General features: G+C 39.5%; 8 protein-coding genes and 1 non-coding gene across 19 annotated transcripts; 3 read left to right on the forward strand and 6 right to left on the reverse strand.

Annotated features, from left to right (window-relative positions):
• Positions 1 to 18,407: 18,407 nt before the first annotated feature.
• LOC104436147 (TMV resistance protein N) lies at positions 18,408 to 27,746 on the reverse strand. Of its 2 annotated transcripts, none has more exons than XM_039310484.1 (6): positions 27,527 to 27,746; positions 27,159 to 27,291; positions 23,103 to 23,640; positions 21,812 to 22,922; positions 20,844 to 21,146; positions 18,408 to 20,750 (listed from the first exon to the last, which is right to left on the reverse strand). In XM_039310484.1, the coding sequence occupies exons 2-6, from the start codon at positions 27,268 to 27,270 to the stop codon at positions 18,777 to 18,779; spliced, it is 4,038 nt and encodes a 1,345-aa protein (XP_039166418.1). In that variant the 5' UTR covers positions 27,271 to 27,291; positions 27,527 to 27,746; the 3' UTR covers positions 18,408 to 18,776. The 2 variants fall into 2 exon arrangements, with proteins under 2 accessions (XP_039166418.1, XP_018725179.2); XM_018869634.2 differs by having other exon boundaries at positions 23,103 to 23,655.
• A 35,025-nt stretch (positions 27,747 to 62,771) lies between these two features.
• Positions 62,772 to 67,253, forward strand: LOC104436149 (homeobox protein knotted-1-like 3). 3 transcript variants are annotated; one of them, XM_010048883.3, is made up of 6 exons: positions 62,772 to 63,491; positions 65,268 to 65,388; positions 65,962 to 66,155; positions 66,235 to 66,366; positions 66,469 to 66,605; positions 66,674 to 67,253. In XM_010048883.3, the coding sequence occupies exons 1-6, from the start codon at positions 63,006 to 63,008 to the stop codon at positions 66,711 to 66,713; spliced, it is 1,110 nt and encodes a 369-aa protein (XP_010047185.1). In that variant the 5' UTR covers positions 62,772 to 63,005; the 3' UTR covers positions 66,714 to 67,253. The 3 variants fall into 3 exon arrangements, with proteins under 3 accessions (XP_010047185.1, XP_010047187.1, XP_010047186.1); XM_010048885.3 differs by having other exon boundaries at positions 62,774 to 63,491; positions 66,685 to 67,253; XM_010048884.3 differs by having other exon boundaries at positions 62,775 to 63,491; positions 66,677 to 67,253.
• An 849-nt stretch (positions 67,254 to 68,102) lies between these two features.
• On the reverse strand, positions 68,103 to 92,044 carry LOC104436150. Its single transcript, XM_039308605.1, has 2 exons — positions 92,030 to 92,044; positions 68,103 to 68,742 (listed from the first exon to the last, which is right to left on the reverse strand). The coding sequence occupies exon 2, from the start codon at positions 68,714 to 68,716 to the stop codon at positions 68,252 to 68,254; it is 465 nt and encodes a 154-aa protein (XP_039164539.1). The 5' UTR covers positions 68,717 to 68,742; positions 92,030 to 92,044; the 3' UTR covers positions 68,103 to 68,251.
• On the reverse strand, positions 69,586 to 76,475 carry LOC104436151. Of its 3 annotated transcripts, none has more exons than XM_039308600.1 (10): positions 76,256 to 76,475; positions 72,762 to 76,109; positions 72,494 to 72,657; positions 72,316 to 72,387; positions 72,082 to 72,234; positions 71,834 to 71,997; positions 71,425 to 71,572; positions 70,343 to 70,465; positions 70,123 to 70,210; positions 69,586 to 70,057 (listed from the first exon to the last, which is right to left on the reverse strand). In XM_039308600.1, the coding sequence occupies exons 2-10, from the start codon at positions 75,958 to 75,960 to the stop codon at positions 69,876 to 69,878; spliced, it is 4,293 nt and encodes a 1,430-aa protein (XP_039164534.1). In that variant the 5' UTR covers positions 75,961 to 76,109; positions 76,256 to 76,475; the 3' UTR covers positions 69,586 to 69,875. The 3 variants fall into 3 exon arrangements, with proteins under 3 accessions (XP_039164534.1, XP_039164533.1, XP_010047189.2); XM_039308599.1 differs by having other exon boundaries at positions 72,494 to 72,666; positions 72,762 to 75,985; positions 76,256 to 76,473; XM_010048887.3 differs by having other exon boundaries at positions 72,494 to 72,666; positions 76,256 to 76,473.
• Positions 82,343 to 82,819, reverse strand: LOC104436152. Its single transcript, XM_010048888.3, has one exon. It carries the CDS (start codon positions 82,817 to 82,819, stop codon positions 82,343 to 82,345), a length of 477 nt encoding a protein of 158 aa, XP_010047190.2.
• On the forward strand, positions 86,701 to 97,648 carry LOC104436155. Of its 6 annotated transcripts, XM_039308602.1 has the most exons (5): positions 86,701 to 86,763; positions 87,042 to 87,214; positions 87,442 to 87,475; positions 96,902 to 96,992; positions 97,180 to 97,648. In XM_039308602.1, exons 2-5 carry the CDS (start codon positions 87,056 to 87,058, stop codon positions 97,511 to 97,513), a joined length of 618 nt encoding a protein of 205 aa, XP_039164536.1. In that variant the 5' UTR covers positions 86,701 to 86,763; positions 87,042 to 87,055; the 3' UTR covers positions 97,514 to 97,648. The 6 variants fall into 6 exon arrangements, 5 of the variants coding, with proteins under 5 accessions (XP_039164536.1, XP_039164537.1, XP_039164535.1 ...); XM_039308603.1 differs by lacking the exon at positions 86,701 to 86,763 and having other exon boundaries at positions 86,994 to 87,305; XM_039308601.1 differs by lacking the exon at positions 86,701 to 86,763 and having other exon boundaries at positions 86,995 to 87,214.
• A 38-nt stretch (positions 97,649 to 97,686) lies between these two features.
• On the reverse strand, positions 97,687 to 103,298 carry LOC104436154. The gene is made up of 9 exons (XR_005549355.1): positions 100,879 to 103,298; positions 100,327 to 100,499; positions 100,158 to 100,226; positions 99,921 to 100,073; positions 99,665 to 99,837; positions 99,439 to 99,586; positions 98,427 to 98,549; positions 98,064 to 98,151; positions 97,687 to 97,984 (listed from the first exon to the last, which is right to left on the reverse strand). It is a non-coding gene; the product is annotated as an uncharacterized LOC104436154 (transcript).
• Positions 103,299 to 106,128: 2,830 nt separating this feature from the next.
• LOC104436156 lies at positions 106,129 to 109,395 on the forward strand. Its single transcript, XM_010048892.3, has 5 exons — positions 106,129 to 106,643; positions 107,598 to 108,395; positions 108,500 to 108,579; positions 108,673 to 108,744; positions 108,883 to 109,395. The coding sequence occupies exons 1-5, from the start codon at positions 106,320 to 106,322 to the stop codon at positions 109,160 to 109,162; spliced, it is 1,554 nt and encodes a 517-aa protein (XP_010047194.2). The 5' UTR covers positions 106,129 to 106,319; the 3' UTR covers positions 109,163 to 109,395.
• Positions 109,396 to 110,974: 1,579 nt separating this feature from the next.
• LOC104436158 (probable protein phosphatase 2C 27) lies at positions 110,975 to 115,165 on the reverse strand. Its single transcript, XM_010048893.3, is given in 5 exon segments — positions 110,975 to 111,961; positions 112,451 to 112,464; positions 112,466 to 112,663; positions 113,328 to 113,528; positions 114,806 to 115,165. Coding segments are annotated over 5 exon segments (1,149 nt in total). The 5' UTR covers positions 114,971 to 115,165; the 3' UTR covers positions 110,975 to 111,390.
• Positions 115,166 to 118,795: the final 3,630 nt, after the last annotated feature.

The following is a 118,795-nucleotide window of genomic DNA, read 5'->3' on the forward strand; positions in this document are numbered from 1 at the left end:
ATTGAGTTAGATTAGATGCATGTTAGGATATTACTTGTTTTAGGGTTTGCATATTTAGAATAGGAATTTTAATTTCGAATTTCATAAAATAAAAATTCAAATAAATCAATTTAGGTTGCTAGATTTTAATTTAGGTTGCATGCTTAATTACTTGGCAATTATTAATTTCGAAAATGAATAAAAACAGCAAAAAAATCATCATGCATATGTCACATAAAATTAGGACATATTTTGCACGTCATTGCATATTAGAATTAAATTGCACTTAGTTTAATTTTAGATAATAGTTTTTTTAATTTATTATAAGTATAGGTATTTTATCAAATAGATTGCATTTTAGGATCATTTAGGTTAAGATAATATTTTAGTTCAAATTAGGATTTGGCTCAACCTAATTCCTAATATAAACTAATTAGGATCTTAATCTAATTAGGTAATTTTCACATTTCACCTAATTTCGAATTTCATGAAAAATACAAAAAAATGCCATAAGTTGAATTAGTTTTATTTTCTAGGATAGATTGCATTCTTTTAAGAAAAGAAAGAAAAGAAAAATGTCACATGCACATCATTAGGATTAGATTCATTAAAATGCATGTCATGTGGTAGTTGTTGCTAGGCCCATTTAACTAGGAGTTACATGTCATTAGAGTTAGGTCATTTAGTTAATATTGCATTGCATATTGCATAATTTTCATTAAATAAGTGAAAACAAAAAAAAAAAGAGAAATTGCGTGTTAATTAGAAACCATATCCAGGGTTGTTGATGTGGATTTTAAATTAACATTGCAGATGCTTTCGTTGCTACAAGGTAAGTCCTGCATTTTTCTATTTGCTTTCTTGGGTGTTAAATTGATGGATTGCACACCCACATGATCGCCTCGCATATTAGAGAATTAGATTTAAAATTAATCCAAGCTGCCTGCAAAACATTTTCTTTGAAATAAAAAAGAAAGGTACCGAAAGGGCGTTAGAAAAGTCTAGCGTAACCAAGTCCCCGAATTCATAATCTCTGGTTCGTAGGAGTAAAGTAAATCTCCCATTACTTTACTTGGGTTTCTAATCGACCCACCAAAAATAGATTAGTGGCGACTCCTAATTAAAAAATCATTTGCATGTTATAAACTTGAACCTAAGTCGTGAATTGGTATGGGCTTGGGAGAGCCCGAGTTAAGTCTAGGCTTAACAATCCATTAGCCAAACCCTAGGTGGTTTAAACCCGAAAAAATTGGTCGCGACAGCTTGGCGACTCCGCTGGGGACTTGTGTTATGACACTTAGTGGACTTAGGCCAATTTTCTTCTTTTTGAAAAATATTTTTGTTTGGTAGCAAGGATTCCAGGTATGTCCCTAACATTTAGGTGTTAAATGTTTTTGCAGATTGGGAGGTATAAGGGGAGTAGTGATTGCTAACATTTGTCTTGCAGGTTGGAGTTGGGGATGAATGTTTTAAATTCAAGTTATTGAAGTGATGGTTGATCTAAATTGTTGTGCATGTCTTGCATTCAACACTACATTATTGCACACACAACCTGCCGCCGGACCTGGGCCGCACTAGGACATTTAGGATGGTATTGAGTTGGATACGACTTCGACCGCGAGGCCGCGTAGTAGAGGTTGCCCAACTCAATCCCGAAAGTTTTTCTTGGTGTTAAGAATGTTTACCTCTGCCCGCGAGGCTGCGTCGCATTGGGGTATCATTCTTGACTGAGCCGGAGTCATGAGGACTTGACTTAGTATGCGAGGCTGCAACTAAGTTATCCCACCCTTTTAACTCCACCTTGTTTAGCCTTCCTAGATTAGAAATCGAACCTCACACTTCATGCGCTTGTCTATGTGATTGCCGTCGTTTTACCTTGGTGAAGTAAGTCTTCTATCCTTATACCATGCAATTTATTTTGTAATGTTTTTGGTCGGTTCATGACAATTTAGGTTAATCATTAATTTAACTTCTTTGTCAATTAGAGATGAAATGAGGAAATTGCCATGCAATAAATCATTTGGAAAATAAAAAAAAAAGCTTTTTTCAATTCATGTCTAGAAAATTTGATCTTGCTAAGGTATCCACTTTTCTAGCTCTCTTTAGGAAATTCTCTTCTTGTAAGAACTTTTCATAAAAAAAAAAAAAAGAAAAAAAAAGAAAAAGAAAAAAAGAGAGAGAGAGAGAAAAATTGATAGATCATTGTCATGGATTGATTCGCTATTTGCACCTCATACTTATGCATTTTCATCCATTCAAATTAGGTGATAACGGATTCTCCACGCTCGCCTATTATCACGCGATTAAGATCAAGAATGGCCGACCAAAGCGAGATGCGCGATCGCATGTCCTCCGTGGAAGGCCAACTCCAACAGTTAGTTGCCTCTATGGAGCTTATAACAGCTCAACTTCAATCCCTCCAAGTGAATCCGGCTCCTGCACCTGCTCTCCCTGAGATAGTCGTCCCGAAGCCGGCAAACAAGGCCCCAATAGGTGAGGATGACATGCCGGAGCTGGAAGATGACATGGTTCCCAAGACAAATCAAGATGAACGCGTTGCAAAGCTGGAAGAGAAAGTAAAACAGCTGCGTGGAGTCTCAAAGCTCACTCCCGTTTGACCTCTCGGTCTATGAGAAGGTTAAAATGCCGAGCAAATTCAAAATGCCGGAGTTCGAGAAGTATGACGGGACATCTTGTCCAAAATCTCATTTACAGATGTACCACGTGCGCATGGCCCAACACGTCAAAAATGAGCCCCTTATGATCCAATCGTTTCACGCAAGTTTGACCGGGCCTGCACTAAACTGGTACGTGATGAAGAACGTAAACCTCCTCGAAACCTGGAACGAAGTGGCGGATGCGTTCCTCAAACAGTATAAGTTCAACATGGACATCGCGCCTTCTCGAGAAGACCTGGAGCGGATGGAAAAGAAAATGAGTGAATCATTTAAAGAATATGCTGTGAGATGGAGAAACTTGGCAGCTCAAATTACTCCCGAGCCTACTGACAAGGAGTTGATGAAGTTGTTTATCAAAACTCTCCCATCCGAGTTTCGTATACGGATGGCCAGCACGTACGTTGAAAACTTCAATCAGCTTATTCTGTGGGGAACAAATCAAGATGGGGATAAGGAAGGCTGGTTTATTGAGCCATCGAGTAGAAGATTCTCTGCCAATAAGGAAAAAGAGCCTGCTGAAGATGTGAATATGGCTTATAGCCAAGAAAGTACCAATCGTGCCCCGGCTATCCAGATGAATCAAAGGCAACAAGCTGCCCAAGCAAGAAGACAGTTCACCCTCTCCCCGGATCTCCATCCCAAGTGTTGGCAATCCTAAGAAAGAAAGGTTTGCTTACTAATGAGCCGAAGCGTCCTAATCGTGAAAGCATCCGAGGCTACGACCCGATGAAGAAGTGTGATTACCATAGCGGCGAATTGGGGCATTCAACTGATGAATGTTTCACTCTCAAGCATAAGATCCAAGACCTCTTGGACACGAAGGCCTTCTCATTTCAAACGCTCGGCCGAATGTCCGTAAGAATCCACTACCAGAGCATGAGGGTATGGTCAATGCTATTCGGATCCGACGTTGAAGTCGAATCGAGTTACCACTCATTGGAGTTGGTGTCCACCATACATGCACCTCGAGACTCACCACCCACTCCTGAAGTTTCAAATGTTGCCCTTATGATGGGAAGGATGACGATTGGGAATGGTTTTGTTCCTGGTAGTGGCCTTGAAAGAAATGGTCAGGGCATTCGAAGTCCCAATGAAGCCCCTCAGAGGTCTCGTGTTGCTAGATTAGGGTACCATGGAAGAGGTGGGGAAAGTTCTGGAGGACGAAGACATGAAAGGCGGAACCCGTCACCTAACCACGAGCGAGGAAGGCAAAACCCATCACCCCCGAACATTCGTGAGACATTCCTTAGCCCCCCGGTAATGATGCAGGATGAAGCAGAAATAATAGACACCCTAGGGCAGCCAAGCGGAAAATTCGACTATTTGGTAAAGTATACGGCTCCTCCTAGTTTCTACATTGATCCCCCGCATTGTCCCGGATGGATGGGGTGGCATGGATGATCCAACACCCTCGAAACGAGAGAACCCCGATGATGCATTGGAAGGGATCACTAGTCTCTTTGATGACGTCTTCATAGGGACCATTGATGAAGGACCCAGGAGAAGATGGGCTCTAGCCCACAAGAGTAACTCGTTTTTGCTTTCCCACATTCCCTAGCGCGGGAATTTTTATCACTTTCTAGGGCTTGTTTTTATTTCTTTTTCTTCGCTTTCTTTTTAGGGCTTGAAAATTGCATTTCCATTCAATAAATGTAATTGATTGATGAATATCAATAAAATTGCAAGTTTTATTTTGAGGGCATGATGAGGTATACCAAACCAGCCGGTGATGATATCCAACCGATAAAAGAAAAGAAAAATCCAAGGAGAATTCTGAGGCCCGGGCTTCATCATGCTTTCTCGTGTCAAAATATTTCAAAAATGCTTTTCCAAATGCTTTTAAAAAAATTTATCAAAAAAATAAAAATAAAAATAAAACTTGATTTACTCGTTTATCTTTTTGACCCATCCACTTTTTGTTTCAGAGATAGTCTTGTAACATGTGAATGTGTGGAAATGGTCCAATCCAATTTCGGAGCCTAGGGGCAAGTTCGCCCCAAGCTACAGCGGCCCATATGTGGTAAAGAAGGTATTTCCTGGCAGTGCCCTGATCTTGGCAAAAATGGATGGTCATGAGTTTTCCACTCCTGTTAATTCAGATGCTGTCAAGAAGTATTACCCATGATAGAATTTGCCATGTCATATTTTGAATTGCAAGCATTTCAATGATGAATAAATTGCTTCACTGAGTTCAATTGTTCAAATTTATTGCAAATCTTGCATTTTTTCTCCCTTGATGAATTGTGTGAGATAAATTGAATGTGTTAAATGGGATACTTTGGAATGATGAAAGGCAAGCCTTGTTCCATACATTGTTTCATGCATTAACCCCTAGTGAGTTGTGTGAAAAATTTCATGCCCGCAAGGAAGAGGGCTATCTCGCAAAGGGTACGTCAACCAAGGTGATGAGAGGCATTCGCTACAGGTGATCCATTGCTTAACCCTTTTGAGCCCATACACTTATGGATATTCTTTTCGAATTACCCCTGTCAAGAATCACCCCACATTGGGGCAAATGGGAGATAAAATGGCATCATGAGGTGAGAAAAATGAATTGAAATTTTCTTGCTCTCACTTGCATCAATCTTTAAGTCGTGCTATTGCATTGAATTCATGGGTTAACTTAAGTGCCTTAGGATGACGAAGAGCATTTCTTTCTCTATCCTACATACTTATACCCTTTGCATAGCCCACTTGAGCCTGAAATTTTCATTTCTTTAAACCCGATTGGTGATCATCCCCCACACTGGGGCAAGGAAAGAAAAATCAAACCACTCAAATAGCATGATTTACAATGCTAATAAAAATGGAGACTTTGTCCAAAAAAAAAAAAAGTGCAAAAAAATGGGGCATGAAAAGCAGTGTGCCTGGTAAAAGCAAGGCCAATGCCCAAAGAAAAAAAAATCAAACTCTTGGTGTAGTAAGTTGTATCCCCATCAAGGTGGTAATAAAAACTCTCAAATGCTGTTGCAATCAATGGAGTTGTGAAAAAAATCTTCGATAGTGGAGAAGGAAAGTGGTGGAAATGTCAAGATGATCACCAACTTTGACTCTCCCTAAACACTTTTGAGCCTAATGATCTTTTCATTTCTCAACCCATGAACCAAGCCTATGTTACGTCCCTTGCAAAGTCTCTTCTGATTAGGGCACTTGAATTAACCTAGGGGTTCACATGTTTTAAGCATCACTCGAAGAAGTGCGAGCAAGATTATTTCTTTCTCATTTTGCAGGGTTCTTGACTTGTAAACCCAGAGATGATTACAGAATATCACTCATTCTTTCAAAAGCCTTGACTCAAAGAGTCCCTTTTGTTAAGCCGTTGACCAAGCCCACATTACGGTCCTTGTTAAAGACCTCTCAGATTGGTAAGATCGTACCACTTGCGAGATTGCTCAGACCCTAGTTTGGGCATGACGATGGTGAGATAGAGTGATTGACAAAATCCTGCATCAAAGGTCAGGATGAAATCGCCATTTTAATGAGGATGAGAGAAAAAGTCCTTTCAGACCAAATGATCTCTCATTTGACACATCCATGACACTCATGTGTTCAGATTGGAATTTTCTTTTGAAATACTTCCCAATGGAAATTAGGTGATGCAAGATTAATGGAAATCATCATAAACCTCCATTATATTGATGCATGTTTACAAATGTATGTTGCCTCTCCTATGACCATGTTTTGCAGGAGACGTATCTTCGAAGATCGGAGATGTTACCAGGTAAGTACATCTCTATCCATATCTTGAATATTTGTCATTGCACAAGTATTCCCTTTTAAGCATACCGACACTCAATTGAGTTGTCCCCCAAAGATTTTTCCTCCGATTCAATCTCGATTAAGGCGACCGAAGAATGATTCGGGTCCTGGTCGGATGATTTCTGCCGCAAGGTTGGGCGACCGAAGAATGGTTCGGGTCCTAGCCAAGCAAAACCTCAGTCTAGGCGACCGTAGAATGGTACGGGTCCTAGACAACATTTATTGCTCTAACAGGCGACCGTAGAATCGTACGGGTCCTGGAAAAATAATTTTCTTTGTTGAGGCGACCGTAGAATGGTACGGGTCCTTGACAACACCTATTCCTTATTCAGCGATCGTAGAATGGTACGGGTCCTGGAAAGTGAATCCCCGTTTAGGCGACCGTAGAATGGTACGGGTCCTAGACAAAACCTTTCTGCCGTCTTGGGCGACCGTAGAATGGTACGGGTCCTGGGAAAGCGAGTTCTTTACAAAACCTTTATGCCGTATTGGGCGACCGTAGAATGGTACGGGTCCTGAGAAAGCAGCTCCTTTCTGCCATACTGGGCGACCGTAGAATGGTACGGGTCCTAGGAAAGCAGCATCTTCACAAAGTCATGTTACTATTCTAGGCGACCGTAGAATGGTACGGGTCTGGACGAGGTAACACTCACTACCTCGAATTACTTTATCCTCCTCAAAGGTAAGTTATCCAGGTAGGTGCATCTATCCTTTGCATTAGCATTTCCATGCATCATACAAATTGCATTAAAAAATGGAATTCATATTCGACAAAAAAATCATTCATTGCATGTGCATGGTCAAAATTTAGGTCTCAATTTGTCTTTAAAGGCAACCTCTACGAGCTCACCTTCAAAGAGGGGCAGCTGTTGACACCTAAATTTTGGGGTTAATTTTTGCTAAATAATATATAAAAAAAAAAAAAAAAATCAAATCACATGGCATATAGTTTAGGCAAGTTTTATATTCCGTTAAGATTTTAGGTAATATACACTCGGATGTGTTTTTGCGCAAAAAGGGGAATTTTTTGATCGAATATGCAAAAAATATTGCGCGGGTGAAATAATATATTCGATCAAATTTTACGCGAGCAAAATTGGCAGTAAAATATACCACGAATATACAATTTTTGGGGTATAAAAGGAGTTGCGTACGGTCGAAAAGGGGGGGGTCCTTTCCGTTGGTAAAAAAGAGAAAAAGGTAAAAAGTGAGTGAAGAGAGGAAAAAGTAAAAAAAAAAAGAAAAAGTAGCCGAAACCCTAATCGGCTATCGTTCATCTTCCCGAAGAGCAGCCGGGCGCCGCTTCGCTCACCGCCGCCGGCCTCCGTCCGCGAGTGCTCGCGCCCCGCCCGGCCGACGCCGCCCCTCCCCCGAACCGCCCCCGACGTTCCGCCGCCGCATCTTCATCCGCGAGCCCCGGCGCCCGAGACCCGGCGCCAGATCGGTCCCATCGCCCGCAACTCCCAGATCCGGCGACGATCCGACGTTTCTCCGCCCCGACGCCGCTTTGCCTCTGCCCCGCGTTCGAGGTCTCCCGCCCGTTCTCGCCGTGCCGCCCGCGACGCCCCCCGCGCCTCGCCGCCCGACGCCGTCTCCGCCGTGCTTCGGCCCGCGCCGGAGTCCCTCATCCGCGACACTCGCACCTGCACCCGCGAGTCCCCCACGCCCGGTCTCCGCCGTTCCTCTTGTTGCCGGAGCTCTTCCGCCACCGGTTTGCCCTCGCCGGAACCCTAGCCGACGAGCTCTCCCTCGCCGGAACCCTTCTCACGGAGTCCTTAACCGGTGGTCAAGATTTTCTTTTATTAAAAAAGAAAAAAAAATCAAATTAGGTAGATTTGCTTTATTTTATTAGGCTGGTTTATTTTATCTTATTTTATTTTTATATCTTGGTTTCTTTGTTTATTTCTCTATGCATAATTGAAAATCTCAATGTATCACCCGATTCGCAACCGCGCCAGGATTTTTTATTTCATCTATAAGGCTTTAGATGAAATAATTAATTAAGCGGGAATAAAATTGATGTTTTGATCTTTAAGGCTTAAGATCAGAGTATCGATTTTACTAGCGAAATATTATGCCTTGATCTGAGCGATATGTGATGTCCCTTTTGGGGTAATTTTGAATGGATTTGATCGTTTTTATTTATCATGAGATATGTTTGAGATAGAATATCACATGTTTTAGGGTTATTTGCATATTTAGGCAAAGCATTCTACTTATCATGAATTTTCGAAATAAAAAATTGAGTTAGATTAGATGCATGTTAGGATATTACTTGTTTTAGGGTTTGCATATTTAGAATAGGAATTTTAATTTCGAATTTCATAAAAATAAAAAATTCAAATAAATCAATTTAGGTTGCTAGATTTTAATTTAGGTTGCATGCTTAATTACTTGGCAATTATTAATTTCGAAAATGAATAAAAACAGCAAAAAAAATCATCATGCATATGTCACATAAAATTAGGACATATTTTGCACGTCATTGCATATTAGAATTAAATTGCACTTAGTTTAATTTTAGATAATAGTTTTTTTTTTTAATTTATTATAAGTATAGGTATTTTATCAAATAGATTGCATTTTAGGATCATTTAGGTTAAGATAATATTTTAGTTCAAATTAGGATTTGGCTCAACCTAATTCCTAATATAAACTAATTAGGATCTTAATCTAATTAGGTAATTTTCACATTTCACCTAATTTCGAATTTCATGAAAAATACAAAAAAATGCCATAAGTTGAATTAGTTTTATTTTCTAGGATAGATTGCATTCTTTTAAGAAAAGAAAGAAAAGAAAAATGTCACATGCACATCATTAGGATTAGATTCATTAAAATGCATGTCATGTGGTAGTTGTTGCTAGGCCCATTTAACTAGGAGTTACATGTCATTAGAGTTAGGTCATTTAGTTAATATTGCATTGCATATTGCATAATTTTCATTAAATAAGTGAAAAAAAAAAAAAAAGAGAAATTGCGTGTTAATTAGAAACCATATCCGGGGTTGTTGATGTGGATTTTAAATTAACATTGCAGATGCTTTCGTTGCTACAAGGTAAGTCCTGCATTTTTCTATTTGCTTTCTTGGGTGTTAAATTGATGGATTGCACACCCACATGATCGCCTCGCATATTAGAGAATTAGATTTAAAATTAATCCAAGTTGCTCGCCAAAACATTTTCTTTGAAATAAAAAAGAAAGGTACCGAAAGGGCGTTAGAAAAGTCTAGCGTAACCAAGTCCCCGAATTCATAATCTCTGGTTCGTAGGAGTAAAGTAAATCTCCCATTACTTTACTTGGGTTTCTAATCGACCCACCAAAAATAGATTAGTGGCGACTCCTAATTAAAAAATCATTTGCATGTTATAAACTTGAACCTAAGTCGTGAATTGGTATGGGCTTGGGAGAGCCCGAGTTAAGTCTAGGCTTAACAATCCATTAGCCAAACCCTAGGTGGTTTAAACCCCGAAAAAAATTGGTCGCGACAGCCATATATTAATCAACTTATATGAAAAGGGATTTGGAAGTACCCATTAGCAATATTTACGGATACCAGTCCTTTCAAGGATCCAACTTCTATGAGTGCTTGTCTCCATTCCTGAACGACGCTATCCTCAAAACGCTGCTTGTATGAGTTGAAGACATCTCCAAAGGTTCCTTTGAGCCACTTCACATCTGCGGGCTCTACTTTATAGAATATGGGCAAGATCACTTGTTTCATCTCTTTCTTGCACTTGAGCATCCGAACGAGCTCAAAAAGGCATCATTTGCTGGAAGCATAGCATTCCGAGAGAATTGGGGTCAAGATCTTGCTGTTGTCGATGGCCTGGAAAAGCTGTGGGCCAATCTCCTCTCCTAGAGGGAGCTCGTCGTCATCTCTGAACACGCGAACTCTCGCTTCTTGGAGTCGCTGGTAGAGGTGGCTCGTGAAGCCCTTGCGAGAGTCCGGACCTCTGAAAGCTTAAGAACACATCATAATCACATCCCGTTGAAGCATCCGATGAAACCGGGGACTCGGAAACCGGCTTCTCCACGAAGGTAATTGCTGTTCTGTTCATCTTTAGAAATTCTAAGAGAACGAAAACTGAAAGCAAGATTAATCGGATGCTAAACCACTGCACAATAATGACAGATCTGATGATACTGATTTCCTCTCTTTCTATAATGTACTGACGTTCTAAATTTAATGGAGGGAAACAAGTCAAGGTCCACCCTCGAGGTGTCCCATCAGAGATGGGAAAAACTAGGGGTGAGCATGATCTGAGTTGGTCCGGGCCACTCCCTAACCTTAGGACCAACCCGTACAGTGTCGGTCCTCAATTTTTAGGATCGAGGACCGACCCTACTGAGTCTGGGACCAAGGACCGACCCAATGGGTTCGGTCCGGTTCCAGGGTCAACCCGGGACGGATCGATAATTTATTTCGTCTTGTTTTTTATACTCCCTAAAAAAGTAAACCTACAAATTCAAATTACACATCCATCGACAATGCGGCATTGTGCAACTAAACTATAAATACCAATACAAGATCTCAAATGAAGTACAAAGTAGATATCACTAGTCAAGTTGTGTTTGGAAAGCAAGGGCAAGCTGAGCATTAGGGTTTCTAATTAGGGCTTCTTCTTTTTTCCTTTTGATTTACTCGGCGATAAGTGAGGTGACTGGCGCGAGTGGCGAGCGCAAGCGTCAAGTGTTGAGTGGGGTGAGTGTCAACTGGCAAGCGCTAAGCGTTTAGTGAGGCCAGCGGCAAGCGGCAAGTGTTGAGCAAGACTAGCGACGAGTGGTAAGTGGCGAGCGTTTAGTGAGGCCGGCGACGACAGCAAAGGGCGAGTGGTGAGTGGCGAGCGGCATGAGCAGCGCGCACGGTCAAAGGTGAGCGGCGCGGGCAACCAGAGGTGAGCGGGATGTTGCTACTTTTGATTTTGACAAATTGAAGAACAAAGAATACAAAATGGAAGAGAACGTACTTTAGGGAAGAAAGCCGTGAGGAGATTTACGGCATAAACTTTGCGCCATTTTGGACGTCGTGAGTCCATGACTATGAGGAGTCCTTGATCCTCACAGTGAAGAATGTACTATGGAGTCTAGACTGTGGAGGAAGAGGCCGTGAAGACCTTTACGGCGTAAACTTAACGCCTTTTGGAATTGGATGCCGTCTGTCCATGACTGTGAGCATGAGGAGTCAACAACTTTAACATCATTTTACTTAGGTTTGAATATATAAAAGAATTATATATAATATAATATAACATAAATTTTACTTAGGTTTGAATATATAAAAGAATTATAAATAATATAATATACAGGATTGGTCCAGGGTTGGACCGACCAAAACTCTCGGGGACCGAGGACCGGCCGCACAGTGTTGGTCCTGGAATTTCAGGACCAAGGACCGACCCAGTCCCCTTGGGAACTGGACCAGGACCAGCAGGGTTGGGCCGATCCAGGGTCGGTCCAGGGTCGATCCTAAACCACTGCTCACCCCTAGGAAAAACATCTTATTTCAGGTGTAGCTGGTTTAACGTGGCAGGTCATTTATTAAGATACACGTGAACGACAAATTTAGTCTTCACCTCCACATATGTCAATCTAATTTATTGATATACACGAATGACTTAGTTAAGAAAAATCTCGCGTTTGGAAATTGGGGTAGGATAAAGCTGTTAATAATTTTCTTTGAATTATAATTCATTGACTTAAATTTTCTTTGAAAATGTGGATTCAATTATTGACGGACTCAAACTTGACCTCTCCTTTAGTGATTTCTTTCGATGAAGGTACCAAAAGCAATGCTGTTAAAGCCAATAATTAATTGGTCCAAGGAAGAAGAAATAGATCTAGACATAGAAACAACTTTCGAAACAAAGCAAAATAAATAGGAACAGGAGTAATCCATCGAAAAATATCCTTCTCCTTCCCTCTTTTTCAAAGACAGGAGGATTTGGACAAAATCGATGAAAGGTTTGAACTGCAATTTGTTTTATGTATTGCCGTTGCGGTCCTCACATGCAACAAAGTGGAATTTTAAGTTGAGACATTTTGATGGAGAATATATCTGAATTGAGGGGGGAGCAAACAAACATTGATGTCACACGTAAGGGAAATATTATTGAGATGCGCCTGTAAGTTGTGTAAGACAAGTCCCACATTAGAGAACTTTTGTGTGGTAAAATAGTTGATAATCACACTCAGCCCACAACTTATTCATTTAGTAATTTAAGTGAAGGTAAATTCAATTGGATAAGTTGATAAACTTGGACATTTCTTCTCAATTTAATGAAGAATGCCAGGTTTGATGGGAACCTATCATTCAAAAACGACACAAATAGTTCCTTTACTCTAATAAAATGTGTAATTCATCTTTAGATTTTTAATTCATTCAATGTAGTCATTAAACTATTTTTTAGTACTATCATAAGTTTTCATAATTACACTACTACTTAGATTTTAGGATGTCTTTTTCATTTCAATCCACTTCCTAAATTAAAAAAAAAATGCAATATTTCCATTGCCTTTTTACTTTTTATGTCTTTATAAATATTACTATAATTTGATTTAAGTATATTTTAACTTCAGGTCTCTATAATAGTAAAAATATACCCCCATTTATAGTTATATTGGTTCCATATTCCTTTTGTTTCAAAATAAGTGTTTCATAAGAATATTTAACAACAACAACAACAACAACAACAACAACAACAAAAACTATAATTTATCTATACATTTCTTGTACTTATATTAATCTAAATCGTGTTATTAATTTTTCATATAAATACAATTTTCAAGTTTTGGGGTTTTGTGTTTCCTTAATTAAATTTAGCTTTATGTAAATTAGGAAATTAAAACAACATGAATATCAACCCAATACAACTCTAAATGAGGTTCTACTTTCATTATTAAATATATTATAAGCTAAAATATACTAAAATGGAACTATCGTAATATTTATAAAGACAAAAAATGTGAAAAAGTAACAAAAATATAGCCATATATTGTGTTAATTTAAGAAATGGATCAGAAATGAAAAGTTATTTTAAAATGAGGGCAATAGTATAATAATGAAAAAAAAATTGAATTTTTTAATGTAAAGTTGAAATATTATATTGAACAAATTAAAAGTTTATGAACTAATCAAAGTCCATATAAGAGGTATTCGTTTATCATCTACTTCTCCTATCTTTGGAACTCCCACTCACTGCAAGGATTCTTCTTCAGACTTCTTAAGGGTGGGCTTTGCCCGGAGCTTGGGAGCCTTGAGTCAACGTGCTAATTCTTAGCCATAGCAGATCGAGAGCTCATTCGGGAACTTAAAGTGATATGTACAGAGAATACTTTTATTGATTGGCCCCCGTCAAACGTCTGTTTCTGGTCTTCTTGTTCACGCACTCGCATGTATCAACCCTTCATCGACAATGGACATGCTTGATTTCTGCCTTCTCGTGGGTCCCGTCCTCAATTCCAGTCACAGATAATCAGGCCTAGTCTAGCCTTCCAATCTACAGTGCGTAGCTGGAATCTGGAGTTTCACTGCATGCCTTAAGGATCGAAATATTTCTTTTTTATGAATGGATGATCAAGACACTAGTATAATTTACATTAACTAGCTGTGTAAGTTTGCTCTAGGCCTATCAGAATAGGTCATAACCCCATGATGTAACTCAATTTTACTTGAGTGGATCATAGATGTGTCAACTGAAATGTGAAATATAGATTTAAATGGGTTTTAAAATGAAAAAAAAAAGGGTTTAATGTTCGGATAGAAACCTACCTCCAACCATAGCAAACTAACTTTGCTCCCTCTTGAGTCTTGAAGAGTTCTTGTTGAGTCGCTCCCACTTCGCTCCTCTCTTCTTGCCCTCTCTCCATGTTCGATTCCAGTGATCGCCAGACATCATTCTCCATCTTTGGTGAGCTCTCTTTATCCTCTTTGATCCCAACTGATCGGCGTCACCACTGGCCCCCGCTGCCTATTTCTGGCGTCTTCTCCGAAGATTTCTGATCATTGAAGTTAATTACTTATAAAATTTCGGATGGTTGTTTTGGCTTGGTCAAATTTGAGGAGGTTGCTCTTTCATTTCCAGAGCCTTTTCAATTTTACGTTGGTCTTTTGTTGAAGTTGACACAAGGAAGGAGGTCAAGGGACTAGACAGAGCGAGGTAAGAGAGGAAAGTCTTCCCTATACAAGTTTATTATTATAATCACGGAGAGTTGAAACCACGCCTCGTCCCAACCTCTTGAAAAAATAATGATTCGAACCCCCAACCGTGGTCATTGGGCAAGCCCCAATTCAGCGCTGCTGCTTAGGGCGACTTAATCGTGAGCTTTTACTCACAATTCAGCGCTGCTGCTTAGGGTGACTTGCTCTTTATGGTACGCCTAACTCAAGCCGAACCAACATATCCATGATCTTAATTTCTTGAGATTGAGGAATGATCATAATGCTCTAACTTGTGATCAATGAAGATTGATCATCCTTTGCCTCACCTATGCCCTTATCCATAACTCGACCCCCAAGCTCCCTCAAATCATGGGGTTGACCATTCAATTGAAGAACTTAAAGTGAGTTAAAAGAGTGAGTACGTGCTCTTTCTATGTTAAATTAAATATAGATGTGTACTAGTAATATGAGTCAAGTCGGGTTTGAGTTAGATTTGGATTAGGTTAAGTGTGGGCTACTAAAATTGCATTATACATAAATGGGTTGATATGAGTTAAATGGGTCAATTTAGATCTCAACCAAAACCTAACCTAACTTGCCAATTTGACGGCTCTACTTTGCCCACATCTTTTTGCACAAGACCAATTTTCAGCAATATATTTCTCCAGCGAGCGTATTTCTTAAATGGAAATACTTCAAGTTTCCATGTAAAAGGTCAACGACTCACGTTTTCCTGCAGAATACTCACTAAGCAAACTGTGAGTTCTGTTTAGAGGTCTCGGTCAACTCTAGTAGTAGATTTAACGTTTGATCCAGTAAAGCAACGCCGAATAGAATCAATGTCAAGGTCCGTGATGGTAGCTTACTTCTAGGTCCACATTTTGGTATTATCCATCTTTTGATAAGTTTGAATTTAGGTGATTTCGAATTGATCACTCATTTTGCAGAACCTAAGGCTTAATTCTTTTATTTTTGTGCAATGAGATTAGTTAAGGGAGAGATATGATTTGAATTTGCTTATCCAGATAATCACGGTATGTTCTTAAACTCATTCCGCGAAGATACTAAAAGACATTATGACGATATGAGGGTAGAGAGACTCGTGATGACGTGCAAGGATAAGCCAATGAGGGAGGTCTACACCCTGGGAACAAGTTTATTTGGGCTTTGGCTGAAGGAGGTCATGACATGTGTTTTGGGTTTTAATTCTTTTCTCAGCTCAGTTTAGCTTGTTTTACAGAAAAACGAGTTGTCCACACCGAATTGGACCCATTAAATTCGAGTGACAAAAGATCCATTTTTTTGGTTTTATTCCAAACGGGCGAAAATTCATTTCATGAGCTTAACCGAACACTAGAAAATACTATCATTTTTCTCTTTGAAGAATATTTTTCCAAAAGCATCATATTTTTGCAAAGCAAATGGATCCTAAGTGCAAGACCAAGATACCCAATACAATACAGTTTTGTTGAACCACATCCTAGCAACTTATGAACAGGAAGATCTATATTTTATCCAGAACAGAGTAAAGCAATGAAGAGCCTCATATATATGGGACTACGGCTAGTGCAAAGTCCAGTGCAACTTTGCTACACATGATGCATGCCAGAGAAGGCAATTGTTCGAAGAATAAGAAAACAAGAAAAAAAAACTGACAAAAAGAAAGAGAATAACGATTAATTACACTAATCATACAGTTTCCTCAATTCGTGTCTGGGAAAGCGATTTGAAGAAAACTTTTTTCAGGTGCTGATTGAAGTCAGTAGAGCCCAAATTCCCGAGTCTCTATCTGTAGAAGTTCCATGGCTAGGAGTGAAGAAGTTCCTTGAAAAGCTCGGTTTTTGTTAACCAACTGCACAAGAACGCTAAGAAGCAAAATTTTCGAAGGAGTTCTTACAAATGCTTCCCAGAGAGTACAAAATTTTCGAAGGAGTTCTTACAAATTTTCGAAGGAGTTCTCCAGGGTGTACTTCTGCAGGAATTTTGACAGCATATGAATCAGATCGTTGAAGGATTTACTTTAACTTCTCATTTCTGCTTGCATCTTTTACAAATAACAGCTCCTCTTTTGTTTGCCTGGGAAGTGACGCCGTCACTTTTGTCCCCTCTTAAGTTCAGAAATGCATCACCTTCAGTCTCTTAATAAGTAAGTGATCAGTGAGTGCAACGCAAATATTTGGTATGAGGTCACCTTTACTTGAGTGTGTTGTTGCTCCTGAACTCTGCATTTGCCTGCAACTATGATGCACAAATGCATCTGGAATCTGTTGAGAATATTGGATTCCTATACCCTGATGTTCACAGTTATACTACTTCGTTTTTCCGTGTACTAGTATGCCATTGCTAATATCAAGTTAAGTATTTGCTGATGAAGAGCTTAATAACTAATGGACTTCTCGACTGTTGAAGCTTTCCACAAATCCAAACAATTACCATGGGATGGAGAAAAGTTCAGTGTCATGGATCATAAACGGAAAGGAGTGTTGAAAATTCTGTAATCACCTCAAGGCGGTCTTCCTGTTCATTGAGTTTTAGACCCTATGAAGTTTTGTGTGGTTATAATTATGTTTCATGAGATGCACGGTATGCATTGTCGTTGGACCAAAATCTAATTTTAATCAAATAAAAAAAACACATTTAGGGAAAACCAACACAATAGATAACATGCTCAAGCTTATTGTGGACGACAGACTCTGGCTTCACGAGTCTCTGGTACAGGGGACTGGTGAAGCCCTTCCATGAATTTGGACCTCTGAAGCTCAAGAAAATATTGTAATTGCATCAAGCAGGATCATTTGATGAAGTGGTTATTAATTCCTCAGCAAAACTGCTTGGTTTTGGTCTTCTTTTCTTACACACGAACACAAAAAGCAAGACTAATGCAAAAGGCACCACGATAGGAAGAAGCCACATTGTCTATTCCTCCATATTCTCTAACCTACTCACCTCCTCCAGATGATCAAGAAAAGATTCGATGCCAAAAATTGCTAACTCTTTCCTCTCTATTCTAAATCTTCAGTCCCCTGCTTCGGATTTAAAACAGGAATCCTCCATTTCGTCTGTTCATTGGGCAGAAAAGAGTCAAAGTCGGGGCAGAGGTACTAATATTTCATTGGTTTCTTCTCTCTTTCCAGCTCAAGACAATCTTTTTCAGAGTCTTCTCGAGTTCACATGCTCACTGGTCAGTTAACTAATGAAGCATTGAGTATCCACAATTTTGTTGGATGTTTTTCTGTTAATCTCGTCCTTAAAACAAGGAATTATCAGGGTAAGTAAAGCCAAACATCTAGAGTTGCAACAGCACGAGGAATTGTCCAAGTAAACACTATAAAATTGGTGCTGCTATATCTTTAGATCTCATTAGTGATGACCATAGATTTCTTTTTCTTTTTTGTAATTTGGGGGGCGGCGGGGGAGGGAGTTGAATATTTTAGCTCGAGTAATCCATGTATGTACGTGAACCTCTCAGTCATGCATCGATTAAGGATCTGCCTCATCCAAAATGCTTGACCACAGAACCAGCCCCCAGGGTTAGATTCAGAGATATTCACTTTCACATAATACGAAGGATAATTCAATCCCACGTATCCCAGAAAGAGTAACTCCTGTCTATTCCTAATTTGACGAATGATTGATGAGGGGATTTTTCCGAAGTGCACTGATGGTTATCTAGAAGATCTATAGTCGACTAATCGAGTCGCACCGACATTCCTAGATGAATGTACTACATGATAATGCATAAATTGGCAATATGCAAGTTGTTGCTGGCAATGGAAAAAACACTTTGATGTAGGGCCAGTTTAGAATACAAAAGCAACCCAAGAGACAAGTGCAGACAAACAAAATTTAATGCAATAGTTGCTAATGCATGGGTTACTGATCAATGAAGCAGACTTGGGAGTTGGTCTTTGGAACTGATTGTTGCAAGCCACACAGACATAATAGAAAACAAGTAAACTGCAGCTGGTCACTATACCCGGCCAAAAGGGAACAAAAAACTACAGCTAGTCAAATCACATGGCAAAGAAGATAGAGCATCACCATGTCCGTGATGGGAAAAGACATAGGAATATATTGGGGTGGCCAAGAACAAATCGACGGTGAATGGTAACTCAAAACAGAATTCAGTTCTTAATGTTGAACGGGGGAAAAAGGTCAGGTAATGGTTCAGAGGCAAAAAGACAGTTGCAACTTCCAAATCACCTCAAAACGATCTGGCCTGGATCCTCGTAGTCAGATGATGAACATACTTGGCGTGTTCTGTTAGGTAATTCTGGGGGTTTCAGGAAGTTGCATCCAGAGAAATCCACAATGCTTAAGCATCTCAACCCTCCAAGCCCCTGGAGCTCTGTTAGTTTCCCACAATGTCGTACTTTTAGATCTTCCAAAAGTTGTAAACCTGACAAATCTGGTAAGTTCTCAAGCATCTCGCACCATGAAATGTTAATAAATTTTAATGATCTTGCTCGATTAAGCCCTGGAACATCCACAAGCTGTGGACATTTATTCAGGGTCAAGTATTCTAAATCTTCAAATTCCGAAAGATCTGGAATGTTTACAATTGACTTGCATTTTTCAATGCATAGTCTTTTGCATGAAGAGAATGCCTCAAGCGTTTGGATATCATGGATCTTCTCACAGCCATTGATGTTCAGATATTGCAAGGCTCCAGGGCACGGTAGTTCTGGTAAACTTTCCAAAGAGCTACAGTCGGAGAGGTCCAACATTTCCAAGCGTTCAGCTTTATAAAGGTCCGTTATTTCAACTAACTTCTTGCAACCCCCAGCTTCTATTCTCTTCAGACCATTTAAGTTAGAAAAGTCCGGTAACCTCTCAATGGAATAACACTCGGAGATATCCAGTTCTTCCAAGTATTCCCATCTATCAAGGCCTTGAATTCCAACCAGATTCTCACAAGCCGCAGCATCAAATTTCTTCAGAAATTTCAAACCCGAAAGATCCGGTAATGTTTCTAATGCTTTACAACCCCGTATGATGATCGATCTTAATGAGACTAAACGTTCAAGGCCCTCCAGCTTATATAGCTTTTCACAAAATGATGCTGTCAAAGCAGTTAGGCAAACAAGTTCTTCAAGCCCTTTGATTTCAGTTAACTCAGAGCAACTGTGGAGATGCAATTCTGATAAGCGTTTAAAATTTGACAAATCTGGAAATCTCTCCAAATCTGGACCTTGGCTGACTTCAAGCTTCAACAGACTTGAGGGAAGATCTGGGAGCCATTTTATGTCATCATGAAGTTCAATGTGGAGATCAACAAGTTGAGAGAGGGTCTTCATCGTAGTTAAGGCACTCAAATCCTTGACTTTCATTGATAATTGTGTTAGATTGATTAGGTTGGCAATATCTGAGATTATCTGACAAGCGAAATGTAGACTTGTTAAGCTCGAGGGAAGCTCTGGCAGATATTGTAGCTCTTCGCATTTCCATAAATCAAGCTCTTGGAGATGTGATAACTTGTGAATGCTTTTTGGCAAACTGGAAATGCGGGTCTTTTTTAACCGAAGGACTCGCAGTGAAGATAAATCCCCTATCTCACTAGGGATTTCTCCTTGCAGATATTTACACCCTGAGGCATCTAACTCTTCAAGCTTCTTCAACCTTCCCATGGTTCTTGGTAAACTTTCTAAGAATATATTAGTCATGAGCAGAACTTTCAAATTGTGCAGATTCCCAATGGAGTAGGGCAGCTCCTTAATAGCCGAATGTGATAAATGCAGTTGGGTTAATGATGTCAATTGTCCAATGGAGTCGGGCAGTGTTTCCAATGAGTTGCATTCCTGTAGCAGCAAGCTATGCAAGTTCCAGAGGGATTTTATGGAGCTGTCAATTCGAACCAATGATCTACAATTACGAGCAGAAACAATCTCAAGCTTCCTCATGCGACCTATGGACATGGGAATCTCTTTTATGGAACTGTCATCAATAAGAAGCTCCGTCAAGTTTGTTAGTCTCCCCATTTCTTCAGGTAGCTCCTTGAGTTTGTCACATCCCTTCAGACTCAAGGATACGAGTTTCGTGATACTCCTGATAGAAGGATGAACTTTGACTAGATTAACACAATATTCAAGATTCAAGATCTCAAGATTCCGGAGAGCTGAGAAGTCAGGAGTTTCAGTCAAATTCTCGCAGTGCAGAAGCCTCAGAACTTTGAGCTGGTTCGCAATCCACCACAAACAAAATATAGCAACGTTAGCTCTTGAATTTATCATATACCTCGCAAAATTCAAAAGAAGATGGAGATTTACCTTCGGTAATCCATTCACATGGTGCCATGCGTCCCAGTGCTCTGTGAGACTACTGGCTCTTACGTTAAGAATAACCAAGTTCTCCGGATGAAAGTCTGGTGGAAAAAAAGACGTTGGGCAGGCAATCCAATCAAGCCATCTTAAATTAGGAAGAAGGCCCTTGAAATGGCCCGTGACTTCAGCCTGCTTGATACGAAGGTACCTTAAGTTCGGCAGTTTTCTAAACTGCTCATTTGTTAAGCAGTATAGTTTAGAAAGGGAAGGGGAATACTCAAGACGGAGGGCCTCGATCTGACTCGTTCCCTGCAAGTGCCCAGAAACTGAGGAATAAGTGCGCCGCGCAAGACCGAATGGAGGCTAATTAAAAGCGTGACAAATTGTTCCGTTTGTTCCATACGTAATATTTGGTATAACTGTACATCCATCCAATTTATAACAGAACTCTAAGGATCATACATCCATCCAATTTATAACAGAACTCTAAGGATCGTAAAAGCATTGACTCCAGGCATGCTCCATTACCATTTATGGGAACTCTTTGAATTATTTCAGTTCGACTGCTTTCTAGATTGACTGGCTTTTCTGGTTTTGATCGATTTTCTTGCAGGGGTCAAACAGGATAGAGAACATAACCGGTACCCGGTTGAACCGATTGTGTGTGATTGTGTCATGTAGCAACCTAAGATATTATCCCGCTGAATCAGACAATGTCTGACAATGTCTAAACATGAATATACAAGTTAGGTTGGATGTCTACATTTTCATTTTGGGGTCTATTATGAGAGAGACACGATTTGACATGAATAGCTTGACCTCACATCAGCGGTATTGTGCCTAAGCTGATGTTGTCACAAATTTGCTGATTCTACCCACAACCTTCGTTTTTTCAAAACTAGACTCCACACTTTTAGGCCACTTTTATAGCCTAAAAGAGGCAAGTAAAAAGTAGAGAGTTGAAAACATTGTACCTCATTTCTCTCAAGCACTTTCAAAGCTTCCTCGTGAATCCATAATCTACTGCGTTCACTTGGCTTGACAGAGTTTCCCTTAGAAACAATACTTCTACCAAGATCTCTTAACTGATCATGCATCCATAGCCGATTTTCCCCATTGCCAGGGACAATTTTGACTAGGGACATGAGACTCAGCACTTCTAGTCCCAAGTTCGGAGAGAAGCCACAGTCATCCCACATGTAAGTTGGAAGTCTTGGATCTGTTCCATTGAAAAAACATGCAACGTCAAGGAATATTTGCTTCACATCATCAGTTAGGGTATCATAACTTATCTTCAGCTTCTCTTCAACCTTCTCATGCGGCACTTCTCTCAACTTCTCTAATGTGTCTCTCCACGCTGCCCCGCTTTTGTCGCACAAGAGTGACCCAATAACCTCAAGAGCCAACGGGAGCTGCCCAGTAGTTGAGACAATATCATGACAAAGGTCGTTGAAGGCAGGAGGAGGGAAGTCACGTTGAAACGCATGTCTACAAAATAGAACCATAGAATTTTCTTTGTCCAATCCCATAAGTTCATATTCCCAGTCTGACGTCCCAAACTGATTAAGAATATGCTTATCTCTAGTTGTAATAATGATCCTACTTCCAGAGCCAAACAACCCATGCCCTCCCACAAGTGCATCTAACTGATCTTTGTGACTAACATCATCAAGAAAAATGAGAACTCTTTTGCCTTCAAATCTAGAACTGATGATATTGATTCCGTCGTCTCTGTTAGAAACTTCGTGGGGGCTTCCTTTAAGAACTTCAGAGATCAATTCCTTCTGCAAGTGCACAATTCCCTCATGCGATTCCGTTTCTCGGATATCAGCTAAGAAGCCACAGCGCTCAAATTGGCTTGACAGTTTATTGTAGATGACTTTCGCAAGAGTTGTTTTACCGGCACCACCCATTCCATGAATTCCAAGTATCCGTGTATCTCCAAATTTAGTATCTACCATAGTCATAATTTCTTTTACATGAATGTCCACTCCCACCAAGTGTTTAGGGGTCACTAACTTAAAAGCATTCTTTAACTCGCTCAAAACCTTTACAACAACCGCTTTTATGAGCTCTGCCTCATTCCTGTCAAAATCGTGCTATGATCGAGATCATGAACAAATATCAAGAGTAAAACTTACTAGAACAAACTCAGATAATAAGCAACGAGATGAATTGACAAATTAATAATGGTCGATAGTCTAAAAAAGTAATGTACTTTGCCATATATTAATCAGCTTATATGAATAAGGGATTTGGAAGTACCCATTAGCAATATTTTCGGATACCAGTCCTTTCAAGGATCCAACTTCTTTGAGTGCTTGTCTCCATTCCTGAACAACGCTATCCTCAAAACGCTGCTTGTATGAATTGAAGACATCTCCAAAGGTTCCTTTGAGCCACTTCACATCTGCAGGCTCTACTTTATAGAATATGGGCAAGATCACTTGTTTCATCTCTTTCTTGCACTTGAGCATCCGAACGAGCTCAAAAAGGCACCATTTGCTAGAAGCATAGCATTCCGAGAGAACTGGGATCGAGATCTTGCTGTTGTCAATGGCCCGGAAAAGCTGTGGGCCAATCTCCTCTCCTAGAGGGAGCTCGTCGTCATCTCTGAACACGCGAACTCTCGCTTCTCGGAGTCGCTCATAGAGGTGGCTCGTAAAGCCCTTGCGAGAGTCTGGACCTCTAAAGCTTAAGAACACATCATAATCACATCCTAGCGAAGCATCCGATGAAACTGGGGACTCGGAAACCGGCTTCTCCACGAAGGTAATTGCTGTTCTCTTCACCTTTAGAAATTCTGAGGGAATGAAAACTGAAAGCAAGATTAATCGGATGCTAAACCACTGCAAAAGAATGAAAGATCTGAGGATACAGATTTCCTCTCTTTCTATAATGTACTCGTGTATTAAATTTAATGGAGGGAAACAAGTGAAGGTCCATCCTGGAGGTGTCCTACCAGACATAGTAAATAAGGGTGCATTTGGTAACATTTTTGTTTAAAAATTGTTTCTGAGAATAGAAATAGAAAAAGGTATTTCTGCTTCAGGGGAACAATTTTTAACAAAAAAAACATGTTTGATAAATCTGTTCTAGAAATATAAAAAGAATAGAAACACGTTTAGTAAATTTGTATAATTTTTTTTTATTTCTTTTAATTTTTTAATATTTTTATTTTATCTTTTCTACTTTCTTTCTTATTTTCTTATTTATTTTTCCTTTTTTCTTTTTCCTTTTTTTCTTCTTTTGGTCGGTCGCCGGCCTCGGCCATGGCTGGCGACCAACCGACGGCCTTGCCTAGCCATGGCGAGGTTTTTGCGTTTTTGTTCTAAAATTATTTTTTTATTCTCAAAAACACATCTGGAACGGAAACAAGAAACAAAAAAAGTTATTTCATGTTTCTAGAACAAAATTTAGGAAAACTTTTTCTCTCTCTTCCATTTTCTTCTCTCTTTTTTTCTTCTTCTTTCTTCTTCTTTTTCTTTCTTTTTCTTTGGCCGGCGACCGGCCGTCAAAGGGCCGGCGACATGCCGAGGGCTGGTGACCTCGCCGGAGCGTCACCGACCCCTGGTGAGCTCGAGCTCGCCCGGATCTGGTGAGGCCGAGCCTCACCGGCCGTTGGGCGAGCTCGGCCTCGCCGGATCCGGGCGAGATCAAGCTCACCCGGCTCGGCGAGAGGTCACCCTCGCCTTGGCTGGGCGAGCTCCTCGTCAGGGGCCGGCGACGCTCAACCTCGTCGGGGGCAGGCGACGCTCCGGCGAGGTCACCGGCCCTCGACGACCGGTCGCCCGCCATGGCCAAGGCCGGCGACCGGCCAAAGAAAAAGAAAGAAAAAGGGAGAAAAAATGGAAGAGAGAGAAAAGTGTTCCTAAATTTTGTTCCAAAAACAAGAAATAACTTTGTTTTGTTTCTTGTTTCCATTTCAAATGTGTTTCTGCGAACAAAAAAATAATTTTGGAACAAAATGCAAATAAACGCATTTCTATTCCTTTTTGTTCCCGAAACAAAAATTTGTGTTCCTGGGAACAGAAACACCTTTTACCATGCACGGCCTAAATCTCTTCCAGTCAGGAGTAGGTGGTTTAACGTGGACCAGTCATTTATTGAGATGCACGTGAAGAACACATTGAGTCCATCACCTCCGCATATATCAACGAATTTATCAAGGTACTAATGTGAATTAATTTTAAAAAAATATCATATTTGAAAGTTGATGTAGTATATAATAATTAATAATTATATTGTCTCATAATTCATTGGCTTTCGTGTCCAACTGTTGACGGGCTAAGACTTAATCTTTCTCTTGGCGATTTTCTTATTGGAAGGTATTAAAAGTAAACAATATCAGAGTAAAAAATTAATTGGTGCGAGAAGGAAGAAACAAATGTAGAGATATAAACGACTTTCGAAATGAAAGTAACTAAACAAGAACAAAAAGGAACCACCAAAGAAAATCCTTCTCCTTCCCTTTTTCTGGAAGAATGGAGGTTCTAGACAAAATTGCTGAAAAGTTTGGCCCCTATTTGTTTCAATTGTTGTTGTAGTCCACAGACACAACAAAGTGGAGATTTAAGTTGGGACATTTTGATATAGAATATATCTAAATTGAAAGGGAGCAAACTAACACTAAAGTCACTTGTAGGGAAAAAATTATTAAGATGTACGTGTGAATTATGTTAGGAAAATCCAACATTAGAGAATTTGTATGTTGTAAAACAATTATAATCACAATCAGCCCACAATTTATTTACATAATCTTTTAAGGGAAAGTGTATCTAATTGGATATATTGATACATTTAGACATTTCTTCTTAATTTAACGAAAAATACTAATGTTGGATTAAGTGGGGAAATTCAACTTAAGAATGACAGCTGCAACAACCGCTAGCATTTGAAATAGTAAATGTTTTTGGAAGAGTCAAGAGAATTGGATTTTGCAACAATTTAGGGTGCGTTTGGGAGAAGCTTTCGAAGGAGCTTTGGGCATCAAAAGCCCCTTTGACCAAAATAAGAGTGTTTGGGAAAAACTTTGGAAGTCCCTTAATGGCAAAGTGGCATTTGTAAGGCTGAAAGCCCAAGGCAAGTGAGGACCTGCTTTGGGCTTTCAGCTTTCTCGGCATGCCCATGTGATACTGTTCATTCTTTTTTTTTTTTCCCAAAATTGTCCTAATTTTTTATTTTTCCATTTTTTCCCCTTGTATGAGACTGTTCATCTTCTCCGGGCCGGTTTGTGAGGGGCTAGCGACTGCTAGAGGGACATCGGCATGGTCGCGACAACCTAGGCAATCGTCGTCGAGAGTCGGGCGACCTCCGCGAGTCGTGGCGTTGCATGACCCTTCGTGAGTCGCAGCGACTCAATGACCATGGCGAGGAGCCGCCCCGGCGAGTCGCAGCTCAGATTTGGGTCGCCCGACCCCCAGCGAGCCGGCGGCCCAGATTTGGGCTGCGGCGGCTCAGATTTGAGTCACCATGACCCAAATCCTCACCGATGGGTCACGCGACCCTCGGCAAGCCATTTGGTCGCAAATCTGGTTGCGACCAAATGCGATCGCCGGCGACTGTCACCTGCCGCACTGCGACCTCCGCACAGAGGTTGCCGGGGCCCCTCAACCCACCTGGTTACAGGTCTAGTCGCGACCAGATCTTATGCCAGAGGCTCGAGCGGCGACCAGATCTACAACTAGATGGGTTGCAACCTTAGATCTGGTTGCCTGCGACCCTCTGGAAAGCGTCATGCAACCCTTGCCGGACTGGCTACTTTTGCTGAAAGGCCTGCATCTAACTACCCACCCTTCGCTGGACCGCCTGCTCCTCACCGGTGACTACTTGTTCTTGGCCGGCCAATTCTCATTTTCTTTTTTCTTTTTTTTTGGAATAACAAGTCTTTTGCAAACATCATTTTTTCAAACACCATTTTACTCAAAGACGACTTTCAAAATACAATTTACCAAACACAGTTTACATTTTGAAAAACTCCTTTGCATTTTCTCAAAGCTTTGCCCAAAAGCCTTTCCAAACGCACCCATGATGAAGAATAGCTCGATGGAAAGGGTGCCCAACGGGAGAGTGCCAACACCAAGGACTAACAACCGAGATGGGTATTTCTGAGGTGGGATTTCCCTAGGAATTTGGTTAGTCCTCACAGGATATTCGATCTGGGGAGCTTTCGCTCCGAGATATCTACCAAAAAGAGTAAGCGGAACTGACATGCAGAACCAGAGCAACAGCAGGATAACGAAAGAGAAAACGGGATAGCTCCAGTGCTGTGACTACCCCACAAGCGAAAATTCAGAACAGTCAGGATCAAAAACGCTATACCGGGGAAGAAGCACGACACCCATCCCTTGTGATCACCAGAGCTGATGGTCCTCCAAAGTCGGACAGCAATATAACCAGCAACAACACCAAGAATCATGTAGAAGAACAGCATATCTCTCGATCCGCGTCAAACCTGGATGAACCCAGTTGCGAAAGCAAGCTAATCAGGCAATGCAAAGAGCAAACCCCCATCTGGGTTCGACGATATCACTCATGAACGGCATCAACACGCACAAAAAACGACTAAAAACACACAGCAAAAGATCCCGACTCGCACTAGCAGCTGCTCGAACACCTAGAAAGATCAAGAAACGACAACAGAACAAGCGCGCACGAATGTCGCGAAGGGCACTGCAGATCTGACTGACCTTCTATAAAGGAACGCGCATAGAGAGGGAGGGAGGGAGCAGGGGAGACTCGGGGGCAACCACAACGCCAGAAAGGTTAAATCTTTGGCCTTTATTTATTGCTGGGGATGGAGGAAGTCGAGAAGATGCGAGACGCGATGATATTTCTAGGATCCGTCCGATGGCGGTTTGACGTCTTTGCGTGAGCACGCTGAAATGGGGAATAACGTACCGCGGGGGGCACACTCCTCCTGCCGATTCTTTCCCCCTTCCCTTTCTTTCTCTCTCTCTCTCTTTCTTTTCTCCCCTTTTTCCTCCTCACGTCACTTCCAAATCCCCCCTCCCGCCCCAACCCAAATCTAGAACCGATGTTATTGATTCCATCGTCTCTGTTAGAGACTTCATGGGGGCTTCCTTTAAGAACTTCAGAGATCAATTCCTTCTGCAAGAGCACAATGCCCTCATGCGATTCCATTTCTCGGATATCAGCTAAGAAGCCATGGCGCTCGAATTGGCTTGACAGTTTATTGTAGATGACTTTGGCAAGAGTATCTCCGAGTATCTCCGAATTTAGTATCTACCATAGTCATAATTTTTTTCACATGAATGCCCACTCCCACCAAGTGTTTAGGGGTCACTAACTTAAAAGCTTTCTTTAACTCGCTCATCACAACAACCGCTTTTATGAGCTCTGCCTCATTCCTGTCAAAATGGTGTTATGATTGAGATCATGAACAAATATAATGAGTAAAACTTACTAGAACAAACTCAGACAATAAGCAACAAGATGAATTGGCAAATTCATAATGGTCGATAGTCTAAACAACTATTGTACTTTGCCATATATTAATCAGCTTATATGAAAAAGGGATTTGGAAGTACCCATTAGCAATATTTTCGGATATCAGTCCTTTCAAGGATCCAACTTCTATGAGTGCTTGTCTCCATTCCTGAACGACGCTATCCTCAAAACGCTGCTTGTATGAATTGAAGACATCTCCAAAGGTTCCTTTGAGCCACTTCACATCTGCGGGCTCTACTTTATAGAATATGGGCAAGATCACTTGTTTCATCTCTTTCTTGCACTTGAGCAGCCGAACGAGCTCAAAAATACACCATTTGCTGGAAGCATAGCATTCCGAAAAAACTGGGGTCGAGATCTTGCTGTTGTCAATGGCCCAGAAAAGCTGTGGGCCAATTTCCTCTCCTAGAGGGAGCTCGTCGTTGTCTCTGAACACGCGAACTCTCGCTTCTTGGAGTCGCTCGTAGAGGTGGCTCGTAAAGCCCTGCGAGAGTCTGGACCTCTGAAGCTTAAGAACACATCATAATCATATCCTGGTGAAGCATCCGATGAAACTGGGGACTCAGAAACCGGCTTCTCCCTGAAGGTTATCGCCGTTCCGTTCATATTCAGAAATTCTAAGAGGATGAAAACCGAAAGCAAGACTACTCGGATGTGAAACCACAGCAAAAGAATGAAAGATCTGAGGATACAGATTTCCTCTCTTTCTATAATGTACTCGCGTATTAAATTTAATGGAGGGAAACAAGTGAAGGTCCATCCTGGAGGTGTCCTACCAGACATGGTAAAAAAAGCTCTTCCAGTCAGGAGGAGTAGGTGGTTTAACGTGGGTCATTATCGAGATGCACGTGAAAAACAGAGTCCCTCACCTCCAAATATATCAACGAATTTATTAAGGTACTAATGTGAGTTAATTTAAAAAAAAATTATATCTGAAACTTGATGTAGTATATAATAATTAATAATTCTATTTGTCTCATAATTCATTGGCTTTTGTGTCCAACTGTTGACCGGCTAAGATTTAATCTTTCTCTTGGCGATTTTCTTATTGGAAGGTATTAAAAGTAAACAATATGAAAGTAAAAAATTAATTGGTGTGAGAAGGAAGAAACAATGTAGAGATATAAACGACTTTCGAAATGAAAGGGACTAAACGAGAACAAAAGGGAACCCCCAAAGAAAATCCTTCTCCTTCCCTTTTTCCGGAAAAAGGAGGTTCTAGACAAAATTGCTGAAAAGTTTGGCCCCTATTTGTTTAAATTGTTGTTGTAGTCCTCAGACACAACAATGTGGAGATTTAAGCTGGGACATTTTGATATAGAATATATCTAAATTGAAGGGGAGCAAACTAACACTTAGGTCACTTGTAGGGCAAAAATTATTAAAATGTACGTGTGAATTATGCTAGGAAAATACAACATTAGAGAATTTGTATGTTGTAAAACAATTGATAATCGCAATCAGCCCACAATTTATTTACATAATCTTTTAAGGGAAAGTGTATCTAATTGGATATGTTGATACATTTAGACATTCCTTCTCAGTTTAACAAAAAATACTAAGTCATATTGGAACCTATCGTTCCAAAATGACACAAAATAGTTCTTTAACTTTGACCAAATGTGCAATATTATCAATGTACTTTTAATTCGTTCAATATAGTCTTTGAACTATTCTTAAATGTTCAATCTACTATGTAAACTTTCAATTTGCCAAATCTAGTCATTAAACTTTCCATAATAAAATCAAATGAATCCTTTAGTATCTATGGCAAGTTTTCATAATTACACTATTGCCTAGATTTTAAACTATCTTTTTCATTTCAATAAGTTTCCTAAATCAACAAGAAAAACTGCTATCTTATTATTGCATTTTCACATTTTATATCTTTTAAATATTACTATAGTCTTATTTAAGTATAATTTAATTTTAATTTCTATAATAGTAAGTGTTTTTATAAGAATAATTAATAGCAATAATAATCCATCTATACTTATACTAATCTAAATATTTTTTCTTAATTTTTGTATGAAGAAGATTTTCGAGTTTTTGTGTTTCAAGTCATCTTAATGAAATTAAGTTATTTGTAAATTAGGAAATTAAAGTTGCAGGAATATCAACCTGATACAATTCTACCTGAGGTTCTACTTTCATTATTAAAGATATCATAAGCTAAAATATACTTAAATGGAACTATCCTAATATTTATAAAGACATATTTTATGTTGATTCGTGAAATGGATTAAAAATGAAAAGTTATTTTAAAATTAGTGATGAAAACTTTTGACTTTTTTTGTTATAGAAAGTCAAGGGACTATATTAAATATATTAAAATTTTTGGAACTAGATTAAACATTTTAAGAATAGTTCAAAGACCATATTAAACTAATCAAAAGTTTAATAATGGCATTGTGAATTGAGTTAAAGTTCATCTAAGAGGTATTCGTTTATCATTTGCTTATGCTTTCTTTGAAACTCTATGTCCCTCCAATATTGCCCTATAGACTTTTCAAGAGTGGACTTTGCCCGGGCCTTGTGACCCTTGAGTCAACATGCTCATTTTAAGTCATAGGAAGATTAGGATTGGTCACACAATCACAAAGAAAATAGAGAATAAAAGCAATAAAGAGAATTTGTTCACTCTAAAATTAGAGTTACGTCTAGTTGATGATTCTACTATAATTAGTACTTTACACTTCTCTGTCATATTTCTTAATTGCAAGAGAAAATGGAATATATATATATATATATAATATATTAAATATATATATCTAATAGTTATTTATGAGATTAAGCTCAAATTATCAATAAAATATGACTTAAAAAATAAAATAAAAACCTTTCAAGAGTATGAATGACACTTCAGTAAGGAGCTGGAGAGCATGGCAACTTGAAGTGATCTGTACAGAGAATACTCTATTGATAGGGCCCAGTCAAACGTCTGTTTCCGGCCTTCTTGTTCACACACGAGTAATTGACTATGGACATGCTTAATTTTTACCTTCATGTGGGGTCTTGTCCTCAATTTTTTTGAAGTGACAGATAATTAGTCCTAGTCTGGCCTTCCGGTCTATAGGCGATGTAGCTGGAATCTGGAGTTTGCCGGCCGGCCACCTCAGGAGGTTGCCACCTTCCGGGACCATTCATTGAGGGTTTACCAGTCTAATATGCTAAGAGAAGGTAGTGACCTCCCTCTAGGTGGGATCCCACTGTTAGAAGCGTTGTGGCCGGAAAGCCCTATGAGGCCGTTATCCTGCGTACCTCCCCCTGACTTGCCTGTAAATGGCTTGTGGGGGGAAAGCACCCTGGGATGGTCATTTCAGAGTAGAGCAGTTTAAAGACCTGCTCAGGTCTTCTACATGCCTTAATGGTCAAAATATTTCTTTTTATGACTAAGTTCTGTCATCAAGACACTAAAGTAATTCAAAGTAACCAGCTGTCTAAGTCTGCCGACATCTTTAGGCAAATGACCAATTTTCAAAAATATATTGTTTTTCCAGCAAGCAATGGAAATCCATCAAATTTCCCTGGTAAAGGTCAACTGCTCACGTTTTCCTGCAGAATATTCGTTAAGCAAACTGCAAGTTCTGTTTTAGAGGTCTCGGTCAACTCTAATGGCAGATTTCACATTTGATTCAGTGAAACAACGCGGAATAGACTTTATGGCAAGGTCCTTGGCGGTAGCTTCTATAACATTTTCAGTTACCCCAAGCACAGTTCTCCTAGGTAAACAGGAATTGAAGTGTGAAAGAACCCACAAAGATGTCAATGGGATTAAAAATAACGGAGGGGGTACTTCTATGCTATTCTTACTAAATTTAATGAAGACAAATATGACAATATGTAAGAGAAATACGCAAACAACGGCCGTCAACAGATTTCAGGGGAACTTGGCTAAATGTAGTGTACCTGCTTAAATTCATAAATGAGGTTCAAGCAAGTACACATGGAACTAAATTCACCATCGCCACCAACATCTAAACTTGATCGGATGTCAATCCAGAGAGTACAAGTTTCAGAGAGAACAGTAACTTGCAAACTGCCAAAATGAAACAAAACAGAGGAAAGACCATTGAACAAGTTATGCATTTTCCGGCCACTTTACGTATTTCTTATAAAAAGGGAGAATGAAAGCTTCTTCTTTATTCCAAGAATAGAAATCATGGAGTATCAGATTTCAGTCAGTATAAATAATTTGTACCTATATATATACTGACATGAATTCAGGTGAATTAATAGAAGTGCTGATTAAACGAGTTTTTCATTAAAATAGCAAAAATATGAACCAAAATAATTGAAGGGCTGCTAGAATATGACAAAAATGTAAACCCAGTATGCGTACAAAACTCGCCCGTTTTAATACATACCATGAAAACGTCTCCATGGATTCGCTTGGCTAACGGAATAGTTAAAAGACACGCTGCTGTTCTGAGAAGTCTAAGCCAATATAAGAATCTACATATAGAAATGAACTCCGACAAACCATGTGCAAGCCAAGCCAAGCTAACATTTAAAGCCATATAAACATTTTATAAACATTTCTCTCTCTCTCTCTCTCTCTCTCTCTCTCTCTCTCTCTCTCAAAATAGCTGGGAATCAAGAAAACCCTCGAAAAATCCGTTATTGGTTAACTAACCGGACGAGAACACTCGAAGCAAAATTAACGACATTTCTTGAATTCTAGCGAAAACCGAGGTCTCTTTTCTAGAGAACTCCTACACTTTGTTAACGTCCATCTCTTCCTACTCCTATTTAAATGTTCCCTGAGGCACTCGAGTGATTCATAACAAAAAATTTATACACAAAATAAGAGCAAGCACAGTAGAACTGTTGGAAAGAGAAGAGAATGGCCACCATAGCAGCTGAGACGATGCTTCGGTGTGTCGTAGAAGGAAGCTTGTCAGTGAACGATGTGGAGATTGAGCGGAGACCATACCATCGCAATTGCGGGTGTGCACTTCACAAATTGAAAGGCGAACGGCCAACCGTATGCTCTCATCATAACAACGTGTCATTCCCCAAGAGAGAGTTATCCAGTAATTGCTCTTTTTCCACGGCAGGTTCCAAGTTCTCTTCTCATTCTTCCCTTTCGAACGGTTCTTACCATCAGTAGCAAGGACAGCACACGACAGTGGATTAGCTTCGTCCACTAAATGATAGGCATGCATTGGAGGCATTATACAGCTGGAATAGAACAGGAAGGTCAGAAACAGAGGATCTGTACATTCTTGTTTTGACCCTTAAAGTTCTCCTCAAGGCAACAAAACCTCAGAGTATTGAAAGCACCTGCTTCTTCTCTATCTTTCTCCTGTAAATTCAGGACTTTTACATGTATACGCATTCTTCTCCCTTGTTTTCTTTCACATGGGACAACGGAAGTTGAATTTATCAATTGAAAGAATCAAGTTAGTAGCCCTTCCCTTCCCATACGGCTGCGTCTCATTCTCATAATTTGCAATTTTATTTCTCAACGACAACGAGCAATGATGCTTAACACAAGGGAAACTAGACAACAACTATCTTCTTGAATCTTGGGCACAACCCCGTCCAAACAATCTGAGTTAAAAGCAAGCCTGATGGAAGCACAATCAGGAACCACGCATTAAACTTCTTGTTTATCTGCTATTCTCATTTAGTCGCTTACTTGAATATTTTTTCGCAACTCCTTGAACTAATCCTTAGGATCCCTAATCCAGACCCAATTTTTTAAGTTTACTACTGAAAGTATAAGTCAAATTTTGAGTTCCTAGGGAGTAAGAGCTTGAGCTTCGATTGTTTTGGCATTCCATTGCTAGCAAAGGGAAATTGGGTTAACAAGGGGAAGCTGCATCCAATGACCAGTATTCTTCCTTTCTTTCTTTCTCTCTTTCTTTCTTTCTTTCTTTCTTTCTTTTTATTTTTTATTTTTCTTATTTTTATTAAAACCTTTCTCATTCTCCATCCTCAAACTGAGTATTTCTTAGTAGTAAGGCTCTGTTTTTTCCTCACCGTTGTGCTGGCATTTAGTACGATGCAGCGACAATTTGCTAGTTTGTACGCACGTGACAACAATGCGAACAAATCTATATAAAGTGGACTTCTCAATCGTTAGGTAATGAGCCGCGATTTCACAATTTGGCATAACTTACAAGCAGCCTCATCCTCAAAAAGAGGTTTATTTCACATTTCACAGAGTAATCACATTAATTATCTTTACTTCCTTGTTAATCAAACTACCCATTTTCCTTGAAACCTCCCGCACACGGAATTTAAAAGATTATAAGGAGAGGGACGATTCTATCAAAGAGGGACAAAAACTACGTGTAGCAAAGTTTCTGCAAACGTTGGAAGGTTCAAAGGCGGTTCACAAAAAGAGAAAGTGACCGGTAAATTACTTATCCGGCGGTAACCAATTCCTATATTCCATTGTTAATATTAGTCCTACTGTTTACAAATTACCCGAGTTTCAATAAATTACCAACTTTGGAAACAGTAGCTTACCCAAGTAGTAAAGATTTACCATTTCTCAAACAAAATTATCAACCTTGATTTGGGAGCAGTAACATCTTTTTACTGATTATGTTACCATCTAGTTTTAGATCAAGTCTTATCACAGTTACTTACCGACACTTGATCACGTTTGAATGAACTTAACAATTTTTCTTGAAGTTACCAACTTCCTTTGAGTTACCAGCCAATTTTCTTTTTCCAACCGACATTTGTTTGATTGATTTTACCAACTCTTGTCGATGTTACCCACTCTTATATGAAACTAACAAGATGCCTGTGCGTAACAGGTCTAAGACTATATTCTTTTATTATTCTAAACGTTAATGTCGAAAATGAATTGGTGCAAAAGAAAAAAGTAATATGTAGAAAATTATAACAAAATAAATATTCATATCAATCAAATTCTCAGGGAGCTAACGTGAAGCTTCATTTAAAGTGGATTCCATCATCAAGCTATATCATCCGAATAAAAAAAATACATAAGACAAAAACTTGCAGTACCTATTAAATTATGACATAAGTACATGCAACTATTGGAGAACAAAAAATAATATGAGTCAATACTCTCATCTTTTTTATAACCATTTAATATTTATTTTTCGTTTTGGTGCTCATCAGTCATCATACCTGATAATGTATCACAAAGGGAGTTATTAGACATCTCGTGGAAATGTGCAAGTATTCGACTAGCAATCTTAAAGAAATTTGCAATTTTTTTCATCAAGACTACATATCTAGATTTTCCCTTGATTTATTGTCAAAATATTAATTAACTTTTTCCTTCCTTTTCTTGTGTAAATTTCGTTGCAAACAGTTGGTTGTTAGTACATTGACATCAATTGATGTTCAACATTAAATACTGTTTCCAACTTTATAAAATTTAGTTTGGCTGTATCATGATAATCCATTAAATGAAAATGTTATATTCTACTTAGGTCCAACATATCTCACATCTGGCATCAATATTAACAAGGAAAATCAATTGATGCTGGTTAAATAAATTAGAAAAATACTGGTCTGGCGATTTGGTCTAAATTTCACAAGCTCTAAATTGTTTATGGAACAAGGAACAATTCTTGAAAGGCAGAACAAAGAGCGAGGAACGATCGTCAGAAAAGACAAGAATTTAACCTTGAATCCTACAAATACATATAAACAATCACCAGTTTCACCCAAAACAAATTGCAAAGATTTGCTCCGCTAACGAACTGGCCTAGAAAAAGACACATTATTGGAGAATACATGCTAAGCGTTATTACTCCTTGAAGTTCACTTCACGGCATTCCTCGGGAAGAACAAATTTAGTCAACTAACGGCCCAAAAAGCTCTTTGGAACAGCTTCAATATTCTCTTGAAATCAACCAAGACCAATGTCACTCTCTAGGGAACTCCTATGTCCCACTAGCATACTCCAGTCCCATATTCTACATAAATTAAAACGTTTAGTTCAATTTAGGTCCAACATCTTTAATATTGGACATGACTATTACCAAGGAAAATCATCGAGATTCTATAAAAGTGTGTAATCGCCATAAAAGAATTACAAGAACAAAGATGCAATCGCACAGCATGGTTGCTCCACTTACTGTGAAAATTTTGTGGCAATGAAATCCTTACCATCCGGCAAGAAGAGTTCACACATTGCATCAGCTAGTCATTCATCACAACCAAGTAATACAGAGGATGAATGAGCATATCTACATAAAAATATAAAGGACTTTTTATAACTTATATCTTTGAGAACAATATATTAGCAGTCCTCCTCCCAATGCATTCAATTATAATCTCTCTTCTCATCGCAACATTCGTATTCACATTGATAACAGAATGAAGGAAATTCTGTAGAAAGTGATGGAAGACAAGCAGCACAAACTCTAGAAAATGGAAGGTTATTAGCATCCATCGTCCGGTCTTCCATCTTGCTAGAACAGAGAACAGGTATTTTGAGATGACCTAATTCATAAAATTTTCTTCCTGTCAAACGAAAACATCGAAGGCTAGATCCTCTTGTTCATACCAAACATTGTCCTTCAAGCATAACAAACATTTGTTAAGATCCAATGCTTAATGAATTAGAATACCCACTTCGGAAAAATCTATGCTGGCTATGACCTTAACCGCAAAATAGAAATTTCAAAACCCAAAGCCAAGCCAAGCCAAACCAAGCCAAGCCAAGCCAAGCCAAGAGATCTCTCTCTTTGTAAGGAATCACAGCATCCCTATGGAATCGCGAACTAGTTAACTAACTTAACAAAAGAACACCACATAGAAAGAATAGTGGCAATTCTAAAATCACAAAGCTCCCTCTCGAGAACATCCATTTCCTCTAAGGTATGCTATTTCCAAAAAACTGAATGGCTGCTAGAAAATGACAAAGATATAAACCCAATATGCATACAAAGCTCGGCCACTGCAATACATACCATAACAATGTCATTATGGATTCACTTGGCTAGCGAAACAATCAAAGGAGACGCTGCACTTTGGAGAAGTCTAAGCCATTACCAGAATCTACATATTAAAAATGAAGCACCAAAGCCCCGTGCCAGCCAAGCCAAGCTGACAATTGAAGCCATCTCTCATAGTTAGGAATCAAGAAAACCCTTGGATAACCCGTTCTCAGTTAACTGCTAGCCAGACAAGAATACTCGATGCAAAATTAACCGACATTTCTTGAGCTCCACCAAAAACCGAGGTCTCTTTTCTAGAGAACTCCCACAGTTTGTTATCGTCCATCTCTTTCTACACCTATTTATATGTTCCCTAAGGCACTCAACTGATTCACAACAAAAAACTTCAGACACAAAATAGTCTTGAACTGAAATTGCCAATCCATAAGAGGAACTGCGGTGGAACTTTAGAAGGAAGGAAGGAAAGAGAATGGCCACCATAGCAGCTGAGATGATGCTTCGGTATGTCATGGATGGAAGCTTGTCAATGAATGATGTGGAGATCGAGCGGAGGCCATACCATCGCAATTGTGGGTGTGCACTTCACAAGTTAAAAGACGACCACCCAACTGCTTGCTCTCATCATAAGAACATCTCATTTCCCAAAAGAGAGTTATCCGGTAATTGCTCTTTGTCCATGGCAGCTTCCAAGTTCTCTTCTCCTTCTTCCCTGTTGAACGGTTCTTCCATCAGTCGCAAGGAGAGCACATGACAGTGAATTAGCTGTCAACCAGACACTAGGCATGCAGTGGTGGCATTTTACGGCTGGACTAGAACAGGAAGGTCATAAACAGAGGAGATGTACATTCTTGTTTTGACCATTAGAGTGCTCCTCGAGGCAACGAAACCTCAGAGGATCGATAGTACCGGCTTCTTCTCCATCTTCCTCCTATAAATTGAAGACTTTTATATGTATGCACAATCTTCTCGTTTTCCTTCACATGGACAATGGAAGTCCAACATATCAATTGAAAAGATCCAGTTGCCCTTCCCACTTAGTTGAGTTTCAGTCCCATAACTCGCATTTTATTTCTCAGCGACAGTGAGCAAGGGTGCTTAACACAAGCTTACTGGATGATCAACCAGAAACCATGCATTAAACATTTTGTTTATGTGCTATTGTCTTTTAGCCGCTTGATTGAATATTTGCTTTGCTATTCCTAAAACTTATCCTGAGGGTCCGTTACCCTGTTTCAATTTTTTAAGCGAAGCAATTGGAAGTTTAAGCTAAATGTTTGAGTTCCTAGGAAGCAAGAGCCAGAGAGCTTCGCTTGTTTTGGTATTCCATAGGGGAACTGGGTTAACAAGGGGAAGCTGCATCCAATGACTAGTATTCTTTTTTTCTCTCACTCCCTATCCTCAAACAATGTCGTTTATGGAATGTTGGTGCAATTGACTCGTAGGAAGAGCATCAGGATGTTCGTATTAGAAATCTAGGGATTTGATGATTATAATCTTTACAAATCACATGCAAACTGGTCGAGAGCATAAGGACCTTATGCGACTCTCCTAATAATGGCCATGGTGGGTCAAAACCATTTATATGCTGAAGTCATCTGCATGTGCTGCTCGAGGGACTGTATGCTTGAGCTAAATTGGGCGTGGGACAATCAATTATGAGGATGCTATTTGCCACTTTATTCTTGGGAAAGATTAATCGAGATAAGGCAGGGCCGGTGTTTAGGCTCATCATGCGCCGCACAGGCTTGTCCTCAGTTAGAAAACTTTATGGCCCCTGACAATTACGTGCCTTGTAACAGGATTTTAAATTGCTAAGCGAAGTTCTAAACTTGGAACTTTAAACCTTTTGTTATTTAAAGAATTAGAAAATAATAAGGTATCTTCAACTTATCATGCCTGTTGAAGATATGAAAATCATTTGTTCCAGTCCAAACTCGCCAATATGCTGCCATAAAATCAGATGAAAAGTAGTTGATGTAAATTAAATTTTAATGACTGGCATAGAACAAGGAACAGTTGGACCAAAGCAAAGGAAGCATATACCCATAGACAAAACAGAGCCATTTGTGCATATAAGGACATTTCTAGCGATTCACTTGCCTAACGGATTCCTTAGAAAAGTCCTTTGGAGAAATCTACACCAATCTTTGAAATATATGCCACAAACTTCAGAAGCCATATTCGCAAGCATGCTGACTCTTTAACCCATTTTACCTAGGACTCTCTCTCTCTCTCCCCTCTCTCTCCCCATAGCTAGCAATAGGAAAACTCTTGTAAAAACTGTTAACTTATAAGTGAGTTTCAAAAGTGATGGCCCTGGCTACAATGTCTCACTTTCTCTGTATACAATGTCTACAATTTAACATGTAAATGAATTCATCACAAGGATCAATACACTGCAAGTAGGATGATTGGACAGCCAATCGCATTACTGACTCTTAAATCTTTGGAAAAGAGGTAACCTTAGTTTTGCTTTGGTCGACAAAATACAAGTGAACGAATTTTCACTACAATTAGGTTCCAAGGAGCTCATACTCAGATCTATGATGCTCATAGAAACTCCCACATGTTTTCTCCACGAGAGAGATTGCTTGACCATCCCATTACTTACCAAGTGAAAGCTGGAGAACAAAGTATAAGTCGCTGTGTTCCAGGATTCTAACAACTGCACAGAGTTTATTCCAATGATGAATATAAAAAAAATTGAAATTGTTAAATTCAACTTAGGTCCAACATGTCTCATATTGAACATGAATATTACCAAGGAAAATCATCGAGTGTCGGTGACTTAAATTAAAAAAAAAAAAAAAAAAATACTCTACTGGTATTTGGCCTATGTTTTCCAGGCACAGTATTGTTCATGGAACAAGAAACAATCCTTAGAAGCGAGAACCAAGAAAGCAGAAAATTCGTCAGAAAGGAGGAAATAAAATCCTACTATACATATTTACCAAAAGAAAAAAATCCTACTATACATAAAGACAACCACCAGTTTCATACAAAACAAGAGTTTAAAGATTCAATTTAACCAACTAGCCTGGAAAGAGACATATTATTGGATAAATATATGATAGGTGCTATTACCTCCTTGGAGTTCACTTTTTAGTGCCCTAAACCAGCCAACCTGACCCGAGCCTACTGTTCTCTCTCTCATGCAACTAGGAATGACGGCATTCCTCGGGAAGAACAATTTTAGTTAACTAACGGCCCAAAAAGCTCTTTTGAACAGCTTTGGCATTCTCTTGAAATCAACCAAGACCAATATCTCTCTCCAGGGAACTCCTATGACCAACTAGCATACGCTAATTCCAAATTCTATATAAATCCTTCCCGGGACTCGAGAAAAATTCACAAATTACCATCTGCATTCTCAAACAAACCGACACATAAAACCAAACAAGAAGATCTAGAAGAACCTGCTGAGAGAGATGCGAATGGCCACCATAGCAGCTGAAATGATGCTTCGGTGTGTCTTTGATGCAAGTTTGTTAGTAAATGATGTGGAGATTGAGCAGAGGCAATACCACCGCAATTGAAAGATTAAAAAAATTAAGAAATGAGATTATTTTTTGTACTCGCATTCCACAGGTGCAACCTAAGGACACTGATGAAACAGAACAACAACAATCTCTTGGACACAATTCCTCACCCAGTCAACCAAAAATGAAATACTTGTTAAGTAATGCGATGAATACAGTTTCTGCCTTTGTACTGCTAAATGGATGGGATGACTATAAGTTTACAAATGCAAAATAAAAGCTTACTCCATCGTTCAAACATCAGATGAATTACGAATTTACTCGATTATTATATAGATGAATTACGCGATGGTGAACAGGGTGCAGTCTAAAATTCTCGTCGTGATTTAAATCAGCCAGAACTGTTCCAAGATGTCAACAGTATAAAATAACAGATATTAGCCATTCATGGACAAATTAGACGATTCAGTGAATTCTTGGGTTAGTAGAAACTAGGGTCCAATCACACTTCAGGAACAGTGAACAAAATCCTTCCGCGGTTCGGGTTGAAGGAGCTTATATTTCAGATTAGAGATGGTCAAGGAACCTGCCACAATGTTCTCCTTGAAAAGAGATCAGCGACCAATGACCATCTTAGTTCTTGAAAAATTAATTAAAATCTTGTACAAGAAACTAAGTGAAATGACAAAGGTTTTATTTAACCTAAGTTGGTCACCTCTCCAGGCAATTCAGACTATTTTTTGCATGCAAAAACGAGAACAAGAAACAACTTTTGCGCAATCGAAGTAAATGGACCAGAATTTCCAGAAAAGACAGAAGTTAACATAGAATAGAATATATATAATTTAAGCATTCACTACGCCAACGAATTAGAAAGAGACATATCATTGAACAAATCAATGCTGGCTGCCAACAGCTTCTTGAATTTGACTTCTAGTACTCTAAGCCAGCCAAGCCGAGCTGAGCCACTTCTCACCCCCTCTCTCTCTCTCTCTCTCTCTCTCTCTCTCTCTCTCTCTCTCCTTCCCGACAATTAGGCCAGATCCCTCGGGAAGCACAATTTTAGTTATTAAACCAACACCCCGAAAACATCCTAGGAACACTGTGAACCTTGCCTTGAAATCAACCAATACCTGGGTTGCCCTCTAGAGATCTCTTGACACCCACAACCAGACACCAGTCCTAAATTCTATATAAGCTCTTCCAAAAGATTACAAATGATTCACAGCATCATCACAGAAACATTCTCAAACACCCCAACAAAACCAAACAAGATATTTAGAAGAATTACTGAAAGAGAAGAGAATGGCCACCATAGCAGCTGAATTGATGCTTCATGGTGCCTTTCATGGATGCTTGTTGATACATGATGTGGAGATCCAGAGGAGGCCATACTATCGCAATTGCGGATGTGCGCTGCACAAGTTGAAAGGAGTTCACTCCACGACTTGCTCCCTTCATAACAACATATCATTCCCCAGGAAGGAGTTACCAGCTAATTGCTCTTTGTCCACGACAGCCGCCAAGTTCTCTTCTCAATCATGCATTTGCAGTGGTCCTGTCAGTAGCAAGGATACCACGTGACAGTGGATTAGCATTATCAAGTAAAAGATAGGTAGAGATTGGAGGCATTGTATAGGAAGAATGACAAGAGGTTAGAAACAGGGAAGCCATTCATTTTGTGCTTTTCTGATTTCTAGTCCTTACTCCTCAAGGAACATAATCTCCAGAGGATAAATAGCACAAGCTTCTTTGCTAGCTTCTTCCTGTAAATTCAGACGAGTTTTGATGTAAACGTACTATTCTCCTTGTCTTAGCCATTGGGGATATTTTTAGCTGGTTGTAATTTTCTTTCCTCTGTCTTTCTTTAAAGACTTGTAAATTGTGACTAGGAAATCTCAAGAGTGTTGGAGAAAGTTAAAATGTACCTATTCGACATATATGCTGAACCATCAGTGGACTTCCTGTTGGCTGTCTCGTCTTGAATAATGGCAATACAAGAATCTCTAATATTGAATTAAGTCAGTTTCTCAATGATGGTCAGAAAGGGTTGCAGTGGTTAAACCACACACAATCCTAACCAAACTAAGAACGTGTCCTTGAAATTTATCACAGCATTTTAAGGCCTTTTTTCCAAATTTCTTCTGTAACTAATAATGATTTCCCTGCATTATCATATATCAGTGATATTGTCATTGCGTGTTAAGTTATTTCCTAAAGGGAGTACAAAAAGGGATTTGTTATCTGGTTTGCTGATTATGTGAAGAACGCCATACAACAAAGAAAAAGAGGATTATGAGAAGGGAGATATGCTTTGTATGGCTAGGAGCCACATTAGGAGTAGAGAGGGGTAGATATGTACTATTGAGAAAACCTAGTTTATTCAACCTAAGAGAACACATGAAGAGATGTTACGTTTTTCTCTTATGAGGTCAGATGTCCGGGATTTTTGCTGCACCCGACTAATCCTATCACTTCACGGCAGTCTCCCCCTATCTAAGATGACAAGCTAATTACAAGAGGAGCAGCCCTTGCCCCTTGGGGGTGGCCAAATAAAGTCAATACTGAAGGCACAACAAATTCAAAAGCCATATAAACTATTGGCAAAAGAGAATGTCCCAAAAGCATGTAATAATGCTTGATGTGGAAGAAGGGGCACATGTCTAACTATTTCAGCACTCTTCAATTCAACTAAATGTTCTTTTAACATGAGATATCGATCAGTTAATGAGTTCCCTCGATAGCAATTCTCAATAGTTAGTAGCACAAATCCAAGTATAATACATGATAAATGGGGAAAACTATCCTTTCTAGTGGTTAAAGAAGTGTATATTTCAGGGGTGTTACAATTATAGAACTTGCCCTGCGTTTCCGCCAAAGGAGAGATCGGTGACCATTTAATTTCTTAATAGAGCCTCAATTTAGAAAAAATGTCATTGAGGAAAACAACCACAATGCCGCAGGATTTTACAAGCCATAGGAAATTGGTTCCAAAATAAATGACTAAATAATTGAAGATTCTAACCAGATTCCATCTTTTCTGATAGAAGGACATGAAAAGTTGCTGAGGAAATTCATCTAGTGAGGCGTGGTTAGACAAGACAATACTCTATTGGCGTTCTTGCTGATATTGACAAGGTATTATTCTTAGAACAAGAGAAATAGTATACAAAAGTGGTTTACAAAGGAAATTAAATGTCCGAAATACAGGCAAGCTGTCAGCACTGAATCCTATATGTTCATACAAAAGACATCAGTTTTACCATAACGAACATTTGTAAGCATTCACTTTCCTAATAAATTGGTCCAGAAAAAGACACCCCTTGTGTCAAATCCTGCTTGTAGCAATTAATTCTTGGATTTCACTCCCAAAGTCTTTCTGTTTATTTGTGAATTTAAAGAAACAAATCAGGCACTCATTTCTTAATAATCATCACATAAATCAACCAGACAAGAAACTAAGAAAGAAAACAGAAGAAGAAAGAAAAAGACACCATCTCTGAATTTCTTGACATATAGAAGCTAATTCAGAACAATAGAACTTCATCAGAATTTATTTTGTTAAGTAGTTCCCAGGCATGGACTGCCACTTGAATTTGTCATGAGGTCAAATTACATTGTGATTACTACCATGGGACAGTATGGTGCACATAAAAAGTGTATAGAAGTGAAACTACTACTGCTGTTCAAAGATATCAAACACTTAAGATCCTATGCTTTGATATACTTTATTGCCAATTATTTCTTATTTTCTTTTTAGAAAAAAAGAATTAGCCCTTTCACTAAACTTCTGAAAGAGACAGCAACGCATATGCTTCGAGCTGTTGAAGCAAGTATTAGGCACAGAAGAGGTTTAGCATCCATCGCCTAGAGTTGCATAGTTCCTAGAACAAGGAACTGTTGTTTCTGAATAACCTAATTCCCAAAATTTTCCATCCCGGTCAAATGGCTAGATCCTCTTGTTCCTGCCAAACAATGTCCTTGAAGCATTAACAAACATCCGTTAAGGTCCAATACTTAACGAATTAGAATACCCACTTCGGAAAAATCTATGCTGGCTTTGACCTTATTAGAAATTTCAAAGCCTAAAGCCGAGCGGAGCCGAGCCAGGAAATCTCTCTCCCTCTGACCTTAACTACGAAACACAGCATCCCTAGGAAATGGCATAACTAACTTGACCAGAACACCACGTAACAAGAATCTTGGCAATACTAAAATCACAAAGCTCTCTCTCCCAAACATCGATCCTCTCTAACGCATTTCCAGCTCTATACAAATGCTCTCCCTGAGTATACAATGCTTTCAAAACTTCAAAGATACTACAACTTCAGTCAAACACGAATGCGCACTAAGCTAAGAAGAAAGGGAGATCGAGAAGATAATGGCCACCTTAGTTGTTGAGACGATGCTCCGTGGTGTGCTTGAAGGAAGTTTATCACTGAATGACATGGAGATCAAGCACCAGCCATACCACGGCACTCGTGGCTGTGCACTGCACAAGTCGAAAAGTACTTGCCCAAGTGCTCGCAGAACAATTTTCAGAAAAGAAAGAAATCAATAAAAAAATCCTACATATACATGCAGACAATCACCGATTTCACACAAAACAATAGTATAAAGATTCCCTCTAACGAACTAACAAGAGACAAATATTGGAGAAATACATGCTAGTCTCTATTACGTCCTTGAAGTTCACTTCTTAGTTCCCTAAGCCAGCCAAACTTCCCCAAGCCAACTGTTCTCTCTCTCGGGAAGAACGATTTTAGTTAGCTAACGGCCCAAAATGCTCTTTGGAACAGCTTCAACTTTCTCTTGAAATCAACCAAGACCGATAACACTCTCTAGGGAACTCCTGTGACCCACTAGCATACACTCATTCCAAATTCGATATAAATGATTCAGAGGGCTTTAGAATCATTCAGAAATTACTATCTATATTCTCAAACAAACCAACACAAACAAAATTCAACAAGAAGATCTAGAGAACCGCTGAGAGAGAAGTGAATGGCCACCATAGCAACTGAAATGATGCTTAGGTGTGTCTTTGATGGAAGCTTGTTAGTAGATGATGTGGAGATTGAGCGTAGGCCATACCACCGCAACTGTGGTTGTGCGCTGCACAAGTTGAAAGGAAGTCATTTGACTGCTTGCTCCCATCATAACAACATATCATTCCCCCGGAAGAATTTATCAACCAACTGCTGTTTGTCCACAGCAGTTTCCAGGTTATCTTCTCGGTCTTGTGCTGTCGGTGGTTCTTCTGTCAGCAGCAAGGACAGCAAATGACAGAGAAAAGCATTTTCAAGTAGATGAAAGGTATACATTGGAGGGTTTGGATGGGAATGAAGAAAAAGGTTAGAAACAGGAGAGCTAATTTTTTTCTTTTATGTTCTTTCTTATTTCTTGTCTTGAGGTGCTACTTGAGCTACAAAATCTTCAGAGGATAAACAGCACAAGCTTCTTTGCTAGATTCCTTCTGTAAATTCTGCCGATTCTATTGCACACGAATTCTTCTCCTTATATAGTTACATGGCATAAGTGTAAAATGCATCCACTTGACATAAGCGACACAACTATTAGCAAGTAAACTTCCTTGCCAATTTGCGGCAACGATGACCGTGGGTTACTGTACTCAATAGATAGTTGGATGTCGTAGGATCTCGTATGAAGAAATTCTTTTATGGAAGGTGACCTTAAAAATATGGTAACAACTAAGAGCTGTTTCTTCACAAATCATCATGGTGTTTGGTTAGTGAATTCAAAAAGGAAATAGACAAATAAAGATAACACCATGGAGGTTCGTTTAAATAACTTCCCCTTTTCTCACTAATATTTCCATATTGTCATGGTTCGCAAATAAACATTTCCCAGGAAGCCTCTCCACATCTCTTTATTCCATATAAATTGCATTATGACATATCATCCTTTTTGTTATTACTTAAGGTACGTCCTAAAAGGGATTTTTTTTTTTTCCTTGGTTTGCTCATTATGAGAAGATAGTCATGTAACAAAGAAAAAGCAAGAGGAGAGAGGGGTCGATAAAAACGATTGAGAAAACACAATATATTCAATTTAAGAGAACTCATAAAGAGGTCATTACGTTTTTCTATTATGAGGTTGGATGTCCGGGCCTCTGAGGGCACCCGACTATTCCTGTCACTTCATGGCAGTGTCTCCCTGTCCATGGTAACAAGCTGATTACAAAGGGAGCAGCCCTTGCCCCTTGCGGTGGCCAAATAATGTCACTAGCGGAGGTACAATAAAAATTCAAAATCCATATAAACTTTGACAAAAGAAAATGTTCCAAAAGCATCTAACTACCTTAGCACGCTTCAGATCGGTCAAAATTTCTCTTGATATGAGATAAAATCAGTCAATTAGTTCCCTAGGCGGCAATTCCCAATGGTTAGTAGCTCGTGTCCCATTTGTATTTGATCAGAAACGGAGAAAATTATTCTTTTTTTGTGGTTAAAGAAGTGTATGTTTCAGGGTGTGTTACACTTCTAGGACTTGCCATGTATCTCTCCCAAAGGAGAGATGAATGACAATTTTTTCTCTTAGTAAGGCATCAAAATAGAGAAGTCATTGAGAAAACAACCACAATACAGAAGGATCTAAGAGCTAAGAAAATTGGTTCCAAGATAAACAATATATAATTGAAGAAGCAAGATATTCTATTCTGACCAAATTTCATCCTCTCTGATAAGGGAGATGAAAAGTTGCCGAGGAAAATAATTTCTTGAGACGCGGATCAACAAGAGAATACTCTGGTGGCGTTTTTGTTGATATTAACAAGGTATTGTTCTCAGATGAAAAGAATAAGCATCCAAAGGTTGTCTGCAAAGAAAGTTAAACGTAACAAATACAGACAAAGAGTCAGCGCAGAGTCCTAGGTGTTCATACAAAAGACCTTTAGTCTGACCATAACGAACGTTTGTAAGCATTCACTGCGCTAACAAATTGGTCAAAGAAAAAGACATCCCTTTGGACAGATCTTTCTTGTAGCAAATAATTCTTGGATTTTGTTTGTACCGGTCGAGGGCAAACAAGCCAAGCTGAGAAAAGATTTCACCCTCAAAATTGTTTCGGTTTATTCGGAGCCAGTTTCACCCTCCAATGTCAGCTCATGGCTAGCCAAGCGCAGCTGCTCAAGTTTCTCAAACTCCGAACTTACCCCTACCAAAAGGCAAAGGACAATTAGGATTCAAGATATCACTGCAATTTCAGCTAATTGAATGGCCAAGAACACAAAAGAGAATAGTTTATAAATCCTCAGAAATTCCACCAGCGTCATTTTCTTTCTCTCGGGAACTCCTAATCCTAACGACCAAAATCAATACTACATTTATAAGGATGCATCCAAAACCATGCAAAATATTCGAGAATTCAAAGAATTAAATCAGGCATAATGAAAAGATTCGCGGTTAGGACAAGTTTTTACTCTTCTCTAACTGCATTCGGAGGATGCGCGATGAAAAGGACACCGTCTCTGAATTTCAAGACATGGAAGCCAATTCAATCAACAGATTCATTCCAATCTACTTTCTAAAGTAGTTCCAGGCCATGCACTGCCACTTGAATTTGTCATGATGACAAACTAGAGTGCGTTTACTATTGTAGGACAGAATGATGCACACAAAGTATATAATATTGAAACTACTGTTGATCAAAGATATTATACACTTAGGATCCCATGCTTTAATACACATTATTGGATAGAATGACATAGAGTTTCAAAACTTGGCATGGGGGATAAAGTCCCAAAAGTTAGAAAAGTGATACTTAAGTACCAAAATCGGAGTAAAATGAATTAATTAAGTGCCATCGGCAAGAAAATGCAAAATGACGTTGCAATTTTTCGGCAAGGCAAATGTAAAACAATGTTGTTTTACATGCTAGCGTGACTAGACAAATGCAAAAATGATGTCGTTTTATTGCTAACATGGATAAATAATTAATATAAAAATTAATCAAATTAAATTTAAAACCAAATTTATAAAATTAAAAAAAAAAAAGAAGAAGAAGAAGTTAGAAGATGAGCAATGGTTGAGGGCTCAGCTCTCGCCACCGATTGGCCGGGGTCATCAAGAAAAGTCGGCGACGGTGGGGTAGGCTAAGGCCTAGCAACCAAGCCAATTGACAGCAAGGACCTATAAGCCCTCACCTAGATCTCGAGGCGAGGGTCGCAGCCCTCCCCCAAATTGGGCGAGGGTTGCCGGCCTTCACCTAGCTAAGACAAGGGCCACCACCCGCTGGGGGCCAAACCCGGCGACCGGTAATGGCGGTGGAGGTGACAGCGACAAGGGTTGAGCCCTTAGCCACCTCCACGGCTACGATAGGGAGGGCGACGACAAGGGCCCTTAGCAGCCTCCAACTGTTCATCTTATTCCTTTAATTTATTTATTTATTTATTTATTTATTTATTTATTATTATTATTATTATTATTATTATTATTATTATTATTATTATTATTATTATTATTATTATTATTATTATTGTTTGGTTTTAAATTTAATTTAATTAATTTTTATATTAAAATTCAAATCCATGCCAAAACGATGTTGTTTTTGCATTTCTTTATTGAGTCATCTTTCCGACAAGTCACATAAGTGAGCAAAATTAATAAAATTACCACGTAGAATTTCCAACGGGACTCACCAAAGGTGGCATTCAAGTGTCCTATTACTAAAAAAAAGTGGCGCAAATATCACTTTCTAACTTTTAGCACTTGAGTGTCTCATTATGTCAAGTTTTAGCACTTGAGTTGTTCTTTTGCCCACATTATTGCCAATTATTTCTTATTTTCATTTTAGCAACAAGAATTACCCTTCACCATGCTCTTGTAACAGACAGCATCGCCTATACTGCAGGTTGTTAAAGCAATATTATGTATGTGGGATTTGAAGCTCACGGAATAACAACTTACTTTAGGATCATTTATGACATCATTTTCGTTCCTATCAAGTTAATCAAGTTTGCCAGTCAAAGCACGATCATGATAACTTCCTCAATAGGGAAACATTTTTAGGACTTGCTTAGCATCACATCTATAAGCCGGCCTCGTTTTATTTAATAACAGTGTGTAATCTCAAGAAATCAATTACATGAACCTAGATGCAATCACACAGCACGGTTGCTCCCGTGCACACACTTTCTGCACAAATTTGTGTGGCAGTGAAAACCGTCAAATTTTGTAGGAAGAATTCACACATTGCATCAGCTAGCCTTTCATCAAAACCAAGTACAATAGAGGATGCATGACCAAAAAATTCCATTACGGTGAAAAGTAATATACACTACACAGTAGAGGACACTTTTTTTCCCCTCATATCTTTGAGAAAAATGTATTAGCAGCTCTCCACCCAATGCCATTTGATTAGAATCTCTCTTCAACACTAATAATATTCGCATTGATAACCGAGTTACGAAACTCTGTAAAATGGAAGCGGTTTAGTATTCATCGCCCAAACTATCTTTCCTAGAACAAGGAACTGTTGTTTAGAAATAACCTAACTCGTGAATTTTTCTTCCTTGTCAAACGAAAACATCAAAGGCTGGATCCTCTAGTAATTCCAAACATTGTCCTTCAAGCATAAACAAACATTTCTTAAGATCCAACACTAACAAATTAGAATACCCACTTCGGAAAAATCTATGCTGGCTATGACCTTAAAAGCTAATGGAAATTTCAAAGCCCAAACACAAGCCAAGCCAAGCCAAGCCAAGAAGTCCTCTCTCTCTCTCTCTCTCTCTCTCTCTCTCTCTCTCTCTCTCTCTGTGCGCGTGAGGAATCACAGCATCCCTAGGACATTGCGTACTTGTTAACTAACTTAACAAAAATACCACATAACAAGAATCTTGGCAATTCTAAAATCACGAAGCTCTCTCTTTAGAACATCAATCCTCTCTAACGTATGTGATTTCCAGCTTTATATATATGCTCGCAGAGTACACAAGACTTTCAAAACTTTGAAGATACTACAACTTTAGTCAAAGACGGCACACAATAAACTAAGAAGGAAGACCGAGAAGATAATGACCACCTTAGCTGTTGAGATGATGCTTCATTGTGTGCTTGAAGGAAGCTTATCGCTGAATGACATGGAGATTGAGCGCTGGCCATACCACCGCAATTGCAGCTGTCCACTGCACAAGTTAAAAGGCACTTGCCCAAGTGCTTGTGACAGACATAGAAATGTTTCACACCCCAGAAAAGATTCCTGGAAGGATTGTTGTCTATCAGTGATAGTTTCCACTTGCTCTTCTTAGTCTTTCCCATTAGTTAGCAGCTTTTTAGTTAGCATCAGAGACACTTATGAAGCAGCTTTAGCAGAACGATGACGTGTCCATAGTGTAGGGAAATTTGTGTTAAACATAGAAGAGGAAAGGTTAGGAATGAAGAGGAAATTTTTTTCTTCTAGTTCTTTTTATCCTTTTTTCCCCTTTCATAGCCTTGATGGTTCCTCAAGGACAAACAGTCCTTTAGAGAATAAGTAACATCAGTTCAAACTTTGTAAAACAGAGTGTGTACTGTAGATATCATATGGAAGCATCTTCTTTGCTCCTCCTTTTTTTCTTCAAATTTAAGACTAAAATGAAAAAAACAAAAAAGAATATAACTACAAAGGTATGCTCAGTTCAATGCTCTTTTATACTTCAAAGTCTGTGGAATTATTTGTTATAATATCATTCCACGTCACTTGACAACGAGTCTTAAGTGCTTTTTATATTTATGTAGTCTCTCTCCACCGATTAACTTAAACTTTTGTGTTAAAATTTTAACATAGTATCAAAGCGGATGCTATCCCTTACAATCATCCCACAGGACAATAAGTCTTAAATGCTCTTTATATTCATGTAATCTCTTTTCACGGTTTAGCTTAAGCTTTTGGTTGGACTTTCTAACATTATTAAACTCTTTGGTTTGTCTAATTCATCTTGTCACTTGGTTATTTCCTAAGATGATCTGAGAACAAGTTAAAGGTAATATTCATCTTCTTTCTTAGACCATTATATTCCTCATAAATGCTTCCTTTAGTAAGTTTAGGTTTAACCTCATGTACACAGCCTTGACAGTTTTTTTTTTTTTTTTTTTTTTTTGGAAAAAACAATTAAGGACTTTGGGAGATTTTACCCTCCACCAGCTTAGCATCGGCATGGATGAACAATTCTAATGATCGAATCCCGTTATTTTAGATGAAAAGAAGCAAATAAAAGATAAAATTTGACCGATATGCCTTTTAGTTTTCAATTTTGATGCCACGTACTGGAGGTGATGTTAATTATTCAGGAGTTTGTCTGCAGAAATACATTGATTTTTCCTAAGTTATATTCCCAAAAACAATTTAGTAGAGAATACTAATGTGCAATAACTTCATTATCAATTCGGTGTGCAGATTAATAATTCCTACATTAATAATTTGTACCAAAACATATATGCCGACATGAATTCAGGTGAATAAGTATAGGTGCTCCTTAAACAAGTTTTTTACAGAATACGTCTAGTTTGGACTGAATTGAACTACAAAAGCCATGTCCAGCCAAGCCAACCTAACATCTGAAGCCATATTCACAGCTGGCTTTCCATATTATGGAATCAAGAAAACCCTCGAATACTCCGTTATTAGTTAACCAACCAGACAAGAACACTCATGGCAAAATTAACGACATTTCTTGAATTCTACTAAAAAAGTAAAATAGGTTTATGACTATTTGGACAATTTTCCCGAGAATACTAATGTGCAATAACTTCATTATCAATTCGGTGTGCAGATTAATAATTCATACAATAATAATTTGTACCAAAACATATATGCCGACATGAATTCAGGTGAATAAGTATAGGTGCTGCTTAAACAAGTTGCTATTTATTTGTTTTAACGCAAACTCACCATAGAACAAGAAACAGTCAAACCAAAACAAAGGAATTATATACATATAGACAAAACAGAGCCAGTTGTGCATATAACAACATTTCTAGGCATTCACTTGCCTAACGGATTTGGTAGAAAAGTCCAGCAGAGTCCGTTGGAGACATCTACGCAAATCCTTGAACAAACACCGCAATAAACTTCAGAAGCCATAGTCAGCCAACGCATTTTGGCTAGGACTCTCTCCATTTCAACCAAATTGTCAACTAAAATGTATCTTTAAATATTTAGATTCTGCGTGTTATTTTGGCATAAATGTTTCTTTCAATTGCTGTCAGAATGAAGAAGCCGATGTCTACAGTTTAACATGTAAATGAATTTACAACAAGGATCCAAATACACTACAAATTAATTCATTTACATGTGTGATACTATTAGAAACTTACGCAATTTTCTCAACGAGAGAGTTGTCTTGACCATCCTATTTTTTAGTAATCTAGCGAAAAGCTGGAAAAGCATAGGATACTTCACTGTGTCTAAAGATAGGTGCAAAAAGTTTAGTCTTGTGAAGAACAAGAAACATGAAAAGATTTTATTCAACCTTGGCCTAACATCTCCCATATTACTTATATTAGAAAATACTCTACTGGCGATTTGAACTATATTTTACAAGGTTCATGGATCAAGAAACAATTGTCAAAAGGCATAACCAAAGAAAGCTAAACAATTTTCAGAAAAGACAAGAATTCAATCTCAAATCCTACTTATACATACATACAATCGCCAGTTTCACACAAAACAATGGTGCAAAGATTCGCTCTAACGAATAGCCTGAAAGAGACATATATTGGACAAATACATGCTACGCTCATTACGCCCTTGAAGCTCACTCCTCAGTGCCCTAAGCCAACCAAGCCGCCAATGGCCACTGGCCAGTCGTCGGCCATCACCATAACTGGTGATTGGCCAAGGCCAAGAAAAAGGAAGAAAAGGAAAAAAGGAAAAAAGGAAAAGGCCATGGAAGAAGAAGAAACGAAAAGAAAAAAATTAAAAATTGAAAAATCGATTTTAAAAAAAAAAAAAAATTATTAAAAATGAGTGCATGCAAGAAAAGATTTTCTTTACCAAATAGTGAAAAAAAAAATTCTAGTTCATTTTCAAATTTCAAGCAACCACTGAAAAATATGGTTATTTTCCTAGAAAATGACTTCGTAGAAAAATAATTTCTAGAAACACCATATTTTTCGCGAAACAAATGGAGCCTAAGTTATTGCATTACTAGAAAAATAAAATAAAATAAAAATTCATTAAAAAAATAAAGCATGTACTATGTTTGCTAAGATTGATCAAGAAAGAGTTGATTTTATGTAAGTGAAAACTAAAGCAAAGTGACCCAAAAGTGAAAGTATGTAATGTAGTAGCTCTAATTAACTTCAAGAAGTCAATTTCATGTAATTTGTTTATTTTTTTGCTAATTTCGCTTTAGATCTTAGAGAGGATCGGGAGTTTGGTTTGTGCCACCAGAATAATTGGTGCCTTTGTCTTTTAGGTGATCAAGTCGGATTTCTTTTTCTTTCAATAAATTAGGTTGAGACCTCCTTACCAAAACCAAACAAAAAAAATTATGGTAAGGTATTTAATGTGCCTTAGTAAGTAATTGTGAATTTAGACTAAAAAAAGAGTAGGGCCACTTTGCAGGAATTGACATCATAGAGAAGCCAAAATTATACTTGAAATCTGCTACTTTAATTGCAGTCATCTCAAACCGAACTCTAGTAATAGTTGGTATTTAGCACATCAATTGCATGCCCTCCTTGAGTTCTCCATAGGCTTTATCATTGGTGGGCCTAGCCAAGCAAGGACTGGGCTTAGCCCATCTTGGGGCTAGACTGAACAACGTTTTCGATACTGACCCATGTCCGGGCCCATCAACTGTGTATGCAAATAGGAAACCAAAAAGAAATGGATTGTTATGCTCACGAAGATGCTATTCATGAGCTATTTATGAGCTAAAGCCTCCATCTATTTGAATGGTCGATGGTTTTGGATCTTTGTAATGAAGGCCCATCTTGATGAAGCCTAAGTATTGGAGTGGCCAAACTATCAATCCAAGCTTCTTCTTCTTTTTCCCCCACATATTTCTCTCCTCTCAATGAGGACCTTACTCATATAAAAGGAAAATTCAGTCATAGTCTAGTTCAGAATTTCCAAAGGAACTTTGGGCCTCCATAGGCCTTGGGCCAAATTTTTGGGGTATGGTAATACAATCTCAAAGGCCTTTGATGCAAAGTTTTGCTTTGCACATCCATGCAACTCAAGACAAGCGCCGCTCCACCCCCACACCCCCTATTTCCCTCCCCTCCCCAGCCCGCCTCCCGCTACCGGGAAATGCACCGGAGGATGAAATTTTCCTTTCAACTTTCAACTAAATTATTAAAAAAAAAAGAACTATTACGTTTTATTTGAGAGAATGACGGTAAAACTGAAATTTAAATAATTTAGTTAGGGCAAAGTTTTATCCTCCGTGCATTTCCCAAGTGAAAACATAATAGAGGGAAAGAAGGGAGCTTAGATTTGAACTACGTTGCATGACCTCGATGGCCCGCCGCTTGGGTCACAAACATCAACATTGCCTCATGTGGGTCACACAACTTAGGCAGCCTTCATTTGGGAGTGCACACACAATGGCTTGTCCCTGGGGTCACACTGCATCGGTGTCGCCTTGTCTAAAGTCATGTAACCTAGGCGTCACATCCATTCTCCTTTTTTTTCACTTTAAATTTTGTTTTTGTCATGAGTATTTACAAATTGTTAATTGGACCCTATTTGCTTTTCATAAAAGTTTTCGAGTCCACGTTATCCACATCAATAAAAAATTTTAGGCAAAAGTTACCCAAAACACACCTATATCATTAGAGTTTTACAAGAAAGTCAAGAATGGCAAAGGGACAAAAAAAATATTATTAGTGTATTCCACAAAAGATCGCACTGATACTTCAAATCGAAATTGTGAAACAAAGAGTCTTTTGTACAATAAAACCTTCAATAAACAACCTTCCTCAACAAAATTGGGTATGGTCTTGCTATCTCTAGGAGATCTGTTGGAGCAACAAACGTCAAAATGATGAAAACAATGAAGAGTTTGGTAAGATCTTGAGTATCTTGACTATCTAGACAAGCTACAGTCAAAATAAGTTTTGGAAATCTAACCATCAAAGGCAAATTACATCACACACATCTCGGGCATGGGAGAGAAATGGACGTCTCTTCCGGTCGAGACAACTTGGCAAATCTGTGTAAGATCCATGTTCATGTCGACTGATGGATCACCAACCCCCACACCCAAAAGTCACGTCACATTGAGAAAAAAAATAAAAACGAGGATTTTTGTTAGGTCAACAACACCAAGGATCCCATGATTTTGTAGGGAAAATGGGGTGCCTAATTGATTGAATTTGAATTCCTCTTGATCACTTTGTTGTTTTAAAAAAGGGAAATTTGCCCTAAGCTAATGCATTTTTTTGAGTTCTGAACTTGCCCCTGATGAAGAAAATCAGCTGGAAAAAAATAGCAACGAGGGACCACTATCGTCAAGAACCAAATCACTGCGCCAAATTTGGCCTTTGATTTGTAGGGCCCATGGGGTGCCTAATTGATTGAATTTGAATTCCTCCTGATCTCTTTGCTGTTTGGGAAAAAAGAAAAAAAGAAATTTGCCCTGATCTAATGCATTTTTCTGAATTCTGAACTTGCCCCTGATGAAGAAATCAGCAGGAAGAAAATAGCAACAAGGGACCACTATCTTCAAGCACCAAATCACTGCAGCAAAAGGAGAAGCTTTTCCCGAGACTTATAAAATAAATATTGCAGCATCGCAGGGTCAACATCAGTAGGAAAACAAAGGGGCGATTTTCTATTTTACAAAAAACAGAAAAGAAAAGCCAAAGATGGAGAAGTGTGTGGGTCTGCAAAGGTTTGGCAGAAGACGTAATTGAACTCATCATCTACCCTTTACAGGAAATTAAACCTCAGCAGAGATTGAAATAAGGTACAATGATAAGAGGGCTGAAGATTCCGCTCCTCAGTTCTTTTCAAGATTTGATAGATTTCAACTTTTGCCTTCATGTCATTCAATGGAGACCAATCCCATTTCCATCCCATCTAGGTACACCGTTCCATGCGTTGATGATGACGATGATAAAACGAAAATTTTTTCTACAAGACTGATTCATAAATTGACATGATATGACATGACATGTTCTTTTTGTGATGCTCAAATATGATTGAATTGTATCATGTGACTATATAAATCAATCGTCTGCACCTCTAGCATTATTTCCCGCGCAGGTACAACTCGAAAAAGGATATTTTGAGACCTTGCGTAAATCACAAGAGAATTCCTTTACTTAAAAATCTATGGAGTTTTTCTGCTTGTTACAAGATAAAAACCCTTGATCTTGATGCTGAATGTAAAAAGTTGGTCCACCAAATGATGCATATAGATCGAATTGAATTCCCACATTTGTCTTGTCGTTTTCAAAATTGCAAGGTGCTTTCGAAATTGCAACGTGCATGTAGCATGTACTATTCCACTGGTATTATTGTGTCAATGATGCTTATCAATTCCAAATCAACAAGACAACAAAAAGAAAATTTTACTATTTTCTGGCTCCGAAGATGCTAAGCCATAATTTGAAAAGATGAGCGCAATCCCTAAATTTCTATACTGTAGACGAATTGTCAATCAATTATCAATCATTCCTTTGTGATTAAGACATTTCATAGGATGACATTCGCTGTGTTATAGTTTTCATGCCTTGATGTTAAGAAGTTGGATAATTCACAACCGTCCAGTTATAACGACGGCCATCAATTTATTTTCGAATTTTGTCTCAAGTTAGATTGATAATAACGAGAGAGTTCGTTAATTGGAATTAGAATCTATTGAAAGACAACGCGTAAAATTGATCAAAGTTTTTACTGCCCTCCAAAAGTTCTTTGCTTCCGATTCCAACAAAACAACAACCTATGATCTCCCACATTCTCCGGGGAAAGATAAACATCAATAATTCATATGGGAATTTGTAAAGTGAATGCGACAATAAGAAGGACAAATAAAAGTTAGAAGAAAGATAAGAGAAGCCGATGATTTCTGAAATATCAGAAAAAGTTTGTAATACAATATGAGCATCAGTAAGTCACCAACGCAGCACCGGAAAAAGCAGGTCTTCAGCAACCTTTCTTTCTAACAATTTTTCAATGGCAGCCAAATCTTTCAGAAATCCGGCACCAATGGAGGAAAAGTCCGCCTTTTGGGAATGAAACAGTAGAATTGTCCCATCAAGAGAAATTTCAGTCATTGCTCGTACAGTTTGGCGCAATCGTCAGGTTCATCCAAAGCAGATGAAAACAGTAGACTAGCGAGCAGTGGTGATTAGAAAGGAGTCCTTGTCAACCAAAAGCCAACAAAAACGCTCTTGAGTTAAAGTTCATCTGAGTCCGCACACGTTCAGAAGGTCAAGGACTGGTAGTGGGTTCAGTACAAACTTCATTTTCGTGTGGGGGTTGTGAAGTTCGGAGCCTCAAGCTCGAAAGGGTCCACCCTGGACATGAACTCGAGGACACTAGGAATGGACAGCAATCTCAAAAAGAAGCAGGGCCAAACCTGGTTCGTCATGTTGCTATTAGGGGGCGAACCATGAGCGCGCGAATTGAACAGGAGAGCCCCTGCCCGAGAGCCGCTCGGCGCGGATCTATGGCGACATTTGGGAACTGGAATTCCTAGATCATTAGCTCGCTTCCTAGACAGAGTTACGCAAAGTTGCTGTGCGAGGGATTCGAGAGGAGGGAGAAAAGGGGCCCGTGAATGAGATGATGGGCTCTATTGAAAACGAGTGATGGGAAGGGGAAGGGGGAGAGTGGGGTTGGTGAAGGCGACCTGAGCGCGAATATGAGCAAAGGACTTGGGATTGGAGAGGGATGGGGGACCATGGAAAAGGGGCATCGACCGAAGACGTGGGCAGCAAGCTCCACCCTCCACATGGTTTCGATTCGTGTTCATCATGCAATAAAAGTAAAAGATGAGAAAACCCAATGTAGAGGAGGGACCACCCCGATCGGTCACGATCGCATCCATCTGCCCTCTCCGATGAGAAGATGTTTGGGGATTGTCATCCGCTGTATCATCCGTTAGCATCACCACGTGACCGTAGTCGATGTTAACATTATTAGTCGGCAAATGATATATTCTAGAAGTGAGTAGTTTCAGATTCCGTAAAAGTTTAACCTAGAACTCAAAACTTATCTATTGGAACATATTCCTCATTTTTTAGAAATTGGAATCTATCCTATCACAAGTTCTAGGATCGATTTTAAGGTCTACCCAAATTCTATATGTATTATTAATAGAATAATTGTAGTAAATTATCACATTTAATAATCATCATTTGTTACTATAATTTACTGACCATAACTTATATTTAGACAAAAAAAATTAATAAAATAAAAGTCTCAGTTATAAGATGAAAGTTCTAAATGATATATGCAAAGCCGAATGTCATGAGAATATTGCAAGATTACGTAAAAACATAAACCAAGAAAAATATAAAAACTTGTTCTCGATTATAGGTTAAAAATTCCAGATTTAAGGTTTCACCAATCTAAAACCTAGAACTTACCCATTAGAGTAGGTTTTCCAATTTTTGAAACTTGGAACCAACTCCACATACCTTGGAGCCTGGAACCAGAAAGATTCTCATCAGTCTGGTTCTTAGGTGTCCAATTCCAAGTTTCATGTTCTATCATGAAATCATGCTCACTCCTAATATAACTGATGCCGCTATACGATAGTTTGGCTAGGAAAGCACTATACGACAAAACTCGAAATTCATGTCATGTTTCCTTGTAACTTAGGAGGAAAGTTGAAAAGTTCAATAGAAGAGGAAATCAAAGATGCGTTGCTCCACTTGCAAATCCCTATGAGCTATCACAAATCAATAGTCACATAGACAAAGACTGTCCTTTTTCAAGTGGAAGGAATCATGTTAATAATCATGAGAGACAATTTGGTTCAATAATGATAAATGAAATCTTCTTCAAATGCAAGGAATCGGTCCATTAGAGCAAATGGCATTAATAATTTCTCAACTTTAGTGCAATATGTAATGCCATTTTTGAACCTTTAATTCGTTCAACGTGGTTCTTAAACTATTATTAAATATTGAATGTAGTCCCTAAACTTTTGGTTTTTATGATAGTTTTTATAATTACACTATTACTTGGATTTTATATATCTTTTCATTTCAATCCATTTCATTTTACTACCTTTCAAACTTCTTGGCATTTATAAATATTACTACAATTCTTTTTAAGTAGAGAAAACATCTATTGAATTCATATTCTTTTTCTTTTAGGAAAAAAAAAAAACATAAAAGAATCCCAAACTCTACTCACTGTAACACATTTATTATGATTTTTTTTTGTGATATTAAAAATCCTAAATTATGCTCGTGACATATTTACTTTAAAATTTTTATTGTGACATAAAAAATCCAAAATTTATACCCATATAACACACTTACCCTTCATCAATGTTTCGTTAGATAATTTTTCAACCAAAATGATGTTTTTTATTTCACTTAAGCCACATAAGCGTCATGTCAATATTATTTACTTTTCGATCTCCATGTAGGTAGCTTTTTAAACAATTCTTATTGATAGAAATTTGACGGATAATAAATGTGTCACGTGAATACATATTTGGGATTTTGGGTGTCACAAAAAAAAAAAAAACTTAAAATAAACGTGTCACATTGGGCATAGTTTAGGATTTTTATTTATGGTTTTTGCCTTTTCTTTTAAAAGTGATTGCTTTCATAAGAATATTTGATAAGGACATTTAATTTACCTATAAATTCTCTTACTTGTCTTAATCTAAATCCGTGCTTAATCTTTTTAGTTTTCTTGTCACTATCCTCAATGCCTCATGAATGAGGTCATCTAAGCTCCTCCTTTTAAAGTTTTTGTGTTTCGTGTATTATTTAATTAATATGTAAATGAAGAAATCACAATAGCTAGGATATCGACCAGATACAGCTCTAATGAGGCTTCACTATTTCAGAGATCTTAAGCTAAAATATACTTAAGTGGCACTATCGTGACATTTACAAAAATTTACAAAAAAAAAAAAAATGCCAAAGTAATAAAAAGGTAGCCATATTTTTTGTTGATTCAGGAAATGAACTGCATGAAAAAGGATTCTAATAATTTAGACAATAGTGTGATTACAAAGAACTGTGAATAGCATCGAATGACTGGTTTTACTTTGTTATGAAAAGTCGGGGAATTGATTAGATAAATTGAAGGTTTAGAGACTAGATTAAGTAATTAAAGAATAGTTTAGGGACCATACTAAACAAATTAAATTTAAAAAATCACATTGGCCGTCTAACCAAGGTTTAATCACTAATTTTTTTTTTTTTTTGGTGATCTAGGAACCCCGTAGCAATTGGCGAGTAAATCTGGGGGGACACGTAAGCGGGAAACCCACCACCTCGGCGTCCCATTTAAGACCCCAAATGATCGTGAAGGGATTCGAATTCCTTTCATTCATGAGGGGGAGAGAATCCAAACCATCACAGCCAACAAGGCGGTGGTAAGTTTAATCACTATTCATGTCAATTTTTCCCTGATTTATTACTGCTGCACACAACCGCATAAAATTGATATCAGAAATGGAAACCTCATACATGCATGCGCCCATCATGCATGCATGCATGCATGCATGCACCCGGGCAGTGGGGGGGGCGAGGGGACCAAGACCTGGCGGGCAGGCGGGTGAGCTGGAACATCGTCGGTCAGCCGCCGGATGCTGCCGCCTCGTGGGGCCCACACCCCCCCGTCTGTGGTCCCACGAAACTGGGAGCCGCCACGTGTCGTCCGTACCGGTCGGAGCAGAGTGGTAGTGGTGGTCCTGCAGGCGTGGCAGAGCAGGGGCCTTCAGAGTGCGCCTGCTCCCCCTCGGATTGCATGGCCATGTCACCGGCCTCCGATGCCAATGATCGAGAATTAAATAAAAGCCAAAAAAAAAAATAATAATAAATTAAGCTTTTTTTTAATATGGCTTTTGATGCGTACCTACAACTTTTGCAAAATTACAAAAAGTCAGTCACATCATCCTTAAAACATCTGGACATTATCAAATTGCTAATTAAAAAATTTCCATACACGTACTCACTTATCCATAACTTAAAATAAAAGGCACTCTCTTTCAATGACTCGTCTCACAATTTGATTAGGGGAAACAAGAGTTTTGATAGATGCCAAAAAGAAGATCCTCATGTCAGCAATCTAAAATGTTAAGAAAGAAATAAAGAAATAAAAGGGAAAGTGAAATTAGATTAAAAAATAGGTGAAAACAAAAAATCACACATACATGAAAATGACTGAATTAGTATATTCTACCTAGTGCACTATAAAGTTTGCATCTTTTTCTTTATACAGATACATGATTACATTGCTGTTTTTGTGACTTACCATTCCCTCTTCGTTTATCATTTAAGAATTTATTTATGTCGTTAAAAATATTTTCCATACCATAATTGATTTCTCAGTTCAGCACAAACAATAAACAAAACACGAACACCATCAATCTCATTATAAAATTACCACGCTTCACGTTTAAATTCTTAAACTTTTTATCACGATTATAACAAAATCAAACTTATGTGAAATAACTCAATTAGTGTATTTTTACATAGTGCCCTATAAAGTTTGCATCTTTTTCTTTATGTGGATACATGATTACACTGCCATTTTGTATCTCACAATCCTCCGTTCATCTATCGTACAAGAGTTTCTTTTGTCAAAGATATTTTCCATGCTAGAATTGATTACCCAATTTAACTAATACGATAACTCACACGTCAGTTCCGTTACAGAATTGTCACACTTTATCTTTAAATTCCTAAACTTTATATCGCGATCATGATTATTGTAAACGCATATTTTCGTAGTAAGTAAGTAATTCGATAGACGTTTATATTCAACGGGACGACAGGATCACATAGAAAAATCGAAAAAATTTCACACTCACCTTTTTTTTTTAATCTCAATCACCACAAATATCTTTTGACTCCACGCTCAATTGCCAATTAGATCACTCCACACAAAAAGTCCACCAGCTGTTCTCCAAAAATCCCAAGGTCCATAAGCAAAACCAACCACACAGGAAGAAACAGATAGAAATTTTTCCTTCCTTCCTTTCCTTCCTTCTTATAAAGCAGAGACAGCTTCCTCTTCTCCTTCTCCAATCCAGTCACTTTCCAAGAAGAAAGAAAGCTCCCTGCTCCTCCCGCGAGAAGGAGAAGCTTCCTCCCTCATCCATGGCGTCCCTGTCGTTGCTGCAGTGACCGCAGGAGGAAGAAGTTGGTCATCCCCGCGAAGGAAACATGGCGTACAACCACGGTCAAATGCCGCAGGAGCAAGTCCCCTTCCACCACTACTCCGACCAGGGGGGCCACCACCAGGGCAGAGATGGCGTGCACAAGTTCTTCTCCGCCTCCATCCTCCGCCCCCAGAACTTCCTCCGCCTCGACTCCGAGCCCAGCGCCCACGCCGACGACGCCTCCGCCGCCGCGGCCGCCGCCTCCTACAACAACGACGACGGGGCCGGGGAGGAGGAGATGGTCGAGGACGACGACGGCGGGGGCGGCGGGGGGGATTACGAGAGCGCGAGGCACAAGGCGGAGATCCTGAGCCACCCGCTGTACGAGCAGCTGCTGAACGCGCACGTGTCGTGCCTCAAGATCGCCACCCCCGTCGATCAGCTGCCGAGGATCGACGCGCAGCTGACGCAGTCGCAGCGAGTGGTGGCGAAGTATTCCGTGCTGGGGAATGGTGGGGTCGTGGACGGGAAGGAGCTCGATCAGTTCATGGTAATAGTTCCGTGTCTTTTCGGGGTTCTTGTTCTTTTTTGGGTTGATTTATCACGAAGCGTTTGATGGACTGGTTCTTGATTTTGTGGCTTCTCTTTTGGAATTCTTGAAGTGGGTCTATGTTAGCTTCTGACAAGTTTCTCATGGTCGGTCAATGCGATTCAAGTTTTTTTCTGGGAATCATGGTTTTTCAGGGCGTGTAACGACTGTTAAATTTCGAAACTTTCCTCTGTTTTTTCTTTTTCTTTTGCGGTATTTAGACGCGTATTTGAATGGGAGGAATTTCTTGAAGAAATGTTTTTGTGGGTTCGGCGTGTTCGCGAGAAAGATCAGAACTTGACTTCGATGTTGCTTTCATGTAATTGGCGGAGAGTCCATTGATCGGAACATGGGATATTTTCCTTCCTTTTGATAGCTTCGTTTTATATGTGGCTGTTAAAATCTTGGTAACTCTAGTTAATTCGAGTTGTCATCCTCCGAAGTATCTGCCTATGATAGAAGATTGAGAACTTGAATTGATATGTACTTGTCTTCGTCCTGTTGAGTGTTGTCTCTTCAAAACCTGGTCGTTCTTATGTTGCTAATGCTTTCTCAATTCTGCATTTCCTGTTCCTTAGGGTTTGGTTTCACATTCTAACTTCCAGTTCCCACACAGAAAGAGAGAAAGAGAGAGATTTGTCTTGTAGCAAGAGTCCTGTCTGTCCTGTTGTTTTTTTGCTTTTTTTTTTTCATGATCTGCTAGGCATTGTCGGCATTGTCTTTGTTTGAGCTTTGAAAGAATGTGAGGTACGAAAAGATGTGAAGTTTAGTGGATAGAGCGACTTTTTGGCTCAGGATTCTATTTATAATGTCCTCTTGTCGCATCAACGTAGGAATCGTGCTGTTTGAGTACACTAATAATTGAAACTTTTGAGAGTGGTTTGGAGAATCTGTTGCCACATGACTCCACTTGTGTGGTCTAGTACATGGTATCTCCCTAGATTTTGCTAGCACAAATACCATCTTCAAGATCCTTCTGTCAGCTAATCTTTGCTCGTTCTCCAAAACAAGGGTAAATATCTTACCTACTTAAAATTGCCTAAAACTGGCAAAAATTGCCTGAAAAGCTGACAGAGTGTGCATTCACATACTCGAAGAGAGATGTCTTTTTCTGCTTCACAGTCCAAAATTATACGGATGAAAGCTTGGAGCTTCTACAATTGCTTTCTGGGTCAACTGTATTTGATGTTGCTCATAAAATGTTCCTGCAAATGCATAACACTGAGGATTTTCATGAAAACCTTTGGTGCAGTGGTATCTGATCCATTGTAAGATGGCTTCCTTGAATCTCATATCACTTAGGTTTAATAAACTAGTAGAATCACCGTTACTTCTGCAGAACTTAATCCATGTTTTGAGATGACAGAAAATATGTCATGTACGCTCATCTGCGCAAAGAGATCTTCTGTGATTTTTGTATCAGCACCAAAGTGCAGAAGTTGATAAAATAAACTAACACGCATTATAAGGCTTGAAGAAATTTCTGCTGTTGTGTTACATTGTCTAGCTGATACATTTTGCTATATAAATTTTAAGAAAAAAAGTGCTGTTTGCTCGAATAAATGAAGGCCGGAAGATTCTATTAATTGATCGAGACAGTGTAAACTCTCGTCAATAGTTATTTTCACTCCAATCTTCTCTATTATTTTAATATAATATTTGAATTATTCGAGCTTCGAGGTCTGCCATATAGTTTCTCATCTGAATTTTCTTGTCTTCTCCCCTCTTCTGATGCAGACACATTATGTTCTATTGCTCTGTTCCTTTAAAGAACAATTACAGCAACACGTTCGTGTTCATGCTATGGAAGCAGTGATGGCTTGTTGGGAGCTGGAGCAAGCACTTCAAAGCTTAACAGGTTGTTCCCTTTTCCTAATCCTATGTTTCATTGTCTCCTGTTGATTATGTCCATTGAGTTCACATTACCAAATTAACATATCCCTAGGTCTTGTGGAATCTCTTTTTGTTGATGTGAAGGTGCAAATAAATATCGGAACTTTCCTTATACAGAGAGTAAATAGTAGTTATATTGACGTTTTAATTGAGTCACTGTTTCTGGTGAAGGACCTTGGACATTGCTAAGTATTGTGCATTCTCTCATTGCCCTCTAGCGGATTCAATTTAAGGGTGTTTTGGGGTGACATTTGCTTTTTGTACTTTTTGTTTACAACTTTTTCTGTAATGTTTGAAATTTCATTTTGGTTTTGAACTACAAACATCCAAATCTTTAGATTTCAAATTAATTTAAAAATTCTTTCAGGATTCTTTTTATTTTATTTTATTTTATGGGAAAGAAAGATGTTGGAGGGAAAGTTGTTATGTCCTGAAATGCACTCTTATTTTATCCAGAAACTATGCTTCATCAGAGAAACTTTATTAGCATGACACCAGAAATTGGCTAATTATGATTTCCCTCACATTGCCAAAGCAGGAGTATCTCCTGGTGAAGGGACAGGGGCTACAATGTCCGATGATGATGAGGATCAAGATGATAGTGATGCCAAATTGTTTGATGGAAGCTTTGATGGCCATGACAGTATGGGATTTGGGCCTCTAGTTCCAACTGAAAGTGAGAGATCCTTGATGGAACGGGTGAGGCAAGAGCTGAAGCATGAGCTCAAGCAGGTATCCCAGTTATTGCCTAGCACTCCTTGTTTTGGTATGTTACAATTCTTATACAGTTGATTTTCTTTCCGCTTCTCAGGGCTATAAGGAAAAGATTGTGGATATCAGAGAGGAGATTCTGCGCAAGAGGAGAGCCGGAAAGCTGCCAGGTGACACCACCTCTCTATTAAAAGCGTGGTGGCAAACACACTCCAAGTGGCCCTACCCAACAGTAAGAATATTATGACTCTAATCTCATTGTTCTGTACCAGTGCATCCGAAACAATTCGCTGAGGCTTTCTTATTACTTTGCCTGCTTCAAAAATCATCTCAGGAGGAAGACAAAGCAAGGCTAGTACAAGAGACGGGCTTGCAATTGAAACAGATTAATAATTGGTTTATAAACCAACGGAAAAGAAATTGGCACAGCAACCCTTCGTCTTCCACAGTTCCCAAGAGCAAACGCAAGAGGTAGGCTGATTAACAGAGTCAAAATCTTGGACTTCTTTGAGAATGATATCTCACTGTGATTCTGAAAGAAGCCATGCAGGTGATCCGGATAAAGAGAGACCTATGTAAAGCAACGTCAAAAGCCACTTTCCATCTATTGGTTTGCAACAACTGCCACTGTGAGCCCTTTCGAGAGGAAAGGTCTCGGCTGATAGTTAACATGGGCAGCGAGAAGACAGCAGTTTGAAGATGGTATAGCAAATGTTACGATGGATCAGCTATGCAGATCGATATACTTAAAACGATGCTTAAGAAGAGAAGGGTCGAAACCCCCCCTCGGCTTCTTGCCCACCTCTTTCTAACGGAGAAGTGTATTGCTGTGGTACTGTGTTTACCTTGCCAGAAACGTGATGCGGCATGATTGCTATTAATATATCTTGTGGCGACATTTGTGCTTATCCGATGCTAACCTAATGATCATGTCTCTTCGTGGTGGAGTTTTTCTTTCAAATGTTCTCATTTGAAGCACTTCCAGTCGAATTATGGAAAGGAGCTTTACACAAGCATCATTTTAGGCAGAAGTTGCTTGCTGGTGGCTGATAAGAACTGCACCAGTCTTGCATCATGGAAACAGGGTATAATGTTGCTTTCAGCATCATGTCAAAAACACAAAAAAAGGAAGGTTCCTAAAATTCAACTGGTCAAAGTGCTGTATCTTGTAAGGATAGCCAGCTCATTGAAGAGCTAGTTCTAATTGGATTTGAATTTCAATGTTACGCTCCAACGTGGACTGCCTAACATATTTGACCTCAAAACCCAAGAAATATCTAGGCCGTTCACACTTGGACATGACATATGAGCAAATGACAATAGCTTTCGTAAAGATCAATAGGAAGCATCAACCTCTCTTTGAAAGAATATCCGTTGTCTGAAAACTCCAGATTTTTGGATCACCACATTCTTCTTTGAATTACCAACAAGAAGGAAATATCAGAAACTATTTTGCCAATCCAAGCTCGGCGATATTCGCTCTTTCTAGCGGATTGCTGTAGCATACATAGGTTGCACCACGTATTTTGATCATTATTCTTGGCTAAAGAAATGAAGTGACACATATCTAACAAGTTGCCATGATAATGGAAAAAATATACCTTTTCGTTCCTTTCTTTTACTTTTTCTCTAGTTGGGTCTTTGGTATTTTTAATTTGTTTAATTAAGTCATCCTACTTCCTTACCAAGTCCTTTCGACACTAAATCCAAGCCAAATCCAGCTAACTTGGCCATTGAGGACGATGCCAAAGTTTGACGTGAATAAATTTCAATTAATGTGGAGCCTATAGGGATGCCATAGTGGAAAATTTTAGGCGCCAACAGTATAATGTGGATATAATTTAGCCACATGGAATCTCACATCGATATCCTCGCCAGAAACATTGTATTCAACTTCACAAGCCAAAGACCTCGTGATTCAGGGTTGGAGGGTCGATTAGAAAAATTTGGAAAAGTAGAACAAACTGATTAGACAATGAAAAGTATGGATATCCGATAAATTAATGGCAATAATGGAAGGCGTCCACAGAAACCAAAATTTTGTAATAGAAAAAAGCAAAGAATGGCCAATCCAAAAGCAAAAGCTAAAAAACTACAAACGAAATCTCTTTGATTTTTCATGACAGTGCGGTTCCAGCTTGTTTCTCCTGATCATTCCTGAAGCTGCCCACGAACCTAGCGGAGAAGCCCTGCATCAACAAGCCATCTTCCTCTCCGCCTCCTCCATCGAAATTGAGAGCGTAGCTCTCCGCATCATATCCGAACTTGCCCTGGGGATTCCTCTTCCTATCCGATCTCCAGTACCCGCCAACCTTCCTGATGAAGTTCTTCCACTTCGGCCCCGCCACGAGTTCCGTGAACTCCCTCACTTTCTTGAACCGGCTCATCGTCCAGGACTCGCCACCGTCATTGCCACCGTGCTGGCGCTGCATGTAAGGGTGTGCCCCACCGCCGCCCCGCCACCACTTGAGGCAGAAGCAGCTGCACCCGCTCGGCGAGACGTCGTCCCCATAGTAGTCGAAGCCGTCCTCTCCTTCGCGTCCGTGTTCCTGAATTGGTGAAGGGTGTTCTCTAGAAGCCATCGCAGAGAGAGAGAGAGAGAGAGAGACTCTATGGAGGTCCTTTGATGAAGAAAAAGCCAATATATAATAGGAGGATAGGAGGATATGAGGGGAGGATATAACAGAGAAGGAAGCGCGTCAGATCACGAGCGTGTGCGTTTTGATTGGGGAGGGGGGAAGAGAACCAGCCAGGAAACAACCGAAGACCGCGGTTACTTATGCAATTCAAAAACAAGAAAACAGACACAAACATCCAAGTGGATCGATCACGAATGACATCACCTCCCATATTTGTAAGCGCTGTCTAATTTGACCACTATATATAATGGAATCAAAAGTCTAAAACGTGCAACGTTTCATCATCAATTAGCTTATGGAAAGTACGGTTTTTCACGATGACATCTCCTTCATTTCCCCAAGTAAACATAGTTAATTTTCGTGGGAAAAGTTATAGATGAAAAAGAGATTCATATTAAGATCCTAATAACACGTCTAGACTTGCTTTGAACACTCTTAATTTCTTTAAAATAATAGCACCGGAAGTACGACCGGGCCAGTTAAGGCCAAGAGCATGTCACCAGAAAAAAGGGGCAAACCAATAGGTTAAGTTTTAGTCCCGCAAGTTTTCATTTCACCAGCAAAAATCTGCACAAAAGTTCAGATATCACACGAGTCTTGGCTTACATCTCGTTGACTTTTGACTAGTCGTATGACCTGACCTGCAACATACCAACCGAAGAGAGGGCATATTTTCTTGACGTTCAGGGAAACGGCATTGAAAGCTCCAGGCACAAATGGGCTGCTAATAAAGCCGCCAAAGCCAGACAATGGCCGGTCAACTCGACCCGAGTGAAAGCGAACATGGTATGACTGAATGAACCACCCTTGAATGCCAGTAGACCGTTCAGTTATATTGGAATGAGACACAGAACTGACGCAAAAAGCCAATCGAGAATCAAAGAATGGAGCTTGGCCTCACCAAGCATGTATCTTGGAGAAAAATGAATACAATACGAAACCGACAACATTAGCACATAATAATGAGATCTATTTTTCTTATAGCATTCACACAGAAACACATCAGCCATTTTTATGATTCATCATACAAAGATGAGGAAGAGCCATCTATGAACATCAGCTTGTTCGGTATACTCTGTGTTTCACTGACCATATAGAATACCTATGTGTGATTTTGCATCTTTTGAGTGATCTTCGTGGACATGGATCGCAGTTCGTTTGCAATTTCGGTGAAGCTTGGTCTTTCTGATGGCTCCGCTGACCAGCATCTCTCCATCAGGGATCTCCATTCTGGATCACAGGACTCCGGTACTGGCGGTCGCAGCGTATTGCTCACGATACCACCTAAATGAATCAGAGTCTCAGAAATCGACAGTAAATATTCAACCATTTTAGTCAAAAACTTGTACCTATGATGGCCCCATAATGCAAATCGGCGTATGGTTCTTCTCCAGTCAGTAGTTCCCACATCACAATGCCAAATGAGAACACGTCAACCTAACCAGTAGGTTGTCGTTAAACATATTGCAGTTAAAAGTAAATATATACTGATAAAGACAACAATATACATCCAACCAAATGTATACTTGGGATAATTAGGAAAGTGAAAATCAATGGTGAGATGCCAACCTTCTCGGACACGAGACTACTGCTGCCATTCAAAAGCTCGGGTGCCATCCAAGGGAGCGTTCCTCGCACTCCACCTGATATCAGTGTCTGACATTTTACCTTGGACAGGCCCAGATCACCAACCTGAGAGACATGTGAAAAATCAAATCGGGGACCTTTCAGAAGTTATGGGGATAACAAAATTTTATTCTCCCATAAAGAACAGGAAACATTTTTAGATCCGTGGCAAGGAAACAGCAAGTATCAAGATTGACTCGAGGAGTATTCAAGTCAACCAAAAAGAATGAAAAAAATTCCATCACCTATCATCTGTCGGACAACAGATGTCACAAATCTAATCTACTCAAATGATGACCTATTCTCTGGTTAGCAAGACCCAAATGTCAGAACTTCGCTAAGATGCTAGTTGGACTTGGCAAAATGTTAAAGGGGTGCATTATCCTCAAAGTCCAAAGCTTTGCGACTTCCAGATAGATATTTGCCAATAAATCGATCTCGCTTGTTTTTTGGCAATGAGTGGAAACTCTTACATTGAAACAGGCAAATTTACTTTAAACTAATCTTGCTTGGTTTATAGTGTTCTTTCCACGGTTTGAACCAGCAGAACAGGAAATTATCTTGTGTCAGCAAGATCACCTTGTCATTAAGGAATTCTAATCATGTCCCTTCAGAAACTGCCATCTAACACACATACACCACTGTTCTTCTGAGAACTAAGACATCACCCCCAACATATCTACAAACAGCGAAATTGGGATTGTCACATGCTCGATTAAAGAGAGTTATGCCGTCGTTCTTGACATCCTTGCCTTCCACCTAATGCAGACAGCCTTTCTTTTCCACTGAATCACTCAACAGCTCCAGAAGCAAAGTTTGTATGGAATAGTATCAAGGTAAGGATAAAATTTCATAAGTACTTAATAACTAGTCAAAAAGCATGCGTGATGTAACTCACACCTCTGCATTAGAGACATCATGTGAACTTCCATATCACTCAAGCATAGAAAGAAGAGAAGAGACAAGGGAATCAGTGTAATAAAAGTTCAGCATTTTGAACTCTGATCAACCATCCATCCACTGACCTTACAGATTGGTCGATGGGGATCTCGAAGATTGACAAGAAGGTTGTCACTTTTCAAATCAAAATGCACTATGTTCTTCCCATGCAAGTACTCCATACCAAAGGCCACATCCATTGCAATCAGCAGACGCTTACGCTTGTCAAGGTTCCTGACAAGAACTTAGTTTAGTAATTTGTCTTTTACAACAAATCAAATGCAAACTTAACATTTAAAAAAACTAATGAAAAAGTGACCTAATGGTTGCAGATGTCTTGAAACACCCAACTTGCATGCGCACAAGTGCACACAAGCATGCGCACACACATATGCATGCCCACAGACACACGCACACGCACACGCACACGCATGGCCACATAGAGAGAGAGAGAGAGAGAGAGAGAGAGAGAGAGAGAGAGAGAGAGAGTCATACCTTTCGCTTTTCTGCAAAGCGTTTCGCAAAGAACCATTAACCATGTACTCCGTTACTGTTGCCACAGAACCTCCAGGACCATCAAGCACAACACCATAAAAGGCCACCACATTTGGATGATGCAAGTCAGCAAGGTTGATTGCCTCATTCCAGAAATCATATCTCTGTCTCAGCATAGCAACAGTCCCAAGGATTCAGAAAGAATACTATTAAATATCAAAAACAACAAAAAGCAAGAAGATCCATACCATTCGCTCTTGCTCTGAGGGCTTCCCAGCAAAGCACCTATCATTGATTCTTTTGATGGCTACATCAGTACCCCTCCATTTTCCATGATAAACAGTCCCATAGGTGCCAGAACCTAATTCTCGCAACTCTTCAAGATCACTGTTCTTAATTATCTGCAGAATGGAAATCCAAGCAAATCAAGAGCTGAGTCCCAGGAAAATCGAACATGTATCATAGTGAAGCAAATCTCTCACTTGCAAGCGACCAATGCCATCTGATACTGGAAACCCGAAATTCATCCTCTCTGCCACTGTAGAATTAGCATCCTGCATGAAAATGTCAGACGTACATGATCATCAAAATGAATGAACTCGAAGGACAAAGCAACCTCGTGTGTACAAACACTTTATGAACACAAAAGAGCTCAATCACCTCAGTGTCAGCTTCTTGCTGCACATCTTTATCCTGGTATGCTTCATCAGTGGACTCATTTCCTTCATACACTGTTAAATCAGGATTAGAAGGAAGAGCTGACTGAAGAACAGAAGCAGCTACACCCTCAGCAACATTCTGAAGATCTTGCTTGATGAGATCCTCTGCTGAACCTTCAGAAGAGAAATTAAACAACTATAAAAAAATATAAGGGGGGAGAAAACAGAAAACTAACTTTAGAAACATAGAAAATCCTATAAAGAATAACCTTTGGAAGATGGAAAATGCTCCGAATTGACGTAGTTTGTGAGATTATTGAATGGTTGCTGGACTCCATCCTCCAACTGTACTTCTGCATTCAAGTCCCCAACCTTTGCAGAATGGTTATCCAAGAATTGATCCTTAGCTCCAGGGCCTTCTTTTCTTAGTGCAATTTTGGTAGGTTTTGGAGGAGGAAAATGAGTATCATAATTAAAATTCCAGGGATCCTGGTTTAAGAAAAGTGACTTTGAAGGATCCTGGATATCATCAGTTCGACCATTTGAGTTTATAGTTCCAATATTACCAGAAACATTCATCGGCTGGAAAATAGAAGCATCGTTGTTCCATGGAGCACTAGAAGAAATCCCCTCAGTCACAGAGGCCAAGCCAACCCCAGAGAACACAGGGTTGCCATGATAGACACCTTCAGGTTCTGCTTGGACGACTATCCTGGATTGTGAATTTGATCTTGGGATACCAACATTAGGTGGTTGAGACATGTTTTGGAATTCCACCAACCGAATATCACACAAATAAGGAACTTCAGGTGCCGAAAGGGCAGAGGTCTCAGAAATTGTGGCTTGAGTAGTCTGAGGAAATATATAGGAAGTATCGGGGAAAATGTCCCCTTTCAGATTTTGCTGTACCTTTTGCTTCAATATTTCTGCCTTTCTTTGTTCTTCACTTGGCAACCTACCGTGCTCAATGGGCAGCAACTCAGGGGAGCTCATCAGTAGATTTTCCATTCTCTTATCAATGGGCTTTACAGGATCCATGGAAACAGAATAGTCCAGATTATCTACTCTAGATTCAACACCAGGAAATCGAGAATATTCTTTTGAAAATTCATGAACCTGGTGTTCGGATGACTGAGCAGGTTTGCCACCTACTGGACAGGAATCGGCAGTAACTGGCTTGCTAGCCATGGCCTCCAATTTAGGCTGGGCTTGAGCTGGCATAAAATGCTGCTGGACAACTATTTCAGGAGAAGACTCTGGAACAACAACAAAGCCCTGCTTCCTAGAATCAGGATAGTCCACTCTTGGAAAAGCAGCACTCTGGTTTTCATGTCTTGCCTGCAAATCTTCATGAAGCTTTTCCTTATGAGCAGAAACTTTAGGTTGAGTGCCATTTGCTGGATCAATGAGACCATCCCCTGGGGTTCCAGTTATCTTGACCCTGTTCATTGGACGAGATTGTGCATTGTCTTCCAGGCGGAGACTATGGTAAATTGAGCTTGAAACCGGTAAATGAGCAGTAGCACCGTCTCTTTGGTCGTGCACCATGCTATCAGAATGTGCATGAGGCAATGCTTTTTGACACATAACGCATTCATCTAACCTCTGAACATTCTCAGCCTGCTGATGAGTTGTAGATCCATCAGAGAAAACTGCCTGTCCTGGGGTAAAAGCTTGATGCCAACCATAAGCACCACTAACCATCGCAGGAGGAGCCTGGACTTGATATGCGTTGTGATTTTGCTCAACAGGAAGGAGAACCAACCTCTGTCCAGATGTTCCGTCATGCCCCAACTGAGTTTGTTGAGGATGAAGTAATGGCTGAACTAAAGCTGGCCTCAAACCCACTTGCGAAGATGCTGGCATCATTGTCATATGTATAGGAGATATGAACTGATGTGAATTACCACTGGCAGTACTCTCAGAGAACTGTTGTTGGGTATACACAGGCCCAGAGGTTCCCAACAAATGAGGATTTGGAAAACCCATCAGAGGAGGCAGAGGAACATAATCGGTTTGGTTGACATTCTCCTTGCGCTGGTCCACATAACCCTGTGTGTAAGGTGAAGCTGATGGAATTCCTCCGGCTGCTTGCTGCATATCATAAGCCAAAGGTCTATGTGGCATGGATTTTTCTAGCTCAACCTCTGGTTGTAGAGATGATGCTTGGAGAGGGCCAGACTTGACTACTGGAATGCTGACAGTTGCAGAAGAATCATCAGCATAAGTCGTAGGGTTTTGATCAACAAAAAACAATTTTGAAGTATCACTAGAGGAGGCTAAATTCCCTCCAGGAGATAATGTGCTAGTCGATGGTGGCCCACTTAAATCTGCTTGGATAGGAACTGCACTATCAACAGCTTCATTACCACTAAAATCAGAATTTTGCGTGGATGTTGCACTTGTTATACTCTCTTTCCTGGTAATGCCACTGCCCATACCATCCATCATACCATTGACTGCTTCAACATATCTCTGCCCACTACTGTGCAAGTCCCCAAACTGAATCATTCCTGAAGAATCAGACTCAGAAGCAGAGAAAAGAAAAACTCGTATCTTAGCTGAACCATCTGAAGACCTCTGGACCAACTTCTCATACTCTTCCATCATATTATCAAGATCATCAGGGCATGAAACTGAAACTAGAGCATCAAGATCCTCATCAGGGAGCTGGTACTTAACAACAACTGGCTGCCCATAAGTATCCATCATCTTCTGCATTAACTCATTAAAGCTCACATCTCTCCTAACGCTAATGATTCTTGTTTGGCCTCCAACATATCTCAACATACCATCACTTGGTCTAGGTAAGATTTTACCCCCAAAACTACACAAGAACTTAACTTTCTTTCCTGACACTGAATCTTCACCCCCTTCTTCGCTGGGCTGACCAACCCCACTTCCACTACCTCGGTTGCTCGAATGGGACCTCCGGCCAATTCTCGAATCATTACTACCCTGCTCTTCCACATTCCCACTGTCCCTACCAACCAAATTCCCACCAGAACCACTCCGATTCACAATTTGACCTCCAACCTGATCCACTGCATTGCTGACGATCCTATTCCCTACATAAGGGCCTTGACCAAACCCTGGCACTGCCTCATTACCATTCTGATCAACGGCATTTCCTCCTACTGGACTCACTAAACCAGGGTTATACCCGAACCCCAGAGCTGGATTTACACTCATATGTCCATAAGGAACTGGTGCACGAGGATACCATGTGGCGACACCAGGCGCACCGTTCGAGTATGCCAAACCTCCGTATCCGACGTCCGGAACTGCTGCTGGATAGAAGAATGGTATCGACTGCGGGCTACCCACCTCGGGAGCCGTGTTAACGAAGAAACTTTCCCCAGTCCGGGCGGCAGCCGTGGGCTGCGCAGCGCGGGCCTCCTCAGCCGCTGTCCGAGCCACGTTGAGGGGTCTTAGATCCATGGGGACGGAGCTTTGGTCGAATGCCATTCCTCCAACGAATATTCACCGCAACCCGAATCCGGCAATGCGAGGAACAGCGCAAAAGCGAGGTCCTTTTTCCTCTTCCTAACAAACTACTCGCCTCCCCTACGTGAGTCCTTCTATTTACATTCAGATTCTGGGCAGTACCCGCGAAACTGCACCAAACCCAATTGAGGTTGACCCGATTTCATCTCGAAATGAACGATCTTTCAAGAAACCCAGACCAAAGAAAACCAAAACAAGAACCGACAAAAGAGCACGAAACGATCAACTAAGAAATTAGATAAGCACCGCCACGTACCAGAGGGGGAGAGAGGCGAGCTGAGTCGGCGGAGAACAGTGCTCCAGAGATCACCAGAGCAGATGAAGAGCTCGGCTTAGGGCTTGGCTTCCTCTGAATTCTCTCTCTCTCTCTCTCTCTCTCTCTCTCTGTGCGAGAACTTCAGGTGAATCTGCAGCCGTCTTGAATCTCCTCAATCTTCTCTGTTTTTCTTGAACCTCTTTTAGCCCTTTTTTTATTTTTTATTTTTGTTTGGTTTCCTCTTCTTATTCGGAAATGGAGGTGAAATTTGGAAAGATATAATAGTTTTAATCAATCTATTTCATCTATACATTTCTTAGGAACGAAGGACGTGAGAAAGAGAGGGGCCACGTGGAGGGGCGCATGCAAACTGAGTCTTTTTTTTTTCTTTTTATAATCCTATTAGATTGCTCGAAATTTTCACTATTCATCGTCAAATGATTAATATATAAAAGAGATCGATTAAAAAGTTAACTACAAACGAGCATGCTTGTCTCTCACGGCCGGCCTTCTTTAAAATTTGATCGAAGTTCAATTTTGCTTAAAATAGGAAAAAAATGGTTATTTGGGAAAAAAAGAAGAAGAAATCCCATCACCCAAATAAACAAATATAAGAATAAAACGACATTTTCAAAGTGAAAACTTTGGTTGCACAGTACCCTTGTCACGGGGCAAAGTTAAACCTCAGGTTCATCCGAAATTGCATAGAAGCGAGACAACCATTTTGTCCTGGCTTCCTTGACTTATATTATTTCTGGTCATTCTTTAATTGGTAAATTCAAAACCATGCAACATGTAGTTTAATAACTACTTTCTCCTCTAATGAACTTTACGATAAAAAAGAAAAAAACAGAAGCAAGAATTTGGAAAAGTGGATATTTTCTATATGATTTATCTTATCGTCTTGCTTTTGGGTGGTTTGAACTAAAGTGAAATTAGTCCTTGCATAGACTTTTCTGTATTTTGCTTTTTGATTATGGTCCAATGGATAAGGCGGGTCAACAAAAGTGGAGAAAGTGACAAGAGAGAAAGTTGTGGAGCGACCGCCATGGAATTGGGCCTTCGAATGAATAGAAAAATGAAGTTGGTGCCTTTTTTGTCCGAGGTATATACGTATGGAAGACTTAACAGATGCTCTAGAGTCTAAACAAAGGCCATTTCAGCCTAGAATTGGAAAAGGGTCATCAACTAAACAGTTGAAGACCGATATCATCATTATTAAAAAGGTACATGAAATGGTTGGGTAGGATTGAATAAAGCCATTTGTCTTTCACTTTTTGTTCATTGCTTACCCTTTCCATGTGATATCACTCCATTGCATAAAATATCATACAATGGGTCATTTTTTATTCATTTCATAAAAAAACATATAAATGTGTCGTTGAATCTCATTTGATTGAATACAAAAGATTATTCCACAATGGTATGATATTTAAGTGAACATGATAGAATTGAAACTATTGTTATAATAATGACAGAGAAAATAAATTCGATCATGAATCAATCATTATTATTATTTTGTTATTAATCCATGGTACAAATGAGAACCCGGAACTCGAAAGTCCATAAACACCTTGCAAGAAAAGAATTAGATGGCAAGATGCAGTTTGCTCGAATCACTATTTTTTTTTTGTATTTGTACACGATGGCATTTTGTGGAAGATGCCTTCCCTAACCATTTGATGAGCTTGACTAGAATAGAAATTCACATTATATACAGTCTGTTGCCGTGCCTTATATCACCAAATTAATTGAGAAAAATGAAAGAGGGTAGTACCACAAATTTCAAATTCTTAACATGGGACAAGCCATGAATTTTACTACCTCTCAACGTTGCCATTTGGTGAAATTATTAGGAAACTAGAAATGGCAAGATGGATCTTTTTGTTTCTTGTCCTTGCAAAATCATTGCGATAAATTATTCTTTACATGCAAGGCAACAAATCTACCATCAAGTACTTCTTAGGTATGCATATTATATGAAAAAAACTTATATGAATTCGTTATAAGTCGGGCTTTACATGGAAAAATTACAAGATCATAATTATTAATTGAGAATACGGATTTCAAATTCCAACCTCACCTGGCTACCATGCTATGCAGTTAGACATTAATCATCTCTAAAATTATTGATGTTCCGCAACATAGCATGTCCCAAACCCTAGCACCTTTGCATGAATTATATACGTGACACAAGGTTTCTTGACTTCGTGGGGTCTTCTTCCTTTCTTTCACGGGAATCAACTGAACTGACGTGATGTAACGATACACGTTCAAATGGACACATCTATTCAATGCTGTCCTGGTGCTTGTGTGATGCGTCCCTGTATTACAACTTTTCCACCAACTTCATGGAAAGCCACCGTTGCCGAGAATACCGCAAAACAACGTTTGTCCCCACGATTTGTCCGGACACGGTCAACAGCAAATGCCAGATCGCGACTCATCATACCAACTTTGTTTCATTTTGGTTGTCTATTATCTTTCTTCTTTCTTTTTTATATTTCTTCTGTGAATTGTTAATTAAGAGTTCATTTATTTCGCAAAAAATAAGTGATTAAGAATTTTTTTTCGAAAGACCACTTTTGTCTCTTAAAATAATTGGTCGATGAAAGATACTTTTATCACCAACAATAATCTATGTCTAAATATTTTGGTAGACGATGAAAATATTTTTCATCGCTAATTCATTTTTGTATAGGATACAATAGTCTATTTTAAAAAAAAAATCAAATTATTTATTTTCCGTGAAAACAAACAAAGCTAGAAAATATTTTTCAAAAATAATCACTTGTGTCGTGTGAAATAATTAGCCAATGAAAAACGTTGTCATTATTGACAATAAATGTTGTCTAAATAATTTCGTGAATAATGAAGATATTTTTGCTCATTTAATTTTACTAGTGATTAATTTGGAAAATATTTTCCAAATTATTGGTTTCTTTAGAAAGAAATGCACTTTTGAAAAGTTTTGAGACCTGTTTTTGTTTGTATAATCATCCACGACCGTTTTGATTCAATTAAGACAATATGAGTAGGCTCTTTTCTTGCTAGCTGGTTCAAACAATTGATTATGTTTCCTTATGCTTTCTTCGGGTATATTAGGTGTAACATTTTGTTAGTGTTAACGATTTTATTGTCTTGTCACCAGTCTCTTTCATTCACAATGACTCAACAACGTACCTAATTAAATTGAAATGGAAGGAACTAGATGTTCCAACATCATCTTGACTTGTTGACTGTTAGATGATCTCTCATCGATATTCTGGTCCAAGGGACATCATACCTTTACTGTTTGCAATCTTCAATTGCGTGAAGATTAATTATGAACTGTCCCGGATGGATGCTTTTGCATTTCGCAGAGCCCGTGACCTTGTTTTTGTTGATACCCCATTATTTTTGTGGTTGTATCATGTGCAATTGCCTGAATCACGGAACATTCTTTAGGCCAAAACTACTTTTTCTCTCTGGTTGAGCTTTCCACCGGAAAAAAATATAATAAACCAATCGGATTTGAACCTTTCAAATGGGGATTCCTTGCGTGGAGTGTCCGTACCTTTACCTTTCATCAGTGCAAGCGAATTCCGTCCCTATTGTTATAAAATTGCTCTGCTTCTGCATTGAGTCCCGATGCATACGATGCATTCTCCCTAATAGCTGATGCTAATGTGTAATGTCTCGAGTAGAATATCGGATGGTAAGCAGATACTAGGCTTCCTTTGCTGTATTGATGCGATCAAACTAAAGTCTAATCGATGGAATCTAGTGTTTGAAAATCATGTTAGGACCTAATGATTCTTGCCATCTCATTCGTTCAAATGTCCAGCAAATTTGTCCTGAATCTTACCAGTGGTCTTAGTAGATTCACGAATATTGCCACAACATAGCATCAAATGCTGCGTCCTTTAAAGAAACTCGATATCTCTTGTTGATCCATTCAAGATGGTCTAAATGGGCAAGGCAACTCGAGTTTTCTCCATTCCTTTCACTGTAATAATATATTCACAGCAGAATATAAGGAAAGAGTAAAGAAAAACATCTTAGAGAATGATCTTGGAAAAATCGAGACTATAATGGGAATCAACACATCCGATTACCTTTAAAAAACAATTTGAGAGACGCAGGAATCGATCCAACAAATGACAGAATCGGTTTAATCAAACAAGCTTGGTTGGGTCACAAAATGTACCACTAATGTGGCAAGACAATACTGGCTAGAATCTGCTAACGTGGCAAAGACATAAATCGACCCATGGTAGCTGGTACCGACGTGTCGGATGACTTGATCTCCAATTCAATGTGGCAGATGATGTGTTAATTGACAGGGCAATGATTAGACGTCACTGGACCGTTGGTATGACATGTTAAAAACATCAGCAAGCACTCGTGCAAGGAAGGTTGTTAGCATGTGGGGGGCACATGAAGTGAACGAGAGCAATTTGATCCCCTAGCTTAGTGGCGCATGGAGGTGCGTGCAACAGTAGAATAAGCAAGGATTTCAGGATCTGGGTTGTCTAAAGATAAGGAGTGAGATGGTGGCATTGGTTTTTCAAAAGAAGCAACGGAGAGTGTGGTAAAAGAGCGAACACCAGCGTGACTAAGGATACCACCACCACCGTGGAGAGAGATCTTGGGCGCTTCCTCAAACAAAAATAACTTTGATACATGTTAAATAGTCTGATTCCAAAATTTAAAGCTAATAGGTAAATGGAGACTAGAAGTGTCAACGAGTTGGGTATCCCCTGATGACCGAATCATCCCAAACCAAATTAGAAAAGCCAACATCAAAGAGAGAAATAAACAATTAGAAGGGGTGCTGAATCTGATGAGCTTGATGGCTTCAAGCCCCATTGAAGTAACAAAAAATTGGAGGCCTTGCGAATTAGGTTTTAAAAGGTAGAAAAAAATATCAGGCTTTACTAAAATAACAGTTCTTAGGATACTGTGAGAATAATAATTTATTGTGAGCTATAAATCCCGGAAGAAATGGGTCATGCAACAATTTATAATTACTTGTGATTTGACTTTTCGTGATCTATAATAAATTATTATTCTCACAGTACATTAAAGATTGTCACGCAATCATTTCTATAAAAAATCAGGCCATGAACTTGACGAAGTTGGAAATGGCCTGAAACTAAACAATGTTGATGACATATCTCACTCAAACACTAGCCATCTCTTGGAAATATAATGACAAAAGCTGCAATGGCACACCCAATCCAATCAATTGCGAGAAGGAATGGCTGTGAGCGTCGAACCTGGGGTTGAAGGAGAAGAGGAGGAGGGTTTCTTCTTCTTCTTCCCCATAACCATGACCCACCTAGTTATTGTCCTCGTTTTGTCTTATCCGCTTCATCAAAGCATGCGGAAGAGGCATGGCCACCGCTTGAGCTCAAGTACGAGCATGATTAATGAAGAAACGTGGCGGACTGGGATGATGTCGGCAGGGGCAAAGAAGAAGTTGATGAAATCGCCGTCATGGACAAAGATCAGAAATCTTCACGACGACTTATGCATTTGGATTATGCGTATTGCAATGGAGGAATCGTTCTCCTCCTTTCGCTCACTCCATCTCTGCGCTAATAGAGCCACAAGAGCAACCAATGGACTTGATTACACTCGAACTGAAACGAACTTTTAGAAATCTGTCCAGTTTACTTAGTACTACAGCCCAATGGGGTCGGGTTCCGGTCATGTTTGGTTCAGTTTGGCCGATTCAATTTGAACCACTAATAAAGATCACGCGTATATAAAAACACGTAAACCTGTAAACAAAAGATGTAAGATATTTTAATACTCCATCCACATGCGAGTCAGATTATGATCGGAATATGTACTTTCAAGCAGAGGGGCTGCATTGAATACATTGAGGCAAAATTTGACTCAAATGCCAAGATAAATTGAGGCAAAATTTACAATGTGCGGAATGGAAACATACCCTTTGTTGCTTCTTATTTATTTGATATTTTCACACGCATTCCTATTTGCTTTTTATGTTCGGGCCGGAAAATGAAGCAGAAGAAAAAAGATGACACGATTTTATGGACGGACAATGACAGGAGACCGAACGCATTAACCACGTCTTCAAAGCACACGACGCCCTTTCTCACATGTAATCGCATGCGTCGTTCTTTCCGGCGTCGCCGGCAACCTGGAGATGAAGTTCCTCGACGGCAGCTCGTCGTCTACTTTACCCTCGTCGACGACGCCGCCTTCATCGAAATTCATGGAGTAACTCAGCGCGTCGTAACGGAGATCCACGGACGAGTGCCGCCTCTTGTGCCTCCCGACACGCGACCTGGGGTGATTCTTGGCCTTGTCCTTGAATTCAGGCATCTCCTGGGCATTCAGCGGTCTCGGCGACAAAAGGGACAACCTCCCAAGCAGAGGAGACGGGGCGTCGCGGTAGGAGGGCAAAGGATCGTCGCCGTCCTCTCTGGGGCAATGGCGCATGTGGAAGCAACACGGGAGCTGGCGGAGGGAGGACTTGAACATCTGCCGGAGAGAGGTGGGGCTGTCTAAGTCCATGGCGGTGGCCGCGATGGGGCGGTACGGAGGCATGGCCCGGGGGGGTGGCGGGTCTCTAAAATTATATGGAGGAGACGAGGGGAAGGGAGGCGGGGGTATAAAGGCAGGTTGGAGACAGAAATAGCATACTGACGTGGTAACGAAAGAAATCTCGATTCTCTTTTTCTGTAAAGGAGTGGTTTTACTTCTTTGAAGGCGGAATTTTGGGGAAGTTGGGATAATTCTTGAAGTTCCTGTCTAGATCTTGATGTCACAACCAATTTTATTCCTGTGAAAGCTGGAAGGAATTTACGGAAAATACATTAATCTCTTCTAGAACTTCTTTTGGCTATTTTGTTTATCGGACATCAATACATACATACCTATAAACACATGTATTACATTGATGTTCTTAAATTCGGGCGCATAAAAAATCTAGACATCTGAATAATAATTGATGGGATCATGAAGAACAACACATACACATTATACCTTCTCAATAAGCTCTTATATTAATAATTTATCCCATTTGTTGTAGCACCCGTGTTGCACAAACATTGGCCAAATAATCGAGAGTGATTCATGTCATGTAGCGATTTACACATCATATGGAAATATCTAAATCATCCGTTCGATCATCCCCTATTTGAGGACAAGCAAGCCCTAGATTTTGATCTAGGGCTCAATCAAGCTCCCTTGAGTTGAGCCTCAAGCTTTGACCCATCGCTGTCGGCGCTCATCCTCATCGATGGCGAGAGGGGATGGGCTAGAATTGTGCCTAGAGATGGAGGATGAGAGCTTAGCAAGAGGAGGAAGCAAAGCGAGCAGATAGAGATGGGAACGGGGGAGGGAGGGAGGGAGGGAGAGAGAGGGGCCACTGCAACTTTGACTAGGAGTAAGCATGATTTCAAGATAGAACCTGAAACTTGAAATCGGATTGATGGAAACTTATTTGGTTCTAGATTCCAAGATATATATAGGTAGGTTTCAGGTTCTAAATATGTGAAACGTGGAACGTGAAACTCGGAACTCAGAACCTGAACTAAGTTTTTGTGTTTTTCTTGATCAATGTCTCGACAAGATCTTGTGGTACTCCATGGCATCCGATGATGATGCATAATATGGAACCACCAATATGAGCTTCCGTTTTATGATCAAGATTTTTACATTGTTAATATTTCATAATTTTTGTATGTGTTTAAATGTAATTGTGGTTAGTATATTGTAGCAATAAGTGTTGGTCACTAAAGATAATAATTTACTGCAATCTTTCAATTAATAATATAGGTGAATTCTGGTAGAATTCCAGATTCCAAAAAATAAGAAAATTGTTTTACCGGATAGGTTTCAGGATGGAATCTAGACGGAACCTATACGGAACCTATAACCTATGTAGAACCTAGAACAACTAACCTCTAGGCTTTAATGGTCAATGAAGGGGTTTTGCATGATCGATTATGTAAACAGCTAGGGTGGGTGGCTTAAAGCAGCATCACGCGTGACAGTGGTGATTGGGGTCTTGTGGCTTAGTATCGTTTTGGTTGGGGGGCCCAGAGTTTGACGGGGTGCTTGCTAGATACATCATTACATTGCAACAATCAAATAGTCCATGAAGTGGTAACAATATTGTTAGAATTGTACGTTCAAACATAACGGAATAGAGTGTAAAAGTGAAAAAGAGAAATCAAAATACAATGTTTATCTTAATTCACCTTTAAACTAAGACTATATCTAGTAGAAGATTCAATAATAATTAGCATCTCACACATTTCCGTTACAACCATTTATTACAAGATAAAATATATGCTCAAATTGTTAAAGTCTTTTGATGGCTTGGGGGCGTTGCCCATTTGACCCTTGCTAGGCCAGCCCTCGGATCCCTGCCCACTCACCAAAGAGAGGGATTCTTTTGCTTTATGGTCGATGGAGAATATGAATCACATCCTAACAAATAGTGCAAGAATAGTACTCCCACATCCCTAAAATTAGGATGGATTAGATGCTTCCACGGAGGGCAAAACAGCATAAAACATTTGTTAGGTGTTTCTTACATCAAAAACGAAGAGGATTTTTAAGTGGTGCAACATAGGTTGAATTGCAATTCATGCGGTTGGGAAACATATGGCTGCACGTCTTAGTCTATATTAGTATAATGCTCAAATTGCCACCGCAGAAAAACCGTGAGGTAGAGTGTGGTGTTGCATATTGCGTATGCATAAGAAAATCCGTAATTGATGTATCTTCTACCATCATGAAAGAGCTACCTATCTTTCATTTCGTGAAATACAAGATATTTTAAAGATCAGAAGATTTAATAAAAATATCGTGTACTCCGCAACCCAAACATTCTATCCAAGAGCCCAAAACTACATTGTCAAAGGAAGACAGAAACAAAAGAAAGCCCAAAGCCACGAGCTATTTCAAATATCCAAGCCCAATCAATTATATTCTTCACTAAGAAAATTTTGGAAAATCGACCAAATGTCTGATTCCCACGAGAAAGGGTCTTCTACAGAGATTACATCAGGCAGCAATGAAACATATAACATATTAATAAGATATGAGATTTCCCAAAATACTAGCATTACATTGATTGAAAAATGCTTATTATGCCTTGTGTGTCCTTTGATTAGTTAATCGTATGATGACATGTCAATTATGCAATCAATACATAAAATAATTTTGGGAAAATGTTACAAATGATCCATGAACTTTCATCTAGCTTTTGATTTGCTCAATTTTGGGTCCTGAACTTTCATCTAATGTTCAATTTCATCCCCGAGCTTTTGATTTGCTCAATTTGGTCCATGAACTTTCATCTAATGTTCAATTTCATCCATGAGCTTTCAATTTGCTCAATTTGGACCCTAAACTAATAACAAATGTTCCATCTAGTCCTTCCGTTTGTTCAAACTGTTAAGTGATGACATGGAGCATTAATTGATGACGTGAAACTAAGTTGGATTATTAGAATTATGAGTCAATATATATCTTAAAAAATGAAAATAAACTAGGGGTCAGTTAGAGATGAGAGCACTGATCACAAAAGCAGAGAGAATAAGTGATTCCGTATCTCTTTTTTGGATGGTGGCCACAATTTGACCTATTTTAAAGGTAATTTCCATGTGGATATTCCACATGTCCTTTTTAATTTTATATTTAAGAGACTAAAAGTCATGTAAGCCAATTTCGTTAACTTTAACTAACGGAATGACGAAATTGGTCAATTTTCAAATAGTTAGGTACTAGATGGAACATTTGTTAATAGTTCATGGACCAAATTGAGCAAATCGAAAGTTCAGGGATGAAATTAAATTTTAGATGAAAGTTCATGGACCAAATTGAGCAAATCGAAAGTTCATGGATGAAATTAAATTTTAGATGAAAGTTCAGGGATGAAATTGAATATTAGATGAAAGTTCAGGGACTATTTGTAATATTTTCCCAATAATTTTTCTTGTTCAGACATTACTTTTATGTTCTTGAAAATCTTTCGATTGTCGCCAAGAAATCTCTTGATTTCTTTCTCATTTCTTTGTGGTTAGCAAAGGAATTCACTTCCCCATCATCCCATATTGTACAGGACTATTGACCCATACAACATTACTCAAGGGTCCCTATCATGTGAAACAAGGACGCGCTAGTGATTGGTCCCTGGATGCAAATTCGACACAGAGCAAGTAACTTCTCATGAATCATAGAATATATCTCTCGACCCAAGTAATACCTAACTTTACTCTAAGGTGAATCTCTAATGTTTTCTTTGAGTCTCGTTCTTGCGAATCTAATCCCTGGACGGGCTGCTTAACGCCTTGGCTATTAAGTTTTCTCTCCTCTTTCGTAAGGTTCGATCCATTGCTGGTAGAGATGAACAAAGCCTTTAAAATGCTTATCAAATAGAGGTGAAAACTGGGGCAAAGCATGCCGCATAAATCAAGTGAATGAGTATGCACGTAGCAGGTTTTGACTTTCTCTGAGCAGCCCATTGAAATTTCGAGGTAGGATGGTCAGCAGCAGGAAAGAAGCTTCTTTCTTTCTTTTCTGTCCAAAGAAAGAACGAGGAAGATTCTCCAACCTTTACTTCTTGACAAGATTTTTAATACCGTTTACTAGGCTTATCCTTTTTCCCCTGCACTGCATATATACCGAGCAACAGACGCTGGCAAGATTTTCCTTGCTTCTGCAGCACCCTTCTTGTATAAGTAATATTCATTCGTCGACTGCATATATTCAAAGCTGATTCCCCACTTTATATTAATCCGCAAACATCGTAAAGTCGATAAAGCCGAGATGCTTCCCGGCGTTGAGTGCGCCCGAAGAAGAAGGTTCTATCAGAGCGGAGGACAGCCCAACTCACCTGTCGTCGCTGCTGCCGCAACCACAGTTACTACAAGACGTTCCTCGTTCTGTCTCTACACAACCCACCATGCCGCGACCTCCTCTTCTGTAGTATGTGGTTCCGTCCTTCTCTCTCTCTATTGCACAAAGTCGTAATCAGATACTCATGAGATTTCAGGGCAAAGAGGTTTTAGATGCAAATGTATGCGAATCTATCGAGTAATGTTTTTTTGGGCCTCTTCTCTTCGACATATTTTGTTTCTTATATCTATCTTGGATTTATCTCTTGATCTGATGCATTAATAAGTTTTTCATTTTCTTCTGTTGTGAAAATTCAGCAAATTAGGAACATAATCAACCAAGCACATGCAGATGAGGAGATGAGGAGGAACTGGGACTGGATGAGCGGTTGAGCAGTGGGAAAGCCAAGTACAGAGACTGGATGAGCGGGTTGAGATTCGTTACTCATTTGTGGAAAAACCTTATTATCTTTGTTCGGTTTTAAACCAAAAGAAGGTGCAGACGATGGTTCATGGACGGATGAACTTGCCACGGATAATGAGTGCGCCATTTGCCTAGCAAAAACCTTCGGACTCTCGAGGCTCATTATTGTCCCTGTTGCCGAAGATCTTCGTTAGTTCTCTTTTGAAATGATGTGTAACTAGGAGAAAATAGCATTGCCGTCAAACCAACATGGTCGAATCATCCGGGCCGGTTAGAACATATAAATTTACTACTTGTATATCGTCGTAATTGACCCTAAATTTGAATCGCAGTGAAAAACCATTTACTTATTATCTTTGTTCGGTTTTTATAGGCACAACGATGGAGAGAGCTCGAGAGCAAGGAAATTGCAATTGCAGACGATGGTTCATGGACTGCAGAGCGTCCGCAGAGGCGGCAGTTCTTCCAATTCAAAGAGATTCAGTTGGAGCAAGATGATGAGGTGGAGAGCCACGGACCAGGACGAGTGCGCCATTTGCCTGGAGAGGTTCGAGGTTGGCGAGACTCTGGCGCACCTACCCTGCGCGCACCGATTCCACTCGAGGTGCGCGGTTCCGTGGCTCGAGGCTCATGCTCATTGTCCCTGTTGCCGAATGGGCATCTCCACATAGTCATACAGTGGATTCTTCCCTGCGACTTCCTTCTTTGGAAATGATGTGTAACTAGGAGAAAATAGCATTGCCGTCAAACCAACATGGTCGAATCATCCGGGCCGGTTAGAACATATAAATTTACTACTTGTATATTGTAATAATTGACCCTTCATAAATCTTTAAGGGCTATTTAGGATGCATGCAGATAGTGATGAAAAGCGAGTCATACCGCATGTTGAGAAATATGGATCGAGAAATCATAATACATATACACAAATTATATCCATATGTACATGTTATAATCGTTATTCAATTGAGATACTGAAAACAAAGATCCTTCATGTTGGTACAACACAGGTTCATAAAGAGTACCACTGAAATTTGTACCTGGTGATAAATTTAAGCAACGTACCGGACTAATCACCAGAGGAAAAATGCTATAGCTGCCAAGCAGGATGATGATGGCTAGCTTGGCCTTGCCAAGCACGTCTCAGAAATGGAAAACCTGAGAAAAGGCAGCGGTACAGCCGATAATATCGAAATCTACTTCCATCATATATTACAACAAAGCACATAAATCTTCAGGATTCAACTGGACTTGCCAACTTGTCTGGCAAATTTGTGCTTGAGGGATCATGTACAACATCTATCTGCGGTTATAGATCTTGGAGGGGCTCTTCAAAGCAATACAACACAACTCCTTCGCAATTTCGGCGAAGCTTGGCCTTTCTGACGGCTCGGACGACCAACACCTCTCGATTTGCGATTTTTGCGATTTCCAATCACGATACCCCCAGGTTTGATTGCAATCTCATTAGTCGTCAGCCAATATTCACTGAATTGAAATAAAAGTATAAAACGAAGTGACGTCACCTATCATGTGCTTAGCATCCAAATCTGCGGACGGTTCTTCTCCAGTCAACAACTCCCCATGACGATGCCGGTTGAGTAAACATCAACCTGAACAAAAGGTCAGGTGATCATCAACACATTGAGGGTGTAGAATTATGAGCCATATTATACTTCGTGTTGATTAGTGGGTCATTGTTGGAACCAAAAGGATAATAATAAATTTTGGAAACATGTAATGAGAGCACAAATAAAAATTGGAGGGAGAACTTGTAATTGAGAATGGTTTCTCTTTTTGGCTTTGTGCTTATGGCTTTATTTACAACTTAGAATTTATCCCTTTATTGAATTCTTGGTTCCCACATGCTTATTGATGTTTTATAGAGATCTTCGAGAGTGCTGGACATCTAGAATATCAAAATTTGGCACGGAGGGACATTTAAGTATCAACAATTAGGAAAATGACACTTAAGTGCCAAAATCGAAGCAAAATAGATTACTTAAGTATCAACGGCAAGAAAATCCGATCAAAATGTTGACGTGTCAATTTTCTGGTGAGGTAAATGTAAAACAACGTCATTTTGCACGTTAACGTAGCTAGACAAATGCAAAAAAGATGTCATTTCTGCTGATGTTGATAAATAGTTAATATAAAATTAATTAAATTAAATTTTAAACTAAATTTATTTAAAATTTAAAAAAAAAGATTGCAGGCAATAAGGGCTGAGCCCTCTTTGCCACCTCCCCATCGTCGCCAAGAAGGGTCGGCGTGGTGGGGGGAGGGTTGACTGGGGTCATAAAAAGGGTCAGCGAGGGTTGTGGTCCTTCCTTAGATCCGGCAGAGGGTCGGCGGCCCTCACTCGGCGGCTAGGGCCAGGGCTGCCACTAGCTGGGGGTGCCTCACCACTTGCAATCTCCATTTTTTAATATATAACTTTTATTTAAATAATTTTATATTAAAATTCAAATCCACACTAAAATGACGTCATTTTGTGTTTCTTTACTAAGTTAGCTCTTCGATGAGTCATGTATATGAGCAAAATTAATAAAAAAATTGCCATGTAGAATTTCCAGCGGGGTTCACCGAAGATAGCACTTGAGTGTCCCATTTTTCCAAAAAAGTGACACTTAAATGTCCCATTGTGTCAAGTTTTGGCACTTGGAGTGTACTTTTGTCACTTTTATTCTTTCCCAAAATTTTGTTGCTGTGTTTGTTATGCTCATAACATCGTCTCTAAAATTAAGTTGGAACCTTGTGGTCTCCATTGCATTTTTTTTTTGGGTATTCGTCTACTCAAAAGTGTTGTAAATGTTTTAAACCTCATTTGAGTGCACCATTGTATCAATGAATATAATTTTTCACGAACCTAATTTCTATTGTTTTGCTCCACCTCTTTAGGGGAAATGTCCTAATTTAGAGGTGTTGTCCATTGTACATGTTCATGAAGATAGTACTTACCCTCCTCCTTCAATAGTCACTGATTGTTCTCCTCCTTCCTAAGAGGAGAAAAATGTAACATAAGAAGAGAATAGTACAGTAACTCAGAGAGAGATAACACAGCAACCATTTTAGGGGAGATCACACTTGTTAGGCAAACTATTGTTATCTTCAAAGGCGGATTGATAGAGGTGTTATAGTGAAGACATATTGTTGTAGAGATTTTGCTATCAATACGTAGGTTAAAACCACTCATAAATTGCTTGTTCAATCATCATTTTGGATCCAGATTCTACTACTCCTCCTAGTGAGGTTTCTCCTTCTGATCTTTCTATTGCACTTTGAAAAGAGTAATATAATTTATACTCAATACCTTATATTCCATGTTCTCTCTATGAATCTTTGTCTAGTTCTTATTGTATGTTGTGTTTTCTCCACCTTTTATCTCTAATTCATTAAATTGGCACGAATTTTTGCAAATGAGAAGTAAAAGGCATCAATGGTAGAGGAGATGCATACTTTGAAGAAAAATGGCACATGAGATCTTATTGTTTTTGCTTCTTGGAAACAGCTAATAGAAGGTAAGTGGGTGTTTGTAGTCAAATAAATAGATGGATGATACTGTAGACAGATATAAAACACATCTAATGACAAATGAATTTATTCAAATTTATAGCATTGACTATCTAGAAACTTTTGCTCTTGCTGCCAAGTTCAATACTATTCTAGTGCTACTTTTGGAACTATCACTAGTCATTACCTATAACTATTGGATTTGTGCCATTTGGCGATTTAACACATCACATGGAAAGATCTAAACCATTTATTCCATCTTCCCCTATTCGAGGCCAAGTGAGCCTTAGATTTGGATATTTTGAGCTCCCTGGAGTTGAGCCTCGGGCCTTGACTCATCGCCATTGGCTCTCATCCTTGTCAATGGTGACAAGGGACGAGTCAACATTGTGTCTCGAGATGGAGGATGAGAGCTCAATAGGATGAATTAGCAGAGAACATGAGTAGAGGGAGAGAGAGAGAGAGGGAGAGGGAGAGGGAGAGGGAGAGAGAGAGAGAGAGAGAGAGAGAGAGAGAGAGAGGACAATGCAGTTTGACGGCCAAAGGAGGGCCGACGCACAAAACGACTAGAATGAGTGGCTTAAGGTGGCATAATGTGTGTGTGTGTGTGTGTGTGAGAGAGAGAGAGAGAGAGAGAGAGAGAGAGAGAGAGAGAAGACAATGCAATTTGACGGCCAAAGGAGGACCGATGCACAAAACGACTAGAATGAGTGGCTTAAGGTGGCATAATGGGTGAGAGAAAGAGAGAGAGGACAATGCAGTTTGACGGCCAAAGGAGGGCCGACGCACAAAATGACTAGAATGAGTGGCTTCAGGTGGCATAATGCGTGAGAGAGAGAGAGAGAGAGAGAGAGAGAGAGAGAGAGAGAGAGAGAGGACATTGCAGTTTGACGGCCAAAGGAGGGCCGACGCATAATCAACTATGTAAACGACTAGAATGAGTGGCTTAAGGTGGCATAATGCGTGCACGAGAGAGAGAGAGAGAGAGAGAGAGAGAGAGAGAGAGAGAGAGAGAGAGAGAGAGAGAGAGAGAGAGAGAGAGAGAGAGAGGACATTGCAATTTGACGGCCGAAGGAGGGCCGGCGCATGATCAACTATGTAAACAATTAGAATGAGTGGCTTAAGGTGGCATAATGCGTGCGATGGCGGTGACCAGGGTTTGGTGGTTTGTTATGGTTGGTGGGGGGTGGAGTTTTTGGGTGGGTGTTTGCTAGATAGATTGTGACAATCCAATAATCCATGAAGTAGTAACATTCATGGTCACAAGGTGCAAGAATAGTACCTCCACACCCCTAAAATTAGAATGGATTGGAAGCTTCCGCCAAGGGTAAAATAACACAAAACATTTGTTAAGTGTTCCTTACATTAAAAGCAACAAGGATTGTCAAGTAGTTCAACATAGATTGGACCATGATCCTTGTAGACAGGAAAGATGTATGGACAATCACCCAAAAAGTAATAAACTATTGCACTTGTATCAATTTTGTTTTAGACCTTTCAATTATACTAATAAGTCATAAAATTTTTTATATTTTATCAATTAAATCAATCTAGTCAATTTAGTTGAAAATTTCTAACTTTGACATTGACTCTAATGTGGATTTAAAAAAAAATTTTAAATATGTATAATTTATTTTGATTTTTTCTTTTTCTTTTCTTTTCTTTACTTTCTTTTGAATTGAGGGCCATCATTGGTCGCCGATTGACCCTCGCTAGCATTTGTTAGGGCATTGCTGCCCTTGTCCAAATTTGGGCCCTAAGCTAGGTGAGATAGTGTGTGGTGGCCCCTCATTGAGTCGGGCAAGGTCGTGATGCCCAATTTGGGTGAGGACATGGCAGCCCTCCCCCCAATTAAGCGAGGTTGGCTAGTGATCCATGCCAGCTCCTAGTCCAAAATAAATAAATAAATAAAAAAAAGGAAAGGAAAAACCATAAAAATTCAAAAAAATCTTAAAATATTATTAAAAAAAGTCTACATTAGTGCTAGTCATGTCATAGACGGTCACCATTTGCATTAGTCATTTCAACTAAATTATCTGAATGGATTTGATTGGTAAAATATGAAAATGTTTAGTACTTAATTGACATAATTAAAATATTTATGATTGAATTGGTAAAGTGGACCTTTCTAATAATTTCCTTGAAAAGTATGTGTGCACGTCTTAATCTAAGATTAGTTCAATGCTAAAATTGCCGTTACAAAAAAATCCTTGAGGTAGAGTGTGGTGATGTGTATGCATAAGAAAATCTGGAATTGATATATCTTAAAGTTAAATTACGTCGATATATCGAGAGGAAAGACGAGTGGGAAAATGGAAAGAGAAGTGAAGATACCAATGTCAAAATATAATTCATGGGTACATCTGTTCGATTCTTCTTTTCCAATAAATCTTATATTCATATTTTAACACATCTAAAATCGGACCGAAAGTATATTGCCGTGAAAAAAGGAAAATATTCATGTGACCCTAGAAACCCTACTTCTTATCTTATCATGCATTTGTATATATTCATAAAAATAATGGAATAAGTGTACTTAAAATTTTAAAATTTGTCACAAAAATATAATTGAGTTTTAAAATTTTCAAAATATGCAATTGAGTCTTAAAATTATTAGGTTAATGCAATCAAGTCCTTAAACTTATTAATATTTTTGTTTGTCAAATTAGATAGAATTAATAGAAGAATTCAATGCATACTAAATTGACAAGTAGTAGGTTTTGAGTGTCATTTTAAATGTTTTTAGACTCAAATATATTTTCATGACAAGTTTTAGAATTTCCAATACACTTATCTCTAAAAATAAGTACAAAAAAGAATGCCCATGATCCTTTGCAAGAGGGGGAGGAGTTTTTAGGATCTTAAGTACGATGTCGGGGTGGTGGGTTTCCGGGGTTTATACCCCGGGCTTGTCGGGTTTCTAAAATAAATACAGGTCATCCAAAAAAAGAAGTACAAAAAAGAATAAATTTCAATGAGTCTTAAAGCATATGAACTGGATACAAAACCATGGATGGTAGGGCTCGCTAGATGTAATTTGATAAGAGGCGGCTGGCAATTAGTTTTGGTTTAGGCTATACTTCTTAATACAAAAATTTGGGTTTACGTATTTTCTAAGCTACCTTGAGTCTGTTGCAAGATGGTGATGTGGTCCCTCTACTAAAGTTCTAATTAAATGAACATTTGGGTAGCGGAAGAGATATAGGGCTTAAAAACGAAATGGAATCGTTTGGCTAAAACCCGCAAGATATGATAAAAAAAAAATAGAGCATACACATATAAAACGTACATGTTTAATGGATGTTGCGCGCCCCAAGATAGCGATAGATTATATATCCATTGACGGCCCCTCAATGGTCTTTTCTTATGTCTGATTATTGCAGTCTCTTGACCCCGCCCAATACAAGTGAGCGATTAAATTTGGTGTGATCCATTTTAGAGTTACAAGATTCAATGACTTGCATGCACTGAACTCACATAATTAACTAACAAGAATACGACGGATCAATTAATCTTTTAATATGCTGATGTGGTGTACCAAGAGAGAAACTCCGTAGATCTCTCTCTCTCTCTCTCTCTCTCTCTCTCTCTCTCTCTCTCTCTCTCTCTCTCTCTCTCTCTCATATTAAGTTATCTTTTTTTCTCAACAAATAAAATCGGGAAAATTATCAAAAAATCTTAAATTTATTGTATGGATAGTACTTCAATCCTAAACTTTTCGATCTTGCCAGTTTAATGCCAATATAGTCATTTTAGCAAATTTTGGTTAGAGTCCAATGACTCGCATGCACCAAACTCACATAATTAATTAACAAGAATACGAGGTTGATCGATTAATCTTTTAATATGCTAATGCAGTGTACCAAGAGAGAAACTCTGCATAATTCTCTCTCTCCCTCCCCCCCTCTCCCTCGTATTAAGTTACTTTATTTTTTCAATCGATATAATCGGGAAAATTACCAAAAAAACCTCAAATCTATTGTATGGATATTAATTCAATCATAAACCTTTTGATTTGGCTAATCAAATCATAAATATTTTAACAGTTTGTCATTATAGTCATTCAAGCTAATTTTGGTTATGATCTAGTGACTCGCATGCACCAAACTCACATAATTAATTAACAAGCATACGGTGTCGATTGATTAATCCTTTAATATGCTGATGTAGTATACCAAGAGAGAAACTTCGCATAACTCTCCCTCCCTCCCCTCTCTCTCATTAAGTTGCCTTCTTTTTTGGACATATTAAATTCAAAATATTATCAAAAAAGTTTTAAATCTATTGTACGGAAGTTAATTCAGTCATATTTTTTTCGATTTGACTAATTTAGTCATAAACTTTTGACAATTTGCCGTTATTGTTATTCCAGCTAATATTGGTTGGAAATCGCTACATGTCATTTCGAGTACTAATGCAAACAATTTTTGGCTTTTCTTTTTCAATATTTTTTTTTGTTCTCTTTTCCTTCTTTCTTTGCCAATCACCAAGCTTTGGCAATAGCCAGCAATCAACTATAGGCAATAGGCAACAAGGGTCCACCTAGCCTAGCCATAAAGAGGGTCGGTCTTGCCGAATCGGGTAAGGTCAAGCCTCACCCAGCTATTAGTGAAGGTCAACCATGTCAAATTCAGCAAGGTCCAATCTCGCTCGAGACTAGCGAGGTCGACCCTCCTTTGTGGTTGGTTGCCAACCATCATCAAGGCCTGGTGACAACGAAGGAAGTATTGAGAAAGATAGAAAGAAAGAAAGAAATGAAAAAGAAAAAAGAAGAAAAAAAATTGTTCTTGCTAGCACCGGCCATGCCATGTAGGATGGCTAGTATCCATGTCAATAACTTCTGGTCAAAATTGATTGGAAGGACTATAAACAAATTGTTACAAGGTTTAAAACTAAAAGATTATATTGAAATGTTTAGGACTAGATTGGTATATGTAAATAAGTTTAAGATTCTTTTGGTAATCATCCCAGTAAAAGTCTTTGTCCAAACGCCAACTTCAAGCCTATTGGTAAGAAGAGCTGTGTGAAGCTTTTAAAATGCTGATTATAGAGGTGGAAACTAAGGCAATTCATGCCTCATAAACTAATTAATTGAGGATGCTAGTACGTATATGTGTAGCCAGTTCTGACTTTATCTGGGCAGCCCATTGAAACTTCGTGTTAGGATGGTCATCACAGCAACAGGAATGAAACTTCCTCGCTTTCCAATGAAAGATACACGCAGGCAGGATGCTATGAACTTCCTCAGTTCGATTCCGGGTTCAGTCATGGAGTCATTTGAATCTCAACTTCACCAATGACAAGATTTTCTTAACACCGTTCATTAAATTTATCCTTTTTGCCTGCACCTTTATATATACTGAGCAACAGGCTTTTGCAACTTCTTCCTCGTTTATTCAACGCCTGCTCTCTCTCTCTCTCGATACATGTTCATTCAATGACCGAGTTAATCCGAAGCTCATTCCTAACTTAATTTACTATTTATACATCGTAAACTTGATTGCCGAGATGCTTCTTGGAGTTGAATATGCCAGGAGAAGAAGGTTCTCCTTGACCCACCATGCTGCGACCTCTTCTCTAGTGTGTAGTTCCATCCTCTCTCTCTCTCTCTCTCTCTCTCTCTCTCTGTTGCTTCAGGTCGTGATTAGAAAGTCATGAGATTTCAGGAAAAAGAGGTTTTAGATGCATATGTATGCGAATCTATCGAGTAATGTTTTGTTAAGTCTCTTCTCTTCAACATATTTTGATTCTAATATTCAAAGTTGGGTTATCTTAGATTTATCTCTTGATCTGATTTGAAAAATCAGCAAAGTAGGAACATAATCAACCAAGCATATGGAGATGAGGAGGAACTGGGAGGAGTGGCAAGGGAAGCCAAGCATAGGCTGGATGAGAGGCTGAGAACTCAGAGGAAACCAGAAACCATGAGAAGGTCAATGGACGAACTTGCATAATGACAACTTGCTTTTTTCTTATGTCTATTTTTGTTGGAATTAGCTTCAAGGTATGAATTGCAGCAAGAACCTTCAGACTCTATGGTTATGTGGGATTTGTTGGTCCTCTAAAGTTGAATTGGAGCGAAAAACCATCTACTCATTATCTTTGTTCGATCTTTTTAGGCACGATGATGGAGAGAACTTGAGAGCAAGGGAATTGCAATTGCAGACGATGGTTCATGGAGGGCAGAGTGTCGGCAGAGGCGGCGGTTCTTCCAATTTGAAGAGGTTCAGTTGGGGCAAGATGATGAGGGGGAGAGCCATGGACCATGACGACTGTGCCATTTGCCTGGAGAGGTTCGAGGTCGGCGAGACCCTGGTGCACCTACCCTGCGCACCGATTCCACTCAAGGTGCGTGGTTCCATGGCTCGAGGCTCATGCTCATTGTCCCTGTTGCCGAATGGGCATCTCCACATAGTCATACAAAAGAAATTTCCCTGCGAATTCCTTCTTTGAATTGATGTGTAGCTCGGAGAACAACAGTGTTGCAGTCAACAACATGGTCTTATCATTTGATCCGGTCTAAACATATTTGTATGTACTACCCTTCGTAAATCGTTAACAGGCTATAGAAATAGTCGATCAAGGATGCATGCAGAGAGTGACGAAAAGAGTCAATACTCACACCATGAGAAATATGAGTCGAGAAATCACAATACATATGCACAAATCTCCGGAGGAAAAGAGCTATAGCTGCCAGGCAACTTGTCTGGCATATTTGTGGTCTAGGGATCATGCACAAAACCTATCTGCGACTATAGTTCTTGGCATTGGTCCTCAAAGCAATAGAACGCAACTCCTTTGCAATTTCGGCGAAGCTTGGTCTTTCTGATGGCTCGGATGACCAGCACCTCTCCATCAGCGATTTCCATTCTGGATCACAAGATGCTGGTACCTGCGGCCGCAGTGTGTTGTTCACGATACCCCCTGTTTTGATTGCAATCTCCTTTGTCAGCGGCCAATATTCACCTAATTGAGATAAGAGTACAAAGCGAAGTAACATCACCTATCATGTGCGTAGTGTCCAAATCGGCATATGGTTCTTCGCCAGTCAGCAGCTCCCACATGACAATGCCGAATGAGTAGACATCAACCTAAGCAAAAGGTCAGGTTATCATTAACAAATTGCTGATGTAAACTTCCAGGCTATATTACACTTCGTTCCCGATTTTCCCTCCGATCATGTTGTCGATTGGTGGAATATAAAATATGGACAATACAAATACGTGAGTGACATCCACGTATGCAAGCCATCAGTTAGGAGATTTGTTGGAGGAAATTCCAACCTGCCTACTGACAACACTACTTTAACACAAACACGTAAAGTCGGGATATGTAGAGAAGTTGAAATGAAAGGTGAGCTCCAAACCTTCTCAGACACACGGTCACCGCTGTCATTCAATAGTTCTGGTGCCATCCAAGGAAGTGTTCCCCGCATGCCACCTGATATTAGAGTCTGACGTTTTACCTTGGACAATCCCAGATCACCAATCTGATAGTAAAGTGACAGATATCAGACATCAAACTGAAGGATCTTGCACAAAATCTGAGGACTAACAAAGTTGTCAATTGCTAGAAAGAGGTTCTGAGACGTTGGCAATGAAGCCAGTTTTAAAGTATCATGTGCGACTACTTTGGCTATGATATGAAAATCTACTCGTGTATCTTCAGTTTGTAAAAGAGAGAATTATGCTTGAATTTGGAACACAAACTAGATGAACACTAAAAGTCTAAAATGTCCTTTGGCACAAGAATTTCTGACAAAATAACTCTGAACACAGAAAACAAAGTACAAATTGGATGGTCACAATGATAGGGTTTAATGATCATTGCACCACCTCATGCAAGACAAACGCTATCAATGTAGCAACAAAGCATGTTGCAGATCCGACAAGCAGAATCACAAGCAATCATTGTGCTTGAAGCTTGAGCAGTCCAGTAGATAATCAATGCCGACAAGCATTCATATCAATTGCAAGCACGAAATAGTAGTTAAACTTTGTATGTGTAAATATATGGACAGAAAGACGTTCTAGCATGCATCAACCTCAAATTATTCAACCTTCACAACTCTTTAATATCTGTCATTATGTTGAGTGTTGTCTCGTTTTCTTTTCTTTTTGTTCATTAGACATGAGTGGAGGCTCTAATTTTGAGCAGGTGAAGTACTTCACAACAACCGATTCAGAATAATAAGAAACTTCAATGTAACCAAGCACCCGAGCTTTCATATATGGTTTTTTCCTGAATAAATAAATAGCTCCAGAATGCAAATTTATTTCCTCTTCCCAGAGAATAACAAGTGTATGAGCATGCACAACATAACTCATATCTCCGAAAAAGAGATACATGTAACGGCAATCAATCACCAGTCAACTGACCTTACAAGTTGGTTGACGGGGATCACCAAGATTGACAAGAAGGTTATCGCTTTTCAAATCAAAATGCACTATCTTCTTGTCATGCAAGTACTCCATACCAAATGCCACTTCCCTAGCAATCAGCACACGCTTATGCATATCAAAGTTCCTGTAAAAGAACTTAGTCAAGAGGTGAAAATTATGTGTGTGTGAAGAGAGAGAGAGAGAGAGAGAGAGAGAGTCATACCTTTCACCTTTCTGCAGAGCCTTTCGTAAAGAACCATCAACCATATACTCAGTTACTGTTGTAACAGAATCTCCAGGACCATCAGGCCCATCATAAACAATGCCATAGAAGGCCACCACATTTGGATGATGCAAATCCGCAAGCAATTTTGCCTCATTCAAGAAATCACGCATCTGCCTCGATGCAGCAACAATACAAAAAATTCAAAAATAATACTATGAAAAATCAGAAACAACAGAAAGCAAGAAGATCGCACCTTTCGCTCTTGTTCTGTGGGCTCCCCAAGAAAGCATTTGTCGTTGATCTGTTTAATGGCAACATCTTTACCCCTCCATTTTCCATGATGAACAGTCCCAAATGTGCCAGAACCTAATTCTTGCCGAACTTCAAGGTCACTTCTTTTTATCATCTGCAGGATGAAAATTCAAGCAAATCAATATCTGAGTCGCGGGAAAACACAACCACCTAATTTGAAGTAAAGAAATTTTCTCACTTGCAAGCCACCGATTGGATCCACAGGAAAGTGAAAATGCACCCTCCCTGCCAACGTAGCACTGGCATCCTGCGGGATAAAAAGATGCATTAAGCTATTTTATACATCCAGTTGAAGGAAACTACCTGACAGACGCTAAACATGTATGAACACAAAGGATCTTAAGCACCTCAAAGTCAGCTTTGTGGTGCACATCTTTCTCCTGGTTGGCTTCATGAGAAGGCTTACTTCCTTCATAGACTGTCAAGTCAGGATTAGAAGGCAGAGCTATCTGAAAAGCACAAGTAACTACACCCTCAGGAACATTCTGAAGTTCTTGCTCGATTATATGCTCTGCTGAACCTGTAAAGATCAAACGATAAAAAGGAAAACCCCAAACACACCCAAAATTAGTGCATGAAACATAGAAGTCCTAAAAGAAGCACCTCTGGAAGACGGAAAACAATCAGAAGAATTGCAGTTTTTCAATTTATTAAGTGGCTGCTGGAGTCCATCCTCCAATTGCATTTTCTTATTCAATTTCCCAATTTTCCCGGATTGGTTAACCAGGCTTCAGTTCTTAGTGCCATTTTGGCAGGTTTTGGAGAAACATTAGCATCACGATTCAAATTCTGGGGATTATCAGCACCAGAAGAGCCGTAGCATTTGTTTGGGGAATGATGAACTTTATACTCAGATATGTGAGCAGGCTTAGCCCCGACAGGACAAGAATCACCAATACCTAGTTTACTTCCCGAGGCCTCCTGTCTAAGCTGGCATTGAGCTGGCATAAAATGCTGCCACATGCTGATCTCTGGAGAAGGCTCAGGAACAACACCCTGGAAAACACCAGATGGGGACTGTACATTGCCAGCAAAGCCCACCATATGCTTTGTAGAATCAGGATCATTCATTCCTGGAACAGATTTGATATTGTCTTCGAGAGGTAGACAATGGTGAATTGGGCTTGAAACGTGTAGATGGCTAACTGTAGTGTCTCTTTGGTCCAGTACGACAAATTCGGAAAATATATCAGGCAATGCTTTTGACGCAAAGCATGTTCCTCAAACCTCTGAAAATTTTCAGCCTGCCGACAAAATGTTGATCCATCGGAATAAACAGCTTGTCCCAGTTGATGAACGTGGGAACCATTAGTACCTCCAACCATTGCAGAAGGTGCTTGGACTTGATATGCATCATGATGTTTCTCAAGAGGAAGCGGAACCAACCTCTTCCCAGATGTGGCCTCATGCCCTAAATGATTTTGTTGAGGATGGGTAAATGGAAGAACTACAGTAGGCCTTAAACTTGCTTGAGAAGATGCTGTATCCATTGTTCTATCTACAGCAGATATAAGCTGTTGAGAGTTACCACCACCAGCATTCACAGGAAAATGCTGCTGGCCATATGCGGGAGCAGTAGTTCCCAATTGATGAGGACTTGGACTACCCGTCATATGAGGAGGAAGCAAGTAATCCATGTTGACATCTTCCTTGTGAGGATCCATATAACTCCAGATGTGAGGTGAAGCTGATGGAATGCCCCCTCCTGCTTGCTGCAGATCATTAGCCGACAGTCTCTTTGGTGCAGTTCTTTCTTGTTCAATCTCAAATTGCAAAGATGATGCATCATTAGAAGCAGCTAAATTCCTTCCAGGAGATGGTTTGCTAGTCAGTGGTGGCCCATTGATATCTGCTTGCACAGGGACTATTCTATCAACAGCTCCATAGCTGCTAGTATCAGAATTTTGTGAGGATGTTGTGCTTGCTGTGCTCTCTTTCCTTGCAGTACCACCACCCGCACCATCCATCATACCACTCATGACTTCGACATTTCTCTGCCCACTATCGTGCAAGTCACCATGCCTAATGGCACTTGAAGAATCCAGCTTGGATTTAGGGAAAAGAAAAACTTTTAGCTTAGCTGAGCCATCTGACGATCCGCGGTCCAATCTCTCATACTCATTCATCATATAATCAAGATCTTCAGGATTTGTAACGGAAATCAGGGCGTCCAGATCTTGATCAAGATCAGGGAGCTGGTACTTCACAACAACTGGCTGCCCACAAGTATCTTCCATTTTCTGCACAAACTCTTTATAGCTCACATCTCGCCTAACGCTGACAATCTTTGTCTCACCACTGGTGTATCTCAAAACACCACGATCGGTACTAAATGAGAGTTCACCCCCGAACTTACATAGAAGCTTAACCGTCCTTCCCAATACCAAACCCTCCTCGACTTTATTTCTCAGCTGAGCAGCCCCACTTCCACTACCTTGGTCGCTCAAATGGAGCTTGCGGCTGACTCCTGAATCACTGCCGAACTGCTCTTCATCATTCCTGCGGTCCATAGTGACAAAATTCTGGCCAGAACCATTCAGATTTTCATTTTGAGCTCTGGCATGACCCATTGTATCGCCCATGATCCTATGCCCTACATAAGGGCCATGACCAAAGCCAGGTGCCACCTCATTACCACTCTTATCAATACCATTTGCACCAATGTTACTCCCTATAGCAGGGTAACCAATGGCTGCAGATGGATTTGCACTCACATATCCATGGGGAGCCGGTGCACTCGGGATCCACTCTGCACCACCATGAGCAGCATTGGGATAGACGGTACCTCCTCCGAATCCAGGGTTGGGAACCTTCTGAGGGTTTAAGACCGGAGCCAACCGAGGGTTAACAGCCGTGTGAACAGTGCTCAAGACGAAACCGTCATGGGTTTGGCCGACAGCCGAGGCCTGCGCCACGTCAAGAGTTCGTAGATCCTGTGGGGCTGAGTTCGGATGAAATGCCATCTTTCCAACGAGTACCAGAACAGGGCAATTCGAACTCAGAGGACGCAAACAGGGCGAAAAAATTCAAGAGTTTCCTTTTAACAGGTTGCCATCACCTCTGTTCTGTCCTGTCTGAGTTGATTTGAGGTTCGAGGAACGATCATTGCACCAGCGCAACAAGAAGAAGACCAAAAGGCAAAAGCAGTGGTTGAGAAATGGATGGCTACCAGAGAACTTGGAGGCCCGGAGGAAGAAAAAGACTTCATAGAAGACGAAGACTGTACTCCATCAGCAGATGCGCATGAAATTTGCCAAAAGAGAGGGAGAGAGTGAGAGAGAGGAGGAGCAAAGTTGGCGGAGAAAAGTCTACCACCTCCCGCGGAAAACTTGACAGGCAGTCGGACAAACGACAAGAACAGAAGTCTTCGTCATCTTTCTTTATTGCTTTACCTTCCTTCTCATTAATCTTCTTCTGCCATGCCTCAACCTTCCCACGTACTTATCTGAAAAAATGGTACTACAGAGTGTCAGGACCATTTGGAGAATACTGTGAGACGTCAACATCATCAGCGAAGTTATTTCACATGACTTAAAACCGTGAAAACACAAGATTTGGTAATCTGTCGTCTACTTATGGTGGTCGTCAAGAAGAATTTATGAAAGGCGGTTCTACATGGAGATTACTTCAGCTTCTAACGATCAGCTGTCTCGATGCAATGAATTGTGATTTTTTGAGGTTATGGCATGCAACTTAGGGTGCGTTTGGTAACATTTATTTCTGTTTAAAAATTATTTCAGAGAACATAAATAGAAAAAAAATATTTCTGTTCTGGGGAATAATTTTTGAATAAAAACGTGTTTAGTAAACTTGTTTCGAGAATAAAAATGAAAGGAAACATGTTTGGTAAATTTGTGTTCTTTTTTTTTTCTTTTAATTTTTAAATATTTTTATTTTTTTTATTTTTTTTTTTCTTTTTCTTTTTTCTTCTTTGGCGACCTCACCCACATGAGCCCGAGCTTGCCATCGGCGAGGCTCGCCTCACCGAACCACCACGAGGCGGTGAGCCTCGCCGAGGGCCGGCGACGCTCTAGCGAGGTTGCCGCCCTCAACGGCCGGTCATCGCCATGGCCAAAAAAAGAAAAAGCCAAAATTAAAAAGAAAAAGAAAAAAAAAAAGAAAAGAAAAAGAGATGAGAGATAAAATTTGTTTTTAAAAATTGTTCCAAAAACAAGAAACACGTTTTTCTTATTTTTGTTTCTATTCCAAATGTGTTTCGGGAATAAAAAAAATTTGAAACAAAACAAACGCATTTCTATTTTTTTTTTTTTTTTGTTCCTGGAATAAAAACAGAAATTTTGTTCATAAACAGAAACAAATAACATTAACAAATAGGTTAAACAGTATGAGGGAAATCGACAAGGAGAAACCTCCCTTTTTGGGATATTTAAGTACTTGCTTATCTCTTTCCACCATCTACTAGGGTCGAGGTCATCGGCCAGTCCACCATCTATAATGGACAAAACCTATTCTGCTACATATTGTCATGTGCTTAGGTCCAGCCTAAGGACCTTAAATAAAGGTCCCGCAATGGAAGTCCCCCAGGGTTAACGGGCTATCTTCCCAATGGGTAACCCCGCGCACAACCACCCTCCGGGGTGGGGGGTCCCGCTGGCGAGGTATCGCAGTCCACGCCATAACCAGCCGGTTCACGACTCGGATCGATGATCCAGTCCGGGAGGGAAACCTCCTGGAGTGCGCGTGAGTCTGAGGGAAATCGACAAGGAGAAACCTCCCTTTTTGGATATTTAAGTACTTGCTTATCTCTTTTCACCATCTACTAGGGTCGAGGTCATCTTCTGCCAGTCCACCATCTATTATGGACAAAACCTGTTCTGCTACATATTGTCATGTGCTTGCTCAACAGGCCGAGGCTCGTCTTAGAACCCACTTGAAAGTGCCTGTTTTTGAGTGCGATCTATTGGACACGATTAATTCTGCACATCGCGTTGATAACCGGTGAAGTGATTTCGCTACATTTCTACAGACGTGTGTTCTATAGCAAGGTGAATTGAAGTTGTTGGCTTGAGGGTCAAGCTTTGTTATTACTGTTGCAGAATGTAAATCACAACCCTGTAGTCGACAGATATTTAGGGGAATCTTCTTCCTGACTGCCTTTCTTTGGGCTTTTGTTCTTAAAGAAATGTTGCAGTCAACAACATTTCTGCATCTTTGGACAAAACAAAAGATTGAAAAAAAGAAAAAGAAAAAAAGAAAGAACATCTATATGATTATCTTCCAACAAAATTTTATCCGAATGCAATGCATGGGATTTTAAATAGTTAGAATCAGACTCTCCTTGTAATAAGAATATTTCGGTGTGTTCATAACAAGGCTGCACCAAATTCAATTGTTTACATATAATTGGCCATAAGCCTCTAGAAACGTGCATGTTAATATCTTCTTTTTCTAATACGTTGCTTGCAAGATGATTATGTTTCTTAACTATAATCACATCACTTTGAAATGTTTAGAAATATGTAGACGATTATATTGGTCATGACCTTCAACTGGTAGGACATAACCTAGCTCCAATGTGCTTGGTATCAAGACTTGCCATCGCGTGCAAATCGGGGTTATTGCCTAAAAGACTGTATTATGCACGAATTAAACAATACAAAACTAGTCAAAACAAAAATTTAAAGAGACCGTGGAGATTTAGACTTTTAAACTCATGGTTTTATCAAAAGCTAAAACCTATCCAGCTACCGGTGGCAGAAAGCATATTTGATGAGTGCAAATAGCAAATCATAGCTTGAGGAACGTAACAAAAACATGTGCGGTTTCCGTGAATTTAATCTTTTTATTTCATTTTTTTCAATACAAATTATACTAACGAGCAATCTCAAAAATACTAATTAAATAAATAAGAGGGAAAAAATCAATAATCAAAGCAATGTGTCTCCATAAGTCTACAATGGAAGGTACAATTTGTTTTTATTTGATTGTTTTAAATAAAACGTGGTTAGTGCATTGTTTGACCAAACTTAGTGGAATCTAATCATTAACGCACCGGTTCGTGGGCGTTCAGACCGGTCCGTACGGCGGTGGCCTATGCGGTGTCGTTCGGACACTCCCCCGGATCTCAACGGCTAGTTCCAAGTGACCGTTTCAGATCGTTCTTGGTTTTCAAATCTGCGAGAGAAACCGGCTTCAGACAAATCCTAGGATCAGCACAAAACAGAAAGAACACCTTCCTCTCTTTCGAAATCCTCCACCACGCAAAAACCCACGAAGATTGCAGCTTCGATCCACTCTCGAACCTCGACAAAACTCGATCTTGATCCCAGAAGGATCGCAAAGTTTGGATCTTTCTTCGAGACCCGCCGCCTCCGAGAACATGCCGCAGTCGTACACTCCCGCGTACTACTCCACGCTCCATGACTCCATCACCTCTCTCTGCAAGACCATGCTGCCCTTCTCCTTCAAGAAGCGGCGCCTGCCGTCGGCGGAGCACAAGCTCCAGCAGATGCAGTCCGACAACCTGAAGTGGCAGCAGGACTCTTTCCACCAGATGCTCAACCTGATGGGTCTCCACAAGGAAGGGATCTTGGGCGAGAACGAGGTGTCGGCTTTTCGGTCGCATTTGCTGGAGACCCTCATCGCTGCACCGGTGTGTCACGAGCATCCGACCATACTGAGGGATAAATTGCTGTTCTTGCAGGTAGGCTCATTTTTCCATTTACTCGCCTTTAATCTGCTTGGTTCTAGTGAGAAATTGCTAGTATCATAATGTTCTGGGGATTGGAGATGTACATGCTTGATATATCGAATGATCTGTAGTTTTGAACCCGATTGGTGGTTTTACAGCTCCATCTCCCGAGTACTGACCGGGTTCCATGATCATGATAAAACTGAAAAATGGTCAGGAACCATATAAATTGTCTTACAAGCATATTGAAGTACTTGAATGTATAAAAGGAATTAATTTACCCGTTAGGTCAGCGGTGTGCAGCACAAGTATTTTGAAGCTCAATCTTGGGTATGCTTGATACTCGAGTCGCACGATCACTTGATTCAAGTTCCCACAAGAACTATTTTGACCTCAAGTAGTCTGCTAATCGGTCTTGCAGAGCTTAATTAAGGAGCTTTCCCAGCAGTTCATCTTGCTTACTGCGTTTGTTAGGACACTAGTAATGATAAACCAACTAGAGGCTCCTCAGAAGTCTATGGTGATATCAAAGAAGTTAGGCAAAAGCTCCTAATTGAGTCTTAATTGGGGTTCTGGTCCACAAGTTTTGATAGTCCAGTTGGAGTTTCCAGTCAAGATCCAGAGTAGAACTTTTCCCATTTCTCACACTAGCCATATGTAGTTCCCATCAAGTCCAGACTCCAGAAATAGGACGTGGAGTGGAAATGCAATATTTTGAGTTCGACTTAACTGTTCGTTGGTACTAAAAGTGAGAACAGGTGAGTATCATGGGAGGATCATTTATTTGAGATCTCCTATTAGATTGTAGTATAACTTTTCCCATTTCTCACACTAGCCATATGTGAATATCGAACGAACCACATAACATTTATGCGCTTTCCTGTTCTCTCATCAGAGTAGGGACTGTTGCTAATTTAAGGGTCGTGTTATATTGTTGAAATGCCTGATCGTTGCTGTCCTTATTAGGAACTCTTGTATGCCAAATGCATCACGGTGGATGAGTACCACTCTTCGAAAAGGCCGCTATTGCAGAGACTTGCTGTTCAAGGAGCTGAGATTGATGCCAGAGATGTCATAATTGCTGGGCCAAAAGACACAAAAGAGAACTCTGATGAAGAATGGTCCGTCATTGACTTGAAGGATGAGAATTCCATGCTGAATAAAGAGAACTTGCAGTCAAATAACAAACTGAGGCAAAACTCGACGATGAAGCATATTAAAGGAGCAGTTTCTGCTCTTAATTTCGGATCATCTCACAAAATGAGCAAAGGCAAAGCTGAAAAAAGCATATTTGATACATATTCTCAGAATATGAGCTCATCAAATTTCGAGATGACTTCCTCTAACAATGAAAACCCATTCTGGAATGGCCATTTGAAGGAGAAAGAAACTGAAACACAGTCAATACTCATGGCAGAAAGCTTGCCTCAAGAATCTTTGAAGGAAAGTGGTGCGAGTAGCAAACAAAAGAGAAAACCATTTAGGACTATATTTCAGAAAGAACAGAGGGAAGGACATGGAGGTGACAACAGAACCGGTGCTGAAAGTGAGGAGAGATCATCAAAATCAGCGAAGAAGCAGTGGGGCTTTGAAGGATTCAAGAAATGGAAGAAGCACGATTCAGATGACGAGACTGCTCCGTTGTCACTTAATGAAAGGTCATATAGTGAAGCTTATGCATCCATCGGTGAGGGACCTGATACTAAGCAGATTAAGAGAAAGTTGCACTCGGACGGTTCCCCATCAGATTTCTTTATTGATAAGGTAAGTGAATTTACTAGTTGAAGATTGTTCTGAAAATTAAGTGCCTTAATTTGCAACTTTGAGTTAACACCATTAACCAAGTCAACAATGCAATTCTCTCGCAGGTTTTGGGTGATAAAATAAAGAAGGAGCTGTCTCGAATTCAAACAGAACTTGGCACCACAAACCCCACGATGAAGTTCTCGTAAGCCTTCGTCTGTAATGCTCGTGTCCATTCTCCTCATCTTTTGTGATTTAAAGTAATGATTTTGTTGCGTGTTCTGTTTCATTTTGCCAGAGATGAACAAATTGAAGCCATTTCAACTAAGCTCCCTGTGGACAAGGTTGATCTGAAAAAGTTCTTCCCTAGGTAAGAAGCTGTTTCCTCTTTTGCTAGTTCTCTTTTCAATTCTTCTGATTTAGCTCTTGACTGTATGAAATAGTATCAAGTTCTTGCGTTTTTTTATGTCATGTTATTAATAAGTTCATTTACTTTTTCCTCACAAAGATCGTGGTGTGATCAATATGGGGATCTGGTGCTCGATGTGGTGAAAAAAGAGTTCAAGGACCATGTCGGGGAGATGGAGAAGTTGAGAAATGCTACAAGAGAGAGACACAACCACTCTACCCGATGGACGACATTTGATGACGATGAGAATTGTCACCCAAATCTTTTTGCTGCAAATAAGGATTACTCGTTGCCTCAGAAGCAACCATTTGAATCTAACTGCTTTGAAGAAAACCCTTTCTTTCAGAATTATGCCGAAGGATATGGACGGAAGTACTAAGCAGAGAGTGTGGATTCTGCTCTTTGCAAGGAATAGGCTATGTTTCAAATAGGAGTCATGAAATATTGGGCTGGAAAAAAGCAAGGAGGCCTTGTCTATATGTTCTTCAGCCTATTCTTATGGTATATGGGGGAGTTACCATTGCTCCCAGTAGTATATGTTGCATTAGCTGCTGTAAACTAAGAGAAGAAATCTGTTCTTCAAGAAAATTAGATTTCCTATAATTTGAGCCCTCCTCTCTCTCTCTCTCTCTCTCTCTCTCTCTCATGCTTAAACGTGTTCAACAGAATTGAAAAGCGAGGAAAGAGAAATTTCGGTATGTGTCATCGTCAGGTCATCCCGAGGGCCAAGACGCATGATCTAATGCCTCCAGCTGGATCTGATGCGATAATTTGTCTTGAGAGAGTTTACATTAAACCAGACCACAATCACAGATGAGCACAGAGGAGAAAACTACACCAACCCTCAAGGTCATTAAATCAGGATTCTGGACAGTGCACGCATCAATTCATCTCTGAGTTTGACAATCATCTCCCTTCTTCTAGACCACTCCATGAGAATTTAGGTGGCAAAACTACCAGCACACGCTCTCTCTGACTAGTAGCTGTGTGAATTATCTGGTCGGTAACAATGACATTTGTCGAAACAACATTGGGGGGAACTCTAGCCTGAGAACAATATAAAGTTGCACCATCAAAACAATACGCTTTGCCACACCGCATAGAAGGAAGCTTAGGGAAGAAGAATGCATAACCCTCCACCACCCCCGATCCTCACCACCCCCGCCCCACGCGCCGCCCCCGGTCCTCCTCATCCAGCACCACCTCCTCCTCATCCCGAGCCGCCTCCTCCTCATGGCCACCCTCCCCCTCCCGGCCCACACGCGCCACCTCCAGGCCCTCCTGAACCCCACAAATCTGCCCCTCCTCATCATCACCCTCACCCTCCCCCATGAGCCAATCGACTAGATCAAATCCGAAATAAGTGTGTTTGTGTTTAAATTTGGGCTGTTTATGTATAATTTTCTGTACTATGCTTTGTCAGTGGCATGCTGTTATCGTGCTGCTTCATCTGACAACATGTCACACAAGATGGCTAGAGTTGTCCCGGACCTCACCTGACGTTCCGGATCTTCTAATTCGGCGTCTCTGCTTTTATCACTTCATATGTACATGTACATGATGCAATACAACTATAATTAAATAAATGTTACCATTGATGCTTCTACTTGTCCCCATTTTGCCTTTTCTTTTGTATTACAAGAAGGGCTGAAGCATAATGAAGTTATGGTTCGAAGCAACTGGGGAGCTTTGAATCTTGATTAATACAAAAGAAACAAGAAAAGCCAATGGCGTTCCAAGTAGCTAACACCACTAATCAAACAAACAACAAGAGCTATTTAACAGAGTTCATCGATCCCCCCACTTGCTTTTGGAATATCTATCCTAGCATAAGCTCTAAGCCCTCGTTCAAAACAAGAAAAGCCAATGGCGTTCCAAGTAGCTAACACCACTAAGAACAAACAACAAGAGCTTTCTAAGAAGAGTTCTCGATCCCTCCCTCCCCAAACAAACCCCCCCCAACACTTGCTCTTGGAATATCCATCCTAGCATAAGCTCTAAGCCCTCATTCTGTTCGAATCCAACTTGCTTGATGGCACTGGGCAAGAAGCTTGAGTTGCCACCAAGAGTTGCAGAATAAACTGGCAGATGCAAGAGAGAGGGAAAACAGGTAAGGAACGAGCAGCTGAAGGCCAGTGGAATAACCCACAAAGAACTGATTGGTGACAACTACAGTGTATGTGGAGGGCAATCATGAAATGGAAAGTCTCAACAAGGAAAAAACATATGTACAATTTCTCAGCTACATGAACATCTGATAATTGTTTTGATATCATCATCATCATCATCCCCTGCCCAACAATACGACAAAGTTCCTCTCAGGAACCACTCAAGCTTCTTCCTCTGCCAATGAGACAGAAAAGTCAGTCTCATGACAAAAAAATGAAATCTCGCTAACTTCGTGCTTCTCGTCTCAATGCCAAAAGAAAGAAGCAGAAGAGAAAAAAGGGAGGAAAAAAAATAAAGAAGAAAAGACAGCGTGTACCGCCTGAATGAACTATACATACGCAGGGAACTCTCCCCAATCAACCATGTAACCTAACTACAATTATTTCCCACTTATCTAATTTATTTCTCATCTTGAGAACTGCATGACCTCCAGATAATTTATACAATACTATCCTTCAAACAGCATTGGAGGTTGTGAAGTCCTTCGGCAGAGATACTTTTCTTCACTTTACCCTTTGGCACCACCGGCCGTGGAGGTGGCTCCAAGTGAAAACTCACTACCACGACCGTTAAATTGTCGGTCGCTCCTCTCTTAATTGCTTCTTCAACTACCTGTTTGCAGCATAATTTCACATCGTTGTGCTCTTGGAGCCGCCTCCTGGCAAAATCTATGGCATTCTGGCTAGTAAAGAAATCCCATATCCCGTCGCTTGCGATTATCAAGAACTCATCTTCTTTGTTCAATGTCACCAACTTAAGCTCTGGTTCGGCACTTAATGGCCCGCCACCTCCACTCATTTCCTTCATACCTTTGAGATCCCAATCTCCCAATGCACGGGTGACACCTAACAGACCATTCAGATAGCCATCATCAACAGAACCACCCAAGGACTCAATCCTCACCCTCTCCGTCGGACAGCAGGGCCTGTGGTCTTTAGACATTTGACAAGCCTTTCCTCGTCGTGAGAGTACAGCCCGGCAATCACCAGCATTTGCCACCAATAAAGACCTGTTGAAGGCATTCCCAAGGAGTTTACAAACACATTTCGACAAATCATAATGAATATGTCAACCATGACAGTACCTGCTATAGTTCTTATATAAGATTCAAGTTTCACATAAAAGGTGTGACAAGGGCATGATACTTCCATCTCTTATTTTAATTTAAGGCTCCGTTTGTTTTTGTAGAAAATGAATAATTTGGAAAACATTTTCCAAAAAGTGATCGCTTGTACCATTTACCAAAATGAATGAACAAAAAAAATTTTCATTGTCTACGAAAAGATATAAATTGTTGTTAGCAATGCAAACATTTTCCATTGACTTATTATTTCAAGCAATACAAGCAATCATTTTTAGGAAAAAGTTTTCCAAATCCTTTGTTATTTGCAAAACAAATGGGTGTAAGTCATCAATCCTTTTCTGTTCCTATCAGCGCATAATCCTACATTAATTTGATCACTCAACCAGCATGCTTAATCAGAAGTGGACAAGTTACCTGCCAAATATCATTCGCAGTAAGAGCAGTTGTCCCAGAGGACAAGGAAGTCTCGAGGGTGCATGACTTTGCAAATGCAGCATCAACTTCTTTGAATGACCTCATGACGACTTTCTCAAGCTTTAGAGGGAAATCAGTATCCTCAACTATGATTCTAGGCAAATGGTCACGGACATATTGTGCAGCAGCCTTTCCCATATGCCCATCAAATACCTGCCATATGCCAGATTAACCCATCAGAACCAGAAGTTGATAGATAATATTAGTAAAATTATTTTCACTATCTACATTCATTCTGAAGCAATTGTGATTGATGTATACTCTATTGATGCAAGATCTGACAGGCCCTGGTTAAATCAAATAATAGAAGGTCTGAATGCAGCATTTTTATCAGAGGATTGAATCACATGCAACTCTTGACCAGATGAGCAGACTGATAATGAGATTCAAAATCTCCTAGAGAAAGGGTTAATGTATTGCAGAATTCCAAAAGCTGAGAGGCCGGACAAAGCAGATTCCATGGATTAGTTTCACCCAGTGCAACTTTATGAGTATCTACTGTTTGTATAATGCACCTTACATTTATAGCATCAAATGACCCAAGAAAAATCCTAAACATACAGGGTAGAGATGCCTAAAATATCCAACACTGCTTCTGATATAATTTGAGCATCAATGGTTAAGCTCGGTAAAATTTCAGAACTATGGTGATAAGTGCATTGCCTAGGCATGATGCATTAAGATGTTGATAATATAGATGATCCACCAACATTTACACAACCCAAGAATAGAACCGAATTACATGAATGTCACTGATTCAGCAAAGTGAAATAATTGAGTATCTGTCTGTAGCTAACAAGCAGGTTAAAGAACTTACGCCATATAGAGAAACAACTTCTTCATTAAGCTTATCATAGCCAAAAGTCTTGGCCAGATTGCCAATGCAAACATGGGTATCCTCCATATGGGGCCGACCACCAATATCAGACCACTCTCCAGACCTTAGCTTGGGTATGAAGTCGCCTAACATGCTCTGTCGTTTCTCTAATGCCACATTTTCCTCACAAATGCTTTCCAGCTGCAAGAGAAAGAGGAAATATCTGATTAATATGAGACACAGGGGATGACTAAATCAGGATAAATTCAATAATGTTCAGACTTTCATCGAAAGAAGAAAAAGTAGCAAGTCAGTTGACCCCTGGTATAGCGGTCAATTCTTGTTCTTTGGACAGATACAATTCGAACCGAACAAAACCTATATCAAATCACAGGAACTGGTTTTCAGCACAAGAAGAAGTTTAAGGATGATGGCAATTAGTCAACAGGGAAGTCATATAATAAAAAGCAAAGATAAAAGGTTCCAGTCTACCATACAGAGAAAAACAAAACTTATGCCTTCAGTAAAAGAAGCAGCCTCAAAGCAACATCTATGTAACTCGAGAAACCAAGTTAGAAATCAATGCATTTCCCTGATCATGCAAGGCAATGACCTACCCATGTCTCTATTGTGGACTTTCTTTTTCTAGCTTTTATGGTTAAATCATTCATTAATCAACTTGTCAATGGCTCTCACACTCTTTGGACATAGCCAGGTTTCCTGCGTCAAAGCCAGTAAGGAATTTCATTTTGAAAAAGTTATTCCTATGACATGAAAAACAGCCTACACAGTTCCTGCACATCATATATATATTCTTCTTCCTCAGTTTTTCCCCTCTCCGTGTGGAAATTTCGAGTGCTCATGCATTCAGCAAAGACCAAAAGTAGGAAACTTAGCACGTGGATATAATTTCGCCCTAATTCAAAGACAGCCTCTTAAATTGAGAGAAGGAATGGCAGAGACAGTAAAAGGTCCTCCAAACAACAAAAATGATCAATTTTCATGAATTAGGCTATGGAACCTAAAATTAGGACAAGCAACACCAAGCTAGCAAAATAGTGACCAATAGAAAGAACGAGAATATCAGTTCACACCTAACCTAGAGAGAACATAACCAACTACTTCAATATCAGAGAAGACAAATATACCAAAAGCTTCAGCAAAAAACCAGTCAAAGTCACAATCTCAATAGTTATCACCCAAGAAAAAAAACTACCAAAATACACAGTCATCATCCTAAAGAAGTCACAGAAACAGATTCAGAGCTCCAAAGACTATGAAATCACATCCACAAATCCCAGCTCTCAAATCAAGTTCCGAAATTGAATTGAAAACACAGAATTCAACCGCAAGAAACATAACAACGACCCGAAAAGGGAAACGAGAATTAACCCCAAAAGAAAAAAAAAAAAATAGCAGAGCCTGCAAATTTCTCTCCTTTTTTTCTTCTGTATAGAAAAAAAGTCAAATTTGCCTACTGGGTATGAACTGCGAAGGCCAGCTTGGTTGGCGGGGCACATAGCGGGAGGCTGCTTGTCGAAATTGTCCATCTGGGTATGCAGCATTTCGCAATGAGAAGACCAGGGCCTGCTGTTGCTGGAATCAAGATTCTCCATCTCTTGCTCACTGTCGTGCACACACATGGCGGCTCTCTCCTCAGCTGTCACGCAAAGCAGCTCAGCAGTTCTTGGAGGAGGTGGTGGTGGTGGTGGTGGTGCTCTTGCTGGGGGGGAGGTATGTGAGAAAACAGAACCGACAATAGCGAAAGGGGAAAGAAATGATGGCTTAGGGAGAAGATTCTCAGAATATAAGCAGAGGGATGCTCTGTTTTTCTAGAGAGAGAAAGAGAGAGAGAGAGAGAGAGAGATGACGAGGGCCGTTAAATTCCAGATTTTTTTAAGGAAGCGTGGCTCAAAAGATCAGTTGGTTGGCTGGGGTTTAAAGTTCTTTTTTATGTGTCTGTCTGTCTTTTCTATCTTTTTAGTTTTAGTCAAAGGTTAGAAGAAGATATTGTACAAATTCAAGTAATCGAAATATCAACAGTGACATCGATTTCGTAAAACAATTTAATAGATGCTACTCCTAAAAAAGAAATCATGGTAATTCTCAAATGTTAATGGATCAATACTACTGAAAATCACACCAAACACCTTGTGAATTATGCCCATTATGATATCAACACCCTGATTTTTTTATGTCTCACCAAAATTTCCCCTACTTTAAATGGTGTGACATAGGTACAACTTTTGAGGAATCTGTGTCATACTTAGCAAATTTTATGATTTCCTATTGGATGTTCATGACACAAAAAGATTCGATATACAGATGTTACGGTATATAAAATTTTAGAGAGTTTTTTTCTTTTTTAGGGTACTTTCCCTATCATAATTCAAGCATTAAAATGAGTGTAGACAATATATAGCACCATTGGAGGAACTGTTTAGATAGAAAAAGGGCAAGATAATTGTTCAGGAGAAGTACAAAATTTGCGGCAGGGCTATATTGAGATCTTGGTGGGTTGAGTCGGTCATTGAATTTGTTCGTTCGGCCATTCTTGTCCTGATTTGCGCAATAGCTGAAGCGGGCCCCCACCCCACTCCACTACCTTTTCGTCCATTAGATTTTTTTCTTTTGGAGGTTTTGATTTTTTTTTTTTCCCTCCGGCCTTTACAAGATGCTTTTCGTTATTTTCTGCACCATCTTTTGGCTACTTTTAAGTTCCAACATTGAACTCGCAGAATTCGCTCGAGGATGGATGATGACAATAAAGGGTGGCAATTTAGAAAATCGTTTTGGGAAATGAGGCTAGAATTTTGAAAAGGTTGCCAAGGGTTCCATAAATGAGAAAATTCCCTTTTAAAAAAATCCCAATAACAACTAATTTACAGGCACACCTAATATTTAGTGGATCTTAATTTCCTTTCTAATTGAAACATTATGATTATAATTCTGAGAAAAATACCACAAAAATGCACCTCCTATTTTTATCCCACCGGTGAAAGAGAGGCGCACGTATATGTATGCAAAAATCAAACCATATATACTTGTAACAAGAAATAAAAAAAATGTATGATCTAAGTTATCTTATAAATGGTAATAAAATGATGAAAACTAACTTCAATACAAAATCCACGAAAGGTTCATTGGAATAAATCACTTTTATAACCATCCTTTTAAATTACCATTTTGCTTGTGATTTAGTATTGTATGATATGTATTCATCTTAAAGTGTGTGTACATGCTTTATTTATTTTATTATTTTTTGACAAAAGGTTGAGTTTGAAAGACATTTTGTGTTTCTTTACAACAATTTTGGTTATATTATATAAACGCCCTTCTTCGAGTTATTCGAGGAACCCCCATATTTTGCGACCGTCGCATTCTGATAGTTTGGAAAAATGAATTGCGTGGTGATTGTGAGAAGATCCCACGTGCTGAAACACGTGGCCTTATAGCCTCTCCAGTCAATCATAGAATAATGCATGATGGTTAGGTAGTTTTGAAAAATTGACCTAATTACTTGCATCAATTCTCGAGGGGGTAGGTGGTGGTGGGTCGGAGACACGTATGATTTCAACAAGCAAAAAAACAAAACAAGAATCGCATTTTTATAGCATTGTAAATTAAAAAATTAGCACATGCAATGTGGTCCACCTAGAAGTTTAACATAGTCTTTTTATTAGGGAAATTCAGATTAAATTAGTACTCTTTATGGTTTAATTAAGCTTTCATGTAAAAAAGAGATTAACCAAGCAAAGATTTTAAGGGAATCGAATTTGGTTAGAAGAGACAATTTCAAAACACATGTTGTGTTAGACCTTTTATAACTTGACTTTAAATAGATATGTTATAAACCATTAAAATCTTATATGTAGGGAGTGTTGAAGTATCCTAGAATTTGAAACTTTTCAAGTTGGATTTTCGAACATAGCCAAGAATAATATGAAATATAGCCATTGAACTCTGTTTATTTTTCATATAATTTACTTTAGAAGATGGACAATATGATATGCAGGAGGGAATTTGTCAAATCAAGGACAGTGACATTAAATCATAATTTTGTTATATTTTTTACATTTCTATTCTTCCCTAGAAGAGGGGGATGATGCTCCTTACAAAATGGAAACAAGCTTCTACACGGTTCTTGTACATTTAAGAAGCCTTCATTAGTGCTAACCACATGAATCACAGGATCGTGCACTGTTCCTAAAGCTAAACGACACGTTTTTAAGTGATGACAAATTGGGGGTTTCTTCTGCTTCTTCATGGGGAATAAATCCTTGAAAAAAAGGGGGGGATTTGAAGGATAGGTGTAGGCAAGCATACGTTGGTGTCAATTGTAAGCTTAGTTCTGAAGGGCTGATGGGGATGGACGACAGCGACATGGACATTAGATTTCTCCTTTGCTGTCCACGTTACTTTGCGTTGCGTTGCTTTTTTTCCTTTCAACGGAAAGGCAAAAATATCACCGATCATCTTCAAGTCGTGGGTTACATCATTTTCCATTTGCGCAATGTATATTTCTCAGCCTCTTGTTTTTTTTTTTGGTTCGTTTTCCTAGTGATAGGAGAATTATGTCAAGTTGTCAACACCATGTCTTGCTAAATGGGGAAGAAGAAATTGCTCCCTTTTTTAATTATATTTATTGAAAAGATATGAAGTTTCACTTAACACGTATGATATTTCTCAACAGCATGGAAAATAAACTTTGTCTTTTAAGTTATAAAAGAAGCCCCCCAAAATGCACATTTTTTTGTTTAGTGACAAATAGAAAATTATAGACTTGACCATATTAGTTCCAAACCCATTTTTGAAAAGTCGGACATTCTCAATGGGAAACTATAAACCCTAATAGTAAAAAAAAAAAAGTAAGGCAAGATTACTTCGCAAAATGACCTAGAATCAGAATTCAACAAAGCAATAATCGTTGTGGTCATCATCATCATCTTTTCGGATTTTAAAAATCCGTGTCGACTGATTATGATTTCTCAACCAAGCTATGTTGGCTCCCAAGTTTTCAAAAATGCGTTGATGTTGTCTTGCGGCACTTTCCAGAGTCCAAAGCATCAAGCATCCTTTTGCGAGCGATGTGCGAAAGGAATCTTTTCTTTTCAAATTGGACACCGACGTGGCCAGATCCTGTCCAACGAAGCTAGTGAAGACTGCTGCAAACTTTGGTCCCCCCCCTGTCTTCGATTTTCCTTTTTCTGGTGCGCTTCTCGCCAATGCAATTATTCGCAGCGCTATATGCTTCCGACCGATGAATATTTTCTGTAGCTGGTCAAAGATGAAAAGCACGGCGCAATTTCTCACGGCACGTTTCGTGCATTTCCCGTTAGGACAGAGAAAGTCTCCACCCCATCTCTCGCCACATGTTAGAAACGAAACTTCTGCTAGTGACTCAGGCCTTAAATTAATCAAATGATTCCTTTGTCTTTTGTATTGCATCATGCGTTCGCGGCCAAGCT

This window comes from Eucalyptus grandis, chromosome 3 (genome assembly GCF_016545825.1).
Source record: "Eucalyptus grandis isolate ANBG69807.140 chromosome 3, ASM1654582v1, whole genome shotgun sequence".
Taxonomy (NCBI): domain Eukaryota; kingdom Viridiplantae; phylum Streptophyta; class Magnoliopsida; order Myrtales; family Myrtaceae; genus Eucalyptus; species Eucalyptus grandis.

What these genes read in the sequence shown, in the direction of transcription:
- LOC104436147 (XM_018869634.2), bottom strand. Translation starts at nt 27,270, where the DNA reads ATGCTGTTCTTCTACATGATTCTTGGTGTTGTTGCTGGTTATATTGCT. An exon ending in TCCGAAAATATTGCTAATGG is followed by an intron (nt 22,923 to 23,102) that starts GTACTTCCAAAT and finishes CGATTTTGACAG; the next exon opens with GAATGAGGCAGAGCTCATAA. An exon ending in ATGTGAATGGATTACCGAAG is followed by an intron (nt 20,751 to 20,843) that starts GTAAATCTCCAT and finishes ATTGCGAACCAG; the next exon opens with CTCAAAGTTCTGAGGCTTCT.
- LOC104436149 (XM_010048883.3), top strand. Translation starts at nt 63,006, where the DNA reads ATGGCGTACAACCACGGTCAAATGCCGCAGGAGCAAGTCCCCTTCCAC. An exon ending in AGGAGCTCGATCAGTTCATG is followed by an intron (nt 63,492 to 65,267) that starts GTAATAGTTCCG and finishes CTTCTGATGCAG; the next exon opens with ACACATTATGTTCTATTGCT. An exon ending in TGAAGCATGAGCTCAAGCAG is followed by an intron (nt 66,156 to 66,234) that starts GTATCCCAGTTA and finishes TCCGCTTCTCAG; the next exon opens with GGCTATAAGGAAAAGATTGT.
- LOC104436150 (XM_039308605.1), bottom strand. Translation starts at nt 68,716, where the DNA reads ATGGCTTCTAGAGAACACCCTTCACCAATTCAGGAACACGGACGCGAA.
- LOC104436151 (XM_039308599.1), bottom strand. Translation starts at nt 75,960, where the DNA reads ATGGCATTCGACCAAAGCTCCGTCCCCATGGATCTAAGACCCCTCAAC. An exon ending in ATGGCATTGGTCGCTTGCAA is followed by an intron (nt 72,235 to 72,315) that starts GTGAGAGATTTG and finishes TCCATTCTGCAG; the next exon opens with ATAATTAAGAACAGTGATCT. An exon ending in GCTTTGCAGAAAAGCGAAAG is followed by an intron (nt 71,573 to 71,833) that starts GTATGACTCTCT and finishes AGTTCTTGTCAG; the next exon opens with GAACCTTGACAAGCGTAAGC.
- LOC104436152 (XM_010048888.3), bottom strand. Translation starts at nt 82,819, where the DNA reads ATGCCTCCGTACCGCCCCATCGCGGCCACCGCCATGGACTTAGACAGC.
- LOC104436155 (XM_039308602.1), top strand. Translation starts at nt 87,056, where the DNA reads ATGCTTCCCGGCGTTGAGTGCGCCCGAAGAAGAAGGTTCTATCAGAGC. An exon ending in AATCAACCAAGCACATGCAG is followed by an intron (nt 87,476 to 96,901) that starts ATGAGGAGATGA and finishes AAGCATATGGAG; the next exon opens with ATGAGGAGGAACTGGGAGGA. An exon ending in AAACCAGAAACCATGAGAAG is followed by an intron (nt 96,993 to 97,179) that starts GTCAATGGACGA and finishes CGATCTTTTTAG; the next exon opens with GCACGATGATGGAGAGAACT.
- LOC104436156 (XM_010048892.3), top strand. Translation starts at nt 106,320, where the DNA reads ATGCCGCAGTCGTACACTCCCGCGTACTACTCCACGCTCCATGACTCC. An exon ending in CAGATTTCTTTATTGATAAG is followed by an intron (nt 108,396 to 108,499) that starts GTAAGTGAATTT and finishes ATTCTCTCGCAG; the next exon opens with GTTTTGGGTGATAAAATAAA. An exon ending in CTGAAAAAGTTCTTCCCTAG is followed by an intron (nt 108,745 to 108,882) that starts GTAAGAAGCTGT and finishes TTCCTCACAAAG; the next exon opens with ATCGTGGTGTGATCAATATG.